This window comes from Erythrolamprus reginae, chromosome 5 (genome assembly GCF_031021105.1).
Source record: "Erythrolamprus reginae isolate rEryReg1 chromosome 5, rEryReg1.hap1, whole genome shotgun sequence".
Lineage (NCBI taxonomy): Eukaryota > Metazoa > Chordata > Lepidosauria > Squamata > Dipsadidae > Erythrolamprus > Erythrolamprus reginae.
In genome coordinates this window covers 34,445,871-34,590,049 of record NC_091954.1, presented here as the reverse complement: position 1 = coordinate 34,590,049, position 144,179 = coordinate 34,445,871, and the positions used below count along the sequence as shown (strand labels likewise).

Genomic DNA, 144,179 nt, shown 5'->3' with positions numbered 1-144,179 from the left:
CTGAATGGGATCATGCAAGACCCCCATTCTCCTTTGCTGGATTGAAGGGAGTCAGTAGATGGAACACTGACATCTTGGCCTGTGCGGTTTGAATTTTGCCATGCAAATGCCCGCCATTCTTTCTGCTGCCGGGCTGGATCTTCGGTGTCTTCACACTTTTTGTTCTGCCTTCTTCAGTATCCCATCCTCATTGCCAGTTGTTAGGTTCTGGGACTGAAGAGGCTTTAGATAGGTTTCTTTATTGTAGCTATATACAAGACCCAGCAGAGAGCCAGTCTCACAGCTAGCCCATTTATAGGGAGCTGTCAGATGGCTCAACCAATCAGTCACAATTTTCCCGCTTGAATGGAAGACCTGGTTGTAACTAAGCAGTCTGGATAACTAACAGCTATGATATTATTTTTGACTGTAAATGGAGGACAAATTTTGCTTTTTAAGAATATCAGAAACATTTAAACTGAATAACATGCCTTTTAAGTGCAGAAACAAATCTTCCTCAATGGCTGTTATGAGACATAAGTAGTGCTGCCTGTGGCATTGCTATTGCAACAAGGGACTCTACTCCCTAAAATGTACCGTAATTCCAGCAGAAATGTTTGTCTTTACTTAAAAATCTGTGAAGTCTGTCCTTTCTCCTTCAAAATTTCAATTAGTTATTTTTCCCTCCAGAGTAGTAAAAAAAGAATCTCACTTCAGAGAGTTTTATTATAGCACAAACGTTCTTACCAGACTCTTGTATCAATTCACTTTAATTTGTTGGAAGTGACTGCTTTTTGTTGAATGATGACATGACACTAATATAGAATGGCTCCATTTGATTTCTCTTTTCCCCAAATTTAAAGCATGAATTTGCGTCCTGAGGGAAGCCAACTGTTAGATATGAAAACTGCAGTTTAGCTTAGAATACTTGGAACATCAGTGTAAGCATGGGATAATAAATATGTCCAAGTACTAATTCTGCTACTTGACAGAACATAGAGATGACCTTGATGAAAATAGGGAACCACACTCAGACTATTAAGGTTCTCTTATTATAGCCAATCTCAATTAAAAAATAGTTGCAGTCTTCCTCGGGAGTTGTTTTCCTGATCTGGTCTACCTAGTGAGCTTGCAGATCTGATGTACTCTGTTTATTGTCTTTCTTATAATCCAGTGGAATTATTGGAGTATCTGGCTGAAGCACACTGCCAAATGTGGTCTTGATGTTCTGGACTTTTAAAGAATGTTCCAACACCTAGATCAGTGATGGTGAACCTTTTTTAGTTCATGTGCCAAAAAGGGGGTGGGGGTGCATGTGTGCATGCCCACACCCATAATTCTATGCGACACCCACCCGTGCATGTGTGTATGACACACACTCCGTCTCCCAGCATGCAATGGCAGCAGTGAAAGGCTGCACTTACCTTTCCCTACTGGATTGGTCCTGGAGGTTCGGTGTGGGCGAACACATGAGCGGTGGCGGGCGCGCACACCCCTGTGTTAGAAATTGCTTCTGTGAATGTGCGGAAGCAAAAAAATTGGTGACAATTGCCAAAATCTCACGTGAGGACGTTTGCACGCATGAGATTTTGGTGATTTCTTTGCTTCTGCGCATGCACAGAAACAAAGAAAGGTTGATAATCGCCCCAAATCACTGATTTTCAATGATTTATGTGCTTCTGCGCATGCATGGAAACAAATTCTTGCACAGGGGGCATGCAGGGGGTGCACGGGGGTGCAGCAGGGATGCACAGATTCCGCTAACGAATCAGCGAACCAAGGCGTACTGGGGGCAGCCCAAAACTGAATGGCAGGCTCATTTTTTGCTCTACCCAGGCTTCAGAGCCTTTCTAAGAGTCTAGGGAGGGTGAAAAAGACCTTTCCCAACCCCCCCAACCCCCCAGCCTCTCTGGAGGCCAGAAATGGCCATTTGCCAACTTGAAGAAGTTGAAGAAGTTGGCAATTGGCCGTTTTTGGCCTGGGGTGGGGAGGAGGCTGTTTTCACCTTCTCCAGGCTCCTAGAAAGGCTCTGAAGTTTGAGGGAGCAAAAAAATTCCAGAACGTCCGGTTCAAGCAGAACCTGGCAAATGGAACCTTTCCTGCCTCTGGGGGAGGAGGCTATTTTCACCCTCCCCAGGCTCCTAGAAAGCTTCTGGAGCTTGGGGAGAGCAAAAACAGGTCTTCCCCACCACCTCCAGAGGTTGAAAACAGTCTGTTTCCTGACTCCTAATGGGCCCAGAGGACCAAAAATTAGCTGGCTGGCACGTGGATGCACACCGGACCTGAGCTTACGTGCTCACCAATATGGCTCCAATGTGACACCCAAGTCATAGTTTCACCATCACGGGCCTAGATAATAGTTCCTGCATATTCCAACCACAGTCTTATTTCTTACTTAATAGGAAAAAAATTAATAAAGCTAGACTTTACATATTTCTCAGTGCAGGGCTAGCCAGAATCAAATATATGAAATGGATGACTATATAAATTTGAATAATAACTAACTAAATAAATAAACCTTGCTTTGTAGATAGTTGAAAATAGTTGGGCTGTTTTAATGAATAGCAGAGAAATAGTGTCTGTATGAAATCTGAAATTTGTATGAATTCTTCTGAAGCATGTCTTCTGAAGCATGTATCTGATCAAAAGATTGACCTCATCTCCCTGACATTGAGCTTATTCTACTGCTCCTATCAGTCATTAAATGTAGTGGAAACTCCTCGGACATTTTATTTATTTGATTTTTATCCTGCCTTTATTGGTTTATAAGTAATTCATGGCACCGAACATACCTAATACTTCAGCCATCCCAAGTCTAGGGAGAGGGGTGGCATACAAATCTAATAAATTATTATTATTATTATTATTATTATTATTATTATTATTATTATTAATTCTCCTCCTATTTTCGCCAAGACAATAAGCCTGTGAGATGAGTTGGGCTGATAGTGTATGGCCGAAAGTGACTCATGCCTAGGAAACACTAGAAGTCACCAATTCTTGGTTTCCATGCCAGCATGTTAACCACTACATCAAACTGATGGTGACATATTTTCTGGGATGCTCCAGCATGATACTGTTCAATGTAAACAGCTGACTGTTGCCGCAACTACTTCCTACTTTGTCCCAATTGGACTTTCTTGTTTTTTCTTTGAAGATGTTTCGCTTCTTATACAAGAAGCTTCTTTAGCTCTGGCTGGACGGTGGGGAATGGAAGGATTTATATTCGTGGCAGACAGCTGGTCATCCTTTTAGAGGATTGTTGAAGCACTTGGAGGTGTTTTTTTTAAAATGATTTTTATTTACATATAAACAATTAAACAAATAAACAATAACAACTTACATTACATTGAGTACAATACAGACAAAAAATCAAAAGACACGAATGGGGTAAGTCTTGAATGTAGCATGTCTTCTCACCCCTCCTGAGACTGGCTTATTTGACAGCCTCCTTGTTTTAATTTTTACGGTATTTTAACCAATGGTTTTATCCTTGTTGTCTATTTTCTAATTTTTTGTTCTTGTTTTGCAATTTGAAAACATACATGTCATTGACTAAACTAAGAAGCAGATTGTGTTTAATTCTTTAGTAATTTGTATTCATACCATTTTGTTGTTACGCAGCACTACTAGTAGTTGTTTTTTTGTTCAGCCATATGTAAAAGTCATTCCAAATTTTATAGTATTTTGAATTGTCTTGTTCTTTTAGCTCCATTGTAAGCTTATCTGATTCGGCACAGTCCAACATTTTTTTAATTAAGTTTCGTTTATTTATTTATTTATTTATTATTTGGATTTGTATGCCGCCCCTCTCCGAAGACTCGGGGCGGCTCACAACAAGTGAAAAAACAATCCAATACATAATCCAATTAATTAAAATATTAAAAGTTTAAAAAAACCCTATACTAACATACACACACACAAGCATACCATGTATAAATTCAGCGGGCCCAGGGGCAGATGTTTAGTTTCCCCATGCCTGACGGCAAAGGTGGGTTTTGAGAAGTTTACAGAAGGCAGGAAGAGTAGGGGCAGTTCTGATCTCCGGGGGGAGTTGGTTCCAGAGAGTCGGTGCCGCCACAGAGAAGGCTCTCCCCCTGGGGCCCGCCAACCGACATTGTTTAGTTGACGGGACCCGGAGGAGGCCCACTCTGTGGGACCTAATCGGTTGCTGGGATTCGTGCGGCAGAAGGCGGTCTCAGAGATATTCTTGTCCGATGCCATGAAGGGCTTTAAAGGTCATAACCAACACTTTGAATTGTGACTGGAAACTGATCGGCAGCCAATGCAGACTGCGGAGTGATGGTGAAACATGGGCATACCTGGGTAAGCCCATGACTGCTCTCGCAGCTGCATTCTGCACGATCTGAAGTTTCCGAACACTTTTCAAAGGTAGCCCCATGTAGAGAGCATTACAGTAGTCGAACCTCGAGGTGATGAGGGCATGAGTGACTGTGAGCAATGAGTCCCGGTCCAGATAGGGCCGCAACTGGTGCACCAGGCGAACCTGGGCAAACGCCCCCCTCGCCACAGCTGAGAGATGGTTTTCTAATGTGAGCTGTGGATCGAGGAGGATGCCCAAGTTGCGGACCCTCTCTGAGGGGGTCAATAATTCCCCCCCCAGGGTAATGTATGGATAGATGGAATTGTCCTTGGGAGGCAAAACCCACAGCCACTCCGTCTTATCCGGGTTGAGCTTGAGTCTGTTGACACCCATCCAGGCCCCAACAGCCTCCAGGCACCGGCACATCACTTCCACCGCTTCGTTGACTGGGCATGGGGTGGAGATGTAAAGCTGGGTATCATCCGCATATTGATGATACCTCACCCCATGTCCTTGGATGATCTCGCCCAGCGGTTTCATGTAGATGTTGAATAGCAGGGGGGAGAGGACCGACCCCTGAGCCACCCCACAAGGGAGAAACCTAGGAGCCGACCTCTGACCCCCCACTAACACCGACTGCGACCGGCCAGAGAGGTAGGAGGAGAACCACTGGAGAACAGTGCCTCCCACCCCCAACCCCTCCAGCCGGTGCAGAAGGATACCATGGTCGATGGTATCGAAAGCCGCTGAGAGGTCAAGGAGCACCAGGACAGAGGATAAACCCCTGTCCCGGGCCCGCCAGAGATCATCCATCAACGCGACCAAAGCGGTTTCCGTGCTGTAACCGGGCCTGAAACCCGACTGTTGGGGACCTAGATAATCGGCTTCTTCCAAGGACCGCTGGAGCTGGAGTGCCGCCACCTTCTCAACAACCTTCCCCATAAAGGGAAGGTTGGAGACTGGACGATAGTTATTAAGTAAGGCTGGGTCCAGGGAGGGCTTCTTGAGGAGGGGGCGCACGAGCGCTTCTTTATAGAGTGATGGAAAAACTCCCCTCCCCAAGGAAGCATGGTAATCTCCTGGGCCCAGCTCCGTGTCACCTCCCTGCTGGCCGAAACCAACCAGGAGGGACACGGATCCAGTAAACAGGTGGCGGAACTCACAGCTCCAATGGCCTTGTCCACTTCATCAGGTGTCACCAGATCAAACTCTTCCCAGACAGGTGGACAAGTACGTGCCCCAGTCACCTCGACTGACTCGTTGTCAGTCGACTCTGTCTTACAATTGGAGTTGAGGTTGGCCCGGATCTGAGCGACTTTATCAGCGAAAAACGTGTTAAAATCCTCGGCACTACTCTGCAAGGGCTCACCAACTCCCCCCTGGTTAAGAAGGGAGCGGGTCACCCTAAACAGAGCGGCCGGGCGGGATTCCGCTGATGCAATCAAGGCGGCATGGTACGCGCATCTTGCCGCCTTGAGCGCCACTTTGTAAGTCTTAATAAAAGCTCTTACAAGTGTTCGATCGGATTCAGACCTGCTCTTCCTCCATCGCTTCTCTAGACATCTCTTTTGGCGTTTCAACTCCCGGAGCTCCTCGTTGAACCATGGGGCTCTACGGGGTCTAGCGCCGCGGAGAGGTCGCAAAGGCACAATCCGGTCGAGAGCCTCCGCAGCAGCCATATTCCAGGCCTCTGCAAGAGACTCCGCCGAACTGTGGATGAGTGCCTCTGGAATAACCCCAAGCGCCGTCTGAAAGCCCTCTGGGTTCATCAGGCATCTGGGGCGTAACATCTTAATTGGTTCCGCCTCCCTGCGGGGAAGGATTGGAGCCAGGAAGTCAAGCCATAGTAGGAAATGGTCTGACCATGACAAAGGCAATGTTTCTAAGCCCCTTAGTCTCAGACCATTACTCAATTGCTCGGAAAGGAATACCATGTCAGGTGCGTGCCCTCACTCGTGAGTCGGACCCTGTACTACTTGAGTCAGGTCCATGGCTGTCATGGTGGCCATGAACTCCTGTGCCAACCCAGAGGTTTCGCCGAGTGACGGCAGGTTGAAGTCCCCCAGGACAATAAGTCCGGGGAACTCCACCGCCAACCCGGCTACCTCCTCGAGTAGCACAGGCAGGGCTTTTGACACGCAGCTGGGAGGCAGGTACGTGAGAAATAAGCCCACCTGAACCCCTAAGTCCAACTTCATCAAGAGAGACTCGCAACCCGCAATTTCCGGAACAATGAGTCTACATAGGCAAAGGCTCTCCCTGGCTATAATAGCCACTCCTCCCCCCCCCCTTCCCTGGGGTCGAGGTTGATGCCATATCTGAAACCCAGCTGGGCAGATTTCAGAGAGAGGAACACCCCCCTCTGGGCCCAGCCAGGTTTCAGTAATACATGCCAGGTCGGCCTCCTCATCCAGGATCAAATCCCGGATGAGGAGAGCTTTATTTACCACCGACCTGGCATTGAACAGCAGCAACCTGAGCCCAGGGCCAGAGTTACATTCATTCATTTGGCATAGCTTCATTTTTCCAGACTTGAGCTATAGTTATTCTTGTTGCCGTTATTAAATGTTGTATAAGATAATACTGTTCCTTTTTCATTTGATTTTCAATAATGCCAAGCAAAAATATTTCCGGTTTCATTTCTAATTCAATCTCAGTAATTTCTTTTATCCATTTTTGAAGTTTCAACCAAATTCCTTTAACTTGTCTACAGGCCCACCACATGTGGAAATATGAGCCATATTTCTCTCCACATTTCCAACAGTTAGGTTTAAGATTGGTATACATTTTCGCTAGCCTTGCTGGTGGTATATGCCACCTATAAAACATTTTAACTGCGTTTTCTTTGTATGAGGTGGATTTTGTAATTTTGTAATTGGTTTGCCATTGATCTAGTTGAATTGTATGACCAATGTTTTTAGCCCAAGTTAACATATTTCCTTTAATAATTTCTTCAACATTTTGATATTCTAATAGTATTTTGTATATATTAGTGATTGATTTTTTATTTGTTCCTAATAATATTTTATCTAATGGTATATCGTTTTTTTGTATTCCATATTTAGCTATATCTGTTTGTAATCTGGATTTTATTTGGTAATACGGCCACCAGTCAATTATAATTCCTTCCTCTTTTAATTGTGTTCGTGATTTTAATTTTGCTTCGTTATCCAGTAGCTGTGAGTATTTTAACATTTTTGGCAAGCTTAGGGTATTTGGATAGATTATTGCCTCCATACTCAAAAACCACAGCGGTATTTTAGTATAGTGCTGTTTCCTAATTAGGTTCCACGTATCTAATAGTGATTTTCTGATCAGATGGTGATTGAAATATGAGTGTGTGGCGGCCTTATTATCCCAGATGAAACTATGCCATCCGGATTGAATATTGTGTCCTTCCAAGGCAAGTAATCTTATATTTTGGAGCTGTAACCCATGTTAGAACAGCGGTAATATAATTTAAAGTCGGGTAGACCTAATCCACCTTATTTTGGGCTGTTCTGCATCCATTTCAGTCTAATTCTTGCTTTTTTGCCTTGCCATATGTATTTAGCAATTAATTTATCTAGGTTTTTGAAAAATGTTCCTTCTAATTTGATTGGGATTGTTTGAAAAAGATATAGAAATTTTGGTAATATGGTCATTTTTATTGTTGCAATTCTTCCCATCAGTGAGATTGGAAGTTTGGTCCAGGTTTCTAATTGTAGTTTTGTTTTATTTAATAATAGGTCATAATTATCTTTTTTTAGTGTTATACATTTGTATGAGAGGTTAATTCCTAAGTATTTGGTTCTTTCGGTGATTTCCAATCCTAATTTCCTAACTAAATTTTTTTTATCTTCCATCGTCATATTCTTAGTCATAATTTTAGTTTTGGATTTATTTATTTTTAGTCCTGCTAGGGGTCCATATTTATTTATTTCTTCCATTAGTTTTGTGCCAGTTTGTAACGGGTTTTTGATAATAAAAGCTATGTCATCGGCAAAGGCTTGTAATTTAAATAATAGATTTAAGGCCTATTATTTCTTTATTATTGCGTATTTGGTTTAATAAAATTTCCGTACATAGAATAAAGAGTAACGGTGATAGGGGGCATCCCTGGCAGACTCCTTTATATATTTGGAATGGTTCTGTTATATCCCCATTAATTATAATTTTAGCTGATTGGTTTGAATACATTGTTTGAATTGTTCTAATAAATTTTTGTCCAAAATTCATTTTTATCAGCAATTGAAATAAGAATTCCCAATTTAGATTGTCAAATGCTTTTTGCACATCCATAAATATTATTGCCATTGCTTTTTCTGGATGTGATTCGTAAAATTCTAATGTGTCAAGCATTATTCTAATATTATTTTGAATGTGTCTGTTGGGTAGAAACCCATTCTGGTCCGAATGTATCCTTTTTGTTCAAAATTGGTTTAAGTCTATTTGCTAATATTGCTGAAAAGATTTTATAATCTGTATTCAATAATGCTATAGGTCTATAATTAGCTATTTTTTCTTTTTCTTTTTTTTCTTTGGGGATTAAAATTATCAAAGACTCTATCCAGGACTTTGGCATTTTACCCAGAGTTATCACTTTGTTGAATACTTCTAACATCAGATCGTTTAGGGTATCTCCTAATTCTTTGTAGCATTCTGCCGGAAATTCCATCTGGACCTGGGGTTTTGTTGGTTTTTTGTTTGTGTATAACGGATTCTAGTTCTTCCTTAGTTATGTTTTTCCTTAATAGTTCTCTGTCTAATTCTGTTATTTCATCTAAATTACATTTATCTAAGTAGTTATCTATATCTATTTCATTTGTTTCTTCTTTCTGGTATAGTGTTTGATAGAATTCCATAGTGTTCTGTCTGGGTTTTCCCAGACCTCAACACCAACTGAAAAAACAGCCAGACACTCTGGTAAAAGCCAAAAGTATTTTATAGCTGGAAAAAATAAGCACAAAGGAAAACCTGTCTTCACAACAGACAGGCTATAATACGTTACAGCAGGGTCCTGATGTCCAGTCAATACCACAAGCTTCTTGCTGGCACACCCCCCCAAGGTTTCAATAGTCCAAGGTACAAACCAGGATTGTAAGCCACCAAAGTTCACAGACAGGTCTCACGAATCTCCAAGATAAAACTCCACAAGCCAGGAAGGGTGGGTCCGCCTTTTATCCTTTCCCAAGAGCACCACACCCAAACCCAGCTGTGACCTCTAATGCTGGAAATACCTAGCCAATTGAGTCCGTCTCTGATTAGCTCTCCTTTGTCGCATATCTATGATGTCTTGAGCATTTTCCCCTAAAGAATCCAGGCTGCTTGCTGGGGAGAGCTCCCCCTGGTGGAACTCTGGCTGTCCTTCTTCAGCCTGGAATTCCTCCTCCTCGTCAGTCTGCACCTCCTGTTCCTCAGCCTCTCCCTCTGAGCTGGAAACCGACAGAAGGTCAGCCATTCCCGGAGGGGTCCCAGACTGAACCACAACACCATCCCCCCGCGGAAGGCCCCTCCCCACCTGCCAGCGGAGAGGACGCGGTTTCTGAGGGAACTGGGCGTGAAAATCCCGAATAAGGTCGGGAGCGTCCAACAACGCCGCTTCCACCCAGGAGCAATCATCAGGGTCCCCCTCTACCCATTGCACCTTGTACTGGAAACAACCATCCACCCAACGGGAATCCACAATGTCATGTACCATAGCTTCAGGGAGGTGGTCACGAACACACGGGGCAGGAAACACGGGAACATTGGGACGGAGCGGACAATCGGGAGGGACAGGGACTAACAGCGAACGGTGAAACACAGGGTGAACCCGCAAGTTGGCCGGCAGGGTGAGCCGGTAAGCCACCGGATTGATCACCCGCTCAACGGGGAAAGGACCCAGGAACCGGGGATCTAATTTGTGCCGGGGTAATTCAGAGGCTACATATTTCGTGGACAACCACACCTGATCCCCCACCACCAAGGGGGGCACATCCCGTCTGGAGCGATCAGCCACCCTCTTGTAGTCCTCCTTGGCTTTATTCAGGTACCTCTTCACCATCTCGTGGACCGCCTGCAGCTCTGAGAGAAAGTCCTCAGCAGCAGGCACCGGGGAATCTAGGAGGGTCAAGGGAAAGAAGCGAGGGTGAAATCCATAATTTGCAAAAAAGGGCGTGAGCCGGGTCGATGAGTGACGGGAATTGTTAAAAGCGAACTCCGCTACAGGGATAAACCGGGACCAATCAGTCTGGCGATCCGCCACTACACACCGCAGGTATTGCTCCAGTATCCCTATAACTTTTTCGGTACCTCCATCGGTCTGGGGGTGCTGCGTCGATGCGAGGCACACGGACACATTCAGGGCCGACATCAATTCCCGCCAAAACCGGGCTGTGAATTGTGTTCCCCTATCAGAGACCACTCGATCCGGAAGCCCATGTAACCGAAACACGTGACTGATAAACATTTGAGCCGTGAGTTGGGCAGTGGGCACCCTAGTGCAAGGTACAAAATGAACCATCTTGGTGAGCATGTCCATCACCACCATGACTACCGTGAAGCGAGCAGAGGAAGGCAAATGAGTTACAAAGTCAATGGACACGGCACCCCAGGGTCTCTCAGGCGTGGGCAAAGGTTGCAGTAATCCCGGTGGGGCTCCAGTCACCCCCTTGGCCGTACGACACTGGACACAGGTGGCCACATAGGAACGCACATCATCTTGGAGGCGTGGCCACCAGAATGTCCGAGAGACTAGCTCCAATGTTTTGAACAGGCCAAAATGCCCCGCCACTGGACAGTCATGACACTGGGTCATAATCAACCCTCTCACTGGGCCGGCGGGAACATACAGCTGCCCCCGGTACCGAAGCAGACCGTCTTGAAACGTCCATGGGGAATTGGGTGTTAACTCCCGCACTCTCTGCGCTACAAACCCATCCTCCCGCTGCGCCTCCCGTAAACGGCGACGCAAGTCCACTGGGTCCTGAGTGGCAGCCAAAGCTGCAGGGGGTAAAACTGTCTGCAGAGGAGCCGGCTCCTTCGGGTGCGTGTATTCCGGCTTGCGCGACAAGGCATCTGCTCGAAGGTTCTGGGCACTGGGAGTGTACCTGATGCGGAAATTGAACCGCGCGAAAAAGAAAGACCAGCGGATCTGTCTCTGGTTTAATTTCCGAGCCGTCTGCAAATACTCGAGGTTCCGGTGATCCGTCCGTACCTCGATTTGATGACGGGCCCCCTCCAGGTAATGCCGCCAATGCTCAAAGGCGGCCTTCACCGCTAAAAGTTCCTTCTCCCAAATAGTATAATTCCTTTCCGAGGGAGACAACTTCCGGGAGAAGTAGGCACACGGAAACAACATGTCACCGGGACGATGGGCTTGGAGGAGCACTGCGCCAACCGCTACATCTGAAGCGTCTGTTTCTAACACAAACGGCCGAGCGGGATCAGGATGGCGCAGAAGCGGTTCCGCCATGAACGCCGCTTTCAGGGCATCAAAAGCCCGCTGTTCCGCCTCCCCCCAACCAAATGGGACTTGTTTTTGTAACAACCGAGTCAAGGGCGTGGTTAACGTGGCATACCCCGGAACAAAAGCCCGATAGTAGTTTGCAAACCCCAAAAGACGTTGTACGTCTTTCACCCGTCGTGGAGGTTGCCAAGACTGAAGTGCGGCCACTTTGCTCGGGTCCATGGAAATGCCACCTGGAGACAAAATGTGCCCAAGGAATTCGACGGTAGTCTGGAAGAATTGGCACTTCTCCAGCTTGGCATACAACTGCTGCTCCCGCAACCGGAGCAGGACCCGGCGCAGATGGTTCAAATGCAAGGCATGGTTCGGGGAATACACTAAAATGTCATCAAGGTAAATCACCACAAAATGGTCCAACATGTCCCGGAACACGTCGTTCATCAGATGTTGAAACACGGCCGGGGCGTTGGTGAGGCCAAATGGCATCACTGTATATTCAAAGTGGCCGTAACGCGTGCCAAACGCTGTCTTCCACTCATCCCCGGCCCGCATCCGGACCAAATTGTACGCACTGCGCAAATCGATTTTGGTGAATACCGTTGCCGTTCGCAACCGGTCCATGAGTTCAGGGATCAAGGGCAAGGGGTACCTATTCCGCACCGTGATGGCGTTAAGGCGGCGATAGTCACAGCAGAGGCGCAGATCGCCTGTTTTCTTTTTCACGAACAAAACAGGGGCAGACAAAGGGGACTTGGATGGCCGAATAAATCCCTTGGCCAAATTCTTTTCCACAAACTCCTTGAGAGCCACAAGCTCCGGCTCGGACATGGAGTACAAACGACCAGCCGGGAGCTTGGCGTCAGGGAGCAGGTCAATGGCACAGTCATACGTCCGATGCGGTGGTAGCCGATCCACCTCCTTTTCGTTGAACACATCGGCGAACTCCTCGAGGCAATGGGGTAATTGAATCGCGGGAACTACTGGGCCGTGGGCTGCGCACACATGTCGGTGATGGTCCACGCACTGCAAACTGGAGAATGTGACCAGGTTCTGAGACCACACCACCTGCGGGTCATGTGCACGCAGCCATGACAACCCCAACACGAGGGGAAAATGAAGCCCCTTGGTAACATAAAACTGTAGGGCCTCCTCATGAGTTCCGATGCACATCCACACCGGCAGGGTCTGGAAACGGATGGGACCAGCCAGCAAAACCCGCCCATCGATAGTCTCCACAGTTAATGGCGGGGTAACAGGACAAAGGGGCAAGGAATGACGTTGGGCAAAGGCTTCGTCTAAGAAGTTCGTCGTCGCCCCCGAATCCACGAGGGCCAACGCAGGGTAAGTCCGAGTCCGTTGCGCGATATGCAGAGTCACCGCAAGCGTCAGGTGTCGAAACGGTCCGAATTCGGGAGTCGTGGTGTCAGAAGAAAGTGGGATCCCCGCCCGACCTAGTGTTGCCACCAAGCCGGGCCCCCCTCGTTTCCCGATCGTTCCGGCGACGGAGGACATCCAGACGAAGGCCCCGCCATCGGAGAGTTCAGGGCAGGGACGGGGACACCAGGGGTTGTCTCCTGTAACTGCACAGGGGACGCCAGGGGAAGCACGGGAGAACTGTAGGGTACGGGAACGACGGCAGCCACTGTGCTCCGCCTCTTGTGGGGACAAACGACAGCAAAATGTCCCGGGGCCCCACAATAGAAGCACAACCCAGCTGCCCGCTGACGCCCTCGTTCCTCCGGGGTCTGTCGGGGTCGGGCGTAACTCACGTCCATCGGCTCCCCGGCAGCAACACGATCCATCAAGCGTGGAGGCAGCGCTGGTGAAAAACGTCGGGGCGCAGGGACCGGAGCCGGGGTGCTTACGGTTGACAACCCCCGCCGCGAAACAGGTGTCGGCGGGACGCCTGACGCATGGGGGTTGGACCGTCCCGCTCGACGGACTTCCCTGGCCAACAGCCTGGCCTCTATTGCCAAGCAATGCCGCTCCAAACCGTCCAACGTGCCGGGCATCACCTCATGCACCAATGCGTCCAACATCGTGTCTGATAGTCCATCCTGAAAGGCCTCGATCAGGGCAGCCTCATTCCACTGGACTTGCCCGGCCAGAGACCTAAAGTCAGCCATATAGTCCACCAGGGGGCGCGAACCCTGGCGTAATTGCTTCAGCGCCCGCGTGGCCGTTTGTTCCTGCACCGGGTCCGCAAATTGGTGACGCAGCAAGTCACAGAAAGCATTGTAGTCCTGGAGTAGCGGATCATCCCGGGTCAGGTAAGGTGCCACCCACGACGCTGCAGGGCCAGCCAATAAACTACACAGAAACGCCACCTTGTGGTCATCCCCTGGGAAGTGCATCATCTGGGCGTTGATAAAAAGCTGCACCTGGCTCTGGAACGCAGAAAACAGCCGCCGGTCCCCCCAGAACTTTTCCGGCATCGCCACAAAACATTTCCTTCTGGGCAAAGGTGCTGGAGGTGGTACCACAGGTGCCGCCTGGGGTGGGGCTGCCTGGGACAAAACCTCCACTTGACGTTGTAATAACAAGACTGTCTGGGTCAATTGAGCAATGTCCCCTCGCAACTCTGCAAAGACAGCCTGCATGTCAGCTGCAGAAACATCCATGGTGACAGGCAAAAACAGGAAGCCGAAAAACAAAAGATGTCCAACAAGGAACCAGCAGCAAAGAGCAAGGAAAAAAGCAACCAAACCACCCCTCCAAAATGAGCACCAGGTGTCTGGTGGTTGGTGGAGTTTTATACTGTTCTGTCTGGGTTTTCCCAGACCTCAACACCAACTGAAAAAACAGCCAGACACTCTGGTAAAAGCCAAAAGTATTTTATAGCTGGAAAAAATAAGCACAAAGGAAAACCTGTCTTCACAACAGACAGGCTATAATACATTACAGCAGGGTCCTGATGTCCAGTCAATACCACAAGCTTCTTGCTGGCACCCCCCCCCCCCCAAGGTTTCAATAGTCCAAGGTACAAACCAGGATTGTAAGCCACCAAAGTTCACAGACAGGTCTCACGAATCTCCAAGATAAAACTCCACAAGCCAGGAAGGGTGGGTCCGCCTTTTATCCTTTCCCAAGAGCACCACACCCAAACCCAGCTGTGACCTCTAATGCTGGAAATACCTAGCCAATTGAGTCCGTCTCTGATTAGCTCTCCTTTGTCGCATATCTATGATGTCTTGAGCATTTTCCCCTAAAGAATCCAGGCTGCTTGCTGGGGAGAGCTCCCCCTGGTGGAACTCTGGCTGTCCTTCTTCAGCCTGGAATTCCTCCTCCTCGTCAGTCTGCACCTCCTGTTCCTCAGCCTCTCCCTCTGAGCTGGAAACCGACAGAAGGTCAGCCATTCCCGGAGGGGTCCCAGACTGAACCACAACACATAGCTATCTTTTTTTTTTCTGTTAAGGTAAATTGTATTACTCCCCTATTATCTTCTAATTGTTGAATGTGTTTATTTTCTTTTTCTTTTTTAAATTTGTAAGCCAGCCATTTACCTGTTTTATTAGCTTGTTCGAAGTGATTTTGTTTTACTCTTTTTATCTGTACAGCAATATCCTCTTGTATAATTAAGTTGATTTTGTGCTTAAGTTTATCTTTTTCTTGATTTATATAATTGTTCTGTGGGTCGTTTTGTAACTGTGATTTGGTCTTGTAGTTCTTTTAACTTTTGTTTTTATTCTCTGTTTCCTCTACTTGAGTAGGCGATTGTTAAACCTCTTATATACGCCTTGGTGGTATCCCAAATGTTTTGCAGGGTGGTCTCTTTATTCCAGTTGTCTTTCAAAAAGCACGTTAATTCCCTGGTCATATATTTTTTATATTCTTTTTCTTTTATTATATTTGGGTATATAGCCCAGCCTTTATTTCCTTTTTCAACTGTTTTAAGCATTACTGTTATTGGGTGATGGTCTGCCCAGATATTTGTTCCTATGTTGATATTTTCTATCATGTTTTCCATCTCGTTTGTGGTCCAGAACATGTCTAGTCTGGACCATGATTTGTGTGTGGGGGGGTGAGTAGTATGTGAATTGTGTCTTAAATTTATTTATTTCCCTCCAGGTATCTTTTAATCTATATTCTTCTAAGATATCAAAGAATGTTGGTGGTAAACGGTTTCTGTTATTTGTTTTGTTATTTTTCCTCCCGGATTTGTAATCAATTGTTGGGTCTACTATTGCGTTAAAATCTCCCAACAGGCATATGTTTGGATTTTGGGTCGTAGCTAATTGTTCATATAATTTTTTATAGAATTCTTTTTGCTTGGTATTTGATGCATATATTGCTATTATTAAAATCTTTTTTTGATCTATCAAAATTTCTAGAATCAGGATTCTGCCTTCTTCATCTGAGTATACCTGTTTCAGGTTAAGCCACTCTTCGGCATATACTACTATGCCTCTTTTCTTATTCTCTGCTAGGGTTACAAATGTTTTCCCAAGTTTAGGATTTTCTAATAAGTTTTTGTCTGATTTTTGAATGTGGGTTTTCTGTAGACGAGTTAGATCTGCATTTTCGTTTTGTAGTTTTTTATACATTTGTTTTCTTTTAATTGTTGAGTTTATCTGTGTCCTCAGGGTCACCGGAGAAGTTCTCTTGGTTCCTATAGTCTGCATTTTTTTTCTCTGAAAATCCATTCCTACTTCCACCCCATTCAAAGGATGTTCATCCCAAATTATATAGCTAGATGAGAAGCAAAATGTCTTCAAAGAAAAAACAAGAAAGTTCAGTTACCTCCTGAAAAAGCACCTGAGACAACCATGACCTGGATGACTGAGAATATCTACATATTTCCTTTGTTATCTTTGGTTACCTGTTGAACTCTTGGTTCATGACTTTCAGGTATCCTGGGCCCAGCTTGTGTCATGGAAGGTCTCCCCATTCAAATTTTCTGTGATCCAGATTATGACAACATTTTTTCTCTCCATGAATTTGTTGTACGCCTTCTGTATCAATTCATTCTGGAAAGTTTGAGAAGATAGATCATCTTCCTGATCTTTTGTTTCATCTGAGCTTTGGATAGAAATTATTCTTTATTGGCAATCCTGCATGGTGCTCTTAGGAATAAGATATAATGTAGGGTCCTTTAGTGACCTGCTCCAGACATGCTCAGGATTATGGAATCTGCAGATGCCTGATGTACATGGTTAAGGCAGAAAGTGCCTGGGAACAAGCAGTTTGTGTTATGTGTTGCCTGGATAAGTTATTCACAGGTTATGCTAAAAACAAGTCACATTGGTGGCCATAACATTCAATTCAAACTCTGCTCATTTTGTAATATGCATTGCATACCTGTGGACTTTCCAGCTGTCTTGGGTGGTGTGGCTGGCGATGTTTTCAGGGTAATTGCTGGGATTTAAACTGCAGGATGTAAATTGTAATAGATAGGATTTAAATTGCAGTGAAGGCTTTGGGAAGAGGAGTTGCATTGACCGTGCTATGGAATGAGCTTTAGAGAGGCCATACAAAAAAGGCTATGATAGAAATTGTCTCGTCCTAGATAAGAGGCCATCAAAAATCTAGAAAGATGGGCCAATAATTGACAATTGTCCCAAACACAGCAACATAGTCATGGCGAATAAAGTCCCTGAAGGAAGCATTTCAGATTCTTCAGAGAAATTCTACTTTAATTAAGTTCACTAGAAATGAGAGTGGGACAGTCTTCTTCACCACATCCAAAATTCTCTATTTATCCTAAGGCAAGCATTAAAGATATAAGAATTGAAATCTCTACAGTTCTCACTTCCTTGTCTTGCATGGGACTTGACAAACTGACAGCTGCTGGCTTGAAACTTAGAAATACACCTGGAGATGTTTGCGTTCTTGGCTACATTTTATTTCAAGTGTTGCTACTTGTTTACTTTTGGAAGCACATGGTAGGGTGTGGAATTAGTTCAAGCGTTTCAGTGTTTTTCAAACTTGGCAACTCTAGGTTGTTCAGGGAGTTCACACATCTTAAAGATGCCAGGTTTGAGAACTACTGGTGTAAGAGGCTCCATTGAATGCGTTTCCCAAGCTGGATTTATAGCTGGGTGTGTTTGCAGGAAGTGTGTTGGCACATATCCTTCCATCTTACCTAGAGAAGATTTAGCTGTTGGAAATAGGGAGTCCATATGTGCACATAGTATTTATCCTGTTCTTAATTGGAGTCAAACAGAGTAGGAACCAATTTCACAACATGGTGATATTTCAGAAGTGTATGTATCCATGATAAGAAATGCTAGCGTTCCTCAAATATTTATTGTTAATTCCTTGTAAACTAGGGTTAGACAAAAATTTGTAGGTATATGCATAAATATTTATGGATCAGGTCCTCATCTTCTGCAGAAAAGGAAGCTAGTTTGGCCATCTACCTGACAAACTTTAAAAAATAAGGCAGAAAATTTCAATAAGCTTAGAATATGGTGACCAGATTAATCAGTAGAGTATCATTCCTTGTTGGTTATCATCCAAATGTTTAAAATATCTTCCTTTTTTTAAAAAAAATGTAATTCAAAGTATTATTAATGTCTTAAAACTGGGCCATCTAACGATTTATCTTCTCATGCAAGACATTGACCATTTATGGAGATAATCACTTGAAATCCTATTCTAGATACCATCATATTTGGAATCTGGGCAGCCTTCTCCAATGTACAATGCTTCTGGAAGTATTCTTCTTCTTCTTCTTTTACTAGCTTCTATTCCAGCATCAAATTAAAACTATGGGGTTCCTTCCTTCCTTGATTTCAGAGTTTTTGATGATGAGTGAGAGGATTCATACATTGCTCCACCAATCATGTTATTCATGTATGGCTCTTATTTGCATGCATTATGTTATCTCAGTGTGTTTTTACTACATTGGAGTGTTTGTGATTGTTATGGTAAAAGATGGTGGCCATAGTAATTGTTTCCGGGGCAGGGCTTTGATTGCATAGTTGTGGCTGCTATCTTAACATTTCTGACTCCTCCTTTGCAGACACCCCAAGGAAATGCAAGCTGTTTGTTTTCTTAAATAAAAGATTCTTCTCTGAGCATTCAAAGTTATTCCCCTCCTAGGAGAATTTCTGAAGTTAGATACAGAAAGACAAATAGCTATTTGGTATTTGGAGATTGTTGTTGTTGCTGTTGTTTTGCCTTGTGCCTCGGAGGATCAGAGCCGATAAACATCTTTCTGTGCTGAATAATAATTTTAAAAGACTAGATAGGGGAGATGATGCCCATCCCTCTTCCGTCACCAATGCTTGAATTTTGTAAAGAGTAAAGAGATTATTTGAACTGGCAAGGCTTAGCAAATGCTAAGCAATCTGCCACCATGCTCTTTTCTCTCTCTTTCATCTTTGTTCCATCAAGGAGGTCCATTTTTCCCCTAGGTGCACTTTATTTATTTATTTATTTATTTATTACTTAGATTTGTATGCCGCCCCTCTCCGAAGACTCGGGGCGGCTAACAACATGTAGAAACAAATCATAAGCAATCAGACAAATTTAAAATATTTAAATATTTAAAAAACCCCATATGCTAACAGACACACACACAGACATACCATGCATAAATTAAACGTGCCCAGGGGGGAGATGTTTCAGTTCCCCCATGCCTGACAGCAAAGGTGGGTTTTAAGGAGTTTATGGAAGGCAGGAAGAGTAGGGGCAGTTCTAATCTCCGGGGGGAGTTGGTTCCAGAGGGCCGGTGCCGCCACAGAGAAGGCTCTTCCCCTGGGGCCCGCCAACCGACATTGTTTAGTTGACGGGACCCAGAGAAGGCCAACTCTGTGGGACCTAATCGGTCGCTGGGATTCGTGCGGCAGGAGGCGGTCTCGGAGATATTCTGGTCCGATGCCATGAAGGGCTTTAAAGGTCATAACCAACACTTTGAATTGTGACCGGAAATTGATCGGCAGCCAATGCAGACTGCGGAGTGATGGTGAAACATGGGCATACCTAGGTAGGCCCATGACTGCTCTCGCAGCTGCATTTTGCACGATCTGAAGTTTCCGAACACTTTTCAAAGGTAGCCCCATGTAGAGAGCATTACAGTAGTCGAACCTCGAGGTGATGAGGGCATGAGTGACTGTGAGCAATGAGTCCCGGTCCAGATAGGGCCGCAACTGGTGCACCAGGCGAACCTGGGCAAACGCCCCCCTCGCCACAGCTGAAAGATGTTGTTCTAATGTGAGCTGTGGATCGAGGAGGACGCCCAAGTTGCGGACCCTCTCTGAGGGGGTCAATAATTCCCCCCCCAGGGTAATGGATGGACAGATGGGATTGTCCTTGGGAGGCAAAACCCACAGCCACTCCGTCTTATCCGGGTTGAGCTTGAGTCTGTTGACACCCATCCAGGCCCCAACAGCCTCCAGGCACCGGCACATCACTTCCACCGCTTCGTTGACTGGGCATGGGGTGGAGATGTAAAGCTGGGTATCATCCGCATATTGATGATACCTCACCCCATGTCCTTGGATGATCTCGCCCAGCGGTTTCATGTAGATGTTGAATAGCAGGGGGCAGAGGACCGAGCCCTGAGGCACCCCACAAGGGAGAGACCTAGGAGTCGACCTCTGTCCCCCCACTAACACCGACTGCGACCGGCCAGAGAGGTGGGAGGAGAACCACTGAAGAACAGTGCCTCCCACCCCCAGCCCCTCCAGCCGGTGCAGAAGGATACCATGGTCGATGGTATCGAAAGCCGCTGAGAGGTCAAGGAGCACCAGGACAGAGGATAAACCCCTGTCCCGGGCCCGCCAGAGATCATCCATCAACGCGACCAAAGCGGTTTCCGTGCTGTAACCGGGCCTGAAACCTGACTGCTGGGGACCTAGATAATCGGCTTCTTCCAAGGACCGCTGGAGCTGGAGTGCCACCACCTTCTCAACAACCTTCCCCATAAAGGGAAGGTTGTTGCACTTGAGTGACATGTAAAACCATGCTGGGAAGGTTGTTGCACTTGAGTGACATGTAAAACCATGCTGTGCAGGAACCTCATATTATCCCCCATAGTGTAGTTAACATTAACGAGATAACAGCATGGCATTTTTAAGAGGTCTAAATATTTGATTAAGGGCAGAAGGAGGGAACTCAACTTATTATGCAGGAGGAACATGAAATGACAAAGAGAAAGCTGGACTCAATGTAGGGCTACAAATTATTTTACTACCACACTGCGGCCGTGGCTTATTTTGTGGGTGTGGCTTGCCAGCCATGTGACCAGGTTGGAGTGGCTTGACAAGCATGTGACGGGGTGGCTTAAAGGTCATGTGACTGGCTTAAAGGTGGCTTAAATTTGACATCACTCACGTCAAGGGTTTGGGTAAGGGTGCCTGGCCTCTCCTTGCCTCAAAGAGATACAATTTCCCTATCTATTTACTATTACTGAATGTTCTGTCTGGGTTCCCCCAGATGCCAACACCAACTAAAAAGAGTAGCCAGACACGCTGATAAAAAGCAAAGTCATTTTATATCTTTGAAAACAAACACAGATAACAAAACTGTTCTTACAAACTGGAATGCTATGAAGCTTCACAGAAGAGTCACGACGGCCAGACAATACAACAGGCTTCTTGCTGGCACACACACCACTGTAGATAATAAAACCCACGCCTCCCCCAAGTTTTCAGCCTTCGAGGCCACAAGCCAGAATCAGAGACGCCAAGGATTGAAGCAAGGTTACAGGACTCCCAAAAGATAACTCTCCACAATACAGGAAGGGCGGGCCTGCCTTTTCAACCTTTCTGAGGAGAACCACACCCAAACCCAGCTGTTCCCTATTAGGGATGGAAATACCTGGCTAATTGTCCCCTTCATTGTGCTGCCCTTCTCTGCCTCATATCTATGATGGCTTATGCATTCTCATCTAATGATTCCAGGCTACTCGCTGGGGAGAGCTCCCCCCGGGGGTCTCAGGCTGTTCTCCCTCCTCCTCGTCCTGACATTCCTCTTCCCCGTCTGCCTGGTCCTCCTCCTCCTCGTGTTCCTCGTCCTCCCCCTCTGAGCATGGAGCCGGCAGAGTTCCAAGCGTTCCCTGAGGAGCCTCAGACTGACTCACAACACTGAACATCCAAAATATACTGTTTAATTCTATGTTATATGCCATATGTGTACATACATAAACACAGGCACACAAAAATATACATTATCTACTATATAAACTGTATGTAAACTCTTCCTCCTCCTCCTCTCAGTCAGACCCTACTGTCATTGGCATATTTGTCACCTCTGGTGATCCTTCAGGTTCATTCAGGTCTAGTTCTCTCTCATTCTCACTCTCTGCATCAGCTGGCAACACCACTGGCCCAGGGTACCAAGGTGGGCTTGGCTCATCCTCCTCAGAATCTATCATTACCAGAGTTGGTCGAGAACCACTCACAACACTTACCTGGAGGCATCTTTAAGGAACCTTCTCAAATGACAAGATAATAAAACTCTGCGTGAATAGTTCTAAAAAGGTTATTTAGAGCGGGGGTCTGCAACCTTGGCAACTTTTAGATTTGTGGACTTCAACTCCCAGAGTTTCTCAGCCAGCTTTGCTTTAGAGATCATGGGAAGGGAGAATCTGCTGGCGACTCATTAAAGCAGCTTTGTGAAAGCATGGAGAAAGACATGGCTGATTTAATGAGTCAACAACAGAAGCTTCATTCATGTTCCCACACTTTCTGAAGAAACCAGATTAGAAGCATCAGACTGCCCCACAAGGCCGTATTCTGCTACTGAAGCAGTATAGTCCATGATCTTCCCTAGACATACAGTATTTGCAGTTTTGACAATATGATACAGCTGCTATCCCCAAATAGCTCTTACAGCAGGTACAACTGTCACAAAAACAAACAGAGGAAGATATTCCCTGTAACTCTCCTGTGTTCTAGCATCATGGTGCCCAAGGGAGCTTGCAGAGTATGGTTTAAAAAGTCAAGATGCTACCCACAACAGAACAGTGGACACATGTAAAAAAAAACCAGGTACTTCAGGCACATCATGGCCGCCATCTTTTTATCACAACCTGCAGAAACCCTGCTATTTATTCTGTGCAGGTGGCCCTTTCCAGAACTGTCCTGGTTTCAGCCGTTCAGTATTGTGTGCATTTTTAAAAAAATGGGATAGCCAGTGCCTTTCCTGTAATTAAATATCCTTCTAGAGACTGGTGCCTTGCTTTGCTACCTTCCCACTTATTACTATTTTTAATTAAAAGAATCTAAACAAGCATTAAAGTCAAGTTGCGCAGAGACTACTGAGCACCAATAAAAATGGCTCCAGGGACAAACTTACTCACTAGCATCATGCTGCCTGTACCTAATTTACACAAATGCCTGTGAGTTGTAAATTCTTAGCTAAATGACTATAAATATGATCACCCGCAACTAAGAGTAACATTTAAAATATAAGCCACTCCGTCTATTTTCTTGGCTAAGTTTCAATATTTGAATGTTGAAATTAAGCCAAATATTTTTGTTCCTACAACAACATACTTTAGAAACCCCATAAGCGAAAAGAGCTGTGCTGCCATATGAAAATAACTAATCTATATTAAAACCAAGTAAACAAACTCTTCCTTGAGTTAAGGTCAGTTCCTGAGGACTAAATTTGTTTGCTTTGGAAATTGATAACAACTTTACAATAACTCTGGGTGGCATACAGTGAAAATAATCAGGCAATGCAAATAAAATACAACAATAACAAAAAAAAAACCCTTCCCGATAGTACTGGATTTTTAAAAAAATCTTTGTAATAATCCAGAAATAATTTGCTACAGCCTTTTTCTTGAATATTTTCTAGGCTGAGATTTCCTAGTGGTCTGTTTTCCAAGCAACAATCACGCCCAACTTGGCTAAATTTTTACAAGGTTAGCCAAGGTTAGCTTGGTCCTGCTCCCTGTGCTAGACCAGTGGTTCTTAATCTGGGGGTTGGAACCTCTTTGGGGGTCAAACGATCGTTTCACAGGGGTCACCTAAGACCACGGGGAAAAAACAAATTTCCCATGGTGTTAGGACCTAAAGCTTCTATTCTGGTGCGTTGGAACGTATTTTTACAATTCAACTAATCAGGCGTTAACAGTGGGGGTGTCCCTCTGACCTTCCTGCCAGTCAGCTTAAAATTCTTTTGGGAGAATTGGCGCTAGACTTATGGTTGGGAGTCATCACATGAGGAACTATATTAAGGGGTTGCGGCATTAGAAAGGTTGAGAACCATTGCGCTAGAGAAAGCAATTTTTCTTTTCCTCTTTGGATAGCAAGTAAAGAATGAAAGCAGTCTTTTGTCTAAAAAGGGATGTAAAGTTTTATTAGACCAATTGAAATTCACAAGTAGGGGATGTGATTTGGAGTTCTTCATCACCCCTTAGGCAAAATAAGGAGTAAAGACTCCATTTGTTCTTCATGGCAAAGTAAATTAGATTTCTTTAAATTTAAATTCAAATGAATTATTAAATATGGTAGCTTCAATCATTTTCTCCTTCCGCCTCATTAAAACATATAAATTTGGCAGCATTATTAGAAAGGGTCACATTCGTAGGTCATATCCAAATTTTTGAAGACAGCAAAACTAAGGAAAAATTTAGTTGCAATCTTAATCGGAATCCAACCAACCAACCAATAAGACTCCATCAAATTCTGGAAAGGCTTTCAGTAAATGAATCTAATATAAATATGTTTATAGTCCTTTTAACATCAAACTTCTTATAAAGTACTAAAGATTTATGTATCTTGGCAAGAATATAGAGATGGTAGATAAGAAGCTCACATGGAAGTCCCCACTGACCACAACCAGCCACTGGATTTCTAAATTAGATAAACACTGTGGGCCCAAATTGACAAAATGATATTCAAGGTCCTTCACCTAGATTAAAAAAAAAAACCCTAGACATGCATGCAGACTGGGAGGAATCTCACTTAACAGCAGTGACTGTGAAAGAGATCTCAGAGTCCAGGTGGATAACCAAATAAATATGAGCCAGCAACATGCAGCAACGGCTCAAAAAGCCAACACAATCTTAAACAGGGGGATACACTCCAAAACTGGGGAGGAATTAATACCACTTTATAATGCCCTAGTCAAACATCACCTGGAGTGTTGCATTCAGTTCTGGTCACCACACTTCAAGAGACATAGAAACCCAGGTATACAAAAGAGCAACCAAAATGATAAGAGGACTAGAAACCAAGACAGACAAAGAGAGATTGCAGGAACTGGGAATGAATGAATGAATGAATGAATAATGATTTTAAAAAATCTTCTCTTTTCTCTACCTAAATGTGATTTCTTTCTCCTTTATGAATAAGGATCCACGTTTCTGTTATTATCTAAGAACCTTAAAATCTCTACAATAGTTTGAAAACAGTTATTCAACATTATCTATTAAAACAGTGTCAAAGCTTCTTAAAATATCAATGACAAAGGAATAAGGAGGAAATGTGAACAGAGGAAAAAAGTAGGTGATTTCTATTATTTCTTTTTTCCCCCCTCCAACCTGCTGCTTTAAAGTTCTCTCACTCCATCTGGGGAGCTAAATCATTTTTTTTTTTTTTTAAAGCAAGCTCTACCAAGAATCCTATCATGTCTTCTGGTTATTCCTTATGTGCTAGACACTGGCTAATTTTCAAACAGCATGGTTCATTAGCCTCAATGGCCGGGTTCAGACAACATGTTATGCCTACAATTGAATCAACTGCATTATGGCTGAGGGAAATGGTGAGCCCAGCCACTGCAGATTTATGTCACTGCTGACACATTTGTCATTTAATGCATTGCTATCTAGATTTACAGCCTCCAATCCTTGCAAATTAGCCAGGCATGACCAGCTCTCAAAGCATACACACCCACTACTGGCAACTCCCTTTAAAAAAAAGAAGCATTGCTTCAAAACAATAAAATAGCCATCCAAAGGTGAAGGCCTTATTATTTTTCTCTTGGACAGGAAGCAAGGGGTTTTTTGCCACCACCCCAAACTGAGTATCCATTATTACTTGCAGAAGCTCGACTTGGAGAATATTTTAAAGAGTGTGTCACATACCATTTAATGTCCAAAGTAGATGTGCCAAGTGATGAGTAAAGCCTCAACGGTTACCTGTTTGGCTGTATTGCATTGTGCTTTGGTCCAAATAAACATTACCCCCACCCCCCCACCCTTTCTGCAACCTAAAAACTCTTTGCCTGGATAAAAACATTTCAGAATGGTGTTCTTTTCACTTTTAAACGGTGCTGAAGTGCCATCTAGTGGAAGTTTCTTTGTCTTCTGATTTAAACTAAGTCAGAGTGACCCAGACAAAATCATTCAGTTGCAAATTCAATTGCAGAAACAAACATATCAGATCCTATTTGATGAACAATCACTTGAGTTAGAGCTCAGGAGGAAGCAGGGCCTCCAACTCAATCTAACAGTTGCATAGACTGGAACTGTTAATTACCTAATACTGATTAATTTACAAGCTATTATTCAATGGTGATTAATCCCCCTCTCTATAGAAAGACAAAAGGCATATTTAAAATGATTCAGAAACAGAATTGAAAGAGCAAGCAAGAATAGGGCAAAGAGGAATGGCAACCAACTCAACATCCAAATCTTATTGGTTGACAAGAAAGCAGGACAAGAACCAATGGATGGAAACTAATTTAAGGAGAGGAGCAACCTAGAACTAAGGAGAAATTTCTTAAACTAGAACAATAGATTAGTGAAAGACTTGTCTCCAGAACTTGTGGGTGCTCCAACACTGGAGGTTTTTAAGAAAAGTGAGGTTTTAAGTGCCTATAAAGGCCCAGGGCCTTATGATGACATGAATGTTAAAAGCAGTAGTTCCCTCAAGACCTATGATCAAAGTCTAGAAACATTGCTTATTTTAAAAATCTCTCCAAGGCAACATTATGAAGATGCTAAGTTCCACGACCAAATAATATTTAGGAGCATTGATTTATTTGATTTACCTTCTGTTTTTTATTCATGAGTTTATGGTACTACCGTAATATGGTAGCATATAGAACACTTCCTCCTTCTATCTTTCTTACATTGTCTCTATGAGATAAGCTGGACTAACATCATCCAATAATAATAACAACAACAACAGCAACAACAATTATTATTATTTATTAGATTTGTATGTCGCCCTTCTCCGAAGACTTGGGGCAGCTCACAAGACACAATATAAAATAATGCATACAAACAAATCTAATTAATTAAAAACTACAAGCTAAAATCCCAATACATTAAAATCAGTCAACCAATTCAATCACAACCATACATCACATTTAGTAGACAGGGGGTCTTGTCTACCAAAAGTAAGCTTTTGTGCTGTGTGTATGTACGTATATGTAGCTGCTCATACAGTTCTACAGAGGAATTGTTGATGCACGTATCTTTTCTTTTATGTACACCAAGAGCATATGCATCAAGACAAATTCCTTGTGTGTGTACAATCATACTTGGCCAATAAATAATATTCTATTCTATTCTATGTGATTTTGAGTCAGTGTTTTGAGTCCTTGCAGTTTTTTGGGGGAAGAAGATTTTTCAGAAGTGGTTGGTAAGTGCCTCCCTTCTTATGGCTGAAAGTAATCGACTGCTTTGTGTCTAAACCAATGTCTTAATCACTACACTAAATTGGTTCTCTTTGTGGTTGGCCTAAAATCAGATTCACCCCAGTTCTATCTAAACCTTAATCATTATACCATGCTGTTAAAATTGCAGATTCCGCCTTGCATAATAGGGCTTCTGAAGAGACTACATATTAAAAAGAAAAAAAACATGGATTCTTCACCATTTTTAATCTCCCTTCGCTCATTTTTACAGCAATATCAACAAAATTTACACATTTTTATTTAAAAGCAGAAGTTACAGCGTTGATAATATCTATGGAACAGTTCTATACACGGTTATCCATGAAAAGAATGTTGCTATTTTTTTCTCATGCGAAGCCGTCGTTTGAGGATTTCATGATCGGTTTCCATTTGATCTTCAAGAATCTAAAAAGAAAAAAAAAGTTGCTAACCAATCAGGTATGCAGATACTACTTGGTCAAAGTGAGAGAATCGGAGCAAATTCTTTCTTGGAACAATAAAGAAGCTAAACCTCCCCAAAGTTCTTTACAAAAGCTTTCAAATTGTAGAGGCCAGTGAGGAACTAACTTTGGTTCCCAAATAACTGCATAATGAAGGCCACAATATCTTATATATTTATTCTTAGGGCAGCTTGGTTACGGCACCAGAATCCTGAACTGCCCCATATCTGAGGTAAAGAAATAACCCAGTGAAAAGCCTCCATGGGGCCTCTCTAGGAATCTTCTGGGAGGAAACAGGGGCTCCACCCTCCCTGTGGTTTCCCCAATTGCATGCATTATTTGCTTTTACATTGATTCCTATGGGAAAAATTGCTTTTTCTTACAAATTTTTCTACTTAAGAACCTGGCCACGGAACAAATTAAGTTCGTAAGTAGAGGTACCACTGTACCAATATCATATTCTACAATAATTATCCATCACCTATTTCTCTGACTTTCTTTCAGAGAAACCTATACATTGATTTAATATACAAGTAGTCCTCGATTTACAACACTTCATTTAGTGACTGTTCAAAATTACAATGGCCATGAAAAAAGTTGCTTATGACCATTTTTCACACTTACAACTATTGCAGCATCCCCATGGTTACGTGATCAAAATTCAGATGCTTGGCAACTGACTCACATTTATGACAGATGTGGTGTCCTGAAGCCATGCAATCCCCTTTTGTGTGACCTTCTGACAAGCAAAATCAATGGGGTGGCCAGATTCACTTTAACAACCATGTTACTATCTGAACAAATGCAGTGATTCACTTCACAACTGTGGCAAAATAGGTTGTAAGGTGGGGCAAATCTCATTTAGCAACTGTCTTGCTTAGCAACAGAAATTTTGGGCTCAACTATGGGCGTAAGTTGAGGACTACCTGGTAGCACAAAACCCTAAAGCTTATCCCCCTTGCAAAACAAAAACATGGAAAATCCTGCCATTGTCCTCATCTGTGACCTAACCTTATTTCTTTCTGACCATTGTGGGCTTTTTAATAACTTTATAACATCTTTTCTACATCATCCATTTCCCACTCCCACCCCCAAAATTAAGTAATTCCCAGCTTTCAAAATGTTGTACACTCTGAATTTGTCAAAACGCTTTGTGGAATCACTTACTACAGGCCCAGAAAATACAATGGGGGTAGAAATGTTGGTTGAGTACAACTTTCGCTTAGCTTTCTTGGGTTTGTCATCATTTTTCTTAACAATTTCTTCATCTGTAGATTTGGGAGATTTCATTGTTGCCATTAGCTTCTTTGCTGGAAAGGGAACAGTAGGAAATATTTTTTTAAAAATTAAAAACAGTCCAATTCTATCTTATTATTTGCTCTATTTGTATCTAGACCTGATTTTTTTTCAAATTGTGTTCTGTGAAACTCTAACATTGCATAAGTATGTACAGGGAGTTCTCTGAGAGACTCTGATTTAGACCATCAGTTCTAATCTTTCTGAATTAAATCTCTTCCTTTCTTTGCCTGGAAATCATATTTTAAAATCTTGATCCATAAGAACTGAAATTCATTCAACAAAGAGGAAAATCTTGGAAACAATCTTTTGGAATAATGTTTTGGTAACCTTATGACAGGTGGATTTTTCCTGCCAGAAGAACCGTTGTACCTACCTGAACGGTCTTCTCAGTGCTCTGGAAGGAGAGTCCATCATGGGTTGTTAACCAATCCTATTGGTAGAGACTGAGTTAATTTAAATAATTAATTAACTGGCACCGCCCCCTTAGCAGCCCCCATGAGCCAGTTTTAAAAACGAAGACAATGTAAAAATCAGAAAATTTTATTAACTTCATAACCAAATACAAACTTTAACAGTCCCAGCACTCCGGCGACCTGGCCAAACACCATGCCGGGTGGGTATGGACTCTCCTTCCAGAGCACTGAGAAGACCGTTCAGGTAGGTACAACGGTTCTTCTCCATTGACTCTGGAAGGAGAGTCCATCATGGGATATACCACAGATCAAATCCCCTGGGAGGGAAAAGGCTGGGCCGAGGTCGTTGGAGTGACACACACTCGTTGCAAGACACGCCTGCCAAATGAAGCCTCTGCCGAAGCCAATGAGTCCAGTCTGTAATGGCGTATAAAAGTAGACGATGAGGCCCAAGTAGCGGCACGACAGATATCCTCTACGGAAGCTTGCGTTGACCAAGCCGCCGAAGTAGCCGCACTTCTGGTGGAATGGGCCACGACCCCAGTGGGAGGAGATTGAGATCTCGATGTATAAGCCTCCGCAATGCAATCTTTAATCCATCGACTAAGGGATTGTGAAGAAACTCCAAGACCCATCGTGGCCTGAGCAAACGAAATAAAGAGTCTTTCAGTTTTTCGAAATGAAGCCGTCCTCCTGATATAGAGCTTCAAAGCCCTTCGGACATCAATCTTGTGCCAACGAAGTTCAGAAGGATGTTGACCATGTGTGCAGAAGTCCGGTAAAACCAGTTTTTGCCTTCTGTGAAAATCTGTATTCACCTTCGGGATAAACGAAGGGTCCAACCGCAGCACCACTCTGTCCGGATGGAACACACATAAGTCCGGCCTGACGGACAGCGCTGACAACTCAGAGACTCTGCGGGCAGATGTAATCGCCACCAAAAACAATGTCTTTATTGATAAGAGTCTATATGAAATCGACCTCATGGGCTCAAAGGGAGGTCCCGTGAGGGCACGTAACACTAGGGTGAGATCCCATGTCGGGAATCTCTTTACCGGAGGAGCGTGCTTGTTAATAGCTCCTTTGATGAAATCTCTCACCCATGGATGTTGAGCCAAAGATCTAAAGTCTGACACTCGGACTATAGTTGACAGGGCCGCCACCTGCCTTTTTAAGGTGTTGGGGGCTAAACCCCGCTCAATGCCAGATTGGAGAAATTCAAGGATTGCAATTAGCGAGGCTTGCTTTGGATCACAATGGCGGGCCGAACAAAATCTGCAGAAGGCTGCCCATGTTGCCTGGTATATCCGCACTGTCGATGGTCGACGAGCCGCCTGCATAGTCGCAATGACCGTGTCCGGTAGATGATGTTGCGTTAGTCGCTCCCGCTCACACGCCAAGCGGTTAATTGGAACCATTGAGGCTCCAGGTGACAAATGGAGCCCTGAGTGAGAGAGACCAGGCGATCCGGAATCCTCCAAGGAGGGGACACTGAGAGAGCTACCAGGTCTGCGAACCACGGCCGGCGGGGCCAATATGGCGCCACTATGATGACCTCAGCCCTCTCCCGGATTATTTTGTCCAGCACCCGTTGTAGTAGACACGTTGGGGGGAATGCATACAGTAGACCCTTGGGCCATGGAGACAAGAGGGCGTTGACTTTTTCTGCCCTCGGCGTTGGAAACCGGGAATAAAACCTCAATAACTGTGTGTTGTCCTGAGATGCAAACAGGTCCACCAGAGGAGTCCCGAAACGTTGACTTAGCAGATGAAATACTCCGGGATCCAGTCTCCACTCTCCGGGGTCCAGGGTAGACCTGCTCAGCCAGTCCGCCTGAACATTGCTGGTCCCGGCTATATGCTCCGCCGACAGTGAGGCTAGACGGGTTTCCGCCCAGTTGAACAGGGCCGCCGATTCGCCCATCAAGCGAAGAGACTTCGTTCCCCCTTGATGATTCAAGTGGGCCCTGGTAGCTACATTGTCGGTTAAGACCAACACATGTTTGCCCAGAACCCAAGGGAGGAAGGCCTGAAGAGCCAGAAAGACAGCCCTGAGCTCCAAATAGTTGATGTTGATTGGGCTCAGATCTTCCGGAGACCAAAGACCCTGGGCCATGTGTAGCCCCATGTGGGCCCCCCAACCGGACAGACTGGCATCCGTTGTGAGGATTAGGCGGTCCCGGTTGCAGAAGAGAGACCCGTTGCCCAAGGCAGGGGAAATCCACCACCTCAAAGAGACCTTGACCGAAGAAGGCAGTCGGACTAATCTTTGTGAGTGACTCAGTTTGGCCTTCTGCCATGGCAAAAGGAACCATTGAAGGACCCTGAGATGATGACGGGCCCAAGGCAGAATTCCGATAGTTGAAACAAGTGTGCCCAGGAGCTTGGACAGGAATGCGAGAGACACACGTTGCTGGTGTCGAAGATGCAAGATCAACTGTTGGATGTTTGCCATCCTTTCCGGAGATAAAGTCACAGTGCCTGTCGAGGTGTCTATCACGGAACCCAGGTGTAACAGCCTGGCTGTTGGAAGAAGATGACTTTTTTCCTCGTTGATCGTGAACCCATGGGATTCCAACGTCTGTCTGGTGACCGCCAAATCTGCCAGCGCCCTCTGAGAGGATCTGGACAGGATAATGAGATCGTCCAGGTAGGCTAGCACCCGAATTCCCTGGGATCTGATATGTGCCGTCAATACGTCGAGCAGCTTTGTAAAAGTGCGAGGGGCCGAAGACAGGCCGAACGGCATTGCCCTGTACTGGTAGTGTGAGCCTTCCAGGGCGAACCGGAGAAATCTCCGATGAGACTGCAGGATTGGCACATGCAAGTAGGCCTCTTTTAAGTCTATAGATGTTAATAGATCCTGCTTTCGGATTGCAGCCAAGATGGTTTGGAGCGAATGCATTCGGAATCGCCGATATTTGATGTAAGTATTGAGGTGCTTTAAACTGAGGATCATGCGTACCCCTCCCGATGTTTTTGGTACAAGGAAGACCCTTGAATAAAAGCCGGTACCTATTTCGTGCTTGGGCACTTCCTCTATTGCCCGTATCTCCAAGAGGTGGGAAACCTCCTGCTGAAGCTGTGACCTCTTCAGGGGGTCCCGCTGAACTGGGCACTGAACATAACGGTATGGTGGGGGCTGGAGGAACTCCAAGCGCAAGCCCTGGGAGACAGTTGCTAACGCCCACCTGTCGGAAGACGTAGTCCGCCATGCGGCCTCGAAAAAGCGAAGTTTTCCTTCCAGGGGCTGTTGAAAGGAGTCACTTAGGGCGCTTGAAGCTCCTTTGGTTGCCACGAAAGGGACGCCTCGACTGTTGATACCCTCTCTGGCGATCCTGGAAGGGCGCTCTATCTCCTCGGAACGAGTTGGAGGTATACTGGGCCTGAGAATAGGGTCTGGTATTTTGACCCGCTGGAGCAGAAGAGTCCCACCGAAAGTACGGCCTGCGTTGGTAGGGAGTAAAGCGACGCTCCTGGCGCCTGTAGGCTCTGGGGAGGGACTTCCTCTTATCCTTGTCTTCCACAAGGACAGGATCTAACGCTTCCCCAAACAGCTTTTCCCCTTGAAAGGGTGCCGAGGCCAGGTTCCATTTGGACTTTAGGTCCGCTGGCCAGCTTCGCAGCCAGAGCAGGCGCCTTGATGACAGAGTGGCCGCCATACTCCTGGCCGAAAATTTGGCCGCATGCAGAGTGGCGTCTGCTGAAAACTCTGCTGCTGCCAACAGCTTCCCAAGATCCTGTCGCAAGCGACCCTCATCTGGTCCAAGTCTGGCCTGCATCTCTTGCAGCCATACGATAGATGATCTCGTGAAAAAGGAAGCAGCCGCCGCTGCTCGAAATCCCCAGCTCGCCATCTGGTGGGTTTTTCGTATCAACACCTCTGCCTTTCTGTCCTCAGGCTTTAGGCTATCGCCTGTCTCAGATGGAACTAAGGACTTGGAGATCAGCTGCATGACAGGTTGATCTATAGGAGGGAACTCCAGTAATTTTTCTACCTCCTCATCAAACGTATAGAATCTGCGCTCCACTGCAGAGGGTCCCTGAGCGGCAGCAGGATGTTGCCAGGGTCTTTTTATACTCTGTTGGATAATATCAGAGGATGGAATGTGCTCTGACTCAGGCTGGGGCTCTTTAAAAAGGACTGTAGCCGGTTTGGTCCCATCAGTGGTGTCTGTTGATTTTCCAGGACCTGGCAAGTCTACAGTCTGTTTGGCCTTATGAAGCAATACCCTGAAAGTTGAGGCTTTAAAAAGGCCAGCCGCCACAGGCTGCTCTGGTGGTGTCTCGTCATCAGACAGCTCATAATCTTTTTCAGTTTCCTCTAAAGGGTTTGCTTCCTCAGCCCAAGACCCCAATCCTGAGGGGGGCGGTGCGCACCACAGATTTTTTGATTGCACCTGGCGAGGCTGCTGTGTAACTTGTTGCACCCCCGCCGCCATCCCCTGAGTGTAGGCATTATTAATTAAATCCTGAACCGAAGGGGACATCTGAGGCCAAGTATCTGGCTGAGGCCTAATCCCTGCAGAAGGCCAAGTCTCAGGTGGACCACGAAGCCCCGCTGCTGTTGGCGTGAAGGTGGCTGAGGGTCCCTGGCCGCTCCTTAGAGACTGACTTGCTGACCCTGGCCTAGGCTGGATAGGACCAGGAGAAGGGAGCACCTGAGGCATAGTTGGCATCTGTCTGTCTGGAGACCAATCGTGGTCTGACAGCACCTCTGCTGGTCTTATAGCAGGATTAATAGTAGAAGTGTCCCTGGCCAGGGGCAAATACTGCGCAGACAGAGGAGAGATGGTCAAGGGGGTGTGAAGGGCCGCCTCCAACCTCTTTTCCAAGGCCTGAATCCGCTTTTCAGCCTCCTTAAGTGAGGAAGAGGAGTGCTGGGCCTTGGCCTTATCTTTGGACCTAGCTTTGGCCTTGGGAGCCGTGCTGGGAGAGGGCAGCTTCACTGGAAGTGATTGATCTTCCATAGTACTCACGGATTAGAAATTGCTGACAGCTTTCTTCACCAAAAACGAGCACAAAATGGCGATCCGACACCCCTGGGCCTTGCGCGTGCGCAGAACAGCCCAGCTCCTGTTGTTCGCGCCCAGCAACGGAGCGGAGAGCAACTTTTTCCCGCCTTGGCCACAAAATGGCGGGCGCGAGAGCCACTTCTGAAGGCACTTGCACTTTTAGTGCTGCTGGCTCCTCGCCTCACCCTTATGGGGGGGGCAACCCCCCCAGGGACATCAGCCTCTTCTCAGCTAGCCCCGTGCTTCTAACAGCTTCTTTTCACTTTTCGCCGAATCGTCGATCCTGGAAGCGGCGGCGGCGGCTTTGGCGGCGGCTTTTTTTCGAGCCGCCGAACAGCTGAGAGGCGCTGGCGCCCAGCCAGCTTTCCAAAAGCGCAGTTTCTGGGGAATCGGAACTTCCCCCAAGCCTCCCAGTGGGGGGGGGGGGGCGGACCCCCCCACCTTCGGCTCGCAGCCGGGTCTGGCCTCGGAGGCCAGGGACCCCAGGCTGTGTCGCTCCTCGCTTGGGGTGGTACCCGCTGAGGGAAGGGGCCCCCGAGGAGAAAAATGGTGGGGGAGTGCCCACGGAGGGCAGAGACCCCTTACAGGAACCTTTGATGTCACCTGTAGAAACAGAAGAAAAAACATTAAAATGGTAAAAAACAATTTTTAAATAATTAATTAAATAATCTAATCAAATTTAATCAATTTTAATTAAACCATATATGTCAAATAACATGAGGTAACTCAGAAGAAAAAACTCAAACGTCTCTACACTTAGACCGAGTTTTTAAAACTGGCTCATGGGGGCTGCTAAGGGGGCGGTGCCAGTTAATTATTTAAATTAACTCAGTCTCTACCAATAGGATTGGTTAACAACCCATGATGGACTCTCCTTCCAGAGTCAATGGAGAATTCCCCAGGCAAGGATGGGAGAGAGAGAAAAAGAGAGAGACAGGGTGTCCAGGGGGAAAGCATTTTGAAATTCCCTGATATTTTCCTGACATTTCCCTGTAACTTGTCATCTAGTTAATTCATGGTCGTAGATTATGTCATACCAAATGGCTACACCGTGGAGAAATATCAGTAGCTGAGGAAGCAAGTTGTTGCCACAGTTGTGCCTATTTTTGCTTGACTCTGCCAGGCAGCACGATCGGGGGGGTGGGGGGTGGGGGGTGTTCTCCCATGATTTTTCCGACTTTTAAATATTTTAAAACATTTGGTTCTTTTCCCTGATTTATTCCTCTTTTTTTTCATGAATTCCCTGATAATTCCCTGATATTTCCCGAATCGCCAATTTCTCTGATAATTCCCAGATTTCCCTGTTTTTCATGTTTGCTGGACACCCTGGAGAGAGAGAGAGAGAGGGAGGGAGGGAGGGAGGGAAGGAGGGGACCCAAATTGCCAATAGGTGGTATGTGTACTCTGGCCCTCACAGTTTTATGTTGAGCATTATTGGTTCACTCTCACCCAACTACATTTTCTGCCTTCCTTATTCTTATCTTTATAAATAATTGCATGTACATTCCATTATGTACATCCAGTCCAGCATGTTTTCTTTAATATGCTGTTTATTCTCTGGCTTTATTCTCTGACTCCTTTTATCTTAAGCAAACTTATGACACAAACAGTGTGACTTCAGTGACTTTATAGCAGTCATGTCCAAGTGAGAATTTGAAATTGGATCTTCCTTGTTTTTAGTGCAACAATTTATCACACCATATTTTTAAGGTTTATAGAAGCTTCTAAGAGGTATGCAAAGATTCTGGATTTAAAATTGTTCAACCCCAAAAGAGACCCTTCTCTCAAAGAATCTCAAATCTTCTGGAAGAGGCTAAAATTAAAACAATACTGTGTTGAATCCCAAATAGGGCTGGCATTGACACTTCTAGAATTGTCAAGGTACCATTGGAAGGTTTTCAGTAATTTTGAGACAGTAGATTCAAACTCAAAAGGAAACGTGTTGAACTTGAAATACTTTACAGTCTTCTAGAGGCAATAATTTCAGGAAAGGGAAGCTTCCCAGTTAAAGGCCTATGTCTAAATAAGGTGAGGCTGAAACTAATTAAATTACAATTTCAATGTCCCTCTAGCAAAGTATTACAAGCTATTAAAATAAATCCCTCAATAACACAAAAAATGATGCCCCAAATGGATTTCTTCTGCTTTGTCGTTTAAATACCAACCATCCCTTTCAAAATATGCAGATGGAACAACAGAAATACCTCCTAATTGCCTCACATTAATGGAAAAGGCTTCTTTGTTTTGTTGCTTACCTTTGTTTTGTATGATTGTAGGGGAATTCTGCAAGAGATTGCTAAATTTGTATAGGGTTCCGCCTGGGGATGATGTGGATTGTGTATTTAATTCATGTTTATTTCTTAAAGAATAATTCTTTCTGAGAGTGGCTTTAGGAGTAGCAGTCTAAAGCAACAGGAAACATTAAAAAAGATATTTGAAACATTTTATTCAGGAAATAAAGACATTTGCTAAATTATATTGTCCTTTATAAAAAGTATACCTACATCAGATTATTACCATGTTTTGAACATTAGATATTGAACTGAGCATATTTTTGGAGTATAAGACGCACCTCCCCCACCAAAAGGGTGGAAATCTTGATGCCTCTTATACACCAAATGCAGTAATTTTTTGGCCTCCTGAAGCCCCACCCCTGCATCTCATTTTTGTGAAAATTGGGCCCATTTTTCACAAAAACTGTGTGCAGAGGGTTTGGAAGCCTGCAGTGCTCCTTGGGGTTGGGGAAGGGCAAAAATGAATCAATGTAAAAGCAAATAATGTGTGCGATTGGAGAAAACACAGGGAAGGTGGAGGACCTGTTTCCTTCCAGGAGATTCCTCGAGAGGCCCCATGGAGGCTTCTCCCTACCTTTTCCAGCCCTGTTTCCTCCCAGGAGATTCCTAGGGAAGCCCCACAGAGGCTTCTCCCTGCCTTTTCCGGTTACAGTTTCGGAGACTCGGGTTTGTAAGTGGAAAATAGTTCTTGAAAAGAGGCAAAAAGCTTGAACACCCAGTTCTTATCTAGAAATGTTCATAAATAGAGGCATTCTTAGGTAGAGTACCACTGTATCTTATACATCTCTACTCAAAAGAATTGGAGTTCATTTGGGTAGTCCTTGTCTTATTCCTTAGTAGGTCTACATTGCCTAGATGGTTTCCAGCTGCTGCAATTATACAAGCTTCCCCAATCTGATCAGGTCTCCAGATGTCTGAATTTCCTGACCCAGAATTCTCAGCAAGGGCTTTGCTAGTGAGTTAATTCCCAGACAGTCCAGACATCTGAAGGTCATAAAAATTGAAGTAGGCTGACCATTCAAGTAAGCTAAAGGCTTAGATAATACAGACGGACTGTTGATAGGTTAATAAAAAATATTTTAAAGCAGGGTGGATTTGATTTAAACCAGCTCGGTTTAAATCATAATTTTTAAAGAGCAAGTGTCATCTCTGTCCTGCAGTGGCTCCTCCTCTGATCTGCTGTTAACTCACCGACAGTCAAAATATTGCAGAATATACAACCTCATGCTACATAACTAAGCTCCATTTCATGCTCAATAAACTAAATTATTTATGTATCTTAAATAGAAAACTATCTTTCAATAGATTTTACTCCAAAAGCGTCTCTGAGCAATTGAATAATGGTCTGAGACTAAGGGGCTTAGAAGTGTTGCCTTTGTCATGGTCGGACCATTTTCTACTGCGGCTTGACTTCCTGGCTCCAATCCTTCCCCGCAGGGAAGCGGAACCAATTAGGTTGTTCCGCCCCAGGCGCCTGATGGATCCAGAAGGTTTTCAGAAGGCGCTTGGGGTTATTCCAGATACACTCGTCCACCACTCGGCAGAGTCTCTGGCTGAGGCCTGGAACAAGGCTGCAGCGGAGGCTCTTGACCGAATTGCGCCATTGCAACCTCTCCGTGGCGCTAGACCCCATAGAGCCCCATGGTTCAGCGAGGAGCTCCGGGAGTTGAAACGCCAGAAGAGACGTCTAGAGAAGCAATGGAGGAAGAGTAAGTCTGAATCCGATCAAACACTTGTAAGAGCTCACATTAAGACTTACAAAGTGGCGCTCAAGGCGGCAAGATGCGCGTATCATGCCGCCTTGATTGCATCAGCAGAATCCCGCCCGGCCGCTCTGTTTAGGGTGACCCGCTCCCTTCTTAACCAGGGGGGAGTTGGGGAACCCTTGCAGAGTAGTGTCGAGGATTTTAACACGTTTTTCGCTGATAAAATCGCTCGGATCCGGGCAGACCTCGACTCCAATTGGGAAACAGAGACGACTGACAACGAGTCAATCGAGGTGACTGGGGCACGTACTTGTCCACCTGTCTGGGAAGAGTTTGATCTGGTGACACCTGGGTCCAGGAGATTGTCAACGCTTCTCTGGGGAGGGAGTCCTTTCCGGATCCCTACAAGGAAGCACTTGTGCAACCCCTCCTCAAGAAGCCTTCCCTGGACCCAGCCATTCTTAACAACTACAGCCCAGTCTCCAACCTTCCCTTTATGGGGAAGGTTGTTGAGAAGATGGTGGCGCTCCAGCTCCAATGGTCCTTGGAAGAAGCCAATTATCTAGGTCCTCAGCAGTCAGGATTCAGGCCCGGCTACAGCACAGAAACTGCTTTGGTCGCTCTGATGGATGATCTCTGGCGGGCCCGGGACAGGGGTTTATCCTCTGTCCTGGTGCTCCTTGACCTCTCAGCGGCTTTCAATACCATCGACCATGGTATCCTTCTGCGCCGGCTGGAGGGGTTGGGAGTGGGAGGCACTGTTCTTCAGTGGTTCTCCTCCTACCTCTCTGGTCGGTCGCAGTCGGTGTTAGTGGGGGGTCAGAGGTCGTCCTCTAGGTTGCTCCCTTGTGGGGTGCCTCAGGGGTCGGTCCTCTCCCCCCTGCTGTTTAATATCTACATGAAACCGCTGGGTGAGATCATCCAAGGGCATGGGGTGAGGTATCATCAATATGCAGATGATACCCAGCTTTACATCTCCACCCCTTGTCCAGTCAGTGAAGCAGTGGAAGTGATGTGCCGGTGCCTGGAGGCTGTTGGGGCCTGGATGGGTGTCAACAGACTCAAACTCAACCCTGATAAGACGGAGTGGCTGTGGGTTTTGCCTCCCAAGGACAATTCCATCTGTCCATCCATTACCCTGGGGGGGGGGATTACTAACCCCCTCAGAGAGGGTCCACAACTTGGGCGTCCTCCTCGATCCACAGCTCACATTAGAGAAACATATTTCAGCTGTGGCGAGGGGGGCGTTTGCCCAGGTTCGCCTGATGCACCAGTTGCGGCCCTATTTGGATTGGGAGTCACTGCTCACAGCCACTCATGCCCTCATCATCTCGAGGCTCGACTACTGTAGCGCTCTCTACATGGGGCTACCTTTGAAAAGTGTTTGGAAACTTCAGATCGGGCAGAATGGAGCTGCGAGAGCAATCATGGGCTTCCCTAAATATGCCCATGTCACACCAACACTCCGCAGTCTGCATTGGTTGCCGATCAGTTTCCAATCACAATTCAAATTGTTGGTTATGACCTATAAAGCCCTTCATGGCACCGGGCCAGGTTATCTCCGGGACCGCCTTCTGCCGCATGAATCCCAGTGACCAATTAGGTCCCACAGAGTTGGCCTTCTCCGGGTCCCGTCAACTAAACAATGTCGTTTGGCGGGACCCAGGGGAAGAGCCTTCTTTGTGGCGGCCCCGGCCCTCTGGAACCAACTCCCCCCAGAGATTAGAATAGCTCCCACCCTTCTTGCCTTTCGCAAGCTTCTTAAACCCCACCTTTGTCATCAGGCATGGGGGAATTAAGATATTCTTTCCCCCTAGGCTTCCACAATTTATGTATGGTACGTTTGTATGTATGATTGGTTTTAAAATAAGGGTTTTTAACTTCTTTAGTATTGGATTGTCGCACGTTGTTTTTATCACTGTTGTTAGCCGCCCCGAGTCTACGGAGAGGGGCGGCATACAAATCCAATAAAATGAAAATGAAATGAAATTTATTAAAATAAATGTGATAAAAATAAATAAAAAAATTTAAAAATCCGATGTAATTTTTTAAAACCTTTTTTTTAAAGATCATCCAAGGGCATGGGGTGAGGTATCATCAATATGCCGATGATACCCAGCTATACATCTCCACCCCATGTCCAGTCAACGAAGCAGTGGAAGTGATGTGCCGGTGCCTGGAGGCTGTTGGGGCCTGGATGGGTGTCAACAAACTCAAACTCAACCCAGGCAAGACGGAGTGGCTGTGGGTCTTGCCTCCCAAGGACAATTCCATCTGTCCGTCCATTACCCTGGGGGGGGAACTATTGACCCCCTCAGAGAGGGTCCACAACTTGGGCATCCTCCTCGATCCACAGCTGACATTGGAACATCCTCTTTCGGCTGTGGCGAGGGGGGTGTTTGCCCAGGTTTGCCTGGTGCACCAGTTGCGGCCCTATTTGGACAGGGAGTCACTGCTCACCGTCACTCATGCCCTCATCACCTCGAGGTTCGATTACTGCAACGCTCTCTACATGGGGCTACCTTTGAAAAGTGTTCAGAAACTTCAGATCGTGCAGAATGCGGCCACGAAAGCCATCGTGGGGCTTCCTAGATTCGCCCACGTTTCTGCAACACTCCGCGGCCTGCACTGGCTGCCGATCGGTTTCCGGTCACAATTCAAAGTGTTGGTAATGACCTTTAAAGCCCTACATGGCATTGGGCCAGAATACATCCGGAACCGCCTTCTACCGCATGAATCCCTGCGCCCAATAAGGTCCCACAGAGTTGGCCTTCTCCGGGTCCCGTCGACCAAACAATGTAGTTTGGCGGGCCCCAGGGGAAGAGCCTTCTCTGTGGTGGCCCCGGCCCTCTGGAACCAACTCCCCCCAGAGTTTAGAACGGCCCCCACCCTCCTTGTCTTTTGCAAATTACTTAAGACCCACCTTTGTCGCCAGGCATGGGGGAGTTCAGTTATCCTTTCCCCCTAGGCCAGTGTTTCCCAACCTTTTTTGAGCCGCGGCACATTATTCACATTTTCAAAATCCTGGGGAACACTGAACGGGGGGGGGGCGCCTCTTTCTTTCTTCCTCTCTCTTTTGCTCTCTTTCTCTCTCCCTCCTTCCCTCCCTATATGTCTTTCTCTCTCCCTTGCTCTCTCTGCCTCTCTTGCTATCTCTCTTTCTTCTCTCTTTTTCTCTCTTTCTCTCTCTCTTGCTATCTTTCTCTCTCTCTCTGTCTCTCTTTCTCTTTCTCTGTCTCTCTTTCTCTCCCTCTTGCTAGCTCTCTTTCTTTCTCTCTCTTTCTCTGTCTCTCTCTCTCTCTCTGCCTCTCTTGCTATGTCTCTCTTGCTCTCTCTCTCTCTCTCTCTCTGCCTCTCTTGCTATGTCTCTCTTGCTCTCTCTCCCTTTCTTCTCTGCGGAGGCCGGCGAAGGTTTTTCTTATTTTAAATGTTCCGGGTGGCAGGGGGATGCGGAGCCCGCACGCACACACCCCCGACATTCCAAATCCTGCCTCAGCTGTGAGAAGAAAAAAGCGCTCGGTGAAGGGACTGCATGCAAGAGGCGCCGGGCGGGCGTTAGCAGCCCGATGAGGAGGACGAGAAGCCGCTGCAGTCACCCCCAATCCCCCCCCTTCCCTGGGTACCTTCCAAAGGCCCCTGGAAAAAGGCAGGAGGTAGCAACGAGGCGCGAGGACAAGCAGGCAGCTTGGCGGAGGGGAAGCGCTGACGGGCTCTCCTCCTTCCCCACCCCCGCGCTTCTCTCCCGCCCTGGCTTTTGCTTCGCCCGCAGATTTCCCTGCAGTTCAAAAGGAGGCAAGAGGTGGCCTGGATGAAATTGCAGGGAAATCATGGGGCGAAGCAAAAGCCAGGGCGGGAGAGAAGCGCGGGGGTGGGGAAGGAGGAGAGCCCGTCAGGGCTTCCCCTCCGCCAAGAGGTTATTGCCGCCACTCAGGGAGCCATCGTGGTTGAGCTGAGCGAGAGGAAAAGGCGCGGTGACCACGGTGGCTCCCTGAGTGGAGGCAGAAGCGGTGGCAATAACCTCTGTGCTTTCTACGGCAGCGTGGCTGAGCTGGACGGAGGGAAGCGGCAGCTCCCACTCGAGGAACCCATGGCAACGGGCGACGGCTTGGTGGGAGGTGACGGCGGGAGACACAGGCGGTGGGAGGAGAGGGAACCAGGAAGCGACTGTGAAGCCCAAGACCATCCACAGGACGACACTCAGGCAGGGGCGCCGGCAGCGCCCCGCCCAGCTGGAGCTTCTCGCGGCACACCTGGCCATGTCTCGCGGCACACTACTGTGCCGCGGCACACCGGTTGGGAAACGCTGCCCTAGGCTACTACAAGTTATGCATGATATGTTTGTGTGTATGTTTGGTTTTTTATAATAAGGGTTTTTAAGTTGTTTTTATTAATTGGATTGTTCATGTTGTTTTACCACTGTTGTTAGTCGCCCCGAGTCTGCGGAGAGGGGCGGCATACAAATCCAATAAATAATAATAATAATAATAATAATAATAATAATAAATCAATTTTTATCCACCCTGCTTTAAAGTACTTTGCATGTGTACTTTGGAGAGGGGGAAAAAGATAATTAGTTGCTAGAAGAAAAGTAAGAGCCCATTACTCTGGCCTAAAGCAAGCTAGTGTCCTTGACAATTTATCCTCTTTTTATCTGCAATGTAACAGAACATGTGATTTACATAATTGCTCAAATCAGGAATGTATGCAATCTAATAATTAAATTATTATATCATCAAAATAAAGCTCTTCCATGTCAAACTACTGCCGCAGCATTATACAATATTAAAGTTATTAACTCACATACCATTTTTCCTTGTCTCCTTAATGAATCAGACCACGCATTCATATTAGCTGGCAATTTTACATTCTTTTCGTTTTCATTTTTCAAAGAGTCCTTAGAAAGAGAAAGATGTGTTTAGTAATGAGCTTCAGACTCAACATTGTTAAATTCTTTTTAGAGGGAAATGGGACAGCTTTAACAAAGACTGCCAATCTTGGCTGGAGAATATCACAGACATTAAAAAAATTAGTTTTTTAAAAACCAAACTCTTATTAGATCTTATGGGATGGCATTTACATCTCATTATATATTTGCTAGGGTTAATCTTAAATTCAAAATAAATTCAAGGCAATTTTCCAATAATCATAAATTACTCCATCAGGGGCAAAGCAATCTGTGATTTTCTAGATGTTATAACCTCTAGGGATTTCAAAGCTTAGAGAGATTTGGTACCTGACTCACATCAGGAATACCCTTAGTTCTAAGTTTATTTTTCCAGAAACGTGACAGCATATCACTCTTGAAGGAAGCACAGATGAAAAGACAGTTATTTTTCCATGCAGTCACCCTTAAATATTCATATAAAATTTCATACCTGAAGTCAAACCGTCCCTTTTAGAAATGTGACTTGGGGGGGGGGAGTATTGATGGTTAAGAAATAGTTTTAATGTTTGAGGGCACTGATCAAATCAGATCTTAGCTGCTCATTCAGATTCCTGAATGGTTTTGTTCTGGGGTGTTTTTTTTTGGGGGGGGGGTGTCAAAAGAAATACACTTGATGTACAGGCTTGTGTTTCTCATCTAAGATTTAGTCATATACACAGATGCTTAGAAAATTAGAGTTAAATCTGCAGCTCACATTGTGGCATTTCGATTCTATCATAACTTCAGGGGCAGTTATCAGCTAGTCATGAAGAACGCATTAGTAAAAAAAAGAGAGAGAGAGACTTGTGATAAACTGGGCCCAGGTTTTCAGGCTAGAACCTATTTTTCCCCAAATAAATTAAATAAGACTACTACGTATATAAATATCAGGCCAGGTTGTTTAAAAAGTCTTTTGACTTGAGCCCTTTTGGCCTCAAGGACACATTCCTATTACTTTCTTGGCAACAATTTATTTATTTATTAGAGTTGAAAAGGACCCTGCAGGTCATTCAGTCCAACCCCCTGCTCAAGCAGGAAATCCTACACCTCCCCAGCTAGATGGCAGTGCAGTCTAGAATATGTCGTTGTGACCGTCAGGAAGTTCTTCCTTATTTCCCAGTTGAATCTCTCCCTGGTCAGCTTCCATCCATTTAAAGCAAGATGTACCCTTATTTTAACACCACAGCAATTGTCTGCCTAGATCAGATTCTAAGTTCTCAACCTTGGCAACTTTGGACTTCAACTCCCAGAATTTCTCATGCTGGCTGGGGAATCCTGGGAGTTGAAGTTCACACAGCTTAAAGTTGCCAGGGATGAGAAACATTGGCTCAGATTATAAAAATAGAACCAAATGCATCCAATTCCTTAAAAAAACACACCACATAACTGTACAAGCTAAATCTTTAAGAAATCATGTATAATTGTACAGTTATAAGGTAGTGTCAGAGGTGGTATTCAGCCGGTTTGGACTGGTTCATCCGAACCAATAGTGGAAATCGCTGGTAGGCCCACCCACTCATCCTGGCTTTATGACATCCTATGTATGGATGTTTTTGAGGCCAGGGGCATGCGTGGAAGGCACAGATGCACAAAAAGTGCATGTGCTGAAGGCTGGGCATATCCGCAGAAGGCAGGAGCACACACAAACCAGTAGCGAACATGCACATGAAGCGAGCATGCACACAGCGAATTGGTAGCAGCAAAATGGGAAACCCACCCCCTGGGAAGCATATCCTTCTGTATCCAATGAAACTTATTATTTGGTTTGGAATTATATCCTTTGGTGATTTAATGATCAACATTTTAGATTTCTTTCAGAACTACAGTGATCCCTCTATTATCGCGAGGGTTCCGTTCCAAGACCCCTCGCGATAATCAATTTTTTGCGATGTAGGGTTGCGGAAGTAAAAACACCATCTGCGCATGCGCGCCCTTTTTTTTTTCTATGGCCGGGCATGCGTAGATGGTGGAGTTTGCGTTCCCCGCCGCCCACGCAAAGGGGAAACCCCGATTCGGCTCCTCGCTGCTGCTGCGCTACCGAGCAGATCAGCTGCTGGGCGGCCGAAGGAACCTTCCCTGGGTCTTCCCCCTCTTGCTGGCGGGCGGGCGAGCGGCGGGCATCAGCGAGGAGCCGGGGTTTCCCCTTTGCGTGGGTGGCCGGGAAGACCCAGGTTGGGGGTTCGGGGGGGTGCTGGGAAGCCCCCCAGGCCGGCTGCGACCTTTTAAAACAGCCGCGCCGCTTCCCAGCTGAGTTCTGAAGCCAAACGCGGAAGTGGTTTTTTTTTTAATTAATTTTTTTTTAAAAATCGCGATATAGCATTTCGCGAAGATCGAGATTGCGAAACTCGAGGGATCACTGTACTATTTCGAGAAGTGTATAAGAAACACGCTAAGAATATTTGCTTTCTCCCAAACATGGTACCTCATCCAAAGTGCAGCTCTTCCTTTTTCTTGTCTTGGGCATCTTAAGAGTCACCGTGGAAGGATTTCCTTGATGTTTTATTTCTATCTTATTGGGCTGTAAAGAAGAAAACTGAATTTCCATTTCAGATTTTGGAAAGCGGCTAGTTTGTTCACTCTCAGAAGACACTTCACAAGAATCTAAGACAGCATCTGGTTGGTCCTACAAGTATGATAACATGACATAAAACAGAAAGCAGAGGAAAAAAACTATTTTCTTTGCTCTTAAAATGAGGAAAACAAACAATTTTGGTGAGAATAAGGTGAGATACCGAACAGAAAACTCTTAAGAAAAAGTGACTCTGTTGCACACACTATGTCATTGTTCAAATCTTCACAGTGGGTATTATAGTGTGGTAACAGAAACTTGTCCTATCAAAGGAGAATTCAATGGAGTACAGTTTTACTGGAGGACAGAACACTGAAAAGCAGCTTAGGAGTGCATCAATAAAGTGATTCACTCCCAGACCAGTTTTATCTGAAAACTAAACTTCTTTCAGTACAGCAAATCCAATACCAAGAAGCAAAATGCTTTGGGCCTCAATTCTATATCCAAGATTTAATGCCATTGAGCAAAATGCCACCTTCATTGGATGAGTCCATTTTTAAAAAACATTATCTCTGAATCATTTTTTACTCCTGCTAACTGTGTGAACTACTCTCTGCAGTTTTCTTGGCAAGTTATTTGGAAATACAGTAGTCTGCATAAGCAACCAGCAACAGATGATTTCTAAACTGCAGGTGACATCCTGTATTGTACCAGCCACATCCAGCAAGTTATAGGTCATTGGAGGGGGTGGGGATTAATATTATTTTTTGTCTTGGGTGGGATAAGGTTTGGGAGACTTCTGGAAAGCAATGCCTCCATTTCTACTCTTATTCTTTCCCAAACAACCCCCCAAAATTGCAGGGATAACATTTGGCCAATGTGATGCTCAAATGTGGCAACACAATTCTGAGCCACTGAAAGAGATAAAAAATGTGATCAGTTTGCCTCTCAAACTACTTTGTTTTCTGCTCTCCACAAATCTCCCACCAAAGGAAAAATAAAAAATAAATTCAACTATACCCTTTCAGTAACATTACATGTGACTTTGCCAGTTGATTGCAGGAGTAAATTGAGACCCTCAAAGCAAAATGGTAGGCATTGTTTTTCCTTCTCACACAAACATTTTTTAACAACACTAACCTACCACTAATACTCTTTAATTCAGAGATTAAACCAGTTTAAGAGAGTACAGGCAAAGAAGAACAATTGCTAAAGAACCTAAACAAATACGTATTGTGCTGATTTAATCCTTTCTAATTCTTCTCTTCCAAACTTAGTATAGTTGAAAGTTAACCAGACTAGAGTCTTGTTCAATTTAGAAAAACTGCTGCAGTATTAGATTTTTAAGTGAGTAGGCTCTGGCATGCATAGCTAAACTTTAACTAGTAACTCATGCTGGATCAGAATATAAGTAGTGCAAGATCAATATTCCGTATATGTATGAGGGTTCAATCCTCAACAAAGATTTATTTTGCTCATTTCAGAAACAAGCCAATTTCTGGAAGACAGGGAAAAATTATCTTGATATTTGCAACCGTTAAATTGCCTTCTGATTTGCCTTCCTGCCAATAAGTTCTCTTTTAAATGTGTTTATAACTCTTCTCTTTTTGTGCATTATACTTTTTTTTGAAAGGCTTTATGAAACAAAAAGAAAAAAGTATGCTGCAGGATAAGGAAAATAGAACCACCACATCCTAATCTTCTAAGGCAGTGGTTCTCAACCTGGTGGTTGGGACCCCTTTGGGGGTCAAATGAGTTCCACAGGGGTCTCCTAAGACCATGGGAAAAGACAAATTAACCATGGTGTTAGGAACTAAAGCTTCTATTTTGGCACCTTGGAACATATTTTTACAATATGACCAATCAGGTGTTTACAGTGGGAGTTTCCCTCTGAGCTTCCTGCCAATCAGCTTAAAACTCTGTTGAGAGAATTGGCACTAGACTTATGATTGGGGGGTCACCACAACATGAGGAACTGTATTTAAGGGGTCACAGCATTTGAAAGCTTGAGAACCAACTGTTCTAAGGCAAGTGTTTCCAACTCCCAGTTCTCCAACCATGGCACTGGACCATGGCATGCCAGAAACCGGGACGCACAAACAAGCAAAACCCCATCTGTGGGATGCAGGAACATGAAAATCACACTCTTTTCTGTCCGTGGAAAAAACCCTCTCTCCCCGGAACCGATCCCTGGTGCCACAAATTTTGGGGCCACTGCTCTAAGGATCTTAGTTTCTTGCTCTTACAATGGCTATGAATTGATTACTGGGTCACCACTGGGGTAGAACACTGTTTATGGTGGTGTTAAGCTCTTCAGGAAAGCTTATTGTGGATTTGCTTCCCCTTTCTTATTATGCATGAATACAATCCACAGACATATTCTATGAGATTCGTATCTGTAGAGGGACCTTTGCAAGATGGGCTGGGTTTCTGATGCATGCATACAATCTGGTGTTACGTCCTGAACTCTGATCCAATTTTATTTGTTCTCCAGGACAAATTGCAAATCGTTCAGCTGCTGAGCTTTGCTTAGCTGCTTTGGTTTTAACTCGCAGGCTGTTTTTCGACTTACAAGTCTTGCAGCATGGTCAGAGTTGACCGTTTCTTGTTGTCTTGAAGCAGATGGTGGGCATCCATCAGCAAAACTGGGGTCCCACGTTTGTGGTGCTGGCGTGAGATCATTCTTATCACAGGAAGACGGGGCATGTTCCTGGAAGCAGATTAGATGGGATAAGAGGTGTTGCATGTTAGGCATCTATTGGAAAACGTTAGCATTAGAGAAAACAAATTGAGCTGCTGTAACTAGACTGAAACCCTAATGCCGTGATGGCAGACTTATGGCACCTATGCCACAGGTGGCACGCAGAGCCCTCTCTAAGCAGCCGTCGTTCTAGGCCAGCGCCACCATGCATGCACATGGCCCTCTCGCCAGCCAGCTATTTTCAGGTCTCTGCTATGCATGCACAGTGGGCATGCACATTGCATTTTGGGGCCTCGCGTGGCACCCATGCCCCATTTTGCCTTCCAGGTTGGTACAGGCAGCCTTCCAGGTTGGTACAGGCAGCCTTCCAGGCCCAAAATGGGGCACGCAGGGGAGGGTTGCACACACACTGCAATATGGATGCTGGGATGCAGGCGTACAAAAGCATGTACACACACATGCTTTTGGCATGCAACATCAAAAAGGCTAGCCATTATTGTCCTAATGCAGTGATGGTGAACTTTTTCTCTTGGGTGCCAAAAGACCATGGGTGTGCACTATCGTGCATCGCGAGTGCCCACACCCATAATTCAATGCCTGGGGAGGGCAAAAACAGCTTCCCTTTGAAAGCCCTCTGGAGGCTGGAAACAAACTGTTTCCCAATTTCTGATAGGCCCAGTAAGCTCATATTTCGCCCTCCCCAGGCTCCAAAGTCTTCACTGGAGCTGGGGGAGGGTAAAAACGCCCTCCCTCATCCCCCCCAGAGGGGTTCTGGAAGCCAAAAATGCCCTCCCAGAGCCATTGTTTGAGCCAAAAATCAGCTGACCTGCACACACATGCATGTTGGAGCTGAGCTAGGGCAATGGCTCATGTGCCAGTAAATATGGCTCCACATGCCACCTGTGGCACCCATGCCATAGATTGGCCATCACTGCCCTAATGTATAGTAATATTTGGGAAGAGCCACAGGTTGTGCAGAGCAGTGTTTCCCAACCTTGGCAACTTGAAGTCCAGATATCTTCAAGTTGCCAAGGTTGGGAAACACTGGAGCAGAGGCAATAGAACTGGCCAACAGTCTTGAGTGAGACTGGAGAATTTTGCTACTGTACAGTTTCAGTACAGGTTGTCCTCGACTTGTGGCAGTTCGCTTAGTGACCTTTCAAAGTTACGACGGCACTGAAAAAAAGTGATTTATGACTGTTGCAGCATCCTTGTGCTCACATGATTTACATTTGGATGCTTGAAAACTGACTCGCATTTAGGACAGTTGCAGTGCCCCAGAGTCATGTGATCCTCTTCTGCGACCTTCTGACCACCAAAGCCAATGGAGAAACCATCTCTTAACAACCATATTACTAATTTAACAACCTAACAAATGTGGCGAAACGAGTCATAAAATGGGGAAAAAACTCACGTAACAAATTTCTCAGCAACATAAATTTTGGCATCTATTGTGTTTGCACGTTGAGGACCCCCTGTATAGGATACCAAATCGGAGCTGCTCTTAAAGGAACTTCTGGATATAATGCATACAAAACCAAAATTGCCCCATTTCTATCGGAGACTCACAATGAGCTGCATGCACCAAACTTTCCATTGGAGTTTGGAGAGAGTCTCAATCATCCAGGTCTTGGTTGTCCCAATGGTGCTTTTCCAGAAGGCAACTGGACTTTCTTGTTTTTTTCTTTTGAAGACGTTTCTTTTGAAGATGTCTTGGCCAATAAAGAATTCTATTCTATTCTATTCTATTCTACTCTCATCCGAGAAGCTTCTTCAGCTCTGAACAAGATAGTGGGGAACAGATGGATTTATATTCATTGCAGACAGCTGGTCATTCAACAACCCTCTAAAAAGATGCAGATTGTGGTGCCAGTTGTCTGCAAGGAATATAAATCCTTCCCCACTATCCTGTCAGAGCTGAAGAAGCTTCTTGCATGAGAAGCAAAATATCCTCAAAATATGCCTCCTGAAAAAAGATCCTTTGGGACTTGCCCTAAGAGCTCCTTCAAAATGGAAGAGAAACACACCATTCCTTTACCTGAAAGTAAATTCCCCTGGGCTGAGAAGAACTTAGATTGTAAATTACCATTACCTGCACCTGCTTGGAGTCACTGGACTCTTCCACCTGAGCTTTTTCTGCTCCGTTCGAAACAGTCAATACTGCAGGGGCAATATTCCAACATCCAATCTCAGTTAGTTCCTTGGAATTATCATCTTGCAATCCTTCAGCAATAAGTTTGTGCTCCTTTACAAGGGGGAAAATACATTGTATATTTAGCTAAACAGATTCAGACAGGATCAATAAGAAGACAATTTAAACGCAGCGAAGTGTGGATCAATATGGGGATTTCAATACATTTTTTATTCAATAGTATTTCATTTAAACCTGTTCTTTATTCATTGAATCTGTAGCCTGGTAAAAACTCTTCAAATTTACAACAACACTGAAAAGTTGATTTTGGACTACTGGTTTTGTTGAACTGCAACATTTTAAAGGGAATCTTTAAAACCTTCCCCAATCAATTGTTTTTGCCAAAAATGTACGTGGAAAATTGGGTGCGTTAAGTCACCACAAAACCTAAAATATCCATTTGGCCTTTAAATGTTCTCCAATTATGTTAAAGGAATCGATTTGGAAACCAATTATGTTAAAAGAATCGATAGCTTCTCCCTGCACAGCAAAAAAGATATCCCCCTAATCCAGTGATGGCAAACCTTTTTTTCCTTGGGTGCTGAAAGAGTGTGGGTGTGCGCTATCGTGCATGCGCGAGTGCCCACAACCCATAATTCAATGCTCAGAGAGGGCGAAAACCGCTTCTCCCATCCCCCAGAGGGTCTCTGGAGGCTGGAAACGGCCTGTTTCCCAATTTCTGGTGGGCCCAGTAGGCTCATGTTTCACCCTCCCCAGGCTCCAAAGACTTCTCTGGAGCTGGGAGAGGGTAAAAACACCTTCCCCCATTCCTCCAGAGGCTCTCTGGAAGCAAAAAACACCCTTCCAGAGCCTCTGCATGGGTCAAAAATCAACTGGCCAGCGCAAACATGCACGTTGGAGCTGAGCTAAGGCAATGGCTCATGTGCCAGCAAATATGGCTCTGCGTGCCACCTGTGCCACCCATGCCATAGGTTCACCATCACTGGCCTAACCCTAGAGAAAAGGTTGTCTACTATTGCATTATTGTTTTAATTGTGAAAGTGTTGAATTTTGAAACCAGTCTGTGTTTAAAAGCTTTGGAAGGCCTTTTGGATAACCTGTCTATGGGCAGTCCTTGACTTACAACCACAATTGGGAGAGGATCATCAATTGTTGAATGAAAGTAGTTGCTAAGCAAGATGCTCACGTTACTGCTGTGCTCAACAACTAAAATACCAGAATTTACAGTTGTGGTCATTAAGCAATCTCTTGCACCATTAGGACTGAGTGAAAAAATTGGCTGCCAGAGAGAGGGCCATGTGGAGCTGAAATCTTTCCAGCAGGCAGCTCTATCAGCTAGACCTCAGAAACAAGAGGCAGTCCTCTTGGCAGGCAGCCACAGCTTGCAACTTTCCTTGTCTTACTGCTTTCTGGGAAAGCCAGCAAAGAAGATTGCAAATGGAGATCACATGATCATGGTGAACTTAGCAACTGGTCATTAGGATAATGGTTCCCAGCCCTGGCAAGATTAGCAAAAATTTACCCAAACTTGAAAAGCGATTGTTGGAAATGTAAGTCAACGCATGGTACTTACTACCACATATGGTTGCTGTACCCAGAATCAAGAAAATTCTGAATTATGGTTCAAAATATGGTAAAAGAGATTTTTTTTAAAGTTTCTTTATTGATTTTAAAAAGAATAATTTCTCATATGTTTTGTTCTGTTTTTACAGACCTTAATCCATTTCTGTTACATTTTAAATATATCATTCATTTCTCTATATATTCTGTTAAATTATGTACATTCAAATATAGATATCATAAGCAAAGCATAATATTAGAAGAGAAAAAAGGAAAAGAGATATTAGTAAGTATACATTTTTTAAAAGTTTCTATAATAGAGTAATCATTCGTCCCATGAAAATTCTGAATTATGGTTCAAAATATAGTAAAACAGATATTAAACTTTGAATTAGAATTTAAGCCCGAGATATTTTTATTAGAATAATCAGACAACACAAAAAGGTTAACTATTATTTGATAGTGCATGTATTAACGGTGATCCATTTGATTTTTGCACAGAATTTGAAAAAAGAAAACGTACCAACTAAGGATCTGGTAATTAAAAAAATACTAGAATGCGCAAAATGGAGTAAACTTACTTTAGAATTACAGAACAAACAGGAAGAAGAATATTACACTGTATGGGATAAATTTTATAATTGGATTGATGGAAAGTGAGAAATAAGATAAATGTAAATTAAACCAAAAATAGAGAAACCGAAGAACTGAAATATAACTGTAAATATGTTTTCATGTTTAATGTCTTTGCTGTATATTCTTTTTTGCTTTTGTTGCCATTGTGTTTTGTTTCTGTCTGTAAAAAAAGCCAATAAAATATATTTTTTAAAAAGGATAATGGTTCTCAAGCATACAGATCTTGATCATGTAATTGTGGGAGTAGGCAATATTTTGCAACACTTGGAAGTGTTTTTCACATCATAAAGCAACCATCCCCAGGCTACCATTAATTTGAACCATTGTTAAGTGAATGGTTGTAAATCAAGGACTGTCTGTATCAGAATAAATTCATGTTTGTCATTATTATTGGTTGTGGCAATGACCCGGTGGTTCCAATCCAGCCTATGCTGAGGAAGCACTTAGAATTAGAGAGAGAAGAAAGACACACAGACTGATGGCAATTTTGCAACCACAAAGGTCGCACTAGATTCTTGTGAACTTTCAATCAGCAACTTTAAATATCAAAGGTTTGGCCTGCAGCCAAAGGATGTAGAGAATGCAGTGCTTAGTTATGTAACCTAAAGGGGTCTGTGTAACTACTGATAATTTTTTTAAAGCAATCACAGAAAACACTAGCCTTGTGTGAGGGCTGGATTAGAACAAACATCCCCCTTGCTTAGCACACCATCTTATCTACTTCAACATTCGTCCCTTGGTGGCCACGCAAATGTAACTAGGAATTTCTCTCATGGCCATTCCCCAGAAATTGTTCCTCAGAGAATCACACAATGTAAGTGTAATTGACACCAGTCTTTCTAGTTGTGCAACTAGGCTACACTCATCTCTGCATAAGGCAGATGCTTCCTAGTATCGTGTTGTTGAAATATTGTGTCTATTCTCCTGACAATGTGTGTATTTCAGAAGTTTCTTTGTGAAGGTAAAGTTGTTCTCCAGGCCATCAACTACCCAAAAGGCTTCCACCAGACATGCCCTCTGGAATGAGGCTTCCAGCACCACCACCATCCCTCAAAACCCTAAGTGGTTCCCAGGGCAGGGCAACCACTCACCTCACTACCCCGATGGTCCCCAGTGGCCGGTGCGAGCGTGGGTGCTCCCAACACATGCGTGTGTGCACCCTGCGCGAGATTTGGCTTTTACTCATGGGCAGCAAGCCAAATCTTGTGAAATTTCGGCTACTTTCGCCAGTATTTTTGCTTCCGTACAAGCACAGAAGCAAAAAACCAGCAATTTTCACCAGAAGTTGCTTGTGCCATTTCCGCTACCGGACGGTGTCCCCCCCATGTGGGGGCAGGAGCTCATAACTGGTGGTTCCCATCCTACTGCCGTTTTGGAGGGTCTTGAAGACCTGGCTCTTCAACCAGGCCTTTAGTTAAAATAAGTGTAGCTACTTCCAAAGAATAAATAAGTGTTTTGTTGCTGCCCAGTTTTCCCATCTCTGCTTTCTGAATTATCTTGTTGTATTGCTACATTCCTTTATTCTTTTATAACTCTCCTGTTTTTTTATAAGCTGTCACTGGAAGTCAGGTGGCGTGTACATCAATTAATTTATGTTGTAAAGTGGCATTAGGTAATCACAAGTATTCATGGAACATAGATGTCAAAAATGTTAGGCGGTTGCCACAGCGAGGAAATCAATGCATGTATGTACAAATCACCAGGGCTTTGATTACCTTGACAAGAACTTTGTCTGCTTTTTTTTAACCACAATCTGTGCTCCCATGGTAGACAAATTTAGAATAGCAGAGTGTGTGAAGGAGTAACAGGGGGTATGAATGAAGGAGTAACAATACTATACAAACCTTCCCAGAAGATTGTGGTATCATCTTTTTCAATTCTTCCATTTCTTTATCTTTCTGTACATTACTTGAAATTAAAGAACTCAGCTGAATTTCCAGAGCTGTGACCAATTGGTCTCTTTCTCCCCGCCATTTTTGAAGGTCATGCTCTTTTTCTGCCACATGTTTTTCCTGGAAAGAAAACAGAGATGGTGATGATGACGATGATGGTGTGTTGTGTTTACCATAAATGATTCTTTGTAGTTTACAAACATAGTTTTTAAAGATGCAGTATATTATAATGTGTGTGCGCATGTGCCCCTGCGTGCGCTTAGGTGGGTGTATGCGCTGTTACATAATTTTTCTATGCACATACATATTTTGGGGATATGATACGCTCAAGGTAAGATATTATAGGCACAAGATACATTCATTCACAAGTCTTTCTCTTGGATTTTTTACAGAGATACAGAAAAAGCAAAAATTCACTAACTGCTTCTGTGAGTTGCTTGGCATAATAGTCTTTATCTCCAGCAAATTTTTTCATCTCCTTGTTACGGAGAGTTTCCGCTTCTTTCGCTTGAGTTATAAGGAGCGTCTTTTCTGCCAGCCACTTCCTGTGATCTGTTTCATGCTGTTCTTTGCATTTCTGTTTTGAAAGGAATCAGAATTACACCTTTTCTACTAATGATGCTCTAGAGACAAAACCATTGAAATGTGAAAATCTCCCTCCCCCTTCCCAAATCCTTCAAAACAAGCCTCCCTCTTCCTGTCAAAAGATTGTGTTTAAATATCAAATTCACATGTAACACTGAACTTCAGAAAACAAAGACATTAGAGTGTGTTCTACATTTATGAGTTCTCTCTTTATTTCTTACCTCGTGTCATCTGAATTTGAAAAACACAGACTTCCTACAAAGCCAAGTGAATGTGTCATGAAAACTGTTTCTAATCAAGGAATCACAGGTTTTTTTATTCTGATCATTAATTATATTAAAATCATCCTTTTTGTCAAGATAGGGTCAAAAAACAAGCAATATGGAACTCTAGTGGTGTGATTCCAGGTTTGCAGGCCAACATACATTAAAAACAAGCAGAATTTCGATTGTAACATTGCAGCTGCCATTTTGAATTTGTTGACCCCACCCTGTTGTATGTAGTTCCATTCACATCCATAGAGTGCATATATATTCACTTATTTCATATACTGGAAAGTAGTGATGGGTGAACCAAACTCGCACAATTTGGGTCCGTACCGAATTTTGCAGTGTTCGGTATGCCAAACACGAACCCAACATTTTTTGAAACTTCGGGCAAAGTTCGGGGTCACGTTCAGTGTTGTCGCCTCGGCTGGCCAGGAAGTGATGTCTCCCTGATGTCAAAACCCCGCCCCCGGAATCCCATCGTGGGGAGGCTGGGGGAGTGGGGGCGGGGGATTCCCCTCTGCCTGCCACCGCCCCCCTCCTCTTTGATGTCGGAAGGAGGATGGGCGCGCGCGGTGTGTGTGTGGAGCATTTCTCCATTGGGAAAGTAAGACGGTGGCAAGTGCCGCTGCCGAGGTGGTCCCCGCTGAGAAACTTCTCACCGTCTTACTTTCCCAATGGAGAAACACTCCCCACACACACCGCGCGCACCCATCCTCCTTCCAATGTCAAAGGGGAGGGGTGCAGTGGCAGGCAGAGGGGAATCCCCTGCCCCCACTCCCCCAGCCTCCACACCGAAAGCCAGGAAGTGACATCTCCGTGACGTCAAAGTCCTGGCGGGGACTACCTCATAAAAATAAACATGTCAAAGCCCTGGCGGGGACCACCTTGTAAAAATAAACATGTTTATTTTTACGAGGTGGTCCCCGCCGGGGCTTTGACGTCACAGAGACGTCATGCAGCGTTCGGAGTTCGGGTTCGGCCGAATTTTACGTAAAGTTCGTCCGAACTTGCCAAACCGAACACCGGTGGGTTCGCCCGTCACTACTGGAAAGGGAAACAGGTTTTATTCCATCTCCAGTAATATTTGCCTTGAATTGGCTTCTCTTTTCCTTTATGATCCTGCTCACAGAATATTCAGCTGAATAAGATTAAAGAATGGGTGTCCCAGTCTTTTTTACCAATTCTGCTCAAAATGGTGACTTCCTTCTTGCCATTAGCATTAGTTTACAGTATGTTAGTACAAACCAAATAAGCCCTTCACTTCTAGAGCTGACAGCATGTAAGGAAATAGGTTTTCCCATATATTCCTACCCAAGAACCGAAGTGGGGAACTAGAATAATAGAATAATAGAATAGAATAAAAATAGAATAATGCCATTAAGATCATACTGTTATAAAAACCCTTGTTCTGCCAAGACTACCAATGCCAATTTATTAGGGGGTAGTTTTTTTGGAGAAACAAAATAAACAAACACAGGATCTATACAAGCAGTTTGGCAGGAAGTCCCATATTTGCCAGTAAATGTGACAGGAACTTACGCATTACCTCCAATTTCTCTTGTATTTGTTTTAATTGTTCGTGAAGCAAGTTGGTGTCCTTTTCACAGCCTTCATTAATGTCTTCTGGCCTCAGATCATTCTTCTGCTCCTTTAGCTCCTGGCATCTTCTCTCCCATTCTTTCAATTCTACATCAAAACATGTGCATTACGCAAGATAACATACAATTGCAAGAGGTCAAATGAAGCAACTGAAGACAGTCACAATTTGCCTACAAAGATTGTAAGATAAAACTATAAAATGGTCAGAAATTAGATAAGTCAGATTTCCTGACACATGAAACAAAGGGTGCAACTTTCATGATTAAATTCTCCCTCAGTTATTAAGTGAATCAGTGCAGTTGATAAGTTATTAACCCGGTTGTTATGTGAATCTGGCTTCCCCGTTGACTTCACTTGTCAGAAGATTGCAAAAAGTGACCTTGGGACACAGCAATGGGTCATAAATATTGAACCAGTTGCCAAGTATCTGAATTCGGATCATTTGATCATGGGGATGCTGCAAAGGATGTAATTCTAACTTTTTTCAGTGCCGTTGTCACTTTGAACATTTACTAAAGGAACCGTTGCAACTCAAGGACTGCCTGTTGTTGAATTCTACATCTCAGCTTCAAAGGCTGCCTGGCATTTGTGTAAGGCAGCATAGGGAATAAAGCACATCCTCCTCCACTATGGCTTACCTGCTTTATACCTTTCACTCTCTGCTAAAGTGGACTGAAGAACTTGATCTTGTTCAGACTGAGTCTGTTCTTGTTCCTCTAAGGTCAGTCTCATGTCGTCAATGGTCTTCTCTTTGCAACATACATCTAAAGTTTGAAATAAAAATGGCTGCTTTATAAACCTTCTGTGCAGTCCTTCTTTGAAATCTTTGGGAGAGAAGGGGGAAAAAAACAGGCTCAAACTCAATCCCGACAAGACAGAGGGGCTGTGGGTTTTGTCTCCCAAGGACACCTCCATCTGTCTGTCCATCACCCTGGGGGAGTGAGCTTCTGACCTCCTGAGAGAGGGTCCGCAACTTGGGCTTTCTCCTTGATCCATAGCTGACTTTAGACCATCATCTTTCAGTTGTGGCGAGGGGGGCGTTTGCCCAGGTTCGCCTGGTGCACCAATTGCGGCCCTACTTAGGATACAATCTTAGGATACAAGCAACAAGTTACAGTCATACAGTCCTCCCACTTAGGACTGCATGACTGTAACTTGTTGCTTTTATCCTAAGATTTTTATTAATATTGATTGTTTCTTCATTGCTTATTTGACCCCTACGACAATCATTAAGTGTTGTACCACATGATTCTTGACAAATGTATCTTTTTCTTTTATGTACGCTGGGAGCAAATGCACCAAGACAAATCCCTTGTGTGTCCAATCACACTTGGCCAATAAAATTCTATTCTATTTTATTTGGACAGGGAGTTTTTGCTCACGGTCATTCATGCCCTTATCACCTCGAGATTCGACTACTGTAATGCTCTCTACATGGATCTACCTCTGAAAAGTGTTCGGAAACTACAAATTGTGCAGAAGGGAGCCCTGTGAGCAATCATGGGCCTCCCAAGGTATGCCCATGTTTCTCCAGTGCGGACTGCATTGGCTGCCAATTGGTTTCCGGACCCAATTTAAAGTGTTGGCTATGACCTATAAAGCCCTACATGGCAAAGGACCAGACTACTTACACGAATCCCAGCGTCCGGTTAGGTCCCACAGAATCGCCCTTCTTGAGGTCCTGTCAACCAGACAATGTCACTTGGTAGGCCTAGGGGAAGAGCCGTCTCTGTGGAGGCCCCGGCCCTCTGGAATCAACTCCCCCAAAATATTAGCACTGCCCTCACCCCTCCTTGCCTTTTATAAGAATTTGAAAAAGTATTTATGCCGCCAGGCTTGGGTCATTAGACCCCAGCCTCTGGCCAGTGAATGTGTAGGATGTTGTAGTGTATATTCGAATGTTTGATTTTTAAATGTTTTAGCTTTTTAAAATATTTTAAATTAATTATTTACATTAATTGGATTTAGATGCATTTTATATACTGTGTTTTTAATTGAAATGTTGTGAGCCGCCCCGAGTCCACGGAGAGGGGCAGCATATAAGTTAAATAAATGAATGAATGAATAACTAAATAAATGAATAAGACCCCTTTCCAAACTCAAATGGTTCCCTGATTCAGCTTCCTGCTATATGCAGAAAAATGCATGCTAATGTGAGGAGCAGGGTTTTCGATTGATATACTTCATATCAACACTATATACAGATTAGCAAAATGATAAAATCCAGAGATTATTTATTTATTTATTTATTTATTAGATTTGTATGCCGCCTCTCTCCATAGACTCAGAAGCAGAAACATTTAGAACATTTATAAGCATGGGTATGTGCCCTCACACTCATTCTCATTCTCTCTCTGTCTCCCTCCTAGTTGTTACATACCTTCACATGATTTTTGGTACTGCTGTAAAAGGTCCTCCAGCTTCTTACTTAGATCATCCTAATTTGGACAGAGAAATAAAAACATCAGATGTGGGCACTAAACATTTTGTAAAAGTTTTTTTTAACCATAAAAACTGGGTAATTCTAAAGTCAGCTCAGTTGGAGGTAGCAGTTCTAACTCCACAGAGCAGTAAACCACATTAAATTCAGTCTGCCTTTCAATGGATCTCTTTGGATCATCACTGTCTTCACACGCAAAGCATTGATTGTCTTCACTAGGAGCTTCACAGACAAAATATCAACTGTTTTCACACACTAAGCACCGACTGTGTTCACTAGGAGATTCACACACAAAGCACCGACAGTCTTCACTAGGAGATTTACACACAAAGCACCGACTGTCTTCACTAGGAGATTCACACACAAAGCACCGACTGTCTTCACTAGGAGATTCATACACAAAGCATTGACTGTCTTCGCTAGGAGATTCACACACAAAGCACCGACTGTCTTCACTAGGAGATTCACACACAAAGCACAGATGGTCTTCACTAGGAGATTCACACACAAAGCACCGACTGTTTTCACTAGGAGATTCACACACAAAGCATTGACTGTCTTCACTAGGAGATTTGCACATAAAACATCTGTCTTCACTAGACTCCAGACTCCAAATATCATGTTATGCAAGTCATCTTCACCTCCCATAATGTTACCACGATGGAAAGTTTTTGTGGCACCTTTTTAAATTGCTGGATCGTCCGCTGCTTTATATCCAGCTCTTCAGTTAGCTGGCCTTTGGCCTTCTCAAGTTCATTAACTTTACTTCGCAGCAATTTCTCTTCAGCACGCATGCTGCTCACCTGTAATAAGATTTAATGGGGATACAATTATACCCAGTTGGAGAGAGAGTGCTACTTTCCCCACATATATGGGTTGCAATTTGAAATATAAAGGAGGATGACAAATCAAGCATCAATGTGAGCAGAGAGATGATGTCCAGCAGGAAAAGGTGTCAACTTTTGATAGCAGAACAAATGGAGCTTCTAATAGGGAGGAAAAGCTCTTGATGTGGACAAATTGCAAAGAAAAAAGGAAACAGACAGAAAAATCTAGGAGCTGATAGTTTTGTTATGTCACTGGGAACAAAATTGCCCAGTGATGTTGGCCTAATGAGACTTTGAATAAAACTCAAACAAAAGATATTCACCATTATCAATAAAACTTCAAACAAAGTTTTCAATCTGTTTAGTTTCTTCCTGGAATGGTTCAATGTAACCCAATTTTACATTTTCAGGCATGATTTGCCAAATTAGAAACACAGGCAGTCCTCGACTTACCGGGGGGTTTTGGAGTATAAGCCGCATCTTTTTCCTCCCTAAAAGGGGCTGAAAATGTGGGTGCGTTTTATACTCCAAAGGTAGCTTTTTTCTAAGCTTTTTTACCCAGCCCTAACTAGGTGCTATCAATCTTCCCAGCTTCCTACTCTCTCCAAAGGTTTTTTTTTTTCCCATCTTTAAGTCTTCGCAGGCTTGTTTTCATTCCTACTCCCTCTTTTTCAAGTATTTTTCAACCCTAACATGGTGCTAACGATCTTCCTGCTTGCAGCATTTATTTTTATTCCTACTCCCTCCAAAGCAGTTTTTCCTGCCCTAAGTCTTTGCGGGCTTGTTTTCATTCCTACTCCCCCTTTTTCAGGTCTTTTTCAGCCCTAACAAGATCCTAATGATCTTCCTGGCTTGCAGCATTTATTTTTATTCCTACTCCCTCCAAAACAGTTTTTCTTGCCCTAAGTCTTTGCGGGCTTGTTTTCATTCCTACTCCTTCTGAAAAACTCTTTTCCAGCCCTAACCAGGGGATAAAATAATGTGCTGAAGCTAACCAGAGTAAGGATGCTAGCCAGATGAATACCTCGTAGGTAGATTTCCCCCCCTTATTTTCCTCCCACAAAAGTAAGGTGTGTGTTATACTCCGCTGCATCTTATGCTCTGAAAAATACGGTAATTGAGTCCAAAATGTTCTGTTGTTAAGCAAACCGTTTGTTAAGTAAGTTTTGCCCGATTTTACTATCTTTCATGCCACAGTTGTTCAGTGAATCACTGCAGTTGTTAAGTTAGCAATGCCGATGTGAAATGAATCTGGTCTCCCCATTGACTTTGTTTGTCAGAAGGTCAGAAGGTCAAAAAAAGGTGATCACGTGACTTTGGGACACTGGAACCATCATTTATTATTTGGATTTGTATGCCGCCCCTCTCCCTTAACTAATCCAATTAGTTAAAATATTTAAAGATTTAAAAAAACCCATATACTAACAGACACACACACAAGCATACCATGTATAAATTAAACGTGCCCAGGGGGAGATGTTTAATTTCCCCATGCCTGACGGCAAAGGTGGGTTTTAAGGAGTTTACGGAAGGCAGGAAGAGTAGGGGCAGTTCTAATCTCCGGGGGGAGATGGTTCCAGAGAGCCGGTGCCGCCACAGAGAAGGCTCTTCCCCTGGGGCCCGCCAACCGACATTGTTTAGTTGACGGGACCTGGAGAAGGCCCATCATAAATATGAACCAGTTGCCAAGCTGTAATGGTTGTAAAAATGGTTATGAATCACTTTTTTTTTCAGTGCTGCTGTAACTTTGATCAGTCACTAAATGAACTATTGTAAGTCGAGGACTACCTGTAAAGTGCAAAGAAGAGTTGCATACAGAATGACAGAAAAATAATTTTCCCCTTCTTACAGACCTGCCTTTGAACCTGTTCAATCTGCTTTTTAGTATCAGCCAACTTCTCTTTCAGATCTGCATATTCTTCATCTTTCTGCTGGATTTCTGCTTGTAGACGGGAAGAAAGATCGGTACTCTTTGATAGCTCTTCTTTCAATCTGAAAGAGAAACAAACAAGAACTGTGTGTGAGTGGGAGAAAGAGAGTGAAGTCTTTTAGAAATAACTCCCTAAGCAGCAGAGTGCTAGTTTAACAAATTTCACCATATTTTTTAGGAAAGGGTTCAGAAAAGACCAGGAGAAATGTGGTTATTTCTCTTAGTCTTTTGACAGAGAATCAAGGGTAAAGGAAATTGACCAACTTATATTAAGACAATACATCAAGTCAATGACTTCAATTATGGAAGTCTAGAAGTGGGAGTTCAACTCCTAGAAAACATCCAATTGAAAAACTATCCTAGATTAAGCATTTCTGGGGAGAAAGGAACTTGTATTCTTTAGCAGGAAGGTAACAAAAACTTACTCTTTGGTGACTTGTTTTAACTCTTCTCCCTTCTCTCTTTCAACTTCATTCAATCTCTTTAGGTCTAGAATTTCCACTTTCAGTTGTGATTCCTGATCCATGTATTTTCCGATTTTAGCTTCCGAAATGCCAAGCTTCTCCTCCACGTCTTGAGCGGATTGTTTCATCACTAAAGTGGCCGACTCTTTCTCTTTCACCATTTGCTCTAAAGAAACTATTCTGGCATCTTTTGCCCTATACTCTTCCAAGAAGTCCTCATTTTTTTTAATTCTCTCAACTGCTCTATTTTCCTCTTCCTTACATTTTTCAGCATAAAAAGCATTTTTCTGCTCTAGGTCCCTCAGCTGATTAAGGAGAGATGTCTTCTCCTGCACAAACGCATCTCTCTGACTTAAAGTTTTGCTCAGTTTCAACTTCAGCTGAGAATTCTCCTCATCGGCCTCAGAGGTTTTTCTCTGTAACTGCTCAACCTGTTCCATGAGCTCTGCAATGCAACTGCTTTTTTGAGATGAGGAGTTAATGATCTTCTGGCTTATTTTCCAGATGCCTTCAATACTACAATGGAATGAGCTCTTTTGATCAGCATTATCAGGAGTTGCCAAAGGCTTATCTCTTGACATATTTTCTTGATTTGCCAAGTCAACATCTACCACAGGGAAATATGACCCTAACCTGTGCAATAAACCCAATTCTGCTTCAACCGTGTTCATCTGTGATTTTTCTTCTACAGTGATTTGGCTGGCAGCACCTATCTCTTGAAGCAGAATCTGAATTTTCTCCTCCTGGCTCTTATTTCTCTCTTTCAGCACAGCTACTTCAAGTGTTGCCTGCTCTTGAATTGCCTGCTGTTGCTGGAGCTCCCTATTTAAGCCATAAACTCTTTCCTTTTCTAAAGAAATAGCTTGAGACAATCTAGCAATTTTCCTGGAAAATCCCTCCTTCTTGTTTTTCTCCTTTTCTAACTGTTCTCTAAGTGAGGCCCCCTGAACTTCCAGCATTTTAATTTTTTCCTCCAAGGCCACCATGCCCCCCTTTTCCTTCAAAGGATGGAATTGTGTTTCATCAGCTTCCTCAGAGACCATGGCATCACTGTTTTGAATGAATCCTACAAAAATTAAAAATATGAATTTTATTCAACCCGTCAACTGCCGACATATTTGTAGCAACATTTTTAAAAATTTGCCACGTGAATAAAAGATCTGAAAATGGTATTTTAAAGACCGTTTTATTTTATTTTTCTGTGATTTCTTCAGGTCTATTTATTAATGCATTTCAAGTTTCAAAAACCCTTATATCTGTGGAGAGTATAAGGAAAACTAAGAATACAAGGGTTAGAGAAACAAGGAGAAAAATTTTACATAAATTGTATCTTATACCTGCACAACTTCCGTATATTTATCGGAATGTTAAGGGTGCCTCTTGGCATGGATGCCAGGAGACAGCGGTGTTCATGCACATGTTTTGGGAGTGTTTGGTAGTGCAGAAATTCTGGAAAGAGGTAGAAGAGGAAACTAATAGGATATTAAATATAAAATGGGTGATTACAAAGGAGATGGCAGTATTAGTAATAAGGAAGGATACAACAAAATGGACAATACAAAATTGGTACTAGTACATGGTGGAACACATTCAGTTTAAAATTATGGATACAAAGATGAATATGATTAATGAAAATAAAGTGAAAGAACTGATGGGAAGATGGGATAGGATTAGAGGTTTTATGGTTAGTAGAATTTGAGACCAAGGTATAAAGAATAAATTGGAATCACTCTGTAAATATGGTAATGTTATTGATTTAAAATAATATTTAAAAGTACACCCTCATTTTGGTGGAGGGGTCTGAATGAATGATGTTGGGTGGTGGAAGCACGCATCACTATGCAATGTATTTTATGTAGTGTGTATCTGAATTTTTTTTTAAAAAAAACACATCTGTTTGCACAATACAGTGGTACCTCCACTTAAGAACACCTCTGCTTAAGAACTTTTCTAGATAAGAACTGGGTGTTCAATATTTTTTTGCCTCTACTTAAGAACCATTTTCTACTTAAGAACCCAAGCCTGCAAAAATTTCCCAGGAAATTTGAGAGCGGAACGAAGGGCTGGCCAGTTTCCTGCCATTCCCCCTTTAATCCCAACCATCTCGGGCTTTTCTGGGCTGCCAGAGGAGCCTTTCAGTGGAGCTTAAGGAGGCTTTGGCAGTCTAGAGCGAACAAAGCATTTTCCTTTCTCTGGTGCTTGGAGAAGGACTAAACCTCTGCCAGCGCCCAGAGAAAAGAAACGCTCCCTTCGCTCTGGGCAGCCCAGAGTGAACTGAGCGTTTTCCTTTCTCTGGGCACTGCCTTTTTTTTAAGCCTTAAAAGTTTTGGATTTTTTTTATTCCCCTCCCCTCACCTTCTTCCTCCACCAGCGACTGTCCTCCTCCTCTTCTTCCTCCACCTCCCACCCAAATTCCGAGCTTTTATTTCTTTCCTAATGGGTTTGCACACATTATTTGCTTTTACATTGATTCCTATGCAAAAATTGCTTCTATTTAAGAACGTTTCTACTTAAGAACCTGGTCACAGAATGAAGAGGTATCATTGTACTTCATAATTGTTTTTGCAATTTTTAAGTAAAAGTTTCCAATTTTGACTTAAATGTTGTATAAAACACAGTGGACCTTAAACTGACAGGAGTATTAGATCGCAAATGGCCTTGATAGTTTTATTTTACCGCATAGAAACATAGAAGTCTGACGGCAGAAAAAGACCTCCTGGTCCATCTAGTCTGCCCTTATACTATTTTCTGTATTTTATCTTAGGATGGATATATGTTTATCCCAGGCATGTTTAAATTCAGTTACTGTGGATTTATCTACCACGTCTGCTGGAAGTTTGTTCCAAGGATCTACTACTCTTTCAGTAAAATAATATTTTCTCATGTTGCTTTTGATCTTTCCCCCAACTAACTTCAGATTGTGTCCCCTTGTTCTTGTGTTCACTTTCCTTTTAAAAACACTTCCCTCCTGGACCTTATTTAACCCTTTAATATATTTAAATGTTTCGATCATGTCCCCCCTTTTCCTTCTGTCCTCCAGACTATACAGATTGAGTTCATTAAGTCTTTCCTGATACGTTTTATGCTTAAGACCTTCCACCATTCTTGTAGCCCGTCTTTGGACCCGTTCAATTTTGTCAATATCTTTTTGTAGGTGAGGTCTCCAGAACTGAACACAGTATTCCAAATGTGGTCTCACCAGCATTCTATATAGCGGGATCATAATCTCCCTCTTCCTGCTTGTTATACCTCTAGCTATGCAGCCAAGCATCCTACTTGCTTTCCCTACCGCCTGACTGCACTGTTCACCCATTTTGAGACTGTCAGAAATCACTACCCCTAAATCCTTTTCTTCTGTAGTATTTGCTAACACAGAACTGCCAATACAATACTCAGATTGAGGATTCCTTTTCCCCAAGTGCATTATTTTACATTTGGAAACATTAAACTGCAGTTTCCATTGCTTTGACCATTTATCTAGTAAAGCTAAATCATTTACCATATTACAGACGCCTCCAGGAATATCAACCCTATTGCACACTTTAGAGTCATCGGCAAATAGGCAAACCTTCCCTACCAAACCTTCCCCTATGTCACTCACAAACATATTAAAAAGAATAGGACCCAGAACAGACCCTTGTGGCACACCGCTTGTAACCTGACTCTGCTCAGAATACTCGCCGTTAACAATAACTCTCTACGCTTCAGCCATCTGCAAATCCATTGAACTATCCAGGGATTAAGTCCAATCTTCACTAATTTATCTATCAGCTCTTTATGTGGAACCGTATCAAAGGCTTTGCTGAAGTCCAGGTAGGCAATATCCACGGCACCACCTTCATCCAACACCTTTGTGACATAGTCAAAGAAATCAATGAGATTAGTCTGACATGATTTGCCTTCAGTAAAGCCATGCTGATTTGGGTCCAATAAGTTATTGTTTTTTAGGTGCTGATTTATCCTCTTTTTGAGTAGAGTCTCCATCATTTTAACTACCACTGATGTCAAGCTAACTGGCCTGTAGTTACCAGCTTCTTCTCTACTGCCCTTCTTGTGGATAGGCATAACACTGGCCATTCTCCAATCCTCAGGAACTTCTCCTGTTAACAAGGATTGGTTAAACAAATCAGTCAGGGGGGTAGCAATGACAGATCTGAGTTCTTTAAGAACTCTGGGGTGGATGCCATCTGGACCCATTGCCTTATTTATCTTTAATTGTTCAAGTTCTTCTAAGACATCGGCTTCTAAGATCACTGGAGCTGAATCCGTACAGCTGGAAGCAATGCTATATCCCTCCATAGTATTATTTTGTAAGGTGTCTTTTGAGAAAACTGAACAGAAGTAGCTATTGAAATGGTCAGCGATCTCCTTATTCTCATCAATGGATGTATTATTCCCGGTACTAAGCTTCGTGATGCCGCAGTTTTTCTTCTTCTTATCACTAATATATCTGAAGAAGGTTTTATTCCCCCTTCTTTACAGATTTGGCAATTTCTTCCTCTTTTGAGGCTTTAGCAGCATATATTATCTGTTTCGCCTCCTTCTGTCTCATTTTATACACCTCCCTATCAGCTATACTTCCAGACTCTTTATACCTCCTATGGGCAGCCTTTTTTCATTGACTATAGCCCTTACATCATTGCTAAACCATAGCGGTTTCTTCTTCCTTTTACCTTTAGTTATTTGTCTTACATACAGTCCAGTGGCTTTTAAGATGGCCTTTTTTAATACAGTCCACTGGGTGCTCGCTCCTGCCATTTTATCCCTCCCCTTTAATTCATTATCTAAATATTCCCCCATTGCATTAAAATTTGTTTTTCTGAAATCCAATAATTTGGTTGCATTATAGGATTGCTCACAATGAGTTTTTACATCAAACCACAAACATAGATGGTCACTGCAACCTAAATTTTCTCCCACCTTGACCTCTGAAACCCAATTCCCATTCGTAAAAACTAAATCTAGAATATTCTCCCCTCTAGTTGGTGTCTTAACCAGCTGTGCCAGAGCTGCTCCTGTAAAGGCCTCTACTATATTCTTATTTTTGCATGTAAGGGCACTGGGGATATTCCAGTCAACATCAGGCATGTTGAAATCACCCATAACCACAATATCTCCCTTTAGTGCCATTTGGGTAATTTCATCCACCATCTTATTGTCATATTCCTCAGATTGCCCTGGAGGCCTATAGATCACCCCAATTCTAATGACAGAACCTTCTTTATTTTGCATGCAAATCCAGAGAGTCTCCAGATCTTGACATGTATTTTGAATTAGTGTTGTTTTTAGACTTTACTTAACATAAATGGCTACTCCACCTCCCCTTCTCTCTATTCTATCCTTCCTATACAGTGTATATCCTGGTATGGATATTTCCCATTCATTAGAATCCTTAAACCATGTCTCAGTTATGGCAACCAGATCCAAATTATCTCTAGATATTATGGCCATTAACTCACAGAGCTTGTTGCTCAAGCTTCGAGCATTCGTGCACATTACCTGAAGAACATTATTTTCATTATTAGTTTGCCCCTTATCATCAACAACTACATCTATTTTATTTACAGCTCCTTTTTCATAAGCGTCCAGAAACTGATTTATCCTCATTGGTCGGGGACAGAAATCACCCACATCAGTTACATCTCTGTCCCCTTTACCTAGTTTAAATGCCTGTCCAAGAAAGTTCTGAATTCCTCACCGAGCACCTGGGTACCTCTGTATGATGGATGCAAACCATCCCTCTTAAACAACTCCCTATTAGACCACCTACTGACATCATGACTTACATAGCCAAAACCTTCAGCTTTACACCACTGCCTTAACCATACATTAAACTCTCTGATACACGTTGTTTTATCCTCTTGACCACAAACCGGTAACACCTCTGAGAAAGTCACTGAATCTGTTATTTTACCCAGCTCCACACTTAGACATTGAAAATCTCTTTTTACTACATTAACATTTCTCTGGGACAAATCATTTGTGCCAAGATGCACCACCACATCAACGTTATTACCTTTACTCACAGCCTTGACAATGTTTGTAATCCGCCTCCTGTCCCTGCTGGCAGTGGCCCCTGGGAGACACCTCATCTCTTGACACCACATCTTAACTTGTGGTGGAGAGTTCAGTGCATCTTTTCTTCAAAAGATGAAAAGAAACTTCAGAGCCCCCAGTAAAAATAGGGCAGATGGCTGGCTCTGCCAAACAGCCCTGTCTGCCAAAGGATAACATCACAAGCACAGGATTTACATGGTCCAAGATCTACCATACTCAAGAAGTTACTAAGAATTATTAATATATTTTGTAGAATAAAAGCCACCATTTCAGAAATGCAAAGTTCCAGTCTTTGCATTCTGAAGAAGAAGAAAAAACTCCCAAAATGTAGTTTAAAATGATTTTAAAACAACTACAGAGAATTCTAGCTAGTTAAGGTCTTTCAGAATCTTTTATAATCTACAAGGGTTATCTGGAAAGTAAGGTTACAAGGCACATAGCTCTCGCAGGGAATGTTCGCAGAGGTGGTATTACTAGCGGGAAGCTAGAAGAGAATGAGCAGTGTCAGTGGTCAGTAGATCATCGACTGGCGTTGTGGTGAAGGTTAGAAATGAGTGTCCCCATTCCGTTTCCCGCAAAGTGTGTGCTGTAATATGCTACCAGAATGTTAAGGGCATGAACGCTGCTGCAATGGGTGCCCAAGATTTGTGTGCAGTGGGTGCCCAAGATTTTTTCTTCCTGATTGCTGAGTTTTGAACTTTTGGGCTGACGGAGAATGAGTATGGCGCCACTGCACTCTAGAGTATGGTGATAAGCCCAAGTTTCATCTCCTGTCAGTATACAGTTGAGAAAAGCCTCGCCCTCAATCTCGAAACGATCAAGAAATTCTTGGGCAGCAATGACTCTGTTGATTTTGTGCGCTTCAGTAAGCATGGGGTAATTGATAGACCCCCAGGCTATTATGGTTTATGAATGGTATGATTGAGTTGTATGGTTTTTAACCCTGGTACCCTCCTCGCATTTACTATACACTTCTTACCCTCCGGATCCTTTTAGACCCGGAGTATAAAAAGGTTGGTTCTAGCTACTGGAATGGGTTTTTTTAAATACTTTTTTCACTAGTACACTAATTTGAACATCCCTGATCACAAACAAATGAAAAATGAAATGGAAAAAAAAAGGATTTTGCAGGCTAATCTATCTATGAATTGAAATAATTGCACACAGCCGGGGGGCAGGCTTTTCTCAGAAAGATAAACAAATAAGCATTAGTTTTTTTCATTTCAATTTTCATTTCATTGTGTTCAGAAATGTTCAAATTAGTATACTAGCAAAAAAAGTATTCAAAAAAAATCATTCCAGTAGCTAGAACCAACCTTTTTTTACTCCAGGTCACATATGATCCAGAGCAGTGTTTCCCAACCTTTTTTGAGCCGTGGCACATTATTCATATTTTCAAAATCCTGGGGAACATTGAAAGGGGGCGGGGGCAGGGGGGGCGGGCTAAAGAAAAGTTTGGACAAAAAAACCTCTCTCTTCCTCCCTTTCGCTCTATTTCTCCCTCTTTCTCTCTTTTTCTTCCTTCCCTTCTTTCTCTCTCTCCATCCCACTTTCTTTCTTTCTTCCTCTCTTTTTTGCTCTCTTTCTCTCTCCCTCCTTCCCTTCCTCTATGTCATTCTCTATCCCTTGCTCTCTCTCTGTGTCTCTCTTGCTATCTTTCTTGCTTTTTTCTCTCTTTCTTGCTCTCTCTCTCTTTCACTGTCTCTTGCTATATGTCTCTTTCTTTCTCTTTGCCTCTCTTGCTATCTCTCTTTCTTTCTCTCTCTTTCTCTCTCTCTGTCTCTCTTGCTATGTCTCTCTTTCTTTCTCTTTCTCTCTCTCTCTGCCTCTCTTGCTAAGTCTCTCTTTTTCTCTTGCTATGTCTCTTTCTCTCTCTCTTTCTCTATCTCTCTTTCTCTGCCTCTCTTGCTGTCTCTCTTTCTCGCTCTGTCTCTCTTTCTCTGCCTCTCTTGCTATGTCTCTCTTTCTCTCTCTCTCTGTCTCTCTTATATGTCTCTCTTTCTTTCTCTCTCTCTCTCTCAGCTGACTGCAAGCGGGAGCCCTGACGGCGGCAGCTGGACGTGCTGCTGGACGCCGTATATGCCAGGCCCGCAGCGCTAGCATGTACGGCGTCCAGCAGCACGTCCAACCGCCACCGTCAGGGCTCCCGCTTGCAGTCAGCTGAGAGAGAGAGAGAGAGAGAGAGCTCCCTCTCGCCACCGCCTGGAGCTCCCTCTCGCCGCCGCCATCTCCCCGCGACTGCCTGCGGCCGCTGCAACCACCACCACCCCGCTCCCACCACCAGTGCCCTCCCGCCTGGCCCCAAAGGACACTTGCCGCCGACGTCAGAGAAGCTCCAGCTGGGCAGGGCGCTGCCGGTGCCTCCAATCTGGGGCTCCCACTCGCAGCTGTCCCTCGGCTCCTGCCTGATGCCATGGTTTCTGGCGCTCTCCTGCTGGGCCCCAAAGAAGGAAGGCGAGAAAAAGGCGCGAAGAATGAAGCTCTCCTTCTTCCTGCCTTCCTTCTTTGGGGCCCAGCAGGAGAGCGCCGAAAACCGCGGCATCGAGCAGGAGCCGGGGGACAGCTGCGAGCGGGAGCTCCAGGTCGGCACCGGCAGTGCCCCGCCCAGCTGGAGCTTCCCTAGGAGCTTCGTGGCACACCTGGCCGTGTCTCGCGGCACACTAGTGTGCGGCGGCACACCGGTTGGGAAACGCTGATCCAGAGGACTACAAGTGTTCAAAACATAATTTTTTTTTCATTTCATTATGTTCAGAAATGTTCAAATTAGTATGCCAGGCTATTCTATCTATAAATTGAAAAAAGTGTACACAGGCGTGGGGCGGAGGCCCCTTTCTGAGCAAAATAAACAAATAAGCATCAATTTTTTCATTTCAATTTTCATATCATTGTGTTCAGAAATGTTCAAATTAGTATTTCAATGCCAAAGATGGTCAAAAAAGTAAGATTTTGCAGCCTAATCTAGATGAAAATGAACAAAATTTCACAAAAATTGGGGGGGGTGTGATTTTCTGAGCAAAATAAACAAATAAGCATTAATATTTTTATTTCAATTTTCATATCATTGTGTTCAGAAAAGTTCAAATTAGTATACTAATGAAAAAAGTATTCAAAAAGACCATTCCAATAGCTAGAACCAACCCTTTTATACTTCGGGCCTAAAAGGACCCGGAGGGAAAATTGGTAACTTTTTTTGCCCAGCAAAAACTATACACCCCCCCCCCCAAAAACCCCCACCACCCTCAAATGAGAAAAAGTCATGGAATTTTAAGTTTCAGATATGCAGGGAAAATTTTTTACAGGGTCTCAAACTTCATTTTGGGTCCTTTTAGACCCAAGGGGAATACCAGGGTTAATGATATGGGTTTTAGATGTTTTTTTAAATATTGGATTTGTATATTGTTTATTACTGTTGCGAGCCGCTCCAAGTCTTCGGAGAGGGGCGGCATGCAAATAATAATAATAATAATAATAATAATTATAATTATAATTATAATAATAATAATTATTATTATTATTATTATTATTATTATTATTTTGGGCACCCATCGTAGCAGCATTCTCACTTGGGAGGAAGTGGAATGAAACGGAATGAGAACACTCATCTCTAACCTTCACCACAACGCCCGTCGATGATCTACTGACCACTGGCACTACTCGTTCACTTCCGCTGGTTTCCACTACACAATAGCAATACCATCTTCCCCCATGAACATTCCCCGCGAGAGCTATGTGCCTTCTAACCTTACTTTCCTCGTATTAATGGGGGATTTGTGTACAAAATTTGTCTTGAAACCATGTACAAAACTCCTGTATTCTGAAAAAAAGTCACCACATACTGTACAAGTTGCTGGCTTACGGGTCACACCATGAGACCGAAATGTCTAAATCTTATACTTTTGAAAAACCAAAACAAAATCCATAGCTTGGCTAGCACCCACCCCATCCCACCCACCCCAAAGTACAACTGAATTTCTAAGCAAAGTCAGAAATATTTTGCAGCCCTTTGGTTCCCAATCAGCTTGGTGCTTTTGAAAAAACAGAAGCAGTGAAGACAAACTTAAATAATGTCCTCTTCCATTTTCTGAATAACAGTTGCTTTTTCTCTCTCTCTTTTTAAAAAAATGCCAATTATGTACACTTGCAGTTAAAAACTTTGGGCCGTTGTGCTGTTTGAGATTCTCTTTAGTGCCTTTCACATTCCCCAGCCTACAATAGTTACACAACCACAGCAATTCTGTTTCAGTGGTTATCTTATAAAACAGCTTCATGCTCAAAGGTTACTCCAATACTTGTTAAAACAAAACAACAAAACACAGCTTTACTTTTTCCCAAATTTTTAGAATTGGAATCCTTATTACCACTTATCAAGGCGACCTGATTACCAAATCATCACAGAATAGGCAAAACTTTCTTTTCTCTTTTTGAATGCTTCTGCAGCCTTCTCAAGAACCCAGGCGTTTGACACCATTCTTCATATCAAATTCTTCCCCCAGCAACCTCCGTAAGGCAGCCTGGAATCCTTTCAGCAGAGCTGGGCAGGGAGAGGACCTGAATATAGTACCCGTCCAGCACCTTTAGAGACCATTTTTAATTCCTTCTTTCTTTCAAATTAATTTTGGGAAAACCAGACAGCTAAATTGCCTCAAGTATAGTCCATTAACTATCCGTGAGCAACTATTTACCCCTTATCTGCAGTGATACCACTGCTTGAGAAATCTAAATGAATATACAGTTTAGACACCATAAAACTTCCTGAAGTCTACATTTCTTAATTTGTTGCTGTCAAAAAAATAAAATGAATAAAATAAATGAGCCGAGGTGGTGCAGCAGGTAGAGTGCAGTACCGTAGGCCACTAAAGCTGACTATAGATCTGCAGGTCAGTGGTTCAAATCTCATAACCGGCTCAAGGTTGACTCAATCTTCCATCCATCCGAGGTGGGTAAAATGAGGACCCCAATTGTGGGGGCAATACGCTGGCTCTGTTAAAAAGTGCTATTGCTCATATGTTGTAAGCCGCCCTGAGTCTAAGGAGAAGGGTGGCATTTAAAAAATCGACTAAATAAAATAAATAAATAAATAAAACAATTAGTGATTTTTACATAAAGAGCCATGGTTGTGGCATAGTGGTTACAATGCAGTACTGCTAACTCTGCTAACTGGAAGCAGTTTGAACCTGACTGGCTCAGGGTTGACTCAGCCTTCCATCCTTCTAAGGACCCAGATTGTTGGGGGCAATAGGCTGACTCGGTAAACTGGTTAGAGGGGGCTGTAAAGCACCGTGAAGCACTATATAAGTTTAAGTGCTATTGCTATTTTTATTTGAATACAATATACAGTGGTACCTCGGTACTCGAACGCTTCCTTTCTCGTACATTTCGGATATCGAACAAAATTTTTGGCAAAAATTTGCTTCGGTATCTGAACAAAAATTCAGATACCGAACAGCCAGAGAAAATTTTGTTCATTATCCGAAATGTAATCCCGGCAGCTCCTCATGGAGTATCTCACCACCTTCACGGGCAAGAGCGGCCGCCTGCTGAGGGGCACCGTCAACCGTCTCTGGGGCGCCGTCCCCGGCGTGGGGAGCCTCCGCCAAGTCCACTTCCAGGATCCCCAACACGACGGGGTTCCCTCGCCGCCCGCTTGGCAAGATAACTTGGTCCCAGTTGGGCCGGCGGGTTTCGGGAGGGAGGGAGTAGAATGTTTTCCTTCGTAGCTGGTCAGTCAGAAGGAAACAAAACGTCCGTCCCTCGCTCCCCCCCTCCCTCGTGGGGGGGACCCAGAATGCACGACTCCTAAAAAGTTGTGTTTCCCAGCCTTTTGTGGAGGGCACTCAGCAGCGCCGGGAACGTCAGCAGCTTCCCTTTCTCATGTGACGTTCCCGGCGCTGCTGCTGCTTGAAGGAAAGCCACCCTCGCTGAGAAGGAGAAAGTTGGTGTAGCTGCTTAAAGGGAAGAAGGAGCCCCCGAAACTGCCGGTATTGCAGCTGCCTCCACCCTTCCTACACCTTTCCGCTCCAAGCTGTAGGCAGTTTCGGGGGCTCCTTCTTCTCTTTAAGCAGCTACAACAACTTTCTCCTTCTCGGCGAGGGTGGCTTTCCTTCGAGCAGCAGCAGCGCCGGGAACGTCAACAGCTTCCCTTTCTCATGTGACGTTCCCGGCGCTGCTGCTGCTTGAAGGAAAGCCGCCCTCGCTGAGAAGGAGAAAGTTGGTGTAGCTGCTTAAAGGGAAGAAGGAGCCCCCAAAACTGCCGGTATTGCATCTGCCCCCACCCTTCCTCAGATCTTTATCCCATAGGAAATAAAGGAAATAGGGGCTGGAAACCAATTAAACCCATTTCCATTATTTCCTATGGGATAAATTAATTCGGTACTCGACCAAATCGGTTCCCGACCACACTTTTGGAACGGATTATGGTCGAATACCGAGGTACCACTGTAATATACTTTCAAATATATTGTGTTCCTTATAATGCTGGGGGAGGGGGTGTTTGTTGAGGTATTTTTTTAAAAAAACATTATACTGGGTTTGCAATTACATCAATAAAAACATTAGCTGCAAAAAAATAGCAACATTAAATCTCTACAGACCAGAGGTTAATAGCATCAATTGCAAAAAGGAATTTGTGGTGTTTTTATATAGCAGGGCAATGTTGACCCACCCAAAAAATTCTTCCTACTCAAGGAGAATAATGTGGTTATAGTCATTCTAGGTAAAGTCCGAAGTAGTCACTCGTAATTGAAACCTGAAATTGCTAGTCCAGATATAGCGAAAGGGTATTTAGCACACATCTGAAGAGAAGAATGACGAAGAAAAACTTACATAGGCACACACACACACACAAATTGTGTTCAATGACAAAATAGGAGGGACAAGTCTTTGCCTATAACCTTTGTGCTTTCAAAAGATTTATACAGATAGTCCTCGACTTCCAACAGTTCATTTAGTGACCATTCAAAAGTAGTGTAGGGTTTCCTGCCTAAGCAGGGGATTGGATTTGAAGACCTCCAAGGTCCCTTCCATCTCTGTTCTTCTATTCTAAGTTATAACATGCCTGAAAAACTGATTTATGACCATATCACTTAGCAACAGAAATTTTGTGCTCAATGTACGCTGAGGACTACCTGTATTTCTATATACTAAATCACGCTTATTGACACAGGCTAACAACAGGAAAAAAAAACCTCATTAAAGGACAACAGCTAATACTATAAAACACATATATATTGGAATATAAGCCTTTGTGAAATGTAATTTTGCAGAACCCTGAAAATGAACAGTAGCAGAAAGCTACAGGAGATGGCCAACAAAATGGAAACACTTGACTCTTTGGCATGTTTGGCATGTTCAAATCAATCAAAACTTGACATACTTTAATGGGTTTTAAAACAGATTTTAAAAATCTGTTATTTGATATGTTTTTTTTAAACTACAGTACCTTTTTTTTTTACAGAAATTTAAGGAAATTGGTTATAACCTTCTAGAAATGGCAGACCTCTCAGACTTTCAAAGAGGCCAAATTGTTGGTGCTCGAATGGCAAACGCTAGTGTAACAGAAATTGCCCGAATGTTTGGCGTTTCAAGAGGTAATGTCTCAAAAGTAATGACTGCTTTTGAAAGAGAAGGGAAAACGTCCTCAGCCAAGCACAGGTCTGGTCGAAAGTCGACGTTGTCCGAGAGAGACCATCGGACTCTAAAGCGAATTATTAGAGCGGATCGTAAGACCACAGGTCCTAAAATCACTGCAGAGCTCAATAGACACGTACAGAACCCAGTTTCCACAAAAACTGTTCAAAGGGAGCTGCACAAATCTGGATTCCACGGAAGAGCTGAAAGATGTTTCCATTTTTTTGTCCACCCCCTGTACTTCAATTGCAACTTTCCAACAAACTACAATACTGATCGAGAAGAAATATCCCACTGAACAATAGATTTCCCCAATTTTTCCAGCCCGGACTATATACATGAGGGCGGTCAAGGGTATGGTTCTGTGCGAGTGGCGCCAGGCATGCGCACTCACAGCGTTGGTCACATGTGCCTGCCGTTCACAGAAATGGGGCGTATGGTCATATGATTGCCTCACACAAGTAGGGATGCGTACATGCGCCTAAATGCTCACCTTCCACTTCCATGGCCCAGTTCAAAATAGCTCACAGGCCAATAGTGGATTGCGGCCTGAGGGTTGGGTACTCCTGCTGTACAACACCAGCATACAAAGTAGTACAACACACCAGCCCCACTCCCCACTAGCACTGAGGATGTTACGTAGTTAGGTACTGAAATGTATGCAAGAAAACAGCCAAGTTCAGGGAGCAGCGTAGAAGCCATGGACCAACACATGATCAGACATTTAGCTATACATACATGACCTTCATCCTTTTAACACAGACATCGGATATATGGGAAAGAGAACTAAAAAGAGGGGGGGATTTATTTTAAATTTATCAAAAAGTCCAATAGCACATTTTATTTTATTTTTATAAGGACCAGTTTAGCATTTTAAATCTCATGGGGGGCAGGAAGGGAACATATTTGAATTTTTCTTTGTTGAAGGCAAGGGACAGAGGTTTTCTCTAGTTTGAAAAACTTAGAACCAAATAAAGGGAAAAATCCAATAGAAAATCAGATATAATGTTGCATTGAAAATGTACTTTTATTCATTTGTAGCTTACAAAATCGGTAGAAGTGGGGGATATGGGGAAATTTGGACAGAATACTTTGCACATTTGTGAAGAAATCTTAATTTTAATTTCTATTCCTGCAGTTCTTCTTTTAGGATTTTTGATGCTCTATGTAAAAGATTCATCTACATGATAGTCTAGAGCAGACCTGGGCAAAGTGCGGCCAGGGGGCTGGATGCGGCCCACCCGCTGTCTGTGACCGGCCCACGGAGGTAAGAAGGAAGGAAGGAAAGAAGGAAGGAAGGACGGAGAAATGGAGGAAGGAAGGGAGAAATGGAGGAAGGAAGGAAGGAAGTTAGGAAGGGAAGGAGGGAGGGAGGGAAGAAGGAGAAATGGAGGGAGGAAGGAAGGAAGGAGAAATGGAGGGAGGAAGGAAGGAGAAATTCTCTTTCCATGCCCTTTTGCAATTGCTCGTTTTTTAATTGTTCATTGGTTTCATTGGCGTTTCCAAGAAATTTAAAGCAAACCCCCCACCTCACCTCTCAGGGGGGAAAAGGGGAGGAGGAGGAAGAAAAGGAATCCAAAGCCACGTTCAGGCAAAGCCTCCACTATGTTTTTTTAACTGACAATGTAGGACAGTTGAAGAGAAGCACCTGAAAGGAATATTTTGAAAGAGAAGTAAAGAACTGCCCCAAAGCAGAAATAAAAGGCAGAGAAAATCAGAGAGACAGAAGCTTCTCTCTAACTGGAGAAGGAAGGAAGGAAGGAAGGGAGGGAGGGAGGGAGGGAGGAGAAATGGAGGGAACAAGGAAGGAAGGTGTAGGCAATTAATTTATAATTATAATATATAATTATATATATAATATATAATATAATATATAATTATAATATAATTAACTCAGTTCTACTCAATAATATACAGTATTGGGTAGAACTGAGTCAATTATATTAATCCGGCCCTCTAAAACCATCCCAATTTCTCATGCGGCCCCATGGCAAAATTAATTGCCACCCCTGGTCTAGAGCATGGGTCTTCAAACATGGCAACTTTAAGACTCGTGGACTTCAACTCCCAGAATTCTCCAGCCAGCTATGTTGAAGTCCACTAGTCTTAAAGTGGCCAAGTTTGAAGACCTCTGGTCTAGAATAGGCCAGTGTTTTTCAACCTTTATAACTGTAAAATGTTTGGGCTTCAATTCCCAGAATTCCCTGTAAGGTGCGCAGCACGCTGGAGTGCAGGCAAATCCTAAGGACAGCCCAGAGTTTTCCAAGCTGGCACGCCGACCGACGACTGATCCGCCCCTCCCAAGCTGTCGGCGGGGGAGAAAGTCCCTGCTTCCTCGGCTCTGCCGTTGGCCGCGCCCACCTCCTCCCACGCCCTTCCGCTTCCCTGGAGCCGGGGGCAACAGGCCCGAGATCGGCCTATTCCGCCCTGAACTCCGCCTCTTCCCCCGCCGCCACTTCCTTGCCTCGCCTCTGTCCCCATTCTGTTCGCCTCCACTTCATCCGCCAGCCTTCGCGCTTTTCTTTCGGCGGAGGAGCTAAGTGGCTGGAGACTTTAAAACAAAGGAATAAATGTAAAAGCGCCGCTGGTCTGGCAATGTCTCTGGCCACTTAGCTTTTCCTGTCCAGCCCGAAGCTGAAAGAAAAGTGCGAAGGCTGGCATTAATCCCTTTGTTTTAAAGTCTCCGGCCGCTTAGCTCCTCCGCCGAAAGAAAAGCGCGGAAGCTGCCTGCTTGAGCCCCCCGCCGCCTATGAAAGAGTTGCAGGAAAGCAGCACATTTGAAAAGCACGCTGCCTTCCCGGAAAGCCGGCTTTGCTGGCCGGCACAGGGCTTTCCTGGGCAGCTGGCTTGAGCCTGGTGCCAGTCAGCAAAGTCGGCTGCCCGCCGGAGACATGGAGAGAAAGAAGGGAAAGAGAGGGAGGGAAAGAGAAGTAGAGAGGAAGGAAGGAGGGTGGGAGGGAAGGAAGGGAGAGAAAAGTGAACGAGGGGGAGAGAAAAAGGGAGGAAGAGAGGAAGGAAGGAAGAGATAAATATAAAGGGAGGGAGGGAAAAAGAGAGGGAGAGGGAGGGGAAGAGGGGAAGGAAGGAAGAGAGAGAGAAAGAGAAAAAAGTGGAAGGAAGAGAGAAGGAAAAAAAGGGAGAGAGAGGGAGAGAGCAAGAAAGAAAGTGTGAGAGGAGAGAGGAAGGAAGAGAGTGAGAAAGAGTAAGAGAGAGGAAGAAAGCAAGAGAGAGAGACAGAGAAAGCAAGAGAGAGAGAGAAGAGTGGAAGGAAGAGAGAGAGAGAAATGATAGAATAAAGGGGAGAAAAAAAGAGAAATGAGAAAATGATTGAGGCAGAGAATGACAGGAAAGAGAGAGAAACAGAGAGATTTGATTTAAAGCATATGGTAAAAGCACTTAAATAATAAAAGAGAAAAAAAAACCCAGCCCTCACCTCTTTTTATCAATAGTTATGTTTTTGGATTTGCTGGTTGTTTTAGTTTTAATAGTAATATAGTTTGGGGGTTTTTATTATTAATTTCTTTTAATAAAAAAGAAGGGATTATTTATTTATTTATACATATATACATATATACATACATACATACATACATACATACATACATACATACTTCTATGCCGCCCATTCCCAGGGGACTGCCGCTCAGACACTATACTTTTCTGCCCACCCTGAAAAAAAATTAGAGGGAACATTGCTGCTGACTGTAAAAAAAAAATACAGAGGACGAATAATTCAGATGGAAAAGATCTCTAGTTTATTATGCTCTCTTACTGAAGGAAGCATAACATTTTTAATAGACTCATGGAGTCCATTGACTAATACATTTAGGAGAATCAAAATTACATGCATACACACAGAAACACACTTTTGAACAGACCCAGATTTACAAAACAGAAGATGCTTCACGAAAAGATTTGATGAGAAATGCACATATATATGTTTTGCCTTTTAATGACCCCATAATAATCCCTTGCTTGGGGTGGAGTCAGGGCAACTTAATGGAGCTGAGTGTTTACTGGCTGCATGCCCTTCCTGTCGCCAATGCGGAGTCTCCTGCAGATATTTTCTCATTGTGCCCAGATAGAGAAATATCAGCCACTACCTAGGATCAAAGTCACAGTTTTCTGATTGTGAGGCGAGAGCTCCACCTCTAGGCCACTGCACCACTCTGAGGAGAAACACACATACTACATGGAAAACATCAATGGCCAAATTGTATGAATGTTTAGTATGCATATGGGGTTAGTTTATTATGTTTATTAGGGTTTTAATTAATGTTTTATAACTTAGTTTTATATTTGACTTCTTTTTATTGTCTTGTATTTTATATTGTTGTAAGCCACCCTGAGTCCTTCGGGACTAGGCAACATAGAAGTCGAATTAATAAATAAATAATAAATAAATAAATAAATAAATAAGGCAATGTTCTATTTAAAAATGTTTATTTCTGATTCTTTTAAAATCAAAGTAATAAGAGTTTATGCAAGATGCACATCTGATATGACGGCAGCCTTCTGGTTCTCAACATTTAATTCTGTACTTTTTAGTGTTTCATTTTGACATAATTGTATACAATTTTTGACCTCAGCAGCCTTTCGGTATATGCAGAAGGGGAAGCGATACCTTGCTTTGAAGAGGGACCTTCTTCATTCCTTTCTAAATATCGTTTCCTTCTTGAGCCAGCACGTTTCTCCTTGGATTCACTGCAGTTTTCCTGCTCCATTTGCTGCTTTATTGATGCAATGACGATCTCCTGCATGAAGAGGCGAATTTTTGAAGGTCAGAATCATTAACAATTCAGCCGCTTTGCCATTTCTAGTTTAAATGAAAAAGATAAATAGGAGGTGTTCCCCCCCCCCCACTGCTACTCACAGACGCTGGAATGTAGCAGACAATGTTTGTCAAGTTCACTTATTTTACATACTCTGCTAGTTTCACTAACTCCTTACATCTTGGGCGAAATATGATGAGGACAAATAAGAAGAAAAAATACCTTATTGCCTAGATTGCCCTCTATCGTGATGCATAGGATCAGATAACTTTTATAGCAGTGGTTCTCAACCTGGGGGTCGGGACCCCTTTGAGGGTCAAAGGACTGTTTCACAGGGGTCGTCTAAGACCATGGGGAAAAGACAAGTTTTCCATGGCGTTAGGAATTAAAGTTTCTATTCTAGCACCTTGGAACATATTTTTACAATCCGACCAATCAAGTGTTAACAGTGGGGTTGTCCCTCTGACCATCCTGCCAATCACCTTAAAGCTCTGTTGGAAGAATTGGTGCTAGACTTATGGTTGGGGGGTCATCACAACATGAGAAACGGCATTAAAAAGGTTGAGAACCTTTGTTTTATAGGATCTTTTATGGAAAATAAAAATGGAGTTGGTTGTGTGAGAGTGAGTGTCCCTATGCTCCTTATAATGGGTCCCACACAGTAGATTTATATATAACCTCACCTCTCTTCTATAATTCTGTGTTTTTTCATTATCATAAAATATTTTCCTTCAGATTTTATTCATAAAACATCTGAAGTAGATTGTTTCCAATTATCTACTTCAAAGAGCAGAGTCAAATTTAGATAACTGCTTTACATGGTAACGCGCCAAAGATAAACAGAATGACTGTCCTTCAAAAGGTATCACGAGACCTCTCTTCCTTTCTCTTTGAAGGTTTAAATCATGACTGTTGGTGGTTCTCAACCTTTTCTTCACCATGGACCTCCTTTAAATACCTTTTATACAGACCATTTGTATCCTGGACATAAATTGTTTCCACTCCCTCAAAATGTTGCTATAGAGCACTACACACCAAGACAATTAGACACAAGAACAGTTTATAGTGATCCCTCGAGTTTTGCGATCTCGATGTTCGCGAAACGCTATATCGCGATTTTTAAAAAAATATTAATTTTTAAAAAAACCACTTCCGCGTTTGGCTTCAGGACTCATCTGGGAAGCGGCGCGGCTGTTTTAAAAGGTCGCAGCCGGCCTGGGGGGCTTCCCAGCACTCCCCCGAACCCGGGTTGGGGGTTAGGGGGGGTGCTGGGAAGCCCCCCAGGCCGGCTGCGACCTTTTAAAACAGCCGCGCCGCTTCCCAGATGAGTCCTGAAGCCAAACGCGGAAGTTCGCCTTTGGCGTTTGGCTTCAGGACTCATCTGGGAAGCGGCGTGGCTGTTTTAAATGGTCGCAGCCGGCCTGGGGGGCTTCCCAGCACCCCCCAACCTGGGTTGCGGGTTAGGGGGGGTGATGGGAAGCCCCCCAGGCCGGCTGCGACCTTTTAAAACAGCCGCGCCGCTTCCCAGATGAGTCCTGAAGCCAAACGCCAAAGGTGAACTTCCGCGTTTGGCTTCAGGACTCATCTGGGAAGCGGCGCGGCTGTTTTAAAAGGTCGCAGCCGGCCTGGGGGGCTTCCCAGCACCCCCCCTAACCCCCAACCCGGGTTGGGGGGGTGCTGGGAAGCCCCCCAGGCCGGCTGCGACCATTTAAAACAGCCGCGCCGCTTCCCAGATGAGTCCTGAAGCCAAACGCCAAAAGCGAACTTCCGCGTTTGGCTTCAGGACTCAGCTGGGAAGCCACGCGGCTGTTTTAAAAGGTTGCAGCCGACCTGGGGGGCTTCCCAGCACCCCCCCGAACCCCCAACCTGGGTCTTCCCGGCCGCCCACGCAAAGGGGAAACCCCGGCTCCTCGCTGATGCCCGCCGCTCGCCTGCCCGCCAGCAAGAGGGGGAAGACCCAGGGAAGGTTCCTTCGGCCGCCCAGCAGCTGATCTGCTCGGTAGCGCAGCAGCAGCAGCGAGGAGCCGAATCGGGTTTCCCCTTTGCGTGGGCGGCGGGGAACGCAAACTCCACCATCTACGCATGCGCGGCCATAGAAAAAATGGCACGCATGCGCAGATGGTGTTTTTACTTCCGCAACCCTACATTGCGAAAAATCGATTATCGCGAGGGGTCTTGGAACGGAACCCTCGCGATAATAGAGGGATCACTGTATTTTCAAACACCATCACTCTGCTAAACAAACAGTCCCATCACCACTGTCATACTATTCACTAAGGATGCATTACTATTACTATAGTAAATTTCTCATCGTTCTTATCACCCATCTCCTCCCATTTATAATCGTATGACTTTAACTTGTTGCTTGTAGCCTTATTATTTATATTAATATTGCTTGTTTCCTGATTGCTTATTTGAACCCTATGACAATCATTAAGTGTTGTACCTCATGATTCTTGACAAATGTATACATTTTCTTTTTTGTACACTGAGAGCATCTGCGCTTGTGTGTCCAATCACACTTGGCCAATAAATAATTCTATTCTATTCTATACTGACCACAGATCGCCAAGACCTAACAATGTATACGATTAGAATGAAATCAAGGGAACATAAACTTGCATGGGAAAACATTTCTAGGTGTGAGAATCAACCTCTCCCCACACTTCCCACGCTGCTTAAGAAATTGCTCCCTAAAGCTCCTTATGTTTTAGGAACAGCTTGTGTAATGACATGAAAAATGAGGACACCACAAAGGTTTTTCTTGATACACAAGTCTGTGTGCCTTTTGGAATGAGGCCTTAGTTTGGATCATTTTGTTATTATCCAATTGCTTTTAAATCTCTGTACCGCACACACGTTTCAATGGGACTGTCTGTCAGGAGCTGCTTCATTGAATTCTTTTTAAGTTGTAATTTGAATCATACTTCATTGACTCTGGCCTTTATGTGCAAAAATTATTTAAGCTTTAGCTTCATTATTATGGCTTCCAATTAGCTCTCTGGATTTATTTCATCCAGTACTGAATTAATTGGAACAGCTTGCCTCCAGAAGTTTTGAATGCTACAACAATGGAAGTTTCTTAAACAGATGTGTCTGAAATAGTGTAGGGTTTCCTGACTAAACAAGGGGTTGGACTAGAAGACCTCCAAAGTCCCTTCCAAGTCTGTTGTTGTTATTATTATTAATTAGAGTCTATCTAGTCCAGTGGTCCCCAAACTACGGCCCCGTGGCACAAGGCGAGCACACCTCCACTTCGCGCTCTCTCTCTCTCCGCTTCTCTGGCGAGCACCGCCTCCATGCCCTCCCCTTCGCTCTGCCCCCACAGCAGCTGCCATTGGTGCAGCGGCAGCTCCTCTCGGACCAGGCCCCACCAGCGGATACCGCTTTCCGTGCAACTCCAGCCTTCTCCCGCCCTGGCCTGCACAGCCCCCTCGCTGCTGACACAGGTGGCGGGGACCGCCCTGTCTCCCTTCAGGGCCTTTTTGACAGCCCTTCCCGGCAGAGGCGCCACGTCTGCCTTCCCAACAGCTCCCGCCACCGGCGTGCAGCTCTGCTCACCCGAAGCCTGGCGTTGACGCTGGAGAGCGGGCTTCGGGCTCTCGGCATCAGCGCTGCCACGGGGCCATTGTTGTTGTTGTTGTTGTCACGGCGGCTGCCCTGTGCTGGCCAGCAAACTTGGCTGCCCAGGAAAGCAGCTTTGCTGGCCGGCACAGGGCAGCCGCCGCGACAACAACAACAGCCCCTGCTGGGAAGGGCTGTCAAAGAGGCCCTGAAGGGGGACAGGGCAGTCTCCGCCGCCTGTATCAGCAGCAAGGTGGCTGCGCCGGCCAGGGCGGGAGGAGGCTGGAGTTGCACGGAAAGAGGCACCCGCTGGTGGGGCTTGGTCCGAGAGGAGCCGCCGCTGTCGCTGCACCAATGGCAGCTGCTGTGGGGGCAGAGGTGCCTGCCGGAGAAGCGGAGGTGGTGCCCGCCGGAGAAGCGGAGAGAGCGAAGTGGACCAAAAGAAAGAAAATGGGAAGAGAGGGAGGGAAAGAAAAATGGAGAGGAAGGAAGGAAGGAAGAGAGAAAGGAGGGGAGAAAGAGAGGGAGGGAGAGATAGAGAGAGAAAGAGGGAGAGAGAAAGGAAGAGGAGAGATAGAAAAGGAGAGAGAGAGAAAGAAAAGAGAGAGAAAGGGAGAGAGTGAGAAATAGAGAGGGTGAGAGAAAGGAAGAGGAGAGATAGAAAGGGGGAGAGAGAAAGGGAGAAATAGAGAGAGGGGGTGAGAGAGAAAGTGTGAGACACAAAGAGGGAGAGTTAGAAAGAGAGTGAGTGAGAGAAAGAGAGAAGAGAGAAAGAAAGCAAGAGAGAGAGAAAGAAAGAGAAAGAGAGACAGAGAGAAAAAAGAAAGAGAGAGAGGGGGAGAGAGATAGAGAAGGAGAGAGAAAGGAAGAGGGAGAGATGGAAAGAGAGAGAGAGAGAGAGAGAAAGAAAAAAATGAGAAAATGATGGAGGGAAAGAACGAGGGAGAGGAAAATGAAACAAATGAGAGAAAAGGAGGAGGGAAGAAAGAAGTGGAGAGGAAGGAGAGTGGGAAGGAAGGAAGGAGAAATGGAGGGAGTTTGTTGATTTAAGTTTAAATTTACTTGTTAATAAAGAAGTATAAACTACTTTATTACTTAATTATTAATTTCTTAATTACTTATTACTTCTTATTTTAAATATTGTATTTTTCCCATTTTGTTTTTTACTTTAAATAAGGTATGTGCAGTGTGCATAGGGATTTGATCATAGGTTTTTTTTATAGTCCGGCCCTCCAACAGTCTGAGGGACACTGTGTAAAACGTTTGGGGACCCCTGATCTAGTCAAAGGTATTCTGAGCAATCTTCCCCAGCACAATTCAAAAGCATCATTTTTTCTTCATTACTTATTCCTGATGTCTCAGTTTCACAACTGTACATTACAAGTGGGAAAGTCATGGCATATGCAATGTGAAACTTTGGAGACATTCAATTTCTCAGCATATTAATTGTCAGAGATGCCACCTCCTCACAGCCTGACCTTAATATTTTAACCATGTTTCTTCTGATTTTCTCCAAAATAAATTGTAAGTGGTGCCCTACTGGATCAAACCTGTGGGCCATTGAGTTCAGTACTCTTTCATACAGTGGCCAACCAACCACACAAAGAAACCCATAATCTTCTATCAGATGGTCTTCAGAGGTGGTCACACTGCCATCAAGGTTAAGAGTCACTAATCTCCTTGACTTCCATGAATTGACCCAACTCTTTTTTGAAGCCAGCCAAACCAAATACTGTGTTTCTCAGAAAAAGTCTGGATTACCTCTAAAAGCTTAGCAAACCCTCACCTTGGCATTAACACGTGACACAGCTACACCTTTGAGATGATCAGATTAAATACTCACAGAATCTTTTATGGTAGCTTCCAAGTGACCAACCAGAGATTGCAGCTGACTTATTTCTTTGTCCCTTTTTTGCACAGCTTGGCTCAGCTCCTGAATGTGTTTGTTCTGTAGAGCCATTTTCTTGAAAAGAAAGAGAAAGAAGGCTGAGAAGAGATGTGTCTGCGCACAATTGGCAACTTACAACAAAATACAGTGGTACCTCGTGATACGAACCCTCATCATACAAACTTTTCGAGATACGAACCCAGGGCTCGGAATTTTTTTGCCTCTTCTTACGAACTTTTTTCACCTTACGAACCTGCCGCCACCACTGAGATGCCCCACCTCCGGACTTTCGTTGCAAGCCATGCGCAGGTTTTTGCGATCCTGGGATCCCCGGTGGCTCCCCTCCATGGGAAACCCCACCTCCTGACTTCCGCGTTTTTGCAATGCTGTAAGGAAATCCCAGGAGGGGAATCCCAGGATCACAAAAACGGGCGCTCTGCTGGGCAGAGTAGGGGGGACAAAAACAGGAAGAAAAGACTCATGGAGCTCAAGGGAGGAGAAGGGTGTAGGGGAGATGAGCAGAGTGGGTTGGACAAAAACGGGAAGAAAAGACTCCTGGAGCTCATGCGAGGAGAAAGGTGTGGGGGAGATGAGCAGAGTGGGGTGGACAAAAAAGGGAAGAAAAGACTCATGGAGCTCAAGGGAGGAGAAAGGTGTGGGGGAGATGAGGAGAGTGGGGTGGACAAAAAAGGGAAGAAAAGACTCATGGAGCTCAAGGGAGGAGAAAGGTGTGGGGGAGATGAGGAGAGTGGGGGGGCAAAAACAGGAGGCAGGGACTCATGGAGCTCAAGAGAGGCTCTTTTCACCTTGCTTCGTTGGGACTCCCTCCCCCCCACTCTGTTTGCCTCAGCTTTGTCTGGCCACTGCTTTTTTTTTTTTAAGCCTTAATATTTTGGATTCTCCTAATGGGCTTCCACTGGCTTTTCCATTGATTCCTATGGGAAACATTGTTTCATCTTACGAACTTTTCACCTAACCAACCTTGTCCTGGAACCAATTAAGTTCCTAAGACGAGGTATTACTGTATTGTCTCAAGCTGGGTTGTGCTAGCTTCATTAAGTCTTGGTTTAGGAAGTTATAGAACATTATCCCAAATCCTCTGCAGAAGGAGAAGAAAACCCACGAGCAGCAGATGATCCCTGATGTGAGTTGGAGTTTCCTCCTCAGTTTGAAAGTCTATTTCTCTGTATGTCAAATTGTCAGTTATTTTTTTTTATTAATCATTTTTCTGAGTGTGTGTGTGTTGTTTTGTTTTCTTTTTGCAGGGGTGGGAATGCTGTAGGTGGATTTAAGAAAGAAAGAGCAAGCGATTTTATTATCTCCCCATTTTTCTTTCCATGGCCCCATCCAACTTTTCTTGTGCTTTGGGGACAAAAGAGGCTTTTTGTTCCTGGTTTGAAAGTAATGAACAATATTTACCTCAGTAGCTTCTTGAACGGCATTAGTAGATTCACTCAGTATATCTTCTTGCATTATCGCTGTTGGAATTTAAGCAGTTTTTAAAATATTTTTTAAGTACCAAGAGAAAAATTACTCCGGTTGTTTAGAAAACTGGCTAACACTATAGATTTATACAGCATGTAAACAAGAGAATTTTTAAAAATAAAATTATTTGATATCTTTACTTTTTGTCTTTTTTTTGGTTAATTCGATAATGTCCATGTAACATTCAGTATTGCTCAATTAAATTGGTTAGGAAATAACTATCCAATCTGCTATTAATGGACAAGCAATCATTTCTGTATCTTCTTTATAAACGAACCCTTAGGAGTAAAATTTCTGATTGGTCAAATGGCGAAGCATTTGCTGTCACACCACTAGGCTCCCCAGTAATTAAACCTATGATATGATTATACTAGTGCTTATATTTAATATATCTTTAATATTCATCACTGGTTCATTTTTATTTTCAAACAATGAAGAAATAGACTTAATCTGCATACTGATTTATAGAATGCTTTTATTGAGTTTTAGAGTTTCTTTGGACATGGAACCAAATTAATGTCCAAGCCTTGATAGGCAGTCCTTAATTTATGACTACAATAGAGCGAATAATTTCTGATGCTAGGTAAGACATTTCTAAATGTCTTCTGATGCTAGGTAAGACATTTCTACGGAGAAGGGCGACATACAAATCTAATAAATAAGTAAAGTAAGTAAGTAAGTAAGTAAGTAAGTAAGTAAGTAAGTAAGTAAGTAAGTAAGTAAGTAAGTAAGTAAGTAAGTAAGTAAATAAAATAAGGTGAGTTTTGCCCCGTTGTATGACTTTTTTGGCCAGAGTTGTTAAGTGAATCACTGCAGTTGTTCAGTTAGTAACACAGTTAAGTGAATCTGGCTTCCCCATTGACTTTGCTTGTCAGGTCACAAAAAGGGATCACACAACGTCGGGACATTGCAACCGTCATAAATATGAGTCAGTTTATCACATGACCATGGGGATGTTGCAACTGCCGTAATCATGAAAAATGGTCATAAGTCATATATTTTAGTGTTGTAACTTCAAAGGGTCACTAAATGAGTTGTTGTAAGTTGAGGACTGCCATATATTCTGAGGAACACTACTTTTACTTTCAAGCTGCTAAAAATTAAAGACAACCTGAAATCATTCCCTCCACAGACATTCCAGGCATGCGAAACTGCATTCAGATTCCAGCCAATACAAATAGCCCTTGACTTACAACAGTTCGTTTAGTGACCAATCTAAGTTACAACAGCACTTATAACCATCTTTTCGCACTTGTGACTATTGCAGCATCCCCATGGCCATGTGATTTACATGCTTGACAACTGATTCCCATTTATGTCAGTTGCACTTTCACAGAGTCATGCGAGTCACCTTTTTCAACCTTCTGGCAAGCAAAGTCAAGCGATAGTCACTTAACAACTGCATTACTAAATCCAACAAGTGCAGTGATTTGCTTAACAACTGTGGCAAGGAGGGTTGGCCTTTTCCGGATCCCGTCGGCTAGACAGTGTTGGTTGGCGATGCCACGGGGGAGGGCCTTCTCTGTGACAGCGGTGGCTCTCTGGAACCAGCTGCCCCCTGAGGTCCATACTGCCCCCACCCTACTGGCCTTCCGGAAAGCCGCGAAGACCTGGCTCTGCCAGCAGGCCTGAGGCTGCTGATCAATATGGTACCACCTAGATTCAGCCACAAAAAAGGTATGAACGGTTATCTTACGGGTTTTATACTGTCTTTTATATTATTATTTAAATGTTGTATGCCGCCCAGAGTTCAGAAGGAGTTGAGTGGCCTATAAATTAGATTAATAAATAATAAATAAATAAATAAACTCACTTAAAATATTTCTCACTTCGCAACATATATTTTGGGCTCAATTGTGGACTAGCTGTATTAGTTGGGTTCTTGTTCTTTCTTTCAGGGTGTCCAGGGAGAAAGCATTTGGAAATTCCCTGATATTTCCCTGACTTTTCCCTGTAACTTGCGATGTAGTTAAGGCGCGGTCGTAGATGACGCCATACCAAACAGCTAAGCCGTGGAGAAATATCAATAGCTGAGGAAGCAGGTTGTTGCCGCAGTTATGCTCATTTTTGCTCGACTCTGCCAGGCAGTGAGATCCAGTTGTTGGGTTTTTTACATAATTTTTCCCTGACTTTTAAACTTTTCAATACAGTTTGTTTTTTCCCCCCTGATTTATTCTGGGGTTTTTTTTCACAAATTCCCTGATAATTCCCTAATATTTTTCCGGACCGCCAATTTCCCTGATAATTTCCTGATTTCTCTGTTTTCCAGGTTCGCTGTACACCCTGTTCTTTGCTCTGTATACCTTCATTCCTGCCAGAAAGCTCCCTTCGGGCATGGGCTAGCTCCGTTGTAACGTCAGCCAATTGCTTTTCCAGTCTCTCAATGGTAAGCTGAGGTTCTTCCAAAGCGTCAAGCATGCCAAACGCCATTTCTGCCTGTTGTTTAATATCCGCAACGTTCTGCTGCAGTGACCCCACCATTTTGGGGAGATCATCCACATTTCCAGGTTCTCCATCTTCACCTCCCTTGTTGCAAACAAACAAAAAACACACCAGGACATTTAAAAGCTGGAGGGAAAACAAGAGGGGTACATAAAATATGCGAGGACATTGAAAGTGTCAGAAGTGCAAATTAGCAGCATTGTTGGGGAAAACTCCAATTATTGAAAATCTATCTGGGAAATTATACTACCTGAGATTTCAAAATAACAACTGAATGAAAAACTGCTGGTGACCTTCTTGCACTACACCATAGAGAGTATTTTAACGTCTGTGTGTGGTTTGCCAGTGGGACAGCACTCCAGAGGGTTAACGTCATTGCCCAGAGGATCATTGGTTGCTCTCTTCCCTCTTTGGAAGAGCTTCATAGCTCCCGCTGCCTTAAGAAAGTTGAAAACATTCTTAAAGATCCATCTCATCCTGGACACACTTTTTTATTTAATTACTACCATCTGGCAGACAGTACAAGACAATAAAAACAAGGACAAATCGACTGAGAAACCGTTTCTATCCCAGAGCAGTAACTATATTGAATTCTACCATATAGTGCAATATTAATGTAATATTTTCAATTCAATTGTGAAGGATGTGTTTCTGTTTTGTTTTTTAAGTTTATTATATAATGAAGATGGCATTTTTAACAGAGCCAAGGTGGTGCAGTAGTTAGAGTGTAGTATTGTATGCTACTTCAGCTGACCGTAGTTGCAGTCAGCAGTTCAAATTTAATAACAACAACGAGTTGGAAGGGATCTTGGAGGTCTTCTAGTTCAGCCCCCTGCTTAGGCAGGAAACCCTACACTACTTCAGACAAATGATTATCCAACATCTTCTTAAAAACCTCTAGTGTTGGAGTATTCAACTTCTGGAGGCAAGCTCTTCCACTGGTTAATTGTTCTGACTGTTAGGAAATTTCTCCTTAGTTCTAAGTTACTTCTCTCCTTGTTTAGTTTCCACCCATTGTTTCTTGTTCTACCCTCCTTCTTCTTTGTGGCAACCCCTGAGATACTGGAACACTGCTATCATGGCTCCCCTGGTCCTTCTTTTCATTAAACTAGACATACCCAGTTCCTGCAACCGTTCTTCATACGTTTTAGCCTCCAGTCCCCTAATCATCTTTGTTGCTCTTTGTACTATTTCTAGAATCTCAACATCCTTTTTGCATCATGGCAATCAAAACTGACTGCAGTATTCCAAGTGTGGCCTTACCAAGGCATTAAAAAGTGGTATTAACACTTTGTGTAATCTTGATTCTATCCCTCTATAGCCCTATATATTTATTTATTTATTTATTTTCTCTTTTCTTTCTCTGCATAAGTAAAGAGGGGTTTTCAGGCTCGCCACTTTCTTTAGGTTGGTAGAGAGGGTTATGAGGATTGTTTTGGCTACATGAAATTCTTTACCGTGGGAACAGAAGATGCTCCTGCTGAGAATAGAAGGTGGAGTTTGAAGACACTGAGATATATTGATTGAGTGTTTATTGGAGAATGTGACTTTTGTGGGATGTTTCTAATTTACAATATTATGTGTTGCAATTCTGGTTTGTGTCAGATCCAGAATTGCAACAGACTTGCCAATCTGATGTAAAAGGATGATTACCTAAATAAAGGGAAAATTTGTTTTGGAAGATGGATTTCCCTGTTACTTTCCTTTTTTTAAATGAAGTTCACTACAGTGGAACCCCGACATAAGAGCTGCTCTACTTAAGAGCAACTCGAGATAAGAGCTGGGAGGGGAGAGATATTTTTGTTCTACTTACAAGCCCAAATTCGAGATACAAGCGCCAAGGAGCTGTCTCCTGAAGCCAAACGCTAACTTCCGCGTTCGGCTTCAGGAGACAGCTGCGAAGCGGTGCGCGTGTTTTAAAAGGTTGCAGCCGGCCTGGGGGGCTCGGGGGGGTGCTTGCAGCTTTCTTTCTTGCTCTTTTTCTTTCTCTCTTTTACCTTCCCTTCCTCTATTTCTTCTTTTCTTTCTCCTTCCCACCTTCTTCCCTCCCTCCCTCCCTCCCTTCACTCATTCCTCTCTTACTCTCCCCTTTCATAAGTTTCCTTGCTTCCTTCCTCTGTTCCTGTCCCTTCCCCCTTTCTTTCCTTCCTTCCCACCCTCCGTCCATTCATTCACCCATTCCTCTCTTGATCGCTTAAAGCCGGTCCCTGGTGCAAAAAGGGTTGGGGACCTCTGTCCTACAGGATTGGGTGGCAGAGAAGTTGAAAATATGTAAATTTAAAAGTTTAAGAAAGTTTACAAGTTAAGTGAAAGAAACTTCATTATTCATTTATATGTACATGTACATTTCTTCATTAAAAACATGTCTTTCTGCATAATTTAGACTAACTTTGTGAGTTTTTTGAGGGCTGGAACCAATTAAAATTATTTACATTAATTCCTATGGGGAAAAGTCGTTCGAGATAAGAGCTGCTCGACTTAAGAGCCCAGGTCCGGAACGAATTAAACTCGTATCTCGAGGTACCACTGTACTTGGAAACCTGACAGCACTATGAAGCAGTATATAAGTCTAAGTGCTATTACTATTGCTATTTAATTTCATTAATTGCAATGACAATAAGGTAAAGTAAAATAACATAAAGAAAGGAAAAAAGGGGAGAAAGCCCTGTTCAGAAATCAAATTAAATCATGGCTTGCTCGAGCATTGCTTGCTGAGAATAAGCCAAAGATGGCAGGTTCCCTGGCCATATATCAGGCTGACCTAGCAGGAAAAGGTAAATACAGGAAGTCCTCATTTAACTACATTCATTGATGTTGGAAACTTCATCATTAAACAAGGTGGTTCTAAATCCTGATGTCACATGACCATGCCAATCTACAACAACAGACACAGCAATTCCAGTTGTGGTACTTACCATATTTTTCAGAGTATCAGACGCATTCTTTTACACCACCACCCCAAAAAAAGAGAGTGAAAACTTGGGTGCATCTTATACACCTAATATAACCTCACCCAGCCAGCCACCCCCATCCTTTGGCCTCTGCCTCCCAGCAATTTACCTCCTTGCAGCAAACAGGGAAGATCTGTTAAACCAAGTAATTACTTATCAGCTTCCCGGCCCTCAGCTGATTTACCAGTGCTAAACTGAAACTAGCTGCAAGAAGGCAAACCTCTGAGGATACACAGATTTTTATTTTCTGCTGAACTGGATACAAGGGGGTAAGTGAATGAATGTCTGTAAAATGTTCAAATTATTAGATTATTTTTAAGGATCCTTTATTATTGTTCTAGACAACTTAACAAAATAAAGCCTTTTGATCTGAAGAGGCCTAGCACTATTGCATATTCTTTTAAATAATAGAGAATAATACAGTAATACATTGTCTTACAAACTTAATTGGTTCTGAAACGAGGTTTGTAAGGTGAAAAGTTCGTAAGATGAAACATTGTTTCCCATAGGAATCAATGTAAAAGCAAATAATGCGTGCAAACCCACTTTAAGGCTTTAAAAAAGCAGCAAGCAGACAAAGTGAAGGCTAACAGAGTGGAGACAGACAGCGAGGAGAAGTGAGGAATGGAGGTCCTAACGAAGGCTAACCCCGCCCCAAATCTCTCCCAAATCGCTCCCCAAAAGCTTCGCATCTTGCCCCAAGCCTCTCCAAATATCGCTCCCCCAAAAGCTTCGTATCTTGCCCCAAACCTCTCCAAATATCGCTCCCCCAGCTTCCTATGCCAGCTAAATCGAGGTCCTAACGAAGGCAAATGGAGTGAAGAAAGGCAGCAAGAAGAAATGGGGCATTTTGAAAGGAGTTTGGAAGACTTTGGAAGTGATTTGGGGTGGCTTAGGAAGCTTTTGGGGGAGCGATTTTTGGAAAGATTTGGGCCAAGATACAAAGCTTTTGGGGGAGCGATTTTTGGAGAGATTTGGGGCAAGAAACAAAGCTTTTTGGGGAGCGATATTTGGAAAGGTTTGGGGCAAGATACGAAGCTTTTGGGGGAGCGATATTTGGAGAGGTTTGGGGCAAGATACGAAGCTTTTGGGGGAGCAATATTTGGAGAGATTTGGGGCAATATACGAAGCTTTTGGGGGAGCGATATTTGGAGAGGTTTGGGGCAAGATGTGAAGCTTTTGGGAGAGCGATATTTGGAGAGGTTTGGGCCAAGATGTAAAGCTTTTGGGGGAGCGATGTTTGGAGACATTTGGGGCAAGAAACAAAGCTTTTTGGGGAGCGATGTTTGGAAAGGTTTGGGGCAAGATACAAAGCTTTTGGGGGAGCGATATTTGGAGAGGTTTGGGGCAAGATATGAAGCTTTTGGGGGAGCGATATTTGGAGAGGTTTGGGGCAAGATACGAAGCTTTTGGGGGAGCAATGTTTGGAGAGATTTGGGGCAAGAAATAAAGCTTTTGGGAGAGTGATTTTTGGAGAGGTTTGGGGCAAGAAATGAAACTTTTGGGGGAGCGATTTTTGGAGAGATTTGGGGCAAGATACCAAGCTTTTGGACTGGCAATTTTAGCAGCGAGATGGGGTGAAGGAAGCGGCAAGCTAGAGGGGATTTTGGCAGCAGTATGGGGTGGCTGTGGGGAGCAGAGGAAGCGGAGGGCTAGAGGGGAAAGTGGCAGGGAAATGGGTCAGCTCCGGCGTTCCCCGCCTCAGGTTCAAGCAAAAGGAGGCGGGGAATTCCGGCGAGGAATTCCCATGCAAGCAAATGGGAAATCCCGGTGGTGACAGTCGCAAGGCAGGGGAATCCCTTCGGCAGTCAGATAGCTCATGCGCAGTAGGAGAGCCCATGGACCCAGGCTCAGGTTTATAAGACGGAAAGGGTTTTTAAGACGAGGCAAAGAAATCTTAAACCCCGGGTTCGTATCTTGAAAAGTTTGTATGACGAGGGGTTCGTAAGATGAAGTATCACTGTATATACTTCTACAAATTTGAATTAATTTTAACAGTTCTATACAAGTATAGTCTTAAATGTAAGTGTCCTGTTTAGTGTTAAGATATAGCAGCTGAATTAAATACTGACTTAGTCGGTTTCGAAGATATTACAACAGCTGCAAAGATTGTATTTGCACAGAACTGGAAAGATCCGCAAATATCTGAAGACAATGAGATCATCAAGAAAATATACGATTGTGCAGAGATGGACATATTGACAATGGAACTTAATAATCAAAAAGAATCTGACTATTATGAAACCTGGACAAAATGGTACCAATGGACAAAAAAAAGAAACTCAAAAGAAACATCGGAATAAATATCAAGAAATCTAAAAGTAATTAGAAGACAATGTCGATAGGAATGTATATATGATGTAGATTCATCTGTAAATATGATTATGTACTTTAAAAAAATGGAAAAATTTAATAAATATATATTGGAAAAAAAAATACTGACTTAGTTGGTTTGGAGCAGATCTATTTAAATAATTGGGAGGAGTTGTGTGATTATATTCAATAAAACTTTCGGGCATTATTTTACTGCCATAATAGACATTTCTCTAATTCTTTGCTATTTCTATGGGTTGGGTCTTTTTTCCTTATTTTCCTCTCCCCAAACTAAGGTGTTTCTTATACTCCAAAAAATTTGGTAAGCAAATTCCAGTTGTAACACTTAAATAAGTGGTCAAAGCAATGGAAACTGCAGCTTAATGTTTCCAAATGTAAAATAATGCACTTGGGAAATAGGAATCCTCAAGTAATCCTGAGTATTGTATTGGCAGTTCAGTGTTAGCAAAAAATTCGAAGAGAAGGATTTAGGGGTAGTGATTTCTGACAGTCACAAAATGGGTGAACACTGCGGTCAGAAGGTAGGGAAAGCAAGTAGAATGCTTGGCTGCATAGCTAGAGGTATAACAAACAGAAAGAGGGAGATTGTGATCCCGCTGTATAGAGCGCTGGCACAATCTGAGGTTAGTTGGAGGAAAGATCAGAAGCAATGTGAGAAAATATTATTTTACTGAAAGAGTAGTAGATGCTTGGAACAAACTTCCAGCAGACATGGTTGGTAAATCCACAGTAACTGAATTTAAACATGCCTGGGATAAACATATATCCATTCTAAGATAAAATACAGGAAATAGTGTAAAGGCAGATTAGATGGACCATGAGGTCTTTTTCTGCCGTCAATCATCTATGTTTCTAAACGCGATGTCACGTAATCATCATTTCCCATGGGCTCTGCTGGTCAGAACCCGAAAGGAAGGTCACAAATGGCCATCACAGGACCACTGCAATTGTGAGCCGGTTACCAAAATCATCATTGTGTGACCATGAGGATGTTGCAACCTCAAGGATCCCACTGTGAGTCTTTTTGTTCAGCGCAGTCTTAATTTTGAATTGATGTCAGAACAAGCGGTCACTAGCCAAGGACGACCTGTTATCAGAACCGTTTGTATTTTCTGGAACAAAACTCACCGTTTTTACGTCCTCTTTTAGACTTTCTTCTGCTTCTCCTTTGCCATCTGGGTGTGCGATGCAGTCCTTCACCAAGTCTTTGTAAATGTTGATCCGCTCTTCACATGTGGTTGCCATTATTTCTTCTTTATGGCTAAAGATCTTCCTAAATAGGTCGGAAAGAGAAATAACTTCTTGGAAACAAATCCAATCTACCCCCTTCAACTAACTTTTTAAAAACAAAACACCTTAGCTGGAGGAGATAAGTATATTAGATACGAAAAATTGCACTTCATATGCAAGTTCCTTATTATGCAAAATCACTTTATTATCATGATGAACCCGGAAGAAATGTGGGAGGAAAACTGGCCATTCACTTGTTGGGAATGGGAAAACACCACGATACCATTAATTTATATAAATACAGGATTTTAATTGATGAACTAGACATCCAGTGTCACTCCAAGTACCATATTTTTCGGAGTCTACGGAGTGGGGCGGCATACAAATCTAATAAATAAATAAATAAGACGCACCTAGATTTTAGAAGTGGAAAACAAGGAAAAAAGTACAGTGATGCCTCGTCTTACGAACTTAATTGGTTCTGGGACGAGGTTTGTAAGGTGAAAAGTTTGTAAGACGAAACAATGTTTCCCATAGGAATCAATGGAAAAGCTATTAATGCGTGCAAGCTCAAAACTCACCCCTTTTGCCAGCCGAAGCGCCCATTTTTGCGCTGCTGGGATTCCCCTGAGGCTCCCCTCCATGGGAAACCCTACCTCTGGACTTCCGTGTTTTTGTGATGCTGCAGGAGAATCCCAGCAGCACAAAAACAGGTGCTTCGCTGGCAACGGAAGTCCGGAAGTGGGGTTTCCCAGCTAGGGGAGCCTCAGCGAAATTGCAGCATTGCAAAAACACAGAAGTCCTCGAAACCCCACCTCCGGACTTCCATGTTTTTGTGATGCTGCAATTTCGCTGAGGCTCCCTTCGCTGGGAAACCCCACCTCCGGACTTCCGTTGCCAGCGAACCGCCATTTTTGTGCTGCTGGGATTCCCCTGCAGCATCGCAAAAACATGGAAGTCCGGAGGTGGTGTTTCCCATGGAGGGGAGCCTCAGGGGAATCCCAGCAGCGCAAAAATGAGTGCTTCGTTGGCAACAGAAGTCCGGAGGCGGGGCATCCCAGTGGCGGTGGCTTGGGTTTGTAAGGTGAAAATAGTTTGGAAGAAGAGGGAAAAAAATCTTAAACTCCGGGTTTGTATCTCGAAAAGTTTGTATGACGAGGGGTTTGTAAGATGAGTTATCACTGTATTCTGAACCAAATGGTGTAGTAATATATTATTTAATAAAATACCAGTGTAGCAGAATACTGTTTACAAACATGTATACTTTTTACAATCATGTACATTTTTTACAAACTTCAAACTGGACAGCTTTAAGACTAGTGGACTTCAACTCCCAGAATTCCTCCTCCAATCATGCTAGATGGGGTAATTAGAAGGCAAAACCAGCCCCATTTTTTTTTAAAAACGGCCATTTCCCCCACCCCCTCCTTTTTTTACATTGGGTGGGCATAGGGTCTGGAAAGCCTGCAGGGAGCTCCTGGGTGCTGGGGGATGGCAAAAGTGCCCCATTTTTGTGAAAAACAGATCTTGACAAACTCTGAAACAATATGCACGCGCCTTTGTTGTATACTAGAAAAGATCCTATACTCCCAGGCGCACACAAAACCCCCACCACAAGTACTTACTTGAGGTCACTCTGTGTTGCATTGAAGTACTGGAAACATTCTTGAATAACTTCTTCACGAATTTTTAGCTCCATGTACAGCTTAGCTTTCTTTTCCTCTATCAACTTATTCTTCAATTCTTCTATTATATCAAGTAACTTCTAAACAGGAGACCCAGAAATAAGTATATTACGACATGCAAGGTTAGTTTCTGTAGACATGATGCTAAACTCTAGAAATCTTCTCTCAGGCAAAAGATGCAGGACTGAATAAGGCAGCAAAGATGGCAGCTTCCTAAATCAATACATTCACGGTACAGCCCATATTATCAACAGACGTCACCTATATAGTTATTCCCCATTTTCTTCTTTACTCATTATAGGAAGTCCTCAGCTTACGATCACAATTGAACCCAAAATTTTTGTTGGTAAGTGAAACATCTGTTCAGTGAATTTTGCCCCATTTTATGACCTTTGGTGCCATAGTTGTTAAATGGATTGCTGCAGTTAGTCACACGGTTGTTAAGTCAATCCGATTTTTCCATTGACTTTGTTTGTCAGGAAGGAATCACATTACCTTAGGGCAGTTATGGCGAATCTTTTTTTCCTCAGATGCCGAAAAGGTGTGGGTGTGCGCTATTGCCAATGCGCAAATGCCCACATTCATAATTCAGTGCCTTGGGAGGGCGAAACCTTGGAGGCCCAGTAGGCTCATGTTTCACCCTCCCCAGGCTCCAAAGGCTTCCCTCTAGCCGGGGGAGAGGGAAAAAAAACCTTCCCCATCCCCCCCAAAGGCTCTCTGGAAGCCAAAAATGCTCTCCCAGAGCGTCTGTGCGAGCCAAAAATCTGCTGACCAGCACCCACATACATGATGGAGCTGAGCTAGAGCAACAGCTCGCATGCCAACAAATATGGCTCCGCATGCCACTTGTGGCACCCGTGCCATAGATTTGCCATCACTGCCGTAGGGACACTGCAACCATCATAAATATGAGTCAGTTGCCAAGCATCTAAATTTTGATCGTGTAACCAAAAGAATGCTACAACAGTTGTAAGGATGAAAAACGGCCATAAGTCACTTTTTTCAGTTGCTGTTGTAACTTTGAACAGACACTAAATGAACTGTTGTAAGCCAAGGATTGCCTGTATTATTGACTTAATGTTTCATTTGGGATATGCCTGGGGTTTTCTAACCCTGCAAGAAAGCTTATATTGGAGAAAGCTGCTTCCTTTCTCCAAGGAAACATGAATAGGTAAAGAAAGCCAAATTGCGCTTCCTACACTTCCTCTTGAGTCATATAGCAAAGAAGCACCTGGAGGTGGCTTACAGGCATATAAATTGTGCATCCACGCAGCATCCTACAATGGGCTGCATCCTATTAGCTCATCTATTGATTGCTAACTATTTAACTGTGAAGCCACCCACTTTAGGATAGGAACTAGGCAAACTAGACTAGTAAACTGAGGTTATGCAAGCCGACAGTTTTTATTGAGATATTGTGGTTATGGGTGATTTCAACATGCCTGATGTTGACTGGAATATCCCCAGTGCCCTTACATGCAAAAGTAAGAATATAGTAGAGGCCTTTACAGGAGCAGCTCTGGCACAGCTGGTTAAGACACCAACTAGAGGGGAGAATATTCTAGATTTAATTTTTACGAATGGGAATTGGGTTTCAGATGTCAAGGTGGGAGAAAATTTAGGTTGCAGTGACCATCTATGTTTGTGGTTTGATGTAAAAACTCATTGTGAGCAATCCTATAATGCAACCAAAGTATTGGATTTCAGAAAAACAAATTATAATGCAATGGGGGAATATTTAGATAATGAATTAAAGGGGAGGGATAAAATGGCAGGAGCGAGCACCCAGTGGACTGTATTTAAAAAGGCCATCTTAAAAGCCACTGGACTGTATGTAAGACAAATAACTAAAGGTAAAAGGAAGAAGAAACCGCTATGGTTTAGCAATGATGTAAGGACTATAGTCAATGAAAAAAAGGCTGCCTATAGGAGGTATAAAGAGTCTGGAAGTATAGCTGATAGGGAGGTGTATAAAATGAGACAGAAGGAGGCGAAACAGATAATATATGCTGCTAAAGCCTCAAAAGAGGAAGAAATTGCCAAATCTCTAAAGAAGGGGGATAAAACCTTCTTCAGATATATTAGTGATAAGAAGAAGAAAAACTGCGGCATCACGAAGCTTAGTACCGGGAAAAATACATGCATTAATGGGAATAAGGAGATCGCTGACCATTTCAATAGCTACTTCTGTTCAGTTTTCTCAAAAGACACCTTACAAAATAATACTATAGAGGGATATAGCATTGCCTCCAACTGTACGGATTCAGCTCCAGTGATCTTAGAAGCCGATGTCTTAGAAGAACTTGAACGATTAAAGATAAATAAGGCAATGGGTCCAGATGGCATCCACCCCAGAGTTCTTAAAGAACTCAGATCTGTCATTGCTACCCCCCTGACTGATTTGTTTAACCAATCCTTGTTAACAGGAGATGTTCCTGAGGATTGGAGAATGGCAAGTGTTGTGCCTATCCACAAGAAGGGCAGTAGAGAAGAAGCTGGTAACTACAGGCCAGTTAGCTTGACATCAGTTGTCGTTAAAATGATGGAGACTCTACTGAAAAAGAGGATAAATCAGCACCTAAAAAACAATAAATTATTGGACCCAAATCAGCATGGCTTTACTGAAGGCAAATCATGTCAGACTAATCTCATTGATTTCTTTGACTATGTCACAAAGGTGTTGGATGAAGGTGGTGCCGTGGATATTGCCTACCTGGACTTCAGCAAAGCCTTTGATACGGTTCCACATAAAGAGCTGATAGATAAATTAGTGAAGATTGGACTTAATCCCTGGATAGTTCAATGGATTTGCAGCTGGCTGAAGCATAGACACCAGAGGGTTGTTGTGAATGGCGAGTATTCTGAGCAGAGTCAGGTTACAAGCGGTGTGCCACAAGGGTCTGTTCTGGGTCCTATTCTTTTTAATATGTTTGTGAGTGACATAGGGGAAGGTCTGGTAGGGAAGGTTTGCCTATTTGCCGATGACTCTAAAGTGTGCAATAGGGTTGATATTCCTGGAGGCGTCGGCAATATGGTAAATGATTTAGCTTTACTAGATAAATGGTCAAAGCAATGGAAACTGCAGTTTAATGTTTCCAAATGTAAAATAATGCACTTGGGGAAAAGGAATCCTCAATCTGACTATTGTATTGGCAGTTCTGTGTTAGCAAATACTTCAAAAGAAAAGGATTTAGGCGTAGTGATTTCTGACAGTCTCAAAATGGGTGAACAGTGCAGTCAGGCAGTAGGGAAAGCAAGTAGGATGCTTGGCTGCATAGCTAGAGGTATAACAAGCAGGAAGAGGGAGATTATGATCCCGCTATATAGAATGCTGGTGAGACCACATTTGGAATACTGTGTTCAGTTCTGGAGACCTCACCTACAAAAAGATATTGACAAAATTGAACGGGTCCAAAGACGGGCTACAAGAATGGTGGAAGGTCTTAAGTATAAAACGTATCAGGAAAGACTTAATGAACTCAATCTGTATAGTCTGGAGGACAGAAGGAAAAGGGGGGACATAATCGAAACATTTAAATATATTAAAGGGTTAAATAAGGTCCAGGAGGGAAGTGTTTTTAATAGGAAAGTGAACACAAGAACAAGGGGACACAATCTGAGGTTAGTTGGGGGAAAGATCAAAAGCAACATGAGAAAATATTATTTTACTGAAAGAGTAGTAGATCCTTGGAACAAACTTCCAGCAGATGTGGTAGATAAATCTACAGTAACTGAATTTAAACATGCCTGGGATAAACATATATCCATCCTAAGATAAAATACAGAAAATAGTATAAGGGCAGACTAGATGGACCATGGGGTCTTTTTCTGCCGTCAGACTTCTATGTTTCTATGTTTCTATTATAGAACAGGGGTCAGCAACTCGCAGCTCAGGAGTTGCATGTGGCACTTTTATTCCTCTGATACACCTCCCAGTTGTCAGTTGGCTCCATAATTGATAGGGCTTTGGGTTAGGACAGGTGAAGAAAACAGGATGCCATGCTAGGAGACTCTGTGGTGGGGGAACCAGACTTTCAGTTAGCTCCAGAATTGAACCAGGAGCTTCTGGTTAGGAAGCTCTTTGGGTGTTTAAGGTTGCCGACCCCGTTACAGAACAACAGAATCTTTCAAGCTTGAATATGCTTCCCTCCCCCCTGCCCTATCTTTACTTTTGTGATAATTACAGAGGGTCTTATCTGAGGTGCTCTCTCAGATACAGTTCTGGCCTGAACTCTGATTTCTTTTATCCAAGCATAGTTTTGGTAATGGCTCTTTGCCTGTTCTTTAAGGTCATTGGTTCTTGATCATTACAGGCAATAATAATCTGCTCAGCACCTAGGCTAGGGGTAGGCAAAGTTGGCTCTTCTATGATTTGTGGACTTCAACTCCCAGAATTCTTGAACTAGCATGACTGGCTCAGTAATTCTGGCAGTTGAAGTCCACAAGTCATAGAAGAGCCAACTTTGCCTACCCATGACAATTCTGCTGCTTTCCTTCTATAACAGGGGTTTCAAACTGGATTTCCTGGAGGCCTGGATCAGCATTGCAGTTGTTCTCTGCAAGGAAGAGACAGGAGCTAGCCTCCTGCAGCACCTGCTGGCCAAAACAGGGCATGGGAAGCCATGCTCTATTTTTGCTAGCAGGGATACCGCAGGCTGGTTTCTTTGCTATTACCAGGCTGGCCTGTCAGGCCAGATCGAAGCACCCACAGGCTGCATCTGGCTCGCAGGATTTGAGTTTGACACCCCTGTTCTACAGCATTTCTTTCTAAACCAGGGAACAGCACTCCAAAAAGACGAATCTTCCAGAGTCTCTAAAGGGGTTAATAAATCCAAGACAATAGCTACAATGTGCAATTGAAACTCATAAAGAAACCGATGCAGCTTTCATCATACTATCGTAGCCACGTTGACTTGTTTGACCACAACCCATGGATACAAAATACACATTACAAAAAAGACATTGAGACTTGAAAAAAGTGCAAAGAACAACTGAGACAATTAAAGGCCTGGAGACAAAAACATATGAAGAACAGTTGCAGGACTTGGATTCGGCTAGTCTGGCGAAAAGGACTGTGGGTAACATGATAGCAGCATTCCAGTATTTGAGGGGCTGCCGCAAAGAAAAAGGGGACAACTTATTTTCCAAAGTACTAGAAGGAAAGACAAGAAGCAATTCATGAAAACTAATGGAGGGAAGCAATCTGGAATTAAGGAGAAACCTAACATTGAGAAAAATTAATTAATAATTCTGCAACCCAACAAGACCGACACAGACTTCAGAGGATAATCAGAACTGCAGAAAAAACAATTGCTGCCAACCTGCCTTCCATCAAGAACCTGTACATTGCACGAGTCAAAAAGAGGGCTGTGAAAATATTTACTGACCCTTACATCCTGGACATAAACTGTTTAAACTCCTACCCTCAAAATGTTGCTTACAGAGCACTGCACACCAAGACAACTGACACTAGAACAGTTTTTTCCAGAACGCCATCACTCTGCTAAACAAATAATTCTCTCAACACTGTCAAACTTTTTACTAAACCTGCACTTCTAGTTCTACTAATATTTTTTTTCTCATCATTTCTATCACCCATTTCCTCCCACTTAGGACTGTATGACTCTAACTTGTTGTTTGTATCCTAAGATTTTTATTAATATTGCTTCTTTATTGCTTATTTGACCCCTATGACAATCATTAATTTTTGTACCACATGATTCTTGACAAATCTATATTTTCTTTTATGTATACTGAGAGCATATGCACCAAATTCCTTGTGTGTCCAATCACACTTGGCCAATAAAGAATTCTATTAACCAGTGGAACAGCCGGACTTCCTTTTGTGTCTAAATTCATTTCTAAAAGAAGCCTGATTTATTATATTCTTTAATTTGCTATCCAACAGGGTAGCTTTTGTGACATTTTTATATATATATTTATTGTTGTCAAATTAGAGCAATCAACTCTGAGTTATAGGTCGTTGCAGAAAAGCAAGCTACAGATATGCAGGATAAACACAAGCTAGATTTTCTTTCAACGTATAAAATTCTGTCGTTTTTTGGTTGCTAGGCAAAGGCCCCTTTGAGTCCAGTTCCTGTTATTACCATGGAAGGAACTTGGCTAATAAAGGCAACTATATTAAGCAAGCAGATGATGCAGACAGTAATAGGAGCAAGATAACCTCAAAGAAAATCTCTTTAATCTTACAAGTTGGCAAAACCACTTTAGATGTAAATTAAACAGAACTGGTCCTCATCAACATCTAGAGAGACTGCCTATATCGAATGCACATAGCGTAATGCAATCTTGTGTAGCTACTGATGATCAATTAGACAAATATTAGTTAAATGTAGTTATATTGGATATATTGATTTTATTAAATGCCTTCTCTCTTTATGTTCGTTTCCCCCCCTCCCCCAAAATACACCTTACTAACCTTATTTCCCTTTGTTGGTTGTTCCACTTGGGTTTCAGTAGTGGGTTCTAAAACTCTTTGCTACCGTTGGCATGTGCAATCATGCTCACAACGCTTTTGCACATGTGCAGAAGCATCCCAGGCAGATGGCTGGAGCCTCCCACTGCCGGTTCTTAGAACCGGGCTGAACCAGGAACAACCCTCTGCTGGTTATCTCCCAACAATATTCTGTGTAATTTTCTTAGCAAGTTTAATGATTTGACATCAATTTTTCCAGGCTTTTTCCCCCCAATCTTCCCAGTCTCATCCAGTGATGGCGAACCTATGGCACAGGTGCCACGCGGAGGCATATCTGCTGGCACACAAGCCTTTGCCCTAGCTCAGCTCCAACATGCATGTGTGTGCCTGTGAGCTGATTTTTGGCTCACACAGAGCCTCCAGGAGGGCGTTTTTGGCTTCCAGAGAGCCTCCGAGGGGATGGGGGAGGACATTTTTACTCTCCCCCAGCTCCAGAGAAGCCTTTGGAGCCTGGGGAGGACAAAACACGAGTCTACTGGGCCCACTAGAAGTTGGAAAACAGGCCATTTCCAGCCTCCAGAGGGACTCCAGGGGGGCAGGGGAAGCTGTTTTCACCCTCCCCAGACATTGAATTATGGGTATGGGCACTCATACATGTGCATACGCCATCACTGGTCTAGTCTATGTCCCATATTCTTACTTACCACACATGACCATCCTTAGTTTTTAATGAGAAAACAGGAATCTGATATGACTTTGCTGTTTGAAGATAGTCTATCTTCTTTGCTAGACTACAAAGAAACAAGATGAAAGAAAGCAGGGCCCATCCATCAATCCTGATAAAATACCCACTCTTAATGAACTGTATTCATTCTAATAGGAGCAAAGTTTTTTTCTTTTTTGAATTGTACCCCATCCCAATTTTAAATTGCCTTTTTGCTACCCAAGAGGGGTTTTTTTGGTTGAAGATTGGAACACCAGCAAAAGACATACCAGATATTCTTCTTTTTTGATAATGATATCATTATCTTTGCCTTCAAGTTGACTTTCCATCTCATCGGTTGAGTCAATTTCCTTTGTATCTGAGTCTTCTGCCAAACAATCCCCCTGGTGTTCTTCGGTACCCTCTTCCACCAGTTCCTCTTCATCTTCCATCACATCCTCAAGAGTCCCCTCCCAAAATATAGTTGCTCTTTTTGCTGGTAAATTGACACCATCATCAAGGATACTTTCGGATTTTGCTTTGAAGGACAGCTGGTCAACTTTGTCCACTTGAGGAGACTCAGGATCCAATACCATGACCTATTCAAGGTAAAGGTCACAAAATGTGCTTAAAACCACAATTCATAAATTAGCATTTATAAATATCTTCATTCTTATTCATCCCTCCCCAGAATCATAACCGTTATAGGTGCTCGCTGCATATAAGCAAAAAAGAGCTCTCCAAAGACACTATATCAGTGATGGCGAACCTTTTTTTCCCTTTGGTGCTGAAAGCGTGTGTGCACATGCAATTGCACACACGTGAGTGCCCACACCCATAATTCAATGTCTGGGGAGGGCAAAAATGGCTTCCCCTGCCCACTCTGGAGGCCGGAAACAGCCCATTTCCTGACTTCTGGTTGGCCCAGTAGGCCCATTTTTCACCCTCTCCGGGCTCCAGAAGCTTCCCTCCACTCCCCTGGAGGCCCTCTGAAGGCTGAAAATGCCCTCCCAAAGCCTCCGTGTGAGCTGAAAATCATGGAGCTAAGCTAGGTATGAGCTAGCAGATATGGCTCTGCATGCCACTTGTGGCACGCGTGCCGTAGATTCGCCATCACTGCACTATGTAGTCCTCAATTTACAACTACAACATGTTGCTGCGTGAAACATTCATGAAGTGAATTTTGACCCATTTTATGACCTTTCTTGCCACAGTTCTTAAGTAAATCACTACGGCTGTTCTGTTAGTAATATGGTTAAGTGAATCTGGCTTCCACCTTGACTTTGCTTGTCAGAAGGTTGCAAAAGGAGATCACGTGACCCCAGGACACTGCAACCACTAAATATGAACCAGTCTCCAAGCATCTGAATTTTGAACCATGACCATGAGTTGGTAAGTGTGAAAAAACAGGCATGACCCATTTTTTCACACTTACAACCTCATGGTCATGGTTCAAAATTCAGATGCTTGGTGACTGGTTCATATTTATAGTGATCATGCCCGTTTTTTTCAGTACTGCTATGACTTCAAACAGTCACTAAACGAACTATTGCAAATCGAAAACTATTGTATTTTTCAGTGTATAAGACGCACCTTCACCGCTAGACGAGGCTGAAAATTTGGGTGTGTCTTATACTCAGAATGAAGCTTTAACAAAGCTTTTTTTCAGCACTAATGAGGTGCCAACGATCCTCCGGGATTGCAGAAATTTTTCATTCCTTTTAACCAAAGGGTAAAATAATGTGCTGAAGCTGACCAGACTAAGGACACCAGACAGATGAATATCTGGTAGGCAGATTTTTCCCCCTAATTTCCTCCTCCAAAACTTAGGTGCATCTTATATTCCAAAAAATACGGTACTTGTGTCCAGAATGCTGAGATTTATTATCTAATCTTGGTTATTCAAGTCTGCAACTCGACAGTTTTGCAACCCAGTAATTTTGTCATAAACATTTGTTCCCAGCTGCTAATCATTGGGACACATTTACCTTTTGAGCAATTGCAGAGAACTTGAGCACGTTGAGAGTTTCATCGTACGAAGCGGGGTCCTGACTGATGTTAACTATCATGCAAACCTTTCCTTTCCCAATGAAGAAACCTTGGAAGAAGTGAGTGAGCTTGCTTTCCCGAAAGGGAATGTGCTGTTGCAGTCTGGAATGAAGCACGAGAATAATATTTCTTTTAACATTGCAGCAAAGTTTAAAACATATAGTTAGCTGCAAAAATTTACTGCAGAAGTGCAAAACTCATCCCTACAAAGAGGCTTAGACCTTAGGTCCAACTTTAGTTTAATGAAATACATATTTCCTGACTAAACAAGCAAAAGCTAAACTTGAATTCATAAAAGAAAATGAAGATGCATGATGGAGAAACACAACAGATTCTTTTTTCTAGCAGCTATCCCAGAGTTTAAGAGGCTGTCTGCTATTTTTAACTTAGATGTTTATTGTTAAAGAGGTTTTAAAGCTTACTACTTCAACATAGAAGGGGGACGGTGGCTCAGTGGCTAAGATGCTGAGTTTGTCGGCAGTTCGGCGGTTCGAATCCCTCGTGCCACGTAACAGAGTAAGTTCCTGTTACTTGTCCCAGCTTCTGCCATGTAAATAAACGCAAGTAGAAAAATAGGGACCACTTTTGGTAGAAAGATAATAGCGTTCAGTGGGCCTTTGGCATTTAGTCATGCAGGCCACATGACCACAGAAACATCTTTGGACAGCACTGGCTCTTCAGATTTGTAATGGAGATGAGCACTGCCCCCTAATTGGGAATGACTAGCACATATGTACGAGGGGAACCTTTACCTTTACCTCAACACAGAGAACTAACAAGAAAAAAAAATTGTCCAAATGCACGTAGTCAAAAGATTACGTCTGCTTGAGAACTCTTTTTCTCATAAATAAGAGACCAATAATCTTGCCACAACTAACAAAAGATTCTCTCTAGAAAATCAATATTGAATGAAAACCTTATGGAAAGGCTGCAGAGGCCTACGGTTGGCTAAGATCTAGAAAACAGGTAATCTTTCAACCTTTACAGAAAAGGTCAACAACTTTTGAAAAATTATTTAAATGATTTAATGACAAGTATGGCAGAGTGGAGAAATCGTTACATCAGACAAGACAGAAAGCTTGGTTTATTCCAAGGTAAATTTGGGAAGAGGCATGACAGTTTTAAGACTTTGTGCCTTTCACATGGTAAGGTTTTTTTTCCTGGATAAACAGGCGCTGCATTGTCTGCAGTCCTGCAATCCTCAATATACAATCACAACCAGGCCCAGAATTTACATTCCTGAGCAAAGTGAATTGGGCCTGATGTTACAACCTTTTTTCTTCGGCACCATTAAGCAAATCACTGGAGTTGTTAAGTGATTCACATGGTTGTTAAATGAACTTTACTTGTCGCAAGATGGATGGTAAGGCCACAAAATGGCGTCCATCATAAATATATGCCCATTGCCCAATGCCCAAATTTTGATTCCGGCAGAAGGGTTTGTTGCTGCAATTGTAAGTGTGAGAACCAGAGTTTTGGCAGTGTGATGAGTATTATGAGATTAGGAGAAGGAGAAAAAACACAGCACATAGCACACAGAGCCTTATTATTAGATAAATAAGTGATTTATACACAGCTAAATAAAGTGATACCTCATCTTACGAACCCCTCATCATACAAACTTTTCGAGATACGAACCCAGGGTTTAAGATTTTTTTGCCTCTTCTTCCGAACTATTTTCACCTTACAAACCCAAGCCGCCGCCGCCACCGCCGCCGCTGGGATGCCCTGCCTCCGGACTTTCTTTGCCAGCCGAAGCGCTGGGATTCCTGAGCCTCCTTTCACTGGGAAACCCCACCTCCAGACTTCCATTGCCAGCAAAGCACCCGTTTTTGCAGTGCTGGGATTCCCCTGAGGCTCCCCTCCATGGGAAACACCACCTTCCATGTTTTCCATGACTTCCATGTTTTTGCGATGCTGCAGGGGAATCCTAGCAGCGCAAAAAAGGCGCTTTGCTGGCAACTGAAGTCCAGAGGTGGGGTTTCCCAGCGAGGGGAGCCTCAGCGAAATCGCAGCATCGCAAAAACACGGAAGTCCGGAGATGGGGTTTCGAGGGCTTCCGTGTTTTTGTGATGCTGCGATTTCACTGAGGCTCCCCTCGCTGGGAAACCCCACCTCTGGACTTCCGTTGCCAGCAAAGTGCCCATTTTTGCGCTGCTGGGATTCTCCTGCTGGGATTCCCCTGCAGCATCGCACAAACCCGGAAGTCCAGAGGTGGCGTTTCCCATGGAGGGGAGCCTCAGGGGAATCCCAGCAGTGCAAAAACGGGTGCTTCGGCTGGCAAAAGGGGCGAGTTTTGGGCTTGCACGCATTAATCGCTTTTTTATTGATTCGTATGGAAAACATTGTTTCATCTTACGAACTTTTCACCTTACGAACCTCCTCCCGGAACCAGTTAAGTTCGTAAGACAAGGTATCACTGTATATACAGATATAAATGGTTAAATATCATACAGCTATTGATACACTGAGAAGAGCAATGAGAATACACAACTAGCGAGAACATGAGAAGGGACATGCCCTCTAATGGTTTCCCTTATATAGGCAGCTTCTTATCCAACTTCTGAAAGTTGCAATAACCCTGCTGCCTCATTCCCATTACATCAGCTTCTGTTTGCCTCAGCTTCATGCTGACAACCAGCCTTAAGTCATTTATTTCAGTACTTCTGTAACTTTTCTGAATGAGTGATTATAAATTGAGGACTGCCCAAAGTGCAATTCTGGGGGCTTCCTGGAAATTGAAAGCATTCCATAAAGAACCGTTAAGCCCCCGTTTTACCAAATTCCTTCCTTTTTTAAATTCTTTGTCTCTTATACAGGAAACTATCAAGCATTCTTTTAAAAGCTAAGGTTTGGACAACACTGGACAGGGAACATATAATTTGTATATTTTTTATAATTAGAAAGAAAATGAATCCGTGACCGGTTAGGTCCCACAAAGTCGGCCTTCTACAGAGCCTGTCAACTAGACAATGTCACTTGGTGGGACCTAGGGCAAGAGCCTTCTCTGGGGGGGGGGGGGGGGGGCGGCTCTCTGGAATCAGCTCTTCCCAGATATTCATACTGCCCCCACCCTCCTCGCCTTTCGTAAGAGTCTGAAGACTCATCTATGCCACCAGGCTTGGGGTCATTAGTCTCTAGCCCCCTGGCCGATTAATGTATGGAATGGACATGAGTGCATTTTAATTGGTTTTCAGGTTCTTAGATTTTTAACTTTAATTAATTGGATGACCCGTTGTACCTACCTGAACGGTCTTCTCGATGCACTGGAAGGAGAGTCCAACATGGGTATTTAACCAATCCTATTGGTAGAGACTGAGTAAAAATTAACATAATAAATAGGCACCGCCCCCAGCAGTCTCCCATGAGCTCCAGTTTTAAAAACGAATAACCACTGAAAGAGGATAACCAATTTTTATTGAACAATCCAACAACATAAACCAACCCAATCTCCGGAGTCCCTAACTTCAACTACCGGGTGGGTTTGGACTCTCCTTCCAGTGCATCGAGAAGACCGTTCAGGTAGGTACAACGGGTCTTCTCCACTGCATCTGGAAGGAGAGTCCAACATGGGATATACCAAAGTTCTCAAGGCCCATGGGAGGGAGAAGGTCTAATTAGGGACTTAGGAGAAACACAAACTTTCTGAAGGACCCGTCTGCCAAAGGCCGCTTCCGCAGAAGCAAAGGAGTCCACTTTATAATGTTTTATGAACGGAGTAGGCGCTGCCCAGGTTGCTGTTCTACATATGTCTTCTATGGACGCTTGTGTAGCCCAAGCTGCTGACACAGCCGCACTCCTGGTTGAATGGGCCAGTATCCCGTCTGGAGGAGTATGCCCTCCCGCCTTGTAGGCCTCAGAGATACAGTCCTTAAGCCACCTACTAATGGATTTTGCCGATAGTCCAAGTCCCAATCTAGCCTCAGAAAAAGATATAAACAGAGTTTCCGATTTCCTAAACGGTTCTGTTCTCCTAATGTAAATTTTAAGAGCCCTCCTGACATCAATCTTATGCCACAATAACTCAGATGGATGAGTTCCATGTGTACAGAAATCAGGGAGGATTAGCTCCTGTTTCCTATGGAAGGCCGAATTTACCTTCGGCACAAAGGAAGGGTCCAACCTGAGCACAACTCTGTCCGGATAGAATTGACAGAGATCTGTCCTTACGGATAATGCTGACAGCTCTGACACTCTACGAGCGGATGTAATAGCTACCAGAAAGGCCGTTTTCAAAGAAAGTAACCTAACTGCGATAGTCCTCAGCGGCTCAAAAGGAGGCTTAGTCAACGCTTGTAAGACCAGTGTAAGATCCCAGGATGGAAATCTCCTAACTGGAGGAGAATGTTTATTTGTAGCTCCCTTAATAAAATCCCGAACCCAAGCATGCTGTGCTAACGAACGAGACTCTGATGACCGGATCATGGTAGATAGGGCTGCTACCTGCCGCTTCAAGGTATTAGGGGCCAGACCCTGCTCAACCCCTGCCTGTAAAAACCCCAAAACATCAGGTACAGAAGCTACCCCAGGATCGATAGACTGTGTGGTGCAAAATTTACAAAAGGCTGTCCAAGTTGCCTGATAGATACGTGAGGTCGATGGACGCCTGGCGGCCTGCATGGTATCTATGACCTTCTCCGGCAAGTCAAATTGTTTTAGTCTATGCCTTTCAAGTGCCAGCCTGTCAAGTGTAGCCATTTGGGATCCGGATGATGAAGGTTCCCCTGGCTGAGAGAAATGATCTGGTCCGGAATTCTCCACGGAGGCGACACTGAGAGAGCCACCAAATCGGCGAACCATGGTCGTCGTGGCCAGTAAGGGGCTACCAAGATTACTTCCGCCCTCTCGTGGAGGATCTTCTCCACCACCCTCGGAACCAGATTTACAGGTGGGAAAGCATACAGCAGACCTGGGGGCCACGGAGCCCACAAGGCGTTCGTTCCCTCTGCCCTTGGATCTGGAAACCGTGTGTAGAATCTCTGAAGTTGAGCATTCTGGCTGGTGGCAAACAGGTCCACCAGAGGCATTCCAAACCTCTGGGTCAACTGTCTGAAGAGTTCCGGGTCGAGCCTCCACTCTGACGGATCCAAAGTCGCCCTGCTTAGCCAATCCGCCTTGGTGTTGCTGATCCCGGCAATGTGTTCCGCGGTGAGGGATGCTAGGTGAGTCTCGGCCCAATTGAACAGCCGTGTAGTCTCTTGCATAAGACGATGCGACTTTGTGCCCCCTTGGTGGTTCAGGTGGGCCCTGGTCGCCACATTGTCGGTTAATACGAGTATATGTCTGTTTTTCACTATGGGGGCGAAGGCTAAGAGGGCTAAAAATACGGCCCTCAGCTCGAGGAAGTTTATATTAACCGGTGACAGGTCCTCCCATGTCCAGATACCCTGAGCCATATGACGGCCCAAGTGAGCTCCCCATCCATATAAGCTGGCGTCTGTGGTAAGGATGAGCCGATCCTGTGTCCAGAAGGGAGAACCTCCCTGGATTGCTCCGGTGGTCCACCATTGTAGGGACTTCGTGACTGCCTTGGGCAGTTTGATTGATCTGTGGGAATGGCTGATCTTGGCCCTCTGGGCTGGAAGCAGGAACCACTGAAGGCCCCTGATATGGTGTCTGGCCCAGGGCACAATCCCGATGGCGGACACCAGTGTCCCTAATATCTTTGACAATAGTGCTAGTGGCACCCGTCTGTGGCGGGTCAAGTCGGTAACGAGACGGTGGATATTCTCCTGTCTCTCGGGAGAAAGAGTTACAGTGCCTGATATGGTGTCTATGGTAGCTCCTAGATGCTGAAGTCTGGTGGCAGGAACCATCTGACTTTTTTCTAAATTTATGGTGAAGCCATGGGCTTCTAGTCTGTACCGTCCTGGACAAGTCCTCCCTGGCCTGACTGGGGGACCTGGACAAGATAATTATGTTGTCCAGGTAGGCCATCAGTCTGATGGAGTGAGATCATAGGTGTGCTGTCAAGGCGTCCAGCAACTTGGTAAAAGTTCGCGGGGCTGAAGAAAGGCCAAAGGGCATGGCCTTGTACTGGTAGTGGATGCCCTCTGAACAGAATCTGAGGAATTCCCGATGAGCCGAGTGTACCGGTACATGTAGGTAGGCCTCTTTCAGGTCGATTGAGGTTAGTAAGTCTCGAGCCCTGATCGAAGGGAGTATGGTTTGTAAGGAGTGCATGTGGAATCTCCTGTACTTTATAAAGACATTGAGCTACTTTAAATTTAGAATCATTCGATATCCTCCTGATGCTTTGGGCACGAGGAAAATCCTGGAATAAAATCCCTTTCCCTCTTCCAGTGGAGGAACCTGCTCGATGGCTTGAATCTCCAATAAATGTGCCACTTCCTTGTGGATCTGTTGTCGCTTCTGAGGGTCCCAGATGATCGGGCAATGTACAAACCGGTAAGGAGGCTGTCGTATGAATTCTAGCCGTAGTCCTCTTGACACGGTGGCTAACACCCACCTGTCTGAGGAAGTAATCTGCCATGAGGGGCTGAAGTGTTGTAGCTTCCCTCCCAGCGGCAGACTCCCGGCTGAGTCATTTTGAACGACGAAAACTCCTCTGACTGTATCCCCGAAAGGACCGTCTCGTCTGCTGATAGCCCCTCGGTCTATCCTGGACGGATCCACGGTCGCTCCGAAAGGGCTGTTGCGGATATTGACTCTGGCTGAAGGGCCGTTGTGTCTGTCTGAGCCAGTGGATGAGTCCCAGCGAGGATTCTGACGCCTCGCGTAAGGAGTAAACCTCCTATCCTGGCGCCTGTTGGATCTAGGCAGGACCTTCTTTTTGTCCTTGTCTTCAATTAAGACCTTATCCAGGATCTCCCCAAAAAGCATCGAACCTTGTAGTGGGGCTGAAGCCAGGCGCCATTTCGACTTCAAGTCTGCTGGCCAATTACGTAGCCACAGAAGTCTACGAGAGGAGAGTGTGGTAGCCATGCCTCTGCTGGCGAACTTAGCCGCATGGAGGGTCGCATCGGCAGAAAATTCGGCTGCCGCCAGTAATTTACTCAAATCCTGGCGCAATCTTCCCTCCTCCGGTCCAATCCGTGACTGCATTTCTTGGAGCCACATTATTGAGGCCCTATTGAAAAAGGAGGCCGCAGCAGCCGCCCTGAAACCCCAACCAGCCATCTGGTGGGTCTTGCGCAAAAGGGTTTCCGCCTTTCTGTCTTCAGGTTTTAGGCTCTCCCCCGTCTCGGAGGGCACCAGGGCACTGGAAACTAGTGTCACTACTGGTTGATCGATGGGAGGGAACTCCAAAAGTTTTTCCACCTCCTCATCAAACGTATAAAATTTTCTCTCCAGGTTTGACGGGCCCTGGGCTGCTGCGGGATATTGCCACGGTTTCTTGATTCCCTCAACGAAAATGTGTGAAGCCGGAATATGCTCAGTCTCGGGTTGGGGCTCCCTAAGCAGCGAGGCTGAAGTTTTACCGGCGTCTTCCTCTGTTGCTTTCGTTCCTTGGAGGTTCATCACCTGCCTAGCCTTAAATAGCAAGGTCCTAAACAATGCTGGTTTGAATAGACCTGCCACTGGCTGTTGCTCCGGCGGATTCTCATCCTCCGAGAACTCGTACTCCTTGTCACTGTCCTCGCCAAAGGCCGGTTCTTCTGATAGGGACCCCAGCCCCGAGGGGGGCGGTGCTGGCCAAAGGTTCCTTGTCTGAGATGGTGCAGCTCGAAGTGCATACTGGCTTGACCCTGCGGTCACCCCCTGAGAGTAGACATCAGCCATCAACTCCTGCATATCAGGGGGCATGTGTTGCCAGGTCCCCTGCTGTGACAGCAGTCCGGCCACCGTGGGGGTGAAAGTGGCTGAAGGGGCCTGTGAGCCTCTTCGTGCAGGCCCCGCTGACTCAGGTCTTGACCAAGATAGATTCGGTGATGATGCCACTTGAGGTATTGAGAAAAACTGTCCATCTGGCGACCAATCACCCTCCTGGAAGGTCCCCGTGTGCCCATAGGCCGATTGTGGGGTCATGGGGTCAGGAGTGGGTACCTGCCTCTGAGTCAGGGTCACCACTGAAGGGGAAGGCTGTAATGCTGCCTCTAACTTCTTTTCTAGCGCCTTTATGCGCTTTTCTGCCTCTTTAAGTGAGGCTGCTGAGGCTGGAGACTGAGAAGCCTTGGACTTCTCTTTAGACTTCCCCTTTTCCTTTTCCTTAGGGGTCGCTGGTGACCCAGCCTTATTATCTCCGGCTTGTTTATCCATTCTACTCACTATTAGCACTCGAGCTCGGTATTTTCTGTCTTTGATGCCTCGTCACTTTTTGCAAAATGGCGACCGGCTACCCCGTTGAACTGCGGCTGTGCCTTGGAGCCCGAAGCTCCTTTCGCGCCTCTCAGCTGCCGGAAGCCCTTCCGGTCGGCGCTTATTCAGCTCTCCTGGGGGTCACCCAAGATGGCAGCGCCCGGCGTTTTCGCGGGCTTTTCGCGCCCTTTTTAAACGCCCGCCGCCCGAAATTAGCTCTCTGCCGTGTCTCCTGCGGTCTCGAGCCTTCTGGAGTCATTTTGGCTCTTGCCTCCTCCGAGGCTCCGTGGCGGTCCTGCCGGCGGCGGCGGCGCTGTTAGCGCTCTCGCCGCCTCACAGCTGATCGGGACTCCGCTCTCCCTTGCGGAGTCCTACGGGGTGCCTTCGTCCTCGGGCCGCCCAGTGGGGGGGGGGGGGGCGGACCCCCCCACCTTCGGCCCGCAGCCCTCGTTTGACCGCAGAGGCCAGTGACTCCGGGCTGAGGTGCTCCTCTTGGGGGCAGATCCCGCGGAAGGAAACAGCCCCTAAGGAGATCGGTGGGAGTGTTGTCCTCGGAGGACAGAGACCCCTTCATCCAACGTTATTCCAACCTGAGAAGGAGACAAAAACAACACATTAAACATGGTAAAAACACAACATTTTACTCTAAGCAAAACTCAGTATGACTCTACTCTGGGACTGAGTTTTTAAAACTGGAGCTCATGGGAGACTGCTGGGGGCGGTGCCTATTTATTATGTTAATTTTTACTCAGTCTCTACCAATAGGATTGGTTAAATACCCATGTTGGACTCTCCTTCCAGATGCAGTGGAGAATTTGATGTACATTGTTCATTATACGTCGTAAGCCGGCCTTAGTCCCCGGAAAGGGGCGCATATAAATCCAATAAATCAATAAATCAATAACAAATAATAAAATTTAAGAGGAGTCAGAAAGAAGGTTAAAAAAAACTTTTTTCTCCCATTTAGCACTTCCTTTTCCTTTCTGTAAATGGGTGGCTGAGATGTCCCAAGATTTGCCTATTCTGGGAGGGGAGGAGACAGAAACGTCATCCAGTCCTTACTTTGTTTGCTGATTGCATTTCAAGGCACCAATACATTTGCCTAGAATCAGCAATGATGTGTTAATGTTTCCGCTCTCTTTTAATCTTTCCCCTTCATTGCAGGTTCTTGTGCAGCGCTCCGAGCCAGCGAGATCGCAGAGAAATAATCTAGAAGAGAAAAGCGCACCCATTCAGCACAGACACATCACACGAGGGATTTTGAAGAGATGGTGATTTCCTGAAATATTAAGACTGCTTACTCATTGACTTGCATCACACGCGTGGTTTCTGAATCAATCTTTAGCATTTTCAGGGTAAATATGCTATGGCTGCAAGAGAAAAAGAAAAAAGTTACCTCCAGCATCTCTCGGGTGCAAACGGTAGTTTGCTTGCCTGTATGTATCGCAAAAGCCAACAATTTCAATTCTTAAATAAATGTAAAGGATTTCCACCCACCCACCTACCCACCCACCCACTTATTTATCTATCTATCTATCTATCTATCTATCTATCTATCTATCTATCTATCTATCTATCTATCTATTTATCTAGACAGACAAACAGACAGACAGACAGACAGGCAGGCAGACAGACAGACAGACAGACAGACAGACAGACAGACTGACTGACTGCTCTGCCGCCCAATCCCGAAGGACTCAGGGCGGCTTACAACAATATAAATTACAAACAATAAAAAGAAGTCAAGAAAAAAAAAATCTAAGTTCTAAAACCCTAATTAAAACTCATAGTAGAATCACTCAACAACACACCCAACATGCCACTCATACAGATTCATACGTGTGGTCAAGTTAGTTGTTGATTTAGGGGCCCCAGGCCTGTCGGCATAGCCAGGTCTTGTGGCCTTATGAAAAGCCAGCAGGGTGAGAGCTTAATGGCCAGCAACTCAATTGCTAAGTAAAGCAGTCCCATGAGTGAAATATGGTTGCTTGTTTAGTGATGGCACTCACTAGGTGAGTTAATGACTGTGATTTGTGACCTCCTGTTATTTCCCCATAGTTTTGCTTGTCAGAAACTGGCTGGGAAGGTCACAAATAAGTTAGCCCATGACTTTGTTGCCAAGCACCCAAATTATAATCACATGACTACAGGAACACTGTAGTCTTTAGTGTGAGAACCGGTTATTGCTTTTTCAGTATTGTCATAACTTTGAATTGTTACTAAATAAATTGTTGTTAAGCAAGGATTACCTGTAATTCTTGCTACTAGCCAATAAATAAATTCATCCACCGAGCCAACATTCTTGCTGCAATTGCCTGCACATGAAAAATATCTTCCTTGCTCTTCAGAGTGGATAGATTCCAAAATCATGCCATTCTAAGGTTCATTGAGACACAAATCATTCTAGCATCCCAGGATACAAGCACACTGACATTCCCAGATATGCTCACAATTACAAATTTAGAAGTTTTTACTTTTGATTTCTTGTTGCTCATCCATGGATCTGCAGTGTTAATCACTGCACTAATCACTGCTGGCTGTGACATTCAAAAGCTTGCATGATTCAGTTCCTGGATATCTCTTGGACCACCATCTCCCAAGAATAATCTGTCTCTCCAATAAGATCGGTTTCTTTTTGCATGTCTTTGCCTAGACCAGTGCTTCTCAGGGCCCCCTTGAAGGGGTGTGGAGCTCAAACTCAACCCAGACAAGACGGAGTAGCTCTGGGTCTTGCCTCCCAAGGACAATTGTCCTCCCAAGGACAATTCCGTCCATTACCCTGGGGGGAAACTATTGACCCCCTCAGAGAGGGTCCACAACTTGGGCGTCCTCCTCGATCCACAGCTGACATTGGAACATCATCTTTCAGCTGTGGCGAGGGGGGCATTTGCCCAGGTTCGCCTGGTGCACCAGTTGCGGCCCTATTTGGACAGGGAGTCACTGCTCACAGTCACTCATGCCCTCATCACCTCGAGGTTCGATTACTGCAACGCTCTCTACATGGGGCTACCTTTGAAAAGTGTTCGGAAACTTCAGATCGGGCATGCAACCGCGAGAGCAGTCATGGGCTTCCTAGATTCGCCCACGTTTCTGCAACACTCCGTGGCCTACACTGGCTGCCGATCGGTTTCCGGTCACAATTCAAGTTTTGGTAATTACCTTTAAAGCCCTACATGGCATTGGGCCAGAATACATCCGGAACCGCCTTCTATCGCACAAATCTCAGCGGCCAATAAGGTCCCACAGAGTTGGCCTTCTCCGGGTCCCGTCGACTAAACAATGTCATTTGGCAGGCCCCAGGGGAAGAGCCTTCTCTGTGGCGGCCCCGGCCCTCTGGAATCAACTGCCCCCAGAGATTAGAATGGCCCCCACCCTCCTTGTCTTTCACAAATTACTCAAGACCCACCTTTGTCGCCAGGCACGGGGGAGTTAAGATATTCCTTCCCCTAGGCCATTACAAGTTATGCATGGTATGTTTGTATGTTTGGTTTTTTATAATGAGGGTTTTTAGTTGTTTTATTAAATTGGATTGTTACATGTTGTTTTACCATTATTGTTAGCCGCCCCGAGTCTGCGTAGACGGGCGGCATACAAATCCAATAAATAAATAAATAAATGCCAGGGGGGCATGTGACCCCAGGGAACATGCTTTTTTTTGCCGCAGGGAGTTTTTTGCACTGAACAATAGCACACGGCACAGAGCAGGAGATATGAAGTGCAGATAACAAACTCTTAAGAGATACCATGGAAAAATATTTAACAGGGATCAAGAAAGGAGGAGAGAGATGGAGATGATCAAAAGGAGGGGATAGATGGAGATAATGAGACAAACTTAAGCCTCCCGAAAGCTAAGATGAGGAAATATGATGCTTGTATGTAGCACTTGGCTTCACTGTGACTAAGGTGGGAGACAAGGAAAGACCGGTATGTTTACTGTGTCTAAAAATGTTGGCAGCAGAGAGCATGAATCCAGATAAATTAAGGTGTCAATTAAACACATTGCACCCCAATCACGCTGATAAGCCACTTGAGTTTTTTTCAACAAAAACATGCCAAATATTGCAAACAATCATCCTGGTGGAGAGTTGGGGAGGGGGGGGACATAACAGAAAATAATTGAGAAGCACTAGACTTTGCCCATATCTAGGGTTGTGGCAACATACCCTGCTGTTCTGTTCATTTTGGTATAGCATTCTTTTGGATATTTGAATGGTGACTGTCATTTCCAGTCTTAGCTATTCAAACTATGGAAAGTCGAATGAGGTGCTTGTCCCTCTACTAATTGAAACACCAGTGATACATATATGAAAAAGTAAGGGTGAGGATAAGAGCTATTCCCAAACAACTATTGTGCTTTTAGAATTTTGTTTTCATCATAGTTTGCTGTGTTTTAATCTGAGCTGTGGAGGAAGACTTGCAGGCTGCTAAGAGGTCATTGTGATTGGAATGGTTTATAAGCTCAATAACAACTTAATAAGTCTTAGCTATAATTTCTTTAAATTGAGGGTTTAAAGTTGTCCAAACCAGTCAGCTATTAGTAAGGCAAACACAGGTTAATCAGAAATGAAAATGACAGCTTATAAGCTCCATCTTGTGGTTGTTCATGGAAAGAAACATATAAAACAAGAATATTTGAGTTGATAGAACAAGAAAGATGTTATGAACAAGAAGCCTTTTGGAGCAACTCTAGATGGGATAAGATTTCCAAATAAAATAAAAAACAGACATTTGTCTGTTCCATACCAAGCATTTTCTGTTTTACCTTCTACTTGAGTTGGCATTCAGTTTTGTGGAACCATGCCTCTGATGCCTCAAGCCTACTTTCATAAGTTTATAAGCTTCTTCTGAGTTTGAAACTTGAATCCACTGTAGATCTTTCAAAAAACAAGAATATTTATTAGTTATGGAACAACAGCAAAGCCTTACAAGATATATAATCCTACCCGGAAAATGTAATTGGAAAAATAGAACTCAGAAATAGATACCTGATTTAGCAACATTTGCCCTTTGAAATTAAGTGTTACTTCACACATTGGCTGGGGGAAGTAAATAAGCTTCACAAACAGGAACTTTTCCCCACATAGCTAATTAATCTGTTGGAATCTCAGATGTATGTGATAAGATCTTACACTTTTTAAAGAGAAATTGTAGAGGAAAATTAGCAAGAACACGGCAGTGCGCTAGGCGACTCCATTCCAGTAGCGGCTCCAGATTCCCCAATTTGCATGCGACCACTCCAGTACCGGTCCATCAGATGACACCATATTTTTTCCTTAATTTTTCAGCTTTTTTGTTTCCTGTGCATAAGCAAAACCTCACAAGGGGACACTCAGGTGCGCATACTTTTGGCAATTTTTTTTTCTTTCATGCAAATGTGGAAGCAAAAAATTGCCAAAATCGAGCATGCATGAGCTTCCTCTCACAAGATTTTGGCACATTTTTCCTTCCCGCGCTTGCACAGAAGCAAAATTGTGTGTGTGCCCGCATGGGCACACCCGAATCAAGAGGATGCATGCACAGCGCATCAGTATGCAGGTAAGTGCAACCCACTGCTGCAACATAGAGAAGATTTCCATGCCTAGCAAGACACCCTACAGGCTTCTGCAAAGAATAGTGATGTTACAAAATATATGTCCATCTGCATCTTGGAATCTTCTCTTTGAAAGCAAGTTGAACAAAAACTATTACCTAAACAGCTACCTGATAAATGCCAATGGTTAATAATTGTTAACCATTGGTACTTTTAAGATAAGAGCATGCATCTTTGCATTCCTAAATAGTAAGACTTGGTTTAAAAAATGGAACAAATTAAATTTACTCATTATATAAAGAAATTTCAAATGAAATGTAACTATATAGGATTCCCAGTGAGGGTATGGCTAGCTGATGAGAGGAAATAACCTTGAAATAGATCTCCCTTCATTTTAGTCTCCCTTCATTTTCAATTCAGCAAAAATATGTTACATTTACATACATACATACATACATACATACATACATACATACATACATACATGTTTTCCTAGATTTTCACGGGTATAGGTATGTAGGTCTTGGCATTTTTGGGTTTTTTCCCGTGTAAGGTTCAAGGAATCCTAGCAACATCTCAACAAGGTCCCACTCGTCATCTTCAGGGTGGTGCTTTCAGCTTTGTTCGCCCAAGCATAAAGCAAAAGCACTAGCCTGAAGATGACTAGTGGGACCTCATTGAAACGTCGTCAAGATTCTCTGAACCTTACATGGGAAGAAATATATATATTTCAGAGGTCATCAAACCTGGAAGTTGAAGACCACAAGTCTTTTTTTTTTAATTTTTTTTAAATATTTTATTATACAAATAATACAAAATATAACATAATATACAAAACATAAAACAATGATCGTAACAATCGAGAACGATCGAATGGCGTGTCGATTGACAAGATACAAATTATGAGCTAGGAAAGGGGAGGGGAAAAAGTAGATAGGGAGAGGGTAGAGAGAAAGAGGGGAAAAGATAGAAAGGACAGAGAACGTAGAAAAGATAGAAAGGGTAAAAGGTTGGCGAATGTCCGGGGGAGCTGTACTGAGAACGAGAACTGTTTCCTATTTCATTAGCTTGTTACCATGGTTCGGTTTATTTATCAAGATTGGTTAGTGCAGGTGTTGAGTTAATCAAGTTAAAGAGATTTTAGAAAGCAATAGTAAAGATACTGTCAATATATATATAAAGTCTCTTAATATTATATTAAGTATAAAATAGTTATATACCAGATTTGTAACTGGTCGTGCTTGTATCAAACATATCATTCTTATGGCGTGTTATTCTCACTCTTTTTTCCTATCCAATTATAAAAAGGATCCCAACAGTTATTAAATGTATCCATTGTCTCGTTTCTTACTATTATAGTTAATTTCGTCATCTCTGCGCAGTATGTAATTTTTTTTATTATTGCATCATTCGGAGGTATCTCCTCATTCTTCCACCACTGCGCAAAGGTTAGTCTGGCTGCTGTTGTTAAGTGGACAATTAATTGTATTTGGGGTTTAGGTAATTTTTGTCTAATAATGCCCAAAAGAAAACATTCAGGGGTTTTTTCTATTGTTATTTTAAGTATTTCGTCAATCCAAGTTCCAATTTTATTCCAATAGGTTTTAGCTTTTGAGCATTGCCACCATAAATGGAAATAGGTACCTATTTCTTGGTGACATTTCCAACAGTAAGGTGAAAGTTTATTATTTAATTTTGTTAATTTAATCGGGGTAATATGCCACCTGTAAAACATTTTAACTAAATTCTCTTTATAGGATGTGGCAATAGTGAATTTATAATTTCTGCTCCAGAGTGTTTGCCACTCCTCTTCTTTAATTTCTTTTTTGAAATCCATATTCCATTGTTTTACATTGATTTTTGTGTTAATATTATCCAATTCATTATAGTTTAGGTAGCAATAGAATTTTTAAATTAATTGTTCTTGGGCTTCTGTACATAGTTTGTCTAACGGGGCATTTTTGATTATTCCAGGGTTACTTTTGTCCTTGTTAAATTTAGTTTGTATCTGTAAGTATTCCCACCACTCCGTTTTTTGACCTAAATTTTCCAATTCTATTCTTGATCTAATTTCCCCGTTGGAATTTAATATATCCTTGTACCTTATTATATTGTTTTTTTTATGAAAATTAGGATGGACATATGCTTCTAATGGGGCATACCATGTAGGGATTCCTTTATAAAGTTTAAACTTAATTTTTTTCCAGGTAAGTATTAAAGATTTCCTAATCAGATGGTTAGTAAAATATTTATGGGTCCTCGGCTTCTGATCCCAAAGATAGTAGTGCCATCCTAAGTGAAGGTCGTGACCTTCTAAGTTAAGTAATCTGGTGTTAGCTAGGCTCATCCATTCTCTCATCCAAGTTAGTGAAGCGGCAATATAGTAGTCTTTCCAAATTGGGAGTGCCAGGCCTCCTTCATCTTTCCTATCCTGTAGGTATTTTAGTCGAATTCGAGGACGCTTGTTCTGCCAAATGAAGTTACTAGTAATTTTGTTCAATTTTATAAAGAATTCCTGTTTCAATTGAATTGGGACTGTTTGAAATAGGAATAATATTTTGGGCAAAATGCTAAGTTTTATAGCCGCGATCCTCCCAAGTAAGGAGAGTTGTAAATTTTTCCATTTCAACAAGTCGAGTTGTATTTTATCTATTAGTTTATTGTAGTTGTTTTCTTTTAAACCGGACACTTTATTTGTCAAATTAATGCCTAGATATTTGATTTTTTTAACTATTTGGATATCAAGTTTGGCTGTTAAGATAGCTTTCTGCGGTTCTCTCATATTTTTGGTTAAAATTTGAGTTTTAGTTTTGTTTATTTTAAGACCTGCTGCTGTGCCATATTCTTCTAGGACGGCCAGTAGTTTAGGTCCTGATGCTAAAGGTTCTTCAATGATAAATACCAGGTCGTCCGCGAAAGCTTGTAGCTTATAAGTTTCATTTTTGCATTTTAGCCCTTTTATATCCTCCTTGTTTCTAATGATTCTGGTTAGAACTTCTAATGTTAGGATAAACAGTAGTCGGGACAGTGGACACCCTTGTCTCGTTCCTTTGTGAAGGGAAATTTTTGTCGATATATTTCCATTAAGGATGATATATGCTGATTGGTCTGTATAGATGGCTTTTATTGCTTTTATGAATTTAGGGCCAAATTCCATATATTCAAGTTGTTTGAATATAAATTTCCAGGACACGTTATCAAAAGCCTTCTGAGCGTCGAGAAAAATTAATGCCACTTGTTTTTCACTATGGGCTTCGTAGTATTCCAGGGTGTCCAATACTATTCTGATATTATTCTTTAACTGTCTCCCGGGGAGGAAGCCGTTTTGATCCGAATGTATGAATTGGTTTAGGAATCCTTTAATTCTGCTAGCTAGGATGGAGCTAAAAATTTTATAATCGGCGTTTAGAAGAGAGATAGGGCGGTAATTAGCTATGTCTGTAGGGTCTGTATCTTTTTTTAATATTAGCGCTAGGTTTGCTTCTGTCCAGGATGTTGGAATTATGCCTCTAACTAAGGCTTCGTTTAAAGTTTCTAGCAGGGCCTTTTCCATTTCTTTGGGGAGGTCTTTATAGAATTCGGGTGGGAGGCCGTCAGGGCCCGGGGCTTTATTATTTTTCTGCCCTTTGATTGCTTCTTTTAATTCTATGTCGGTAATTGGTTTATTTATTGTATCTATCATTTGCTGGGGTACTTTAGGGAGGTAGCCTGTTCTAAGATTTCTTGTATTTTTTGGTCATGTTCAATGTTAGCAATATTTTCAGGGTTATCATAGAGTTTACTGTAAAATTCCCTAGCAATCTGTTTTTTCCTCTGCAGGTCATGGCATATTTCCCCATTTGTTGTCTTGAGGCAGTTTATGAGTTTCTTTTCTTTTTGTTTTTTGAGTTTATTAGCTAACCATTTGCTAGGTTTGTTGGCATTTTCAAAGTTATATTGACTGCAACTTTTAATTTGTTGTGCTAGGTTTTGTTGATCTATTAAATTTAACTCATGTTTTATTTGTGACATTTTTTGTTTGAGTTCTTTTTTTGGGGGATATTTTTGTAGGCTTTCTTCTAGAGATCTATATTCTTCTTCAAGTTTAATCAATTTCTGTTTTTTTACTTTGTGTTCTTTGGCCATATACGAAATAGCTTTTCCTCTGGTTACGGCTTTGGCTGTATCCCATACATTTTGAAGGCTAGTGTGTTCTTTAATGTTTTCTTGAAAGAAAAATTTCATTTCTGTTTGTAACTTCTGTTTAAAACGTTCCTGGTTAAGTATAGATTTTTGAAGCGTCCATCTAGGACATTGTTTGTTTCCTTTCCATATTACTTTTAGCGCATTGTGGTCTGAAAAAAGGTTGGGTTCTATCTCTACCGATTGAAATTTGGTATTGAGCTCTATTGTGGTCCAGACCATATCCAGTCTTGACCAAGATTGGTGCCTATCTGAATAGAAAGTGAATTTTTTGAGGTTAGGATTTCTGTCTCTCCAACTGTCTTTAAGTTTTAATTCTTTAATTAAGTCAAAAAAGGCTTTGGGTAATATTTTTTTCCTGTGCTTATTCCTTTTATCATTATTATAGTCCAGTTCCTTATCGATTATTTCGTTAAAATCCCCCAATAAGCAAATATTGTCCGTAGCATATTCTTTTATGGTATTAAGTAGTTTTTTATAAAATCTTTCTTGGCCTTCATTCGGGGCGTAAATATTAATTAAGGTTATTGTTTCTGATTCTTTTTGTAGTTCTAATATCAAAACTCTACCTTCTCTATCTTTATATTTCAGTTTAGCTTGAATGTTGGGATTAATATAACAAATTACACCTCTCTTTTTTTCGGAGGCTAGAGATGTAAACAGGTTCCCAAGTTTATTTCTATTAAGAAGATGTTCAAATTTGTTTTTAATATGCACTTCTTGCATTGCAATAATATCTAAGTTTAATTTAGCAATTTTATTTAAAATTTGATTTCTTTTTTTTTGGCGCGTTCAGTCCATTTATGTTAATTGAGTATAGCTCAATTCCCCTGCTAGACGGATTTTGTGCTACGTTTTGGTTATCTGTACTTTGGTCTAGTTGCCCTAGTACTTCTAGTCTCTTTTGGTAAGCCTGCGTAGCCATTATTTCCCATATTTATATTATCGATTGCCAGTGTTTCTTCCGGTCTATTTGGAATCTGATCCACTGTCTGTTCACTAATTGATGTAGTAGTCCTGGTTTCTTTATTGTTTGTTATTTCGGTCGTCCGATCATTAGTAAAATGTTTTTCAAAAAATTCCTCAGCTTTATCGACCGAATCTATTTTAATCTTTCTCTCTTGCCAGGTCATAAGCATTCCCTCTGGGACAAGCCATCTAAAGTTAATGCTGTGTCTAGTCAATTTAGCTGATAAGAAAGTGTATGGCCTACGTAAGTCTCTGACGTGCTTCGGGACTTGTTTTAGAATAACCAGTTGTCTCCCTTTGTAGTCTATGGGGTCTTCCCATGCTCTATGAAGAATTTCGTCTCTGACTGATTTTTTTACAAGTTTGATGTGGACTTCCTTAGGGAGGTTATGGCGTCTGGCGTAGTTAGTATTGATCCTGTAGACTTCGTCTATTTCGTTTAGCATTGTGTCCTTTTCAATGCCTAACGCCTTTGAAAGAATGTCGGCCATAATGTCTGGCAAATCCTCACTTTTCTCCTCCCTGAGGTTTTGAAATCTAAGGAAGTGGTTAGCTTTTTCGCTCTCAAGTTGAATTACAGTGTTTTCTAATTCTTTATTGGCATGGACTAATTTTTCAGTTAGATCTTCCATTTGTTTATGATCCTGGTCAATCCTATTTTCCAGATCCTGAATTTTTTGTTCTTGTTTTAACATCTGTTGTTCAAAAGCCTCATGCCTTTTATCCATATTTTGCATCCTTTCTTTTAACTCGGATGTATCGTTTCTCACTTCACCTATTTCTTTTTTAATATCTTCATGGTTCTTAAGCATTAACTCCTGCATTTGGAGCAACATGGATTGAAGGTCTTTGTATGAATTAGACCTTTCTCTGGGCAGCATATCATCCAGCGATCTCTGAGAAGAGGGGCTGGGTATGGCTGAAGTAGATTGATTAATTGATCGCTTCCCAGATCCCAATCTAGACAGATTAGATAAACTCGTCATTTTGGCGATATTCCACCCGCTGGCCCACTTATATAGATCCCTAATAGTCCGTTCCAGAGTTAGATAAGAAGAAAATGCTTAATTAGTGTGTTAAGTATTCAGATATAGAAATAGCAATTCAAATACTTTATATTAAGGATCCTCAAATCAATTGGCCTTTAGAAATAGAAGGGTAAGTGATAGAAGAAAGGTATGAATGCAGTTTTTTTTATCAGGCAGAGCAAATAGGTGTAGATAGCACTGTACACAGATATGTTAAGCTATTGGAAGGGAGTACAATAGCTTAGCTTCAGTTACATTCAATACTTGTAGGTTTTGTGATTAGTTTCCCCCAGCTGCGAAATTCAATCAAATTTTATAGTAATCACAGTATAAATATATCAATGGGGGTGTTTCCTTATGTTATTTGAGAAATAGTAAACCGTCAAAGAGAAATATTTGTACTTCAATCAAAATTCCTTAAAATCTTAAGAGCTTTGAAACATGCTAAATTAAATAGTTAGGGCAAGATTATATATACAAGCTAATCAAGATTAATACAATTCATTTCTAACATTCAATAGTAAAACTAATGGCTAATGTTTTTAAAAGTAATAGTATCAATAAGCTAGAAAGTCCTAATAACCAATAATTAAAGGGGAGGTCTCTTAGTATAATAATAGTAGTAACAGTATATTAAATAGCAATGTAGTGAAGTATCCAGGTGATCTACTGATAAATTAATAGTTTACTAGTAAGTTAATATATGCAGGTAAATATCAATAAGTATCTTGTTATAATAAATTATGTTAGTAATCCTTTAAATAACTAGAATATAAATTATACAGAGGTCCTTAATGGTCAGTAGAGATATATACGTAGGTTTACCAATTAGTTAATAGTTAGCTCATATGTCAATGTATGTAAATATATAATAGGTATGTTACTATATATAATTAAATAATGTATAAATATCAATTAATATCTTATTATAATAAACTATTCTAGTAATCCTATATTTAGTTAGTATAGTATATAAATTATTAAAGTTATGTAAATATCAAATAGTATAGTTAATAATCACTAGGAGTACATACATAAATTTTTAGTTATGGGTGTAAATAAGGCGAATTCCGAATTCAGTGGGGTTGTATATATAGGTCAGTGTGTCAGACCTTCCTTAGTTTCTTCAGATCACTTGGAAGTTATGTTCGTTTAAAGCAACTCCAATTGTCGTCTATCTCAGGGGGTTGTATAAAGTTATTAAGTTCGTAGTGTCTGTCCGGGCTGTGCAAGGATCTTATGTGTTGATTCCTCTCCTTCCCGCAGATCTGCCAAGGCAGTAAATAGAGCCAAGTCAGCTCAGAGATGACGGTCTTTGGTCTTTTAGGTGGGAGTCTCTAGGATGGTCTCCAGCCGCTTGTAGCGAATATTTCCTCCGGCAGCTCACCCCTCCCGGTATCGGTCCAAAGAGTCGCCTCCGGTCGCTTAATCCCCCGTGGACAGAATAAGCTGAAAATTAGAAGAATCGAAGTTTCCCCCAAACTCGCTCAAGTGTGACGCAGCAACAAATCGGAGATCAGAAAGCCAGGGAAGAAACAGGAAGTAAATGAATCACGCTGTCCCGTTGAATCCTCTATTCAAGTTTCCGCATTTAAAAAGGAAAGAGAGAGAGAGGAAGCTCTTTTTGAGATTTGCGTTTCCTCGTGGGACGTCAGGTCTTCTTAATATGTGTTATAGGCTTTGAGTGTTGTTGTTAGATTTCTCCGATGAATAGTATGACTCACAAACAATCGCTCGCCGCCAGCCGGAAGGAGGAAGATGTCGATTCCTCCCTCCACCTTCTCTTGTCGTCGCTATCCAATTTTAAACTCAAGCGACGTTACCCCGTGGAAGAGGAAAGAAAAGAAAGAAACCAAATTCGTAAATCTCACGTTCAATCCAACTCCGGTATGTTAATGGTCAGCTCCTCCACCTCAGTCGCCGTTGCTAGCATTCGTTTAGCCACCTCCAGCTGGGAACGCTCTAGGCCACCATGTTGCTCCTAGCTTACAGGCACTCAGTCGTGGAGGGGATTGTCCGTTCTGCCGATCGGGCTGCCGCCTACAAATCGTGCTAACGGTACCCCCTTACCGCCAGACCCTTTTTCGCAGGGTCTGTGATCCCGTAGGACCGAAGAGAACCTGTAAAACGGTGGTGTTTGACGGAGCTCAGCTCCACACCGTCCGTTCAGTTCCTCAGTTGGCTCCGCCCACCTAAGACCACAAGTCTTAAAGTTGCCAGGTTTGGGCACCCCAGGCATAATTCAATGCATAATTTTAGTCAAAGGAAGCCCATCTCTGTTCTGTCTGGGTCCCCCCAGACGCCAACACCAACCAAAAAGAGTATCCAGACACACTGGAAAAAAGCAAAGGCAGTTTATATACTGGAAAGCAAACACAGGTAACAAAAACTGTTCTTACAGACAGGAACACGATGAAGCTTCACAGAGGTTTCACGAAGGCCAGACAATAAAACAGGAGTCTTGCTGGCAAAAACAACACTGGAGATAATAAAACCCACGCCTCCCCCAAGTCTTTCAGCCTTCTAGGCCACAAGCCAAGATCAGAGACGCCAAGAATCGAAGCAAGGTCACAGGACTCCCAGTTGATAACTCTCCACAAGACTGTAAGGGCGGGTCTGCCTTTTCAATCCTGCTGAGGAGAACCACACCCAAACCCAGCTGTTGCCAATTCAGGGATGGAAATACCTTTCTAACTGGCCCCTTCTTTGAGCTGCATGTCTCTGCCTCATGTCTATTATAGCCTGTGCGTCTTCATCCAATAAATCCAGGCTACTAGCTGGGGAGAGCCCCCCCCCCCCCCCGGGGGGTCTCAGGCTGCTCTCCCTCCTCCTCTTCCTGACGTTCCTCTCCCCTGTCTGCCTGGTCCTCCCCCTCCTGGTCACTGTCCTCCTCCTCTGGGCATGGATCTGGCAGAGCTCCAGCCGGTTCCTGAGGAGCCTCAGGCTGAATCACAACAATCTCATATTGAAAAAAAGACAGTACAGTATTTCTACGTTATTGAAATTATGGTCAATTGCTAAACATTTCATTACCTTTTACATAGGAATAGCCTTTTACGTCCTGGGCCAAGCGCAACATTTTTCTCCTCTTGTCGTTAGATATTGGAAGCAATAAGTCATAAATGCACTCATTGTAAATTTCACAGAACGAGACCCACAGGGAGTATTTTATATGTCTCTGCTCTTTCAGGTCAGACTGGTATGCTTCTTTTTCTGGTTCTTTCATATCTGGCAAAAGGATTGGAATAAGTTATAATGTAAAACCATATTACTCAGTAGAGGGCAATTGGTATGGCAGATACAACCTCAGCTTGGATGTATCAGTTAGGTCTTAAACTTTGCTAGCTACAATAATGAACTCAACACACCTCCACACACCTCCCAAAGACCTATAAGAACACAGAGCTGGCCTCCTTCAGGTCCCGTCAACACAATCAATGCAGGTTGGCGGGGCCGTGGGGGAGGGCCTTCTCTGTTGCCACCCTGGCTCTATGGAATCAACTCCTCCCTGAGGTCCGTACTGCTCCCACCCTATTGGCTTTTCGTAAGGTCACAAAGACCTGGCTTTGCCGATAGGCCTGGGGCCCATGGATTCAACAACTATCATGGCCATATTGTATGAATGTCATGTATGCATGTTGACAGGTTAGTAATTATGGTTTTTAATTAAGATTTTATAGTTCAGTTATTATATTTGTCTTATTTTTATTGTTTTTGTAATTTCATACTCTTGTAAGCCGCCCAGAGGCCTTTGGGATTGGGCGGCATAGAAGTTGAATGAATGAATGAATGAATGAATGAATGAATGAATGAATGAATGAATTAAAAGCAAGCAATGTGACAACTACCATGTTTTCCCGAAAATAAGACCCTGTCTTATATTTTTTTGAGGTCCAAATTAAGCGCTTGGTCTTATTTTCGGGGGGATGTCTTATTTCTCCCCTCACTGGTATGAGGTAGGGAGGGGCAAACAGCCCCTCATGCCAGCTTCCCGAAAGGTCACAGCAGGCCATCCACAATGGGCAGCAAAAGCACCCAAACTTGCTGGAGGTGGTGAGCTGAGCAGCACTCGCAGCTCAGCTGTTTCGTGAAGGCAGCCGCAGTGCCTCAGCTGATCTGATTAAGGGTCAAGAAACCCTGAGGTGACGGGGAAGGGAAGGGCTGCCTTCTGGGCTGGCCATTCCCACCACTAGGGTTTATTTTAGGGGGAGGGAGTATATTTATGGTCACCCCAAAAATCAGGCTTGCCCTTATTTTGAGGACATGTTGTATTTTCAGGGAAACATGGTAGTAGCATTCAATTTTTATACTATCAGTAATTCTTGATTTGAGTTTAACATGTTATGCAGACCCAAACTTTGTGGTTGGCACAGTATAATAATATTTATTTATTTATTCAATTTTTTTTTGTTATGATGCCCTGAGTCTAAGAAGGACGGCATAACAAAAAAAATTGAATAAATAAATAAATATTATTATACTGTGCCAACCACAAAGTTTGGGTCTGCATAACATGTTAAACTCAAATCAAGAATTACTGATATTAGTATAAAAATTGAATGCTGCTACCATGTTTCCCTTACAACGTGTTAGCAATAGCACTTTTTAACAGAGCCAGCATTTGCCCCCACAATCCGGGTCCTCATTTTACCCACCTCGGAAGGATGGAAGGCTGAGTCAACCTTGAGCCGGTGATGAGATTTGAACCGCTGACTTGCAGATCTAGCAGTCAGCTTTAGTGGTCTGCAGTACTGCACTCTACCACTGTGCCACCTCGGCTCATAATATGCAGAAATTGTCTGGATTCTGTTCACTTACTTGTCCTGATCCTACCAATCCCTTGAAGAATGGTCCCATCATACTATTCCAGAGTCGAGAATGGTCTTAGTGATGCTAGCTGAGCCTTATTTGTGAACCCACTCTTCTGCGGTAAATAATGGTTTGGCAAATGAGAATGAACAATCTGACTTACCTTCACAATTATCTGTTGTTCTACTGTTGCTGTGGCAATCTACCTGCAAATTAAGTGAGGGACAAAATTTGGATTACCACAAACGTTTCATTAGAGGTTTCTCTCCATCATCCCCTTGTATTTTAATGTTCTGCAATAACTAAAAACAAATAAAATCAGATTACAGAGCATTCACCTAATGTGTACGGTGTCGATGAATTGTAATATAACCTCTGTATATCACCGAAACTGACGAGGAGGGGAGGCATATGTGTTAATCCAACAATCGGGCAATATTCTATTTATTGCTTATCCATACATTCCATTGAATGTCTTCTTATTGTGAAACATATGGTTTTTCTGGGTTTATTCAACTAAAAGCTGCTAAAATCGGAGACTGCAGGTAGAGCAGAACACAGCCGTGCAAGCAGTCATGGGCCTTCCCAGATATGCCCATGTTTCTACAGCACCCCGTGAGCTCCACTGGCTGCTGATTAGTCTCCAAACACAATTCAAAGTGTTGGTTATCATCTATAAAGCCCTACATGGCACTCGACTAGACTACCTATGGGACCGTCCTCTGCCTCACATATCCCAACGACCAGTCAGGTCCCACAGGGTTTATTTATTTATTGGATTTCTATGCCACCCCTCTACGAAGACTCGGGGCGGCTTACAACATATAATAAAATACAATGACAAATACAATTCATTAACTAACTAAGCTAAAATCCCTAATGTTTTTTAAAAATCAATCGTACACATACAGACCTCAATCATACATAACATTCATCTGCCCCAAGCCTGGCGACATAATGAGTCTTAAGACTCTTATGGAAGGCGAGGAGGATGGGGGCAGTGCAAATCTCTGGGGGAAGCTGATTCCATAGGGCTGGGTCCCCCACAGAGAAGGCTCCTCCCCTTGGCCCCGCCAAGTGACATTGTCTGGTAGACGGGACCTGGAGAAGGCCAACTCTGTGGGACCTAACCGGTCGCTGAGATTCATGCGGCAGAAGGTGGTCCTGCAAGTAATCTGGCCCGATGCTATGTAGGGCTTTATAGATCATTACCAAAACTACAACCAATGTAGACCATGGATTGTTGGAATTCTCCAGATCCCATCAGCCAGACAATGCTGACTGCCGGGACCTAGGGGAAGAGCCTCCTCTGTGGCAGCCCCGGCCCTATGGAACAAACTCCCTTCAGAGATTCACATTGCCTCCCCTCTCCCCGCCTTCCATAAGTTTCTGAAAACCCACTTTTGCGGACAGGCTTGGGACCATTGAGCTGCTAATATCTAGCCCCGGGACAATGATTGAATCTATGTATGGATGTGATAGATTAATTTAAGTTTTGGGGTTTTAAGACAGTATTTTAATGTAGATTTTATTATATATTTCTAACGTGTTTTGCATAAATTTGCTGTAAGCTGCCCTGAGTCTGAGGAGAAGGGTGGCATAGAAATCAATCAATCAATCAATCAATCAATCGGTTTGCTTTGGGGGGATTGAGTCACAATACCTCTTTCAGAAGACGAAGCAATGAATTTTTTAGAGCTATTTCTTCTCGCACTTCTTCTTTAGACAAATTTCTATAGTCTCTACATCGATGGGGCTTGAGATTCATGCCTGGATACAGTTTGTTTCCAATGCTTTGAAATACCATATCCAGAGTCCTAGGGAGAATGCCTCTCTCTTCATCTGTACCTAGCATATAGAATTAAAGACTTAGGTAAAATTCCAAGTTGTTGGAGCAGAGACAAAAAGGCTGAAATTTCTGAAATAAATATGTTTTGAATGACTATCATTATCCCCCAATCTATTGCTGTCCAGTTTATGCTAGACCCTAGGCTCTATAACTGCTGGCCAAGGAAATCCAAAATATTTGCTGGACCTGGGTTGCAGAAGGCTGAACTGGAGCTATCCCTTGGGTTAATACAATAGTTTAACAACAGACCATAAATACGGACTTGTTTGGCTTTTAAATTGACAAAAAGCGCCATGTGTTCTTACTGCTTTGAACTAACTTAACTCATCCTAATAGTGAGCTCTATTTGCATTCAGTGAGTCTTACTTCCAGATTATATGTATTGATAATTTGTCATCAAAAACAAAATGCAAATCATTCAATAAATTCAATTCATTAATTAGCATTACTGTATTTTTTTTGGACTAAGATGCACCAAGATTTCAAAGAGTAAGTAAGGAGAAAAAGGTTTTGTTCCTCCCCAGACCCCATAAGAGGTCAAGCCCCCTAAATTCTGTGTGCCCCATTTTTCATAAAAACAGGGGCATTTTTTTGCCTTTCCCAGGCCACAAGAGCACTCTGCAGGCCTTCCAAACCCTCTCCAAACCCCGTTTTTTTGCAAAAACGGACCAGTTTTTGCAAAAAAAAAAAAAAAAAACAGGGTACAGAAGGTCTGGGAAGTCTACAGATTGTTCCTTGGGGTTTGGGGAAGGCAAAAACACTTGTTTTTGCAAAAAAAACCCAGCCAATTTTTCATCTGGTTTTTTTTTTTTTGTTGCAAAAATGGTGTGTGCAGAGGGTTTAGGTAGTCTGCAAAATGTTCTTGGGGACTGAGGGAAGGCAAAAACACCCTGGGGTTTTTTTCACAAAAATGTGGGTGTTTTTGCCTTCCCCTGGCCCCCAGGAGCACGGTGCAGGCCTCCCAAACCCTCTGGGTACCCCATTTTTGCAGAAGATCGGCCCATTTTTTGCAAAAACGAGATGTGAGGGCAGGGCTTCAGGCCAAAAATAGCTGTACAGTAGTCCCTCGCTATACCTACTGCGGCTTCACTTCATCGCGGGTTTCTGAGGAAGTCGATCGGCAGATTTAAACAGCCCGCCGAACTCGATCGGCAGGTTTTTCAAAAAAATATATATATCTAAAATTGTAAATACTGTATTTAAATACTGTATCTAAAATAAATACTGTGTGGGAAGGGTTTATAAACACTTAAAACAATGAAAACTTACCAAACAATTACAATATAAATACTTAAATAAGTACTATCAGTCGATAAATTCCCCATCGCAGATTTCACCTATCGCGGCCAGGTCTGGAACGTAACACCAGCTATAGGTGAGGGACTACTGTATTCGGTGTATAAGACACACCGACATTTCCACCCTCTTTTAGGAGGGAAAAGGATGCGTCTTAGACTCTGAAAAATACAGTATATCATTTAGATGGGAATTTACTCTCTTTAACTTTAGTTTAAGGCTAAAGCACCGTTGCTATGTTATATCCTGGCTTACTTTTCATCTTAAATACATACACTGGCACATTTACTGAATTCAAGAAAGGTACTTTCTTTCAACTGAGTGAAAATACTCTAATTGAATAGCAGAGGGCACAAGCTCTCTGCCATCTATTTTTTGAAACTCAGGTTTTGAAGTTGCTGCCAATGAAATATAGAAAAGACTGAAGTTTTAATCTTCTCAATTTCCCCAAAATTAGCAGCTGGAAGTGTGAAATTATTGTGTGCCACCAAGAGAATAAACAACCTTAGCTTTAAATGCATAACATAAGTAAATCAGGGTTTCTCGGATGTACCTCGGTAGGTGTGGGTTTTGCCAGCATTGGTTACACCATAAGTGAATATTAGCCGACTGTGTCCCCTTAGGAAATCTAACATAGGCTGTTTCACAGCACCATCAAAGAGTTCTTCTTGTGTTGTTTTGGGGCCAAATACCTAAGAAATATACAAGAAAAGTCTTTAGGTTTTCAATTATAAAAATTGCAGAAAATATATTGAATCTTCACTTTTAAAAGCTTTTCTAATTGTTTAATAAATTATGTTAAACATACATAACATTTTCATATTACTGATCAGGAAGCTGGCCATACCTGGGAAAAAGTAAATTTCTGCACCAATGGCCGCAGGTTTTTTTCACTAATGCGAAATGTCTTGGAGCCTTTAGGAGCTTTTAATAGAATGCTTGTTGAGTCAACCACAGAAACACAACCCTATAAGAAAAATTTGGGGTGGGGGGAGGGGAGGAAATCCTTTAAAGCCAGGCAGATAGCATAATTTTAATTTAAAGTTTTGCTTTTAGCTGAATAATACCTGAGCATCGTGTTCTTTTTTCAACACTAAAATTGGTTTGACCCGAAGGCAAACATGAATTCGTTCTTTGGATTCCAGACTCTCTCCCTAATTAAAAGAAAAAGTGATAAAAATCTGGTTTGTGCCCAATAATTTTTGAATGTCCCAAACTTACAACTGCAAAGAGCATTCTTTTTCCTTTAATCAAGCCTTTTCTTACAGTCCTTTCTTTTCACCTCTCTCAAAATATTGCTATTGCTAACATGTTGTAAGCCCCCCTGAGTCTAAGGAGAAGGGTGGCATAAAAATTGAATAAATAAATAAATACACAGAAAATAAATATTTCACTTATTATAGCAAAGCCTTGTCAGTTTTTCACTATGAAAAAGCTCACTAGCTATTCCTAAATGCACCATGTTGATACCTCTCATTTTTGCGCAACATAAGACAGCACGTAAGGTATTACATTGTAAGCATGTAAGGTATTACATAAGACAGCATGTAAATTACATTAATTGATATTTATAGGGAACACTGTACTGTATTTCAAAGAGTGGACTTTTTTCCTATAAGACAACTTTTTTTTAAAAAAAGGTTGAAATTGTTAAGAGTCTGCTACCAACAATTGACTAGTCAGATCAAACTGTGGAATCCATTCTATCACATTTACTCAAATGTCCTATGCCATTATTTTCCTAGTCATTTAAAAAAAATTAAAAAATCTTCCTCTCACTATGAAACAGGATCTTTGAGCAAAAAGATAAGAGCCCATTTCCAGGTTATATCAGCATCTATTGATTATATGTTTTCTGGGCTGCTGTACATATTGTATACACATCATGTTTGCGATTGATTTATGATTGTTCATCACCCCAAAATCATCACCCCATTGTTTGCTATGGGTAGTCATAGAAACTGAATTAATAAATTCCCAATGTTTAGTCTCTTACCTGACTTGTATTGAAAGTTGAAGAAAAATCACTGTATAGATTTTTTTTAACATCAGTAACATCCAAAAATTCAATCCTTGAGGATGGTTTAACTGCTGAAATAAATGAAGGTCTGGGAACTCTTGGTTTATCCAGATTTGCCTCCATTCTACTAGAATACAAAAGAGAACTTGTAGGTAGGTTACCCAAGGCACTGTAGAGTTGACAATTATAGCATAGATGTATTTTTACATACAATTCAAGGGGGCAAAGACATCCAACACATTTTATTATTTATTAGATTTGTATGCCGCCCCTCTCCATAGACTTGGGGCGGCTCACAGCAACAATAAAACAATGTACAAAAAAATCTAATAATTTAAAAAACACTAAAAGCCCCATTATTAAAAGCAAACATACACACAACCATACCATGCATAAATTGTATAGGCCCGGGGGAGATGTCTCAATTCCCCCATGCCTGACGGCAGAGATGGATTTTAAAGAATTTGTGAAAGGCAAGGAGGGTGGGGGCAGTTCTAATCTCCGGGGGGAGCTGGTTCCAGAGGGTCGGGGCCGCCACAGAGAAGGCTCTTCCCCTGGGTCCCACCAAATGACATTGTTTAGTCAACGGAACCTGGAGAAGGGCAACTCTGTGGGATCTAACCGGTTGCTGGGATTCGTGCAGCAGAAGGCAGTCCCGGAGATATTCTGGTCCGATGCCATGAAGGGCTTTATAGGTCATAACCAACACTTTGAATTGTGACCGGAAACTGATCGGCAACCAATGCAGACTGCGGAGTGTTGGTGTAACATGGGCATACCTAGATTGTTCTCGCAGCTGTATTCTGCACGATCTGAAGTTTCCGAACACTTTTCAAAGGTAGCCCCATGTAGAGAGCATTACAGTAGTCGAACCTCGAGGTGATGAGGGCATGAGTGACTGTGAGCAGTGAGTCCCGGTCCAGATAGGGCCACAACTGGTGCATCAGGCGAACCTGGGCAAACGCCCCCCTCGCCACAGCTGAAAGATGTTTCTCTAATGTGAGCTGTGGATCGAGGAGGACGCCCAAGTTGCAGACCCTCTCTGAGGGGGTCAATAATTCCCCCCCCAGGGTTATGGACAGACAGTTGGAATTGTCCCTGGGAGGCAGAACCCACAGCCACTCCGTCTTATCCGGGTTGAGTTTGAGTCTGTTGACACCCATCCAGACCCCAACAGCCTCCAGGCACCGACACATCACTTCCACTGCTTCGTTGACTGGACATGGGGTGGAGATATATAACTGGGTATCATCGGCATATTGATGATACCTCACCCCATGCCCCTGGATGATCTCACCGAGCGGTTTCATGTAGATATTGAATAGCAGGGGGGAGAGGACAGACCCCTGAGGCACCCCACAAGGGAGACATGTAGAGGTCGACCTCTGACCCCCCACTAACACCAACTGCAACCGACCAGAGAGGTAGGAGGAGAACCACTGAAGGACAGTGCCTCCCACTCCCAGCCCCTCCAGCCGGCGCAGAAGTATACCATGGTCGATGGTATCGAAAGCCGCTGAGATGTCAAGAAGCCTCTCTTATCCCCCCCCCCAAACAATCCTAATCATTGGCAAAATAAAGAGCAGATATAACAACCATTTATTAAACTCCTATGCTGTCCTGTTCTGAATAACAATGCGTAAACATAATATGTAAAACAAGGTTTTCATGGAAAAAGGGATGGAATGAAACTCACAAGAACTGGAAAAAATATATTCGGAAAATATATTCTAGAAATAAAGGTGTAACTAAAAGCCAGCATGGTTTATTAAAAATGTGGAATATTATTATATTATATTATAATATTGGGCGGCCTGCTATTGGTTCATCGCTAGTGGTTGGGATGAAATTCCTTGTGTGTTCAATCATGCTTGGCCAATAAAGAATTCTATTCTATTCTACTCTTAATTCTATTCTATTCTATCCAGCCGTCTACAAAAGCAGCATTGCCCTCCGCTCCCTTCGTCTTTTGCCCAATGGCCAGCCTGGCGCTGTTCTTTTTCCTCCCCATTGCACCCCAGGCAAACTAGCGCTGGTCTTCCTCCTCTACCTCCAGCACACACCAGGTCTGGCTAAGAGGGTAGCGGGTCTCCGAGGAGGAAGTAGCCTCTCCTTCCATCTGCGCTCCCCTCCGTTGTCCCCCCCCCAGCTCCACAGCCACCCAATACAACATGCCTGAGACTCACACAGGGATGAAAGAATCGCAGGTAGGAGCAGCATGGCAAAGCAGGCTGTGGCTGCTGCTGCCAACGCTGCTGCCCTTTTCCTACTTCCATCTCCTTTTCCTCCCTGCTCATGATTACAGAGGGGTGAGAAAGCTGAGGGGGACTGCCGTGCACCTATTGAGCTGCGCCCCTGTCAATCAAGCACATCTCTTGAATCCCACGTCCCCTTTTTTCCTGAGTTTCGGCCTTTGGCTTCCCCTTTCTGAAAAGCGGTTGGACATGCCAGCTGCCACTCCCACTTGAGGGGAGTTGTTAAGAAAGCACGGCCTCACCCTCGTTGGGGGGCTGACACGTGACTTAGGTGGTTTTTGTAGCATTCTCTAATTTCCCCAAGGCATACCTGACCATGTCTCATGGCACACTAGTGTGCCGCAGCATATTGGTTGAAAAACACTGGCTTAGTGTACAAACCTCATTAGTTTGGTTTATAAGTAATTTGGTTTATAAGTAATTTTATTGTGCAAAGTTAATTAATTTGGTCTAGTGGTTAGACTCCAGGTTAGAAACCGGAAAGTGAGCACCTTTGGACCAGTGCTGATCTCTCAAGCTTTGGGAAGAATGTAATTATTTCTGAAAATAATTTCAGAGTTGCCAAGAACCAACACACAATGTACCAAGAACCAAGACACAATGCCATAGCCCATAAAATCATCTGATACAATGTCCCTCCTGTCAACGACTACTTCAGCTTCAACCACAACACAGGAGCACACAACAGATACAAACTTAAAGTAAACCACTCTAAACTCTACTACAAGAAATAGGACTTTAGTAACTGAGTAGTTGATGCATGGAACTCACTACCAGACTCTGTAGTATCATCACCTAATCCCCAAAACTTTACCCTTAGACCAGCAGTCCCCAAACCACGGCCCGCAGGCTGCATGCGGCCTGCTGAGGCCATTTATCCGGCCCGCAGGTGAGTGACAGGAGCACAGAATGCATCCGCATCCTGTGCTCCTGGCCACTGTTCCCTCTAGCGGCTAGGGGACCTGGGCATCGGAGTTGGGGGCGGGGAGCGGCAAGGAAAGTGCAGGGAAGTCTTGCACCAGCGAAAGTTCGCGCGCACCTGCGCATGCAAGCTCCCCATTCCACTGCCAGCCTGCCATCTGCCTGGGGTGTGTGGGGAGGCTGAGCACTCCGCCGCGAACTTCAAAGATGCTCGGCACTGACCTATCCACGGCGGGTGGTGCCAGGGGCAGCAGCGGCTCCCTCTCCTTCCCCACTGCCTGTGTCATTGGTGGCGCCTCCTGCCAGGGCGCCGAAGCCAGAGCGACAGCAGCGAGAACGTCCCCATCGATCTCATCTCACCCAAGGTAAAGGAAGGCCTGCCAAAAGCCGAGCCAGGCACAACACACACACATACATACATGCACAAACCCGCCTCCTCCTCTTTGAGTTGCCAGCTCCCGTTTTCTGAATGGGGATTGAATGGGAGTCTGGGGTCGGAGGGGGGAGGCTTGTTGGGCGAGTCCTCCGTGGGGAGAGAAGAGGGAGGGTGAAAGAGGGAAAAGAGAGAGAGGGAAATGGAGAGAAAGAAAGAAAAGGGAAAGAGAAGGGAAAAAGAGAAGTGGAGAGGAAGAAAGGAGGGAGGGAAGGAACGGAGAGAGAGGGAGAGAGAAAGGGAAGGAGGGAGGGAGGAAGAGAGATAACAAGAGAGAGGATGAGAGAGAGAGAGAGAGAAAGCGAGAGAAAGAGAGCAAGAGAGAGAGAGAGTTAGTGAGAGAGAAAGAGCAAGAGAAAGAGAGAGAGAAAGAAAGCAAGAGAGAGAGAGAGAAAAGGAGAGGAAGGAAGGAGGGAGGGAAGTAAGGAAGGAGAAAGGGAGGGAAAAGGAAGGAAGGAAGAATAAATTGAGGGAACAAGGAAGGAGGGAAGAATGAAATGAATGGAGGGATGGAGGAAGGAAGGACTTTTGGGGGGGGTAAATTTTTTTAAAAAAATTCTCACAACATACATTCAAACAGTACAGTGTACCATCTAATTTCCCATGAATAAAATGCGGTATTTTGTTAGTAACTAATATCAATCATCAAAAAAGTTGCAAATGTTTTTTTTTCCTAATGTCATCCAGGTACATACTTTTCTTTTAATTAAATTCTCTCCTAAATGTTCCTTCAAAAAGCACAACACCAATTATATTTCTAACTTATTAACCATTATGCCAAAGTGCTTCCTTCTTTATACATTTTTCTATAAACCAAGAAAACCTTGTATAGCCAATCAGATGTTAACAAAAGAAAATTAAAAACAAAACATAAACATACATGAATTTCATACTTCTTCCCCCCCTCTAAATAGTATGTTCCCATTTTGTTTTTTACTTTGTATGTTTTTTACTTTACATTTGTATGCCTCCCCGAGTTTTCAGAGGGGCGGCATACAAATCTAATAAAACTTAAACTTTAAAATAAGGTATGTGCAGTATGCATAGGGATTTGTTCATAGGGGTTTTTTTATGGTCCGACCCTCCAACAGTACGAGGGACAGTGAATTGGCCCCCTGTGTAACAAGTTTGGGGACCCCTGCCTTAAGACTATCCACTGCTGACCTCTCCCAATTCCTAAGAGGTCAGTAAGGGGTGTGCATAAGTACACCAGAATGCCTTCTCTTTTACTAGTATCATGTATATAAATATTATCATATTTTTGTATACCACCAATAGGTACTTGACAAAACAAATATAGATAGATAGGGAGGGGGGGAGAGAGAGGGAGGGAGGGAGAGAGAGAGAAAGAAAGAAAGAAAGAAAGAAAGAAAGAAAGAAAGAAAGAAAGAAAGAAAGAAAGAAAGAAAGAAAGAAAGAAGGGTACTTCTCCAAGAACTGGCCATCGACTTGAAGTCCCTCCCACTCCGCTCCCCAAACTCTGCAAACCTGAAGTGTGTTAACTGGGTAATAAAGGAATTTATTTCTACAAAAGAATATATTCCAATAATATAAAAATAATACTGTATATTATTATTATAATTATAATTATAATTATTATATAATATGGTTTCAAATATTCCCAACAACGCGTGTGAACCTAACGGAGGAGGAAAAAAGGATTCAGGAAAAGTTTCGACTAAGTTTTGGACTTCATAAAACATAAATCCTGGCTAAAAAAGACCGTTTCGCTAACTTACTTTCTTCCAAATCTATTGCAGTGACCGAGGAGAAAGAAGGTCGGGTCAGGAACCTGGGGCAGGGGCTCCCTTCTGGAACGCGGAAATCACGTCCGCAATCCTTTGCGTCCCTTTACAAGCCACCTTCTCCCCCCTTCCCCCCGAGAAGCCACGATAAAGAGGTTCACCGCGGCAATGCATGCATATACAAACCTTGCAAAAGCCAGAGGGCAAAGCAGGCGCCCCTTCCCCACTTTCAAAGCCACCGGCGCAGCAAATGCATCACTCGCTTTAAGGCACCTGAATCGCGGCTTTTTCAAACCCAGTCGCAAAGGCTGATGGGAGCTAAACGTCTAAAGCCGAAAAGGATCGTGGGAAGGGTAGTTCTCCCCCCCCCCCCCAAAAAAATGCGGTAGAACTTAGCCTTTGCTTCCTCTGCGGTTGGTGGTATGGGCATATTCGTAGATTAATGCGATGATTTTAAAGACTGGCTTGAAATTATTTTAGACAGTACTGTATACATAAGAGAGAGGGAAAACCCAAACACACACGTGTGTGTGTGTGCCTGTGCTTGTGTGCGTGTTTGTTCTAGCCAGAATTCTCCACAGAAGGTCTTTGCAAACGTATTTGTATATTTGGAAGTCATTCCTGTTAGGTTATTTATTTTTTAATTTTATTTTGTTTGTTTGTTTGTTTTGTCAAGTAAGTATTGGTGGTATACAAAGATAATAATATTTATATTTATTTATTTTATTTATTTATTTATTTTATTTATTAAT

The 144,179-nt window shown here is 43.4% G+C and overlaps 1 protein-coding gene across 6 annotated transcripts; it reads right to left on the bottom strand.

Moving 5' to 3' along the window:
* Positions 1–27,442: 27,442 nt before the first annotated feature.
* On the bottom strand, positions 27,443–143,720 carry KIF20B (kinesin family member 20B). Of its 6 annotated transcripts, none has more exons than XM_070752349.1 (34): positions 143,614–143,720; positions 138,050–138,200; positions 137,121–137,207; positions 136,901–137,020; positions 136,607–136,745; positions 134,572–134,756; positions 133,072–133,114; positions 131,133–131,327; positions 121,153–121,264; positions 117,692–117,760; positions 117,453–117,599; positions 108,071–108,233; positions 106,373–106,681; positions 98,884–99,023; positions 97,157–97,301; positions 90,605–90,827; positions 88,236–88,294; positions 86,772–86,891; positions 81,217–81,346; positions 62,871–63,975; positions 62,369–62,507; positions 60,369–60,491; positions 59,629–59,686; positions 57,887–58,012; positions 57,196–57,335; positions 55,217–55,372; positions 54,748–54,915; positions 50,648–50,800; positions 48,427–48,564; positions 45,768–45,968; positions 43,226–43,315; positions 36,677–36,824; positions 28,862–29,004; positions 27,443–27,659 (listed from the first exon to the last, which is right to left on the bottom strand). In XM_070752349.1, the coding sequence occupies exons 2-34, from the start codon at positions 138,194–138,196 to the stop codon at positions 27,591–27,593; spliced, it is 5,490 nt and encodes a 1,829-aa protein (XP_070608450.1). In that variant the 5' UTR covers positions 138,197–138,200; positions 143,614–143,720; the 3' UTR covers positions 27,443–27,590. The 6 variants fall into 6 exon arrangements, with proteins under 6 accessions (XP_070608450.1, XP_070608446.1, XP_070608444.1 ...); XM_070752345.1 differs by having other exon boundaries at positions 45,768–45,863; positions 143,614–143,711; XM_070752343.1 differs by having other exon boundaries at positions 138,050–138,197; positions 143,614–143,695.
* Positions 143,721–144,179: the final 459 nt, after the last annotated feature.

Bases quoted from the DNA above. Each gene is read 5' to 3' on its own strand.
- KIF20B (XM_070752349.1), bottom strand. From the start codon at position 138,196: ATGGAGGCAAATCTGGATAAACCAAGAGTTCCCAGACCTTCATTTATT. The intron at 63,976-81,216 runs GTATCGCTTCCC...TAATTTTTGTAG, and splicing joins AGGTCCCTCTTCAAAGCAAG to GATTCATTCAAAACAGTGAT. The intron at 59,687-60,368 runs GTGCCACAAAAA...TGTCCAAATTAG, and splicing joins CGATCCAGCAATTTAAAAAG to GATGATCTAAGTAAGAAGCT.